The following is a 119,902-nucleotide window of genomic DNA, read 5'->3' on the forward strand; positions in this document are numbered from 1 at the left end:
TTCTACAAAGTTCATGACTATCCTGGATGACAATCCCTCATCCAGATGTGAAACTTCCATGTATTCAGGACAGCAGCTGACTTTGGTGACAATTCTTACTTTGTGACGTGCAGTTACCACAGCAAAGACTGAACTTTCATTTCCCTTCTCAAGTCAGCTCAGAAGAACTGTTTACAAATTCCAAACAACTGCACGGGTTTGCCTGCAAAACCACCAGAACTGGTGACTGCGTACGGATGAAGGCAGTGCACCTACAAGGTTGAGTTTCTACAGCTGAAATAGTGGTTTTACTTACTTTATTTAAGTAGGAGAGAAAAATAAAGAAAGAACCCTAAGATGCGTTTTTACACAGTAACACTTCAGAATAAAATTACTTTAAAAGTACTTTTTGCAGGGCACTGGAAGTCATCCTTGCCTACAAAAGTTAGATTTTCACTATTGCTAATGTAAGCTAACAATGCATTAAGAATGCTGATAGCATTCCATTTTTTTCCATTACAAATGTATTTTTGTATGTGTTTAGTGTATTTCAACTTATACTAGTTATCATTGGCCAGATTAAAAAATAAGTAATTTTAAATTGTGAATTTTAATAATGATTATTGATGATTGTATTTATCATTCTCAACTGTTAATTACCAAATATATTTGCTGGACGTAAACCTTTTGTATTTCAATAAAACATAATAAAATTATTTACTTGAAAATTTCAGAGGGAATTGAAGTGGCACCTAATTTTGCACTTAAGGTCATCAAGTTGCTTTAAAACTGATATAAAGTTACAGTTGCTGATAAAAGCCATCTGTAAACTGAAACAAAATTACATTTCCTAGATAACGTACGAATTACTTGAATCTTTTTAAATTAAAAAACGACCACTGTGATTTGGCCCTTAAGATGAGATATTTCGTTCCCTAAGTGTTGTGGTGTGTGTTCAGTTCCCAATTGAGTTATCTTCCCTGTTTTGTATTGTTTTGTGATGCTTTCCCCCAGTTACACCCCTATACCCAGTTCGATGGTTCAGTCCTGGTTCCCCCTTTCCCTCGAATGGTGTCCTCCCTGTCTGGGCTCGCTGCCAAGCCCTTGTCTCCACCCCCGTTCCCCTGGCAACTGCCCCTTTCCCCTCCTCCAGAGCCCCGTTCATCTCCTGAAACCCCCCCATCCTTCCAGAAACTTCTCCCTTCCACAGGGGGTGATTGGGCAGGTGTCCTGAGCCCCTCCTGTGTTCGTGTATCACTTGTTGCCACCCCTGTCAGTCATGTTGAATTCCCCTCCTCAGTTTCCCCCGATTGGTTATTGTACACCCCTTTATATACTGCTTCTCCCCCTTTTGTCTCGTCTTTTCCCGCCTGGTCGCAGCGATGTCTTTTCCCGCCTGGACACAGTGGTGTCTTTTCCCGCCTGGACGCGGTGGAGAAATGATACATTAAAACCACTGGGCTACACCGGGGTGTCAAGACCCTCTTTTCTCTCGGCTTCTCCGCCTTGCCGCTTCTTTTCGATACTGTTGCTGCTGTCCTGCCGAGGAAGGCGCAGCCCGGACGTCCCTGACGGATCTGGGTAGTGCCCCCTTAGCTGCTAGCTGCTGCTGTGCTCCGAGCTAGCCCCGGCCGCCTTCCCCCCCTGCTCGGACGGGAGGGAAGTGCTTTCGACACAGCACCGCGGCAGTTTGGCGCCCACCGTGGGGCGACAGAAGACCCCCCTCGCCCCGCGGCAGGAGTCAGCAGCCTCGGGAAGAGTTTTGCCTCCTCTTCGTCGTCTGCCGCTTGCTCCGTGGTCGTTAAACTCCCCTGCCTCGGGAGCAGACCCCGTTTTAGGGGTAGGGCTCCGGACAGGGATCCGATCGACACCTCCCCGCCCAGGAGCCGATCCGGGATTGAAGCCGCGGACTTCGGAGTTTTTTCCCCGCTTTCCCGCTAGTAAGGGGTGAGTAACTCCAGCTTCCCAACTTCGAGAGTTGCCCCCCGCCTTATCTCCCGGTTTCATCCGGTCGAGTCGAGGTTTCGCCCTGGGCTCGGTGAGGTTGGGGCTAGCGGTTGGGGTTTTTTGTTAGCGTTTTTTTTTCGTTTCACTCCGAAGGTTCGTTTTTGCGGGGCAGAGATGGGTTGCAAACTCTCTGTCCCCCAGAAAAGAGTTTATTACCAAGTTGTGGGTACCCTTGTAGAGAGAAATGTTAAAATTGTTAAGCGGGAGTTAAAAGATTTAATCATATGGTTGTTCATTCAATTTCCAGAGATCTCCCCAGATTTAGTTAATGAAATAAAATTCTGGAATTCAGTTGGAGACAAATTAGCACAATTGGAATCTAAAGGGAGATCAAAAAACAAAAATTTAGTTTATTGGACCTTCCAAATCATTACAGCTCTTAGAGAAAAACAGAAACTGAAGGAACAACCACCCCGCCATTCGTGTTCTCCCTACCCCCGTGTTCCAGACCCTTGTCCCACCCCTTCTCTCCCTGAGAATAGCAGAACCCTTAGGAGAGCAGCCCGCGAGAGCACCGCGCCGGCTTCCTACCACCCGCCGGGCTCTCCTCAGGGTTCCCTGACCCCCCGCCTCCAAAGTCCTGGCCAGACTTCGGAGAGCTCTCTCCAATCCCCCGATTCCTTTTCCCCCGAGTCCCCAGTTGTGCATCCCAAAGTTAGATTTGCAGTTTCAGAGGGCAGCACCCCCCAGACCTCTTCACAAAATGGCTCCCATGGAGCCCAAAATGGCGGCGACCGCATGGCTTTTCCCGCCATCAGTTTTTCTTCTCCCCATAATCCTTTCCTTTCTCCCGCCAACCCTTTCTCCGCCCCTTCCCATTCCTATAACCCCGCCCCTAATTATGTTAATTCTTCTCCCAATCCCCCGCCTTCCTACACACCCCTTTCCCCTCCTCCTTCCCAAGCCCAGCCTTTTGAACACGCCCCTCAGGCGGAGCCAACTCCATCAGCTCCACCTCCTAGCTCCGCCCTGGTTCCCACACCTGACCCCTCCCCTCGGCTTCCGGGTTCCCACGCCCCGCCTCCCAGTTCCCACGCCCCAACTTCCGAGAGTGGAGATCAAGATGATTCAGATTTTACTGTGCCATCTTCAATAACTGCCGCTCCTGTTTCTTACCACCAAGAAAGCGTAGGGCCATCCCGAGTGCAATGGACCCCATTCCCCCATTCCACCATTAGGGAGTTGTGCAAGGCCCAAAGAGAGTTTTCCCGGGAGAGTGAATACTTCCGGGGACTCCTTCGGGCCTCTTTATTAGAATCTGATGTTGTACCCACCGACTTGCGGACGCTTTTTTCATGCCTCCTCAACCCCACCGAATTCTTAGTGTGGGAGGAGGCATGGAAAAAGGGAATCAGGGACATTCTTCCACAATTGTGGGAGGATCCCCAAACTGCCACAACCCTCGGTGGTGAAACGGTTTACACCGACCTATTGGTCGGTCTTGGGAATTGGGCCGACGGAGCTTTTCAAGCTAGAGATATCCCCCGTCAAGCGCTTCGGGAGAGTGCAAAGATGGCCGAACAGGCATTCTTAGCACTCCGCCCTACTGCCCAGGAGCCCACTTTCACCAAAATTCATCAGGGGCCAGGGGAACCTTTCATTGTTTTTGCTGAGCATCTCCGCAGGGCAATCAACCATCAAGTCCAAGCGGAGAGCGCTCGACTCAGGATCCTAACAGAATTGGCTAATGCCAATGCTAACGCTGTCTGCAAAGCAGTCATCCTCAGCCTTCCCGTCGATCCTCCTCCAACCATCCAATCAATGATCGAAGCTTGCCAGAAAAAGGCACCATCCCTCGCCAAGGAGGATCCAAAAACTCCACCTCCAAGCCGTCGCGTGTCATTTGCAGAATCAACAAATTTCGACAGCGATGTGATGGCCGCCCAGCAGCAGCCGACGTCACCCAAAAGCAAGAGGCCCAGCCAAGGACACTGCCATCTGTGTGGCGACCCAGAACACTGGATGCCTGACTGCCCCTTGCGGAAACAGTTTTTCCAGTTCTGCAAGGAGCAGGCAGCATCCAAAGACAACCAACAAAAAAACTGAATTCCGAGCGCAGTTCCCTCCTGCGCAAGGATAAAAATGAGGCGGGAAGTTTTAACATCAGCCCCAAAAATCCAGGGAGGGGACCCCATTCCCACACCCTTACCCATTCCAACCCACCCAATAAGTTATCATCACCGGACACGACAACTTCACCAAATGAGACTTTGCCAATGATAACATCTGCTTTGTGTGCCTTCCCTTTCAAGTTGCACCTCACAGACACCCTCACCATCTCCGACCCTGAAACCTGGAAGGTTGAGGGGCCATTTGACCTGGTAACATGGGGTCGTGGATACGCACGCGTGTCCACCCCCGCCGGGCTCAAATGGGTCCCCTCAAAGTGGGTAAAACCCTTTCTCCCAGGGAAGGCACGCAAACCAAGGGTCACCCCTCAGGTGACCCAGTCCGCCCTGAGGAGAAAACGCAAAGTCCATGTCGTGTCCTGTGTCCCCCAGGCTGAACCATCCACCCCAGAGCCCTCGGTTTTAACTTATTTTCTTCGTTTGTTTCAGTTAGAACCCGATTCGCCAGTTTAAGTTTTGTTGCTCCGTTATTCTTATCATTTTTAACCTTTTGTGTGTCATCTTGAGTTTCTCAATGATTTATGAACTGCTCCTCCGTCTTCTGTCCACCGCCGCACCACAAGTGAACCACGTCTCCCTCCTTCCTGCTACGAGCTCTAACCAAGAGACTTTCTATTATGAGGAGATGCAACCTCTTTCAATCTCACCCATTCCTCAATGGTTTGCAGTCTCCAGACCTACCAACGATGCCGGCGAACAAGCATCGACGAGCTCCGAAATCAGCTTTTAAAGACTCAATTTTAATTTTGTTTTTTCTAAAACAAAAAGAGTGAGATGTTGTGGTGTGTGTTCAGTTCCCAATTGAGTTATCTTCCCTGTTTTGTATTGTTTTGTGATGCTTCCCCCAGTTACACCCCTATACCCAGTTCGATGGTTCAGTCCTGGTTCCCCCTTTCCCTCGAATGGTGTCCTCCCTGTCTGGGCTCGCTGCCAAGCCCTTGTCTCCACCCCCGTTCCCCTGGCAACTGCCCCTTTCCCCTCCTCCAGAGCCCCGTTCATCTCCTGAAACCCCCCCATCCTTCCAGAAACTTCTCCCTTCCACAGGGGGTGATTGGGCAGGTGTCCTGAGCCCCTCCTGTGTTCGTGTATCACTTGTTGCCACCCCTGTCAGTCATGTTGAATTCCCCTCCTCAGTTTCCCCCGATTGGTTATTGTACACCCCTTTATATACTGCCTCTCCCTCTTTTGTCTCGTCTTTTCCCGCCTGGACGCAGTGGCGTCTTTTCCCGCCTGGACACAGTGGTGTCTTTTCCCGCCTGGACGCGGTGGAGAAATGATACATTAAAACCACTGGGCTACACCGGGGTGTCAAGACCCTCTTTTCTCTCGGCTTCTCCGCCTTGCCGCTTCTTTTCGATACTGTTGCTGCTGTCCTGCCGCAGCCCAGACGTCCCTGACGGATCTGGGTAGTGCCCCCTTAGCTGCTAGCTGCTGCTGTGCTCCGAGCTAGCCCCGGCCGCCTTCCCCCCCTGCTCGGACGGGAGGGAAGTGCTTTCGACACAGCAGCCGCGGCACCTAAGACTCTAAGGGGAACACAAACAAACAAAACCCCCACAAATGCAATACCACATCTCCATCCCAAACATAAAGCTTCCCCCACAGCGCACACATTCCAAGCAGCAGAGTTGGTGTCACCAGTCACTGACTGACACAATCTAAAATTAAAAGGATGCAGAGTACATAGCATAGCAAATAATAGACATATTGGAAGTGATAGCAATAAATGTTTAAAAAAAGTACTGAAAGTAAAAAGATATTTGTTTAAATAAATACTGAGAAAAGAAGCTTGAGATTTAAGATAACAAAATCAGAATTTTCTAATATCAGAATGTTATTTTGGAGGAACACTTACCTTAGAAAGTAAAGACAAAATCTTTACTAGAATAAAGCTTTAAAAAGTAGGTTTAAGCATGAGAAATATCTCATGGAAAAACAGCAGCCATAACCAGCAAAGGAATATTTTTACTTTTCTCATAACTTAATTAACCCTTATGCTTCAACTCTTCAGAGACAAAACAGTAAGAAGATACAAGTAAGATTTCAGCATGGAATGTGTTTATTTTTTATTTTTAATTTTCAGTACAGTATTAAGAGGTCAATTAAATACATAAAATAAAGATATTTGAACAAAAACCCAGAGGATTCAACTAGGTAAAGAAAAACACAATTTATTAAGTGGATAAAAGACAAGAATTGAATGACCTTAGGATCTTCAGAGAAGCATTCTCAAGAAAATGCATATTCCTGGATCACCTAGTCAGGAACATAGCTTAGTGTGGTGATTCTCTTCCTATTCTTTGTTTGGTGGAACATTTTAGGCAGATTAATGAAACTCACAGAGAACCAAGCCAACGTGCTTTAAAAACCTCTATAATTTTCTCTATAACTATAGATCAGATAGGCATCAGGTCATACTACAGTCCTAAATATCAACCTTCTCCCCTCCTTTTATATTTCCTCTCCAAATCAACCAACGATAATTATCTGACACAGTACAAGGGACCATGGAAACAATTGGTAGGCAGTTAAATATTGCCAGACATGTAAAAAAAATAAAATAATCTGAAACTAAATGAAAATTAATTATGTTTCACAAAAAGATAAGTAAAACTAAGAGCAGAAGCTGCTTTTGATGTGGAGTGAAAAAAAAAGGGGGGAAAAAAAGCAGCCTGCTACTGTGCAAACTAGAATACCCTGATTTCTGGAATGTATGTTCTGCTTCCCTCAGGCATACTTCTGGAGCAATGCTGGGAGGCAAGAACATCTCATTTAAGATGTCCAGCCACCAGACCCTCTTCCACTATTTCAAAGTCCATTTTATTTTCATGATAGCTCATGTTTGTTAGTCATTTAGTAAAGAAAAATTTCCATACACCCCATTCTGATGAATAAATATTCTTTCCAATGCCAGTCAAGGAAACCCTGACATAACTAAAGGAAGAGAGTGGAAAAATACAATTAATTGTATTTAAAGTTCCCTGGAGGTATGTTTACACACATACATACTAAAATATTTAAGCATATATATGTGTATATACCTACACGCACGTAAGATTTGAGGTTCTTTGCTTAGAATATTCAGTCTCATAAGATCCATGGATTTTTAAAGATATATACACTGAGATGGAATGTGTTAAATGAAGCAGCTAAACCCAGACAGAAACAAACACAGGTCAAGTCAGTGATTTTTCTTCCTTGGATCGCATGAACGAGCACAGCTTCTTGCAGTGCTAAGTGTCTGGGGACTGGAAGCTGTCACATTTTGGTTCCAATGCACTAACACATTAAACCAGTAATCTAAATTTCATAAGCTGCACCTTTAAACTCACACAACACTGTACAGGTTTGTACACAACTTTCCAGCCAGCAGTCTGATGCACTTCTCCTTTCATCTTCCAGCCAAAAAATGACTGTTTCAGGGAAGAACTTGGGTAAAATGAAAACAATTTTCTCATTTGCAATCACATGAACAGGAAGTAGAGTGGGTCTGCAGCAGAAGCTGAGATTCCCTGACACTGTGGGTGTGTAGAGAGTTAAATACCACTTGAATATCTCCATATTATTCCCATGAGGAGTGTGTTTATAACAAGCAGACTGTGGCATACAACCAGAGTCTAAGGTCAGCAAGGAGCTTTCTCTGTGCTACAGAGAAAAATCTTGAAAATTAAGTATATTTACACATTTTAAAAGTTTCCAGGAGGTTTCATGCTCAGTAAGGGGTACGGAAATTATTTCATACTATAAGCAAACTGTCAATTAAAAAGGGCAAAAATTCATTTTACATCAGGCTATGTAATTGGACATCAAGCTACTTATATTTTGGATTTCTATTTGAGAGATAACAAATGGTCATGTTTGATTTGTTGAAATAATGGCCAGCAAGGCAAAGCAATATTCACATAAGTGAAAGAGATGCATCTTAAAACTATTTGAAATTAATTATTCCCACCCACAAAAACTCTCCAAACAAATGGCTTAATAAAGGAACTGTTACAAGCTATGAAACTTGATAGAGGAGATTAATATACAGCTCAGCATCCAAATCACTATGATATTCCACAACACTAAAATTTGTAGCTATTTCATCAGCACATAGTATTAAGATACATTATGTTATTGGACCAATGTTTTATACAGTCTAACGAAAGTTACAGACCTTGTATATCTTGTTACAGTTAAAATAAAGTGGATTTCTGAGGCTCAGGCCTCAATATTCAATTACGTTATACTGCCAGCAAAAAGCTGAACATATTTCCCTTAATGCTATCCTTAATCTTACATACTTTCAGATACAAAGCTTGGACAATTTTGTGTAATATGTTGAAATTACACTACCTGGCTAAACAAACTGTCCAAGAATTGCTAATAGAAATGTGGTCAGAAAAATAAAGTCTAAAGCAGATTTGTACTAAAGAGAGAGAAAAAAAATCTACAAACGAAGTGCTATAAGCCCTAAAGAGCAGTACATTCTTTGAGGACCTCCAATATTATACTATTTTGACATATGAATGCTTTTCTTGGAATGTACAGAAAACCTTTTCTCTTAAACCAAGACAGAGAATGAATTAAACAGGGGCTTATAGGTCTCAAGTTTAGGAGGATTTCCTATCAGGTTCTGGAAAAACAAAAATCATTAAATACAGACACTAACCAGTTTGCAAATCAGGACATAAAATGTCTCAGATTATATAAAAGTATACTCCAACTTCTCCATAACAGAAGTCAAAGCTAAGGCCTCGCAATTCCAGTCATTAGAAATAGCATATTCTCTTTACTAGGCCACCACTTGAAGCCAGCTACTCAGTGTTTTAAAGAAGCAATCTTATAAAAAGATGGTTGCAGTGCAGTTCTTTGCAATATGTACCCAAGTACAGATGGATTGCTTAAAAGTGTTAAGAGTTATAACAGAAACTGTTAAAGAAAATGCAACATAAAACCAAAATGCAGCAAACTACACTCCCTGAAGTTTCTTCAGGGTCCTCATACCTAGCAAAGTTCACTACACAAATTAAACATCATGAAGTACAAATTAACAAACCACATGATTAATAAAATCTGTTCACTTTATATTAAACATCTCTACTCTGATTACAGAATGTTTAGGCCCTCTGTAGCACAGAGGAACTCTTCCCTTTGTATCATGGGCAAGGTTCTTATCTCGAACGCTCCTGTGCCAACTGCCCAGTTATTTCAACAGGTTCTGCAGCATCGCCGTAGCGTAGGTAGGGCGAGCTTGTCTGCTTGCAATTGCATTTTGGAGATACTGGATGCCTCCACAGCGTTCCCAAATTTCCTCAAACTGTCTCGGTAAAATTTCAGCACCTCGCTTTCGGGTTAAGCCAGTCTCTTCAAGGTTCAGCTCACACATATCCATATCATCCTTACCTGAAATGGTAAAGGGAAAAAGAAAACATATTTTACATCATTCAAAGGTCTCATCAATAAAAATTAGATCATTGTTAATTACATTTCCTCTCTGTAGATCTGGTTTGCCAGTAGATTTCAAAGCTTATGAAGGATTCCTCAGATACAGGCATTTTTCAGTTTCCTGGTTTTTTGTTACACAGAAAACACTAAAACAGTATGAGAATAAACTAGTATCAGATACTGCAACTGACAAAGCTGTGCTTAAACAGCAAGCAAAAAGGAATAAAGGGACGAAGCTGAAAGATCATCATCTCGATATATTCTTCTGAAACCCATTACAGGATGACAACTGCATTTGGATTACATATACCTTCAGTTTCAGGCCACTTCACAGTGAACTGCTTTACTTAGAGATAATGAAGCAAAGCAACTAAGGATCCCAGACTTTGGATCAAGTGGCTAATCTGTCAGCCTACCACCCAAAACAAACAATGTTTACCAAATGGGACCAACATAGGCAATCCAATGAAATTATATGTGTAGCTCACAAACTAAATCTTAATCTTATTTTTAACAGGTACTCACGACAGGAGTGCTACTTTTAGCTATGGGCTTTGGCACTGAACAGCAACAGTTGGTATAAGGAATTCTACTTAAACTAATTTGCAGAAAACAAACTTTTGTTGCTAGTAAAGCATAATCCTGTAGTGAAACAAATTGGCTATGGCCTTTCCTCAGTCTCTAAGTTAAATACAAAATCTCAAAACACAAAAGTGTAAGCATCATTTCTCCAGTGTTTTCTCCCTGTTCTTTACCCTCCAGAAAAGGAGGATACATTTCACTACCAGATAAATCTCTACCTATCCATTGCAACATTTATTTTAAATTTTTAAGATTAAAAAGCTATTTTCCCATACTAAGTAGCATAAATAGGGTAAAAGCATCAGCTTTTTTTTATTAGCCCCATGCTTTGGAAAGACAATGTAACATATGCATAAATTGTTTGGATACAAACTCCTCATAATTTTTTACAGAATTACAAAAAACAGTATAACAATGAGTAGACCTTTCCCAATGAGTAGACAAATTGTGATGTTTTATTTTCACAGTCTCCAGTTCAAAGAGTAATCTGAGGATTTGTAATAATAAAGCCCTTTCAATTTGAATTCCCACTTGGCTTCCCAAATTGAAGTATGTGTAGAAGTAAAATATAGGACCACTTACATGTCCTAAAGATATTCTGAAACATTTGGCCACCATCAGGAGCAGTCCCGAATCCTCAAATTCTGCCCAGATAAGAACTACTGATGAAATTGTTATCAACCCTGAACCTTCTGAACTTTCAATACCAACCCGCTACAAGCAGAATGGGTGCCTTGTCAGGGTGAAGCTCCATTTGCCGAGCAATCCAGGGCCCATCGAAGTGTGCATACCACCAGCCCTTCTTCTTGTTCTGGGGGTCTTTGTACTGGTCCGCGGGGCGGATGAAGGGAATGCGGAAGTAGCGCTGCTGTCTGTTCATTTCAATCTCCTGTTGTCTGCCTGGTAGCTGGGCTGTGGGGTTCTGTTGTGCTATCATACAAAACATCCCCCCAAAAATAAGTGAACAAAACCATTAGAAAACAAGAAAGCCCTATTACTTGCTTTATTAGTCAGCACATGAAGAAACAAACAAACAAAACAACAAAACAAACAAGAAAACAAATAAACCCTCCCAAAACCCAAGAGATTCTCTCTCAAGGTCATCTGAAGTCTCAGCAAACCTTATAAGTACTCCCATCTCATATAATGTGCATTCTGTTTCTTGCAACTGCTAAAACACTGATCAGAAACGGCTCATGTTCGTTGCTGTACTACATGTTGCCCAATGGCATGTTTAAACAAAACAAAGTAAATAAAATAACATATTCTGCTTTAAATCAATATTTAAGGTAAAAATTCCCATGTAAAATTTCTTACCAACTGGAAACATATATCAGTAATTGCTTTAGTTCAGTCCATTTCTTTGTAAAAAAAGATCACAGCACACAGAAATATTTTCAGTTACAAACATACAGAGCATCACTAGACGTTTGACAGTCAACACAAAAGGATGTATAATACTGTTAAAAATTACCAATTTGTTAATAGAAATGTTGACAATAAATACTGCTTATTACAAAGCTGCCACCAAACAATTTTCTGCCTGGATTTCTATAAGTCACAATCTGGCATTAGAAGTAATTTCTGGCTGCTTTCTTTTTTCAAGGAATTCTTTATTTCAGACCATTAAAATCAGCTGACTAAATTTCTAAAGGAGAGAGTTACATGAATTTTTTTCAAGTTTTATATATATTTTTGGTAAATATTTTCCACATGCATTTTTGGACTTTTTGAGTTCCCCATAGTTCAGACTCTGGAGAGAAATGTGCTTTCAAATAAAAGCAGATACTCTCTATGGTAATTCATCAAATGATCAATCTTCTTAATCTTACATATAATAATTAGTTTTAAATAGTAAATGCTCTTAAAAGCAACATCCTTTCCTTAAACAACTGCCCCTGCAAAAGTTTGTTACTGATCTTGTTCTAGTGGTTTACAGCACTGTTACAGATACCCTGCTTAAGAACCTTTACCATCTCTACAAAAGAAAATCAGGATTAATTTTTATATGTTTCAGCATAAAAGGTATAATTAAAAGTGAATTCACTTTTTTCCTTGTCTATTGAGCAACAAAGGGAATTCTGAGCTAACATTTAATATGAAAAATGACAATTACTTTTAATAACTTATTTTTACAGTCATGAACTGGACTAATATAGACTAGCAACTGCACCTTGAAATTTCTTCTGTTTAGATTTAAGCAAAAATATTTTTTCTGAACCTGAAGAGCAGAACCTTAAAAAAAAATCCCTATGTGTTATACATATCAAATCTCTATTTTTAATGTGTGCATTAGCAATAAACATGGAAAAAAAAAAGTACCCAGATTTTTACATGTGAATGCTGCCTTTATACATCAGCTCTGATGAAACACACACCTTACAGGGAGACAGAGTATATAAAAAACTAATTTAATTTTCTGCAAATTAAATTAGTCTGTCTGAACATTTATCCCAGCAGATCAGTGCTTAAGTACTGTTGAATACTTTTTGCACCGCAATGGTAATTACTAATGCCTAAGGGTAGAAATGAGCCTATCTAAATCCAAGGGCAAATCTAGAGAAAAGGAATGCTAAGCAGCCAATGGAGCCTCTACTTGGTGCTATAGAACTGTGGCTCTCTATTCAGAAGAAACCATCACCTGAATGTTAGTTTGTGTGCTAGGAAAATAGTTGTTATATTATGTTGATTCCAGAGTTTTGCTACTACAAAAAGCTATGCACAGACAATAAAAAAATGCTAGAACAAGAATGTTTTTTGGGGGATGGGGGGGTGTGGAAAAAACCAGGAAATTAGACCTTCCAATAATTTACATAAGAAGGTTATTTCACTCTCCCTTCTCATGACTCCTCAAATGGGTAGGATTTCATGAAGACAAGTACATTTTTAAATTACTAGTAATTACTAGAGTAATGTATAATTACCATCAGATGACTAACATTGTCAAATTATAATTTTTTTTTAACAATTAACTTCTATGTACATGTGTAGCAAAACACTGGATCAATCAGTGTTAGTATAGAGCTCTCAAGTGTTCCTATTCTTCAAAGTTAGCTTAAACAACTATCTCCTCACTTACTTGAGTTGCTCAAAAATGGTGCAAAATCTGTGAATAAATATTACATGTTGAACAAAACATGAAAGTGCTGATCCTTTATAAGTTATGGTTTCATTACAACATCAACATTTTTCACCAATGCTGATAACAGACAAATGGGAATTCTAGTTAAAACATAATGCAGATTTTAAGTATTTCTACTCATTTTCTACTCCTATTTTCATTGGGAATTAACCACAAAATTAATCACCCTAATAATTTGCAATTCCTGTTACAAAGCTTCAGTGGTATATATGCTAAGCCCAAATTGCTCTGACAAATCTGCTAGTAATTAATGTAGTACTTTTCTTTTTTGACATTTGATGGAAAAAGACTTCCAGACCTCTGTCAATACCAGTAATAATATACAAACCAGTGCTTAGCTTCTATACTGAATGTATGAATTTAAATAAAGGATACTTATAAAATTACATTAAAGCATACTGTAAAACTACACTAAATCAATGACAAGATGTAAATAAAAACTACATCACTTGAATCCCACATCCACTGACACCAGAAAGACTTTTAGCTTAAACACCTTAGAAATCAGAATTTTTTCTTACTACTGTCTCAGATTACTATAATACATATATATGTGAAATGTCCATGTGGTATAATTAACTGCAATGCGAAGAATTATACTGGCACTAACATTAGGAGTCACTATCAATTTCTTCTGAACTGCAAGGTCCTCTTATTCAGAAATAATATGCCATGGTTCAATGAAGGTAGAAAAATACAATAAAAAATGCTGAAAATATTGCAGCAAATGTCTGAATAAAAGTGATAAGAACTTGAATATTCTTATCTCTGTGTGCAAAAATCTAAAGATCATCTGCTCTTCGATACTTCCCATCAGCAATACTATCTATGAATATTTTAGCCATTTAGCTCCAGAGAGACTGTTCAAAGCAATTTACCACTTTGCAGAAGTGCTTTAAATGCCTTTTTCTGCCATTTCAGTCACAAGCTTTCTTAAGCACCTAAAACCACATTTTAGATACAAGGACCCATTCTTTGATAATATCTTTTCCAGGGGTCCAGATTTTGCCTGCCACATATCTATACTAAAATTCCCTGAAAACCTCAAACTCAGGTAATGCTCAAGCAATGCATAACTCAAGTAAATGAATCAAAGGGAAGGAGGTACCTTTGTACATGGACTGAGATGACCTAAGGCACCTGGATTCCCTGGGATGTTTATTCTCCATGTCCCAGGACAATGCCTTAATTTAAGGCTCATGTGACTTTGGGGAGAGCACTTTCTCCCCATCCTCCCTTTCCTTTGTCTCTCCCATGAACTGTGTGGCAGGAACACAAATCACAAATATCAAATATAATGGAACCAAAAAACAAAAGGAATGATCTGACTAAATTATTCCGTGCATTTACTGTGATTCCAAAAATTTCTTAGATTCCTTTTATACAGATGATCACCAGACTTTTGTGGTGGGGTGTTGGGAAAAGAGTAACAGTCCACTCTGTAAATATCACTCCGGAAACCAGGTGCAGAATTTCCAGGTCTGGCAGTCTTAAACTCCCACACTTTATTGATGAATGCAAAAGAAACTTACTCTGATTAGTGTGTTGCTTTGTCAATAAACACCTGCCTGTGAAATCAGTAGAATGAAGGGTCTAAACAGAAAACAGGATCTATGCAAAATTTGTCACCTCATGAGCCAGAATTACAGTATCAACACTCAGATTTTTTAAAGGAGGATGTAACATGATGTATGTAAGCAGTGATGTAAAGGACAGAATTAGTAGCACCTTTTAAATGTATCTACATCTATGTCTACATGGCTATATATTATGTAATATTAAAGTTGCACAGCAATGAACATTTAACAAAAATGACAGCATCTGCATCAGCAGATCAAGAACTCTTTTTAACAGATGTCAGCTGGATGTGAGAAAAGGTCTTTAAGAGAGAGCTGTTCAGCATAAGTAGCTGGGTCTAGTGAAAGTGTTTTAATTTCTGTGAAGAATTTCCCAGTTTCAATCTTTCCAAAATATTTACCTTAAATCAACATAAAACACTCCTAAAAATTCCAAGTTTCTTCAACCTAGCAAACCTAGAATCCATTCCAGAAATGTTCTCTTTAGAATATTAGTACCAAAATTACTATAAGCACAAAATTATCTCTCCTCACCATAGTCTGTGACTGATTTGGGAGCACGCTGTTCTGTTTCTGCATTGCGTTTCTTATTCTTGGATTTCCAAGCATGATACACCTTTAGCCTTCGGTGGAACTCTTCTCTGCAAGCTGCCAAGAGTTCAATATCTATCCCAAAAAAAGGAGAAGGGGAAGGCATGAATGAGAAAAGTCAGAAAAAATATTCATTAAATGCTTTCCTATATTGATAAGGTATATGATTGGAGATCAAGTTGTGACACTAATATTATAAAATGTAATATAAAAACCCCTCACTCTCTGCAGCACAGGGCCTGCGTTTTAAGGCCCGAAAAGTCCGTCAGAGTTTGATGAATCCTTTTCTGCTTTAGAGTAAAGGCAGTCCGCAAAGTAGCTGTTGTACTGGGACATTTGGAGCACTAAAGTGCTACAAATATTTCTGTTGACAGTATTACTACACAAGTAGCAAAGAAACAAATAAAAAAAATATATATAAAATTGCACTGTTGAACATTATTTCTACAACTGAAAAAAAAGAAAAAAAAAATTTGGTTGCTTAGATTTGTATTCTTTTTTCATGTATGTATTTTAATTTTTCTGAATTTCATTATGCTAAGAACTGAATGCTGACAAGGCTTTTTCATTAGTTATCTCAGAGTATCCAAGTTGGCTTCACTAGGAAAGAACTTCACTGTACCACCTACATAGATGAAAACATTGCTCCAGTCTTGCATATGTAAAACTACTAAAAGAGAATGAGTTAGTTGCCAGCTTCTACATCTAGGAAGAAATGCTGAGTGATCTTAAATCACAAATTAACCCACTGCTTTCAATAAGAAGCAGGAAGAAACAGTAATATCTATAAGAGGAATCATTCTTATCTGTTTCTATCTTCACAGCATTGAGGCCAAAGTGATTAATGCCCCACTGTAAGCTTCCAGAAAGAAGTTACACATTTTGAAAATTAAAGAATAATAGGAATATCTAAGACAATATTTTTGCTTTCTTTATGATATGGTGACAGCAAGATATGATAGCAAAAAAATTCTTAGAACATGCAAATTCTAGGTAAAGCATAATAATTCCTATTCCCACTGTGGAAATACATCAAACAGAGTGAACTTAATTAAGAAGCTATAACTTGTATTTTGTGGCCCAAGATGTTTATTATCATAAATATATAATCCCTAAAATACATAACAATGGAAAGTCTGTTTCCTTAATATGGAAATAACTTTGTTTATTGTTTTTTGGGGGGTAAGAGAATTTTTAAATTAATTTGTTATTCTCTCAAACTCATGTAAACTTTTTGTTATAAGAAGAAAGTAACACTTTTCATATAACTACAGCTTGAACTCTTTCTCAGAATAAAAACACTTACCACAGGATGTGTTGATTGTATCACGAAGCTCTGCATATTTCCACTTACTGAGATCATGCTTCTTAGTACCAGCAGCAGCTTTTGTGGCTTGCACTGCAGGACCCCTGCAATTATTTTTAAAATATATATGTATTTTTTCAAGTATTACACAGGAATTGTTTTAAGAAGAGGAAGAGATCCCATGATCAACAATGTATCATACTTATTAGCATGCAGAATTCTAAGACAAAATACCATAGTATTTTCATGATGTTCAAGTTATTAAGAGAAAATGAAAATATATTTTATGCACCAAATCATATCATAATCTCATTGGCCTCCTAAAGATTAAAAGAAATTGTCATTAATACTTTTCATGTATGGAAAAACACATATTCTGGGTATCTCATTCCACACTGATGTACATTTTACTTAGTGAGAACCAAGATGCATAAACCAAGTCTGACAGTAGACATTTTTAGTTCCACTCAAAAAACAGACAAGGAAAAACATTCCTGAAGTAGAACAAGGAGAAGGAAGAAAAGGCATTTCCTCTGCTATTTAAAATTGGTCTAGGACAAAATCTTTGTTCCAAAGCTTGAGAAAACATTCTGTCATTGACAAAAACCTAACTTGAGAGAAGAAACTAAATTAATTTTATATTGGTTATCTAATAGCAGCAATATTTATTCTGGGGTTAGGGGTGATGATATCGATCATCAAGAAATATCAAGGTAAAAAAAACCACTTGGACTAAAGGCTGACCAGTAAAAAAAGGCTCATCAAAACCCAGTGCTTTCCAAAGGCAAAAGCTCTTCACCATGTAGGTAATACACAAGTCAACAGCAAATGCAAGGGGGAAATTATTACTAAAATCTCAATTATCCTTAGGAAAATGTACAAGTTTTCCATGTAGAAAACGAACATTAGATAAAAACATAAGCCTGAATTCTTTTTTTTTCTTCAAGAAATATGGTATGGATTGGTTGAAGAACCCTCCCTCAGGAACAGCAAACTTCCTGTGGATTATTTGCTTATTTTATAAGTTCAAAATAGTGCAATGTTCAGTGATGATCAGCACAACTTTTAGAAACTAAGGAATTTAAGAGCAGACATATGATTTTACCAGGCTCTGCTCATGACTAAGAAGAACAAAAATTGAATTCTTTCAGGATCTGAGGGAATTTCTTCAAAAGAAACTAGATCTTTAACAAGGTAGCAAAGTTCTTGATGCAATAAGAAAAAACAGGCTTTTTCATTGGAAGGTTTGTTTGTGCAGTAATATCTTGGTGGAACAGGCATACTACTAATAGGTATAATCTAGTGAATATTATTTTAACATTTATTTTTCCATAAAGGTCTCAAGTGGTACTGTGAAGTTTTATGTTAATTTTCCTTTTTTAATTAGAAGGTCATAAAAAACTATTATAACCTGATTTTTTTATTTATGCAGATACAGCAGTTTTGAAAGCAGAGATAACAAATGCAATTTAAATTTCATTGAATAAACCTAACATTCCTCTTAATAACAACTGAACATTTCTTCAGTGTAATTAAAACTACAGAATCTTGCTGTTGGAGTAGCAGTTTAATGCCTACTCATACTACTAATCCGAGTCCACACACAGCATCCAGTTGGAGTGAGAAGTTGGACTTAAAAAATTAACTCTGACTTAGAACTACTCATGACTGTAAAACAAATAACTGGACAAACTTCTTCAAAATATATACTTGAATATTTTGTTATTATTGGCATACTTGCAGGACATTAAGGATTCCTGGTAAATAATTTCCAATGCCTGGTGTCTAACCTTCTTGAACCTAATTTGACAAATCCTAAGGATTTTCCTTATTTAGCAACATTACCCACCACTCTAAGAGTTTGCTGCCTAATTTAGCACAGCAGAAGTAGGCTGTACCCTCTCTGTTAAACTAGTAATCTTTAAGAATGCTAATCCAATTGAATGGCTTAGTCTTTCTATTAGGGTACTACTCTGCACTCTGAAGATCACTTGCTTGTTTTCTACATGACTTCAAGCATAACAGTCTGGCAGTAAGAGGAGCATCACATTTGACATTCAATCTTCACTGCTCCATATGAGAATTATGTATCATAAACAGTATTTTCAGAGTAAAATTACAAAAGATCAGTCTCATGTCAAAAGTTTCCAGTGTATGAAAAGTGAAACAAAAGTGAAAAAGAAGATACTGAGAGGTATTGCATTTTGAATTCAACCAGAACACAGAGTTTGATTTTGCCCCGAAATTTTTTCATCTTTTTGTACATTAAAAATTGGCCACTGTCCTTGGAACTAGGTCAATATATGCAATACAATATGGCCATTTAAATTCACGTGCTACCTTAATTACATATGATGTGGTTTATTCCTATTCTTAAAATAACACTGCAGAAGAAAAATTTAGTTACCAACTGCATTCCAGTCATCCATGATACCACTAGAAAATACATCAAACATGTGAGTCTGATCATCTTCAGCCGATATATACATAGCTTAGTAACTTGTTAAACAATAGACTCACTTTCAAAACCTCTAAACATTTTTCTTCTTCTGTAAGTTTCATAAAATCAATGTCAAAGGTTATTTCTACCCTCAAGTTGCAGAAAACACTTTCTAATTAGTTGCTGATATAGAAGACAATCACAAAAATTTATTTGAACAGAGTATTAGTATTTTACCAACTAGCATATTCAGACCAAAGCCTGTATTTATCCTTCCTTCTGCATTGTGCATAAAATCTTGCATTACCACTCAAGAAATCTCAGAAGGGGATTTTGTTTGGATATCTTAAGAGGGTTTTTAATATGGTCTTACCATGGAAATTTTCAAAACTGCTTTTATTTTAAGCGAACTCTAATTAGAATATTTCCTTATTAAATGCACCAACAGTTACATTACTGTTAAATTACTTAATTAACTTTGTGCTGAATCTGTAGAAATATGTCTTTAAAAAATGTGGAGCCTTGTGTTCTGTCTTTCACAAAGGTGAGAGGAGAAGAAAGCTGGAGAAGCATTAATGAAATTACAGAAAATTACGGGGTATGTGAACTATTCTTATTCTTTTTCAATGTAATCAATTAAAATAGCAAAGAAATAATTGCTGAAAAAATGGTAAACATAATTTATCTGAAAGAAATAATTTACGTATCTGCTTATCACTTTAAAAAAAACCAGATTCCATTACTTTCAATTCCATAATAATTCAACCCATTTCATGTGTGATTTGTTTTTATAAAAGGATTGATTCACTGGTGTTATACCTTCTCACCTACCTAGACAATATTTCTGACATTTCTGTGGCCATTTGTTCCCTACAAGAAAATTGGTAAATGAGGATAAAACAAATATATGGATAAAAAATCCAGCCTTTTTAATTGTGAAAGTGTCATGACAATCAAACTGAATTTAAATGAAGTGCACAGGAAATGGCTACTTATTTTAAATTATTTCCATTCAGACACAGATACAAATATATATATATATATATATATATATATATATATACACAAATATATATATATATATATATATATATATATATATACACAAATATATAAACACACACACAGAGTCCTGATTCTGTTAAGAGCAATAAATCCCAAAGGGCAGTGAAAAATGAATGGTATGTGAAAAACTTTACAGCAACTACATAGTAATTTTTTAATAGATGTTATTCAGTACATTTGATTATTAAAGGGTTTATTATACATAAGCAAAATAGTGAATATAAGGTATTACAAACTGATTTAGACATTACAGATGAATACTAACAAAGATTACGATGGGTATTAGTATATAAGAGGACAATATCAATTTCTTTTGATTAGTGTGGCTTTTATCTATTAGAGCATTCAAATGGAAAAAAATGTCATACGCAGTCATTTGTGGTTTTGTTCCATTGGCTCTGCAAATAGAAGACATTTAATGTTAGATAGACTACTGCCTAGTTAATATTCTAATAATCTGAAGCAAGAAAAGGGGGGTCATAACATTTCCTGCTCTCTCACATCTTCTTTATTATTTAATGAATTTTTTTTAATTATTATTTTTATCTAATTACATAGACTTCTTTTTCCCCCCCAAACTTTCTCATTTAATTATGACTTAAATTATAAACTGGGGGGAAAAAAATGCTCAAGTGAAAGCTTCCCCCAGCCTTTCTCCCCTGTCCAATCTTTCAAAATCAGAGACTTTGAGACACGCTACTGATCTATTTCACGCTTGGATAAGCGTATCACATGAAATACCAGCAATCCTCCTGTAGCTGCTCTGGGAACAGGATGGGGGCTTCTTCATGCAAGCTGTGAACAGACCCAAGTCTAACTGCTGTACTGGAAATCCACAGGTTAGCCCAGGTAGCACTAACTACGCTGCTACATTAGGACTTTTTTGGATTGTTCCAATGCAAAACCCAGAACAGATACACTCACAACACTCTCTAAGACTAGCTTCTTTTGGTGTTATATGCCATACTGTACGTTTCAATAAGCCACATAAATTAAAAAATACTGCCCAGTTGAAAGCAGATACCTATTATTTTATTTTTTTTAATTTAAGTGCTAATCACTACTATAATTAACCCCTGGGTGCAGTAAATCACATATTACACATCCTTTCAAACTGTGGATGAGTAGTTAAATTGGATAAAGCTAGAAGAGGTCCACCAGATCCAGCACAGAATAAGCACAAATGAAAATGCTGGATCTGCTGCCAGAACAAACAACTTTTCTTCTTTGATAGAAGCTAACAAATATATTTTTCAAGGAAACTGCTAATACTTATGCACCTGGAAATATCTATGAAAGCTAAGAAACTGAATACAGCAAGGTATTGTGAAAAAAAGAAATAAACTACAGGCACTCATGTTCAAATATGACAACACAAGAGTGTCACATATTTCTTAAAACTGAGCACATAAAATCATCTTTTTCTTCCTCTTTTCACTCCAAAGTTACAGCCCTACAATGGAAAATACCCTTTTATTCATGCCAATATTTAAGGATGAAACCATTTTTTACAAACCTGCGTGTAAATGCAGTATACTGCATGAATTCAGTATGAAGTCACACATGCTTTCTATTATTACAGCAAAATTTAACAGGGAAGGTATACATACTTATAGAAAAGTCAGTGATTTTAGTGTATCACATGCTAATATATCAGTCTCAAACGTACAAGACCATAGACTGTAACTTCTTTAGACTCTAGCAAAATTTTGATTGGCATAATATAAAAGAAATCCTGAGAATGTATTATTTAATTTTTACATTACTTTATTTGTTCTAACCAATAGTTTTCATTTCACTGAATTTCTATAGTTACCTTTAAGGTGACTCCTGATATTATGTGAAAATTCTCTGATTTCAGTAGAAGATACTGGGGCCCCAGATAATGCTTTAGTTTGATTTTAAACAAACCAAAATAAAATCAAATATTAAATTAAAAGCATTCTATTCAGGTTTTGAATGTGCGATTAACTATTTGAAGTAGGCTTTAGAAACAAGGGGAAAAAATTTGCCAATGAGATTAAAAAGATCTCATATAAGCAGAAAAATCTATCACTTCTTTTCTAGATTTAGGTATTATTTTGCTCAAGAAATGATTTCCATCTCTATGCTAAGGTGTTCAGACCATTCAGCATTTTCCAATCACTGAGAAGGGTCTTCGGTCTCCTACCAGCTGCACAGGAGAACAGTGCTAGCTACACAGCAGAGAAACTGGCAGTCAAAGAGTTATGATGACAATTAGTTCATCATCCACTCTGAGATTATACAAGAAAGACCAATGCCAAAAACACCTATGAGCAGTAGGAAACACAGTGGAGATCAGAACTTCACTGACAGAAAAGTTACTGAATTTTCTGAGCTCTTGTCTATTGCCTCCTTTCTTTCATATTTAAGAGAACTCTGCCAGGTGGCAACACTAGAGTGACTTTGTGTTTATCTTCAAAGTATTGCACCAAAATCCAGACAGGGAACGTGGTGAGGCACTGGAACAGGCTTCCCAGGGAAGCTGTGGCTGCCCCATCTCTGAAGGTGTACAAGACCAGCTTGGATGGGGCTCTGAGCTACCTAGCCTAATGGAAGGTGTCCCTGACCATGGCAGGAGGTTGGAATGAGATGATCTTCAAGGTCCCCTTCCAAACCAACCCAAACCATTCTGATTCTGTGAATGGAGCATGTCAGTCTCAATCAGTGACAATATGACAGCTATTGGAGCACTGAGGGAAAAAACAACACTGTTTTCAGTAGAACTTAGACAGTTCTACTGTCAGTATTGAACGTGGCAAAAAATTACCCACCTATCTCAAGCAGGCATACAGTTATTAAAGAAAAGTATACATCTAGATGAAATTTGGGTAGTAAAAGAAACATCTGGGAGCTTGAAATTCCATGGCAACACCAGGGATTTTTTTGCGCTCATTTCAAAAACAACAAGCTGAGTAGAATCATATTAAGGAAGTCACCAATTATGTGATCACGTTCATAGGTCCCTTTATGCAACTTGACCAATAAGTACCATTTCTATTGGAACTCCTAAGTTGCTTCTAAGGCATCACCTTTTACACATGAAGAGTTCTTGCTCTGCAGACAGGCAATGTGGTTCTGTGGATCAAAAGTTAAGCTCTTCTTATCGCACATCAAAAATTTACACAAAACAAGACTAACACTTAATATTTGACCCTATCTATGTCATTCCACCTGAAAAAAGCTTATCAGTTAAGGCCCAGAAATTACTTTTATTTCTGCAGTCAAAGGGGGCCTCCTTGTTTAAAAAAAAATTTCCCACACGAATTTACTGTACAAATGGAACCATCAAGTCCTAGCAAAGATATATTTTATTATTACTTACCACTGAAAAAATTCTATTCCCTACTTTAAATGATGTCATAAAAATCAGAATTCTAAGTTTGCCATCCTTGTTAGAACTCAAAAAAAGAAAGAGAACTGCAGTCACATCCACAAGCACCTACAAAAATACTGATGTAGAAAGATGCAAAATTAAGAAAGTCTAAGAAAAAGCAACCTATTTTTAACAAATTTCAAAATTTAATTTGAAAAACATTCTAATACACTGACTTAAAAGCTCCATTTAATGAACACAAAGTTCCATTAACCAAACAAGAGCAAAGTCTTCCCAAAGTGATCAGCATAGGGGGAAAAAAAATCTACAGAGAGGAAAATGTAACTCCTTAACTCCATACCTGCGCAAACCTAAATCGAGCTGAGCTTCATCACTGATGAGTTCTGCCTCGCTCTGGGCAATTCTCATTGCAAGCTCATGGTCACGACGCTCCTGTTCAAGCACTGCCTGGTGCTGTGTTTCCTCCTCTCGCTCTCTAGCTAGCTGAGCCTCAATTTCAGCCTGTTTTAGAATAAGACACCTTTAACCTCACCCAATAAAAACCAAAATGCCACATAAGCAATATTAGAAAAAAATGCTATGTTGTATATTAGCTTTTGAAAAACATACAGTTTACAGAACTGAAAAATTAACAGCATTAGTATTTAGTTTGACCCAAGAAAAATGAAACAGCTACAAACTGAATCTTGGTTTTCATATAGTTTATCAAATATTTTCCACCATTTATATTACCTTTTTTTATAAAGTCCCAAGTAATTATTATTTATTTTTTAAATACATGAATTATTTTGTTCATTATTATAAAAATTAATGATCAGAAGTTTTCAGAATCATTAAAACTCAAATGAAACAGAGACTACGGCTACTCCTCCATAGCACTAATATTTCCTTGATATTCTGCTCTTGGCATTCCAGGACTTTATAATAGGCACTACTTTGAATATAGGTCTGTACTGCATTTTGAAAAAGGTTTAAGACAGACACTGGAATTCTCTGTGGAACTCATCTAAATTTGAATTAAGGCAGATGGCAAAACTCCCAATTTAGCGCAGTGCAGGAGCAATTCAAATATACTGCCTCTGCAGAGCCAAACAACAGCAGCAGTTTACCATCATTACTCCACAAAAAGCCTTACACACACAGGACCATATAAAACAGGACCATCCAATTCATACCTTCAAAAGGCACATACACCAAGTTTTAGCAGTGCCCAAAAATTAAGAAAGGAAACAAAGCTGCTTCCTACTCATCATTGAGAAGTTGCACCACTAAAACACTAAAAACTGCACCATTATACCAGTGATTTTACCTTATGAATCTCATTTTAGACTATCTGATAAAACCAACCACCAGGAGGAAAGATAATGAGAAAGTAACTGTACGTGGGAGAATGAAGTCTTACAGGATTATGTAACCACTTGGATCCAAACACAGCATTTTAAAGTAAAAGTGTAAATTACATTCTGTATTGCAGATATCCACAGCTCAGAAACCAAGAAACATTGATAAAGACAATCACTATAGATGCTCTTTTTCTCTTAAGACTGCTATCCCAGCTCACCCAAGCAATCTCCAACAAAGCAGGAAAAGAGGGATATAGGGGCCAAACACACCTCAGAATGAGAGCTCATTAAATCAGTAAGAATTGCCATAAATCAAGGGGAAAGGTTGAGTGGGGTTTGAGCTGCACGTATTTAGTGTACATGAATGCAGCCAAAGGAGCTACCAAGGATAGTCCTGCATCCTCTCATTATTATCAATATTCTGAAAGTGTTTGCAGTTAAGCAAGTAAACAACACAGTCCAAGTCAAGATGTGACTTTAGTAAAAGAACGCCTAACTTGCCTGACATGGGCCACCTACAAAACCTTCAAAGGCTAAACTAGTATTCTCCAACGTTGCATATTTTTACAGTAACTTTTAAAACCCTTTAAAAACAGATGTACCTCCCCTCAGAATACCTGAAGTTGCATGTGAACTAGAAAGAGGTGATCTGTCTTGGCATACCCTAAACATGACATTTGCCTTATATTTACTAATAAAGCAACACTGGTGAATGAATCTGAGAAATGCATTTACAGAAAGAAGCCATTAGACTCTGTGGAGAACATAAGATTCTACAGAAAAGATTTATACATAAGTAAATGAATACAAAAGAAAGCAAACACACAACCCCAAAACCACCACAATAACAAGAAATCCCCCAAAGCCACACACAGCTAAAGCATGCACCTGAATACGCTTTTCTTCTTCTCCCCTCTTTTTTCTCTCTTCCTCTTCCTGCTTTCTCTTTGCCTCAATCTCAGATTTCCTATTACATAAAAGTAGAAGAAAATGAAAACATGTTATTATGACACAAGTGAACAAGAAATAGTAAGAAATACAAAGTCTCTTTCATAAAACTGATTGGTAATCCGGAAATCAGTACTGTCCTGATGACAGGATACGAAAGGGTCATCAAAAGGTCATGAAATTTTTCAAGTTCATCTGTATTTCCAGATGCATCATGTAATTTCTTCCATTTGCTCTTCTGTCACTTGCCTTATAAATCACTGGAAATATTTCAACACTGCACAGAAATACAGTCCAAGTGACTCTCTAAGTGGAAGTGTATCAAAAACAACCTCACTAAAAAGCCTTTCCTGTTTTCTTCTCATTCTATAACCAGCAATTTATTCAAATTGAAGACTCACAGGCGTCTTTCCTCTTCTTCTTTCCTTCGTTTTTGGTCTTCCTCTTCACGTCTCTTTCTTTCTTTTTCCATTTCCTCCTGGATGCGTCGGAGCCTCTCTGCTTCATCCTCTTGCTGCTTCTTCTTTTGCAGTGCACTCAGAAGCTGCTCTGAGCTTTTAACTAGAGCATCATATTCTTTCTGTATCTGTTCTCTAGTCATTATAGTGGTCTGCAAAAATAATAAGGGGACAATCCTTTTTTATTTTTACTTCACTTTTGAAAGCATATACTTAAAAAATATTAAGGGAAGTGAGATCACCGAGCACTATACTTAAATCATATATACACCTCAGGGTCGGGAAGCTTGAGTCAGTTCTTCCCTTTCTTTCTAAAATCCTGAGGACCCATTCCTCTCCCCTCTCCTATAAAACCATACAAAGTCATCTTCATTTCATCACTGAAGTTAACTTCCTTTCAAAACATACCTTCATATTTTCAATCTTGCAGTTTTAAGCAACATAAATTAATTCTTAACATGCTAGGATGGAAATTGAGGCCTTCTCATGTGTATTTTGCATTGTGCTCTTATCTTCTTTAGTGGTTATTTACAGCTCTGCTTTTATGTCATGGCATAATATAGTTTTTCTTAATAGTTCTGCTAGCATTCAGAAAAAATACTGCACTCTGTTGTGACTAACTTTTTCTAAAAAGTTATTAGTAACAAATTACAGGTTGAAAATGCTTCAAAAATAGCCTTTGCTAGACACGTGTTCAAACTTTATTGACAGGCACAATTTAATTTCATTTTACAATTCACATCTTACTAATAAAACTGCAATATGGGGGGGTTTGCTGACCTTTTCTGATAGTGTGTCATGACGATAATCAAATGATATAATTTTTATTAGAAAAGAGAACCCTAAGTTGACAGGTTAACTCTACCATCTTTTCAACAGTGATTTTAAATAGAAAATTCTTAATATGGTCTTAACAGTAAGAAAGCTATAATATTGCATGAAACACGAATTCAAGAAACCAAATTTTTTCTAACATTAATAAATGCCAGTGTGCTTTCATTTTGTCTTTGTGCTTCTGTGGTAAGAAAGAGAGGACTAAGACCTGAAGCATAATCAGCAAGCTGAATTCTCTTTATTACCATGTCTGAAAAACCTCATAACTGGAAATGTCTTTATTCCGTAATAAATGTCTTTATTCTGTGATAAATGCCTTGTTTCAGCCCTTATTAAGTTAAAATATCGGTAATGGTAATTGGTATTCTGATAATGGTAATAATGGTAACTGATATTCCAATAATGAAAGCAACAAACAACTTATTGACAACACTTGTCTCAAAATATCAACATGCTTTTTTTTTTTTTTTAACCTTTAGTGCCAATTTTGACACACAGATACCAAAGTAATATGCACCTATTTTCAGGATTCACTTCAGTTATATTTACAAATAATTTTAAACAGGAATTACCAATGACTGAAAATTAAGACCACTATAATAAAGTATATTTTCTATTAAGAAAAATGCATTGGCCTTCTCCTTTAGATGAAGCTTTTAAAAGATTCCAGTACCAAGATACCATTTCTCTCATTATTATCACATACCTTAATTTTGGTCATTGAAGCATCAATAGAAGCCTCCAACTCCTTGACCTGCTTGCTTGTCTCTGCTTTCCCCTCCTTCAGAGCACTTACTACTTCATTAAATTTATCAAGTCTCTTCTTCAATGTACGTACTTTTATCAGGCCATCAATGCTGTGAAGGTAAGACAGCTTATTTGCTTATTTGAAATGATTTTGGAAGGTGATATTTTCAAAACTCCACAAGACACTCATGTAAAAAAGGTAGACAGGGAGAAAAGTTATGCCTTCTGACAAAACTCTCCCTCTTTTTTGAAATTCAAACATTACCACATCAAGTAACTAAGCAATGGAGCCTTTTCCAAGCAGTAACTAAAATTACTTAGCAGACAGTGACTCTAAATGGAAAAAATGCATTTTTTACATTTTGGTTTGAGAACTAATTTGGGTTGGTTTTGGGGTTTTTTTTTCACAATAATAAATCATCAGTATCCACTAGAGTATTTTAACTGGAAGGTATAAAGGCAGAGTAGTGCTACTTATTCAAAAAGCAGTAACAGAATGAATCAGATAAAACTCAACTACACAGCATTACAACCCAGAATGAACACCGTCATTACACCCCAAAGGCATGAGAAAAGAAGGCTGGGGAAGAGTTCAGGAAAACTCAAGAGTTTTTTTAAGAACCACTATTGAAGGCCCCACACAGAAGTTACAACTTTCTAGACAATCTTCCTAAACAGAAACCACTGTACTGAGATTTGCAAATCAACACACAAAAGTAGAAACTAAATCAAACCATTAAAGATGAGCACCAACTAGCTAAAAAAAAAAAAAACCTGTCAGAAATGCCAAGATTTAAATGAAACAGAATTCTCAAAGGATGTAAAAGAATTTATGAGAAGCCCCCAACTAGAACAGAGTCGTGTCTCTGTTGAAGAGCATTAAGGTGTTAGCAGATTGTAATTATTGAAGTAGTTTTTCCATCAGTATTCCCTGCAATCAGCTAATGGAATTAATTTCAAGAGGAGACAAGACACTTATTATTTCTAAGGTAAAAATGAAAGGGAGCCTATAAAGGAAGGTGTGAATGGGTAAAGGACAACAATTAACGAGCTTAAATTAAATTAGACTTAATAAAAAATTTCTAACAACAAGGTTGTCACTGAAGGATTTTATGAACAAAGAACTAAAGAAACATCTTTAGGAAAGGTTCAGATTTAGTCTATTCATCCTTGGGAAAGAGTGAAGGAACACAGAGCCTCTCTGTCTCCTTCAATTGTACTTAGCATCATTTTATGATTTCAGATAGATTTAGTTAAATAAAGTAAACCTCTTCTTACAGTCACAAGAAAATATTATTTAAAATATATTTTCTCCAACCAAGGAATATCTTCTTACCGTGGTTTGTGCTTTCTCTTGCAAAGCCACATACGAACAGTCTTTTGTATTTTAATGCAGGCACTGGCTCGATATTTTATCTTATTTTTCACTGTAAACACACAGAAGATAGAATCTTAATGTTTTATACAGTTTAAGGCAACTTCTATCTTCCTTACACATTTGATGTCTTAAAACTGTATGCAGACTATGTATGCTTGAGAGCTTTATCTATATCGGAACCACAACATTTAAGAAACAGAATAGCAGAATTCATAATCTTAGGCCAGGCACAAAGGCTCTCACCCAAACCCAACAGGAACAATGAAATGTGTGCTCAGTCACACACCCCTTCAGATTCACAGATATCAGTAACTTTTGTTAAAAGTCAGAGGCTCTAGCAAGCAGGAAACACTGAGCTTGAGGTCTGAGTCCTGTGTTGAAGAGTAATCAAGTAGCCAGTATCTACTAGGGATAATAAAGTGGCTGCAACTCACTGAGCATTTCTGTACAATACTGGAATAAAAAAAAAAAAAAACACAGAACAAAACCTCTAGCTTTTGTTTTAAATACAGTCTTCATCTAAAGACTCTAACTAAATGACTGAGACCAGGAGGCAAGTTAAACAGAGAATCAAGGCACTGGCATATGCATGTGTGCTGAGTATTTTAGAAGTGCCATAATAAATGAGTTTTTACAGATTTACTAGAGAAAATGCAGATGCCTGTGGATCCAGACTGCCTTTAGCACATAGTTTGTGAGCAGTGATGTTTAACCACTGGACTTAAGTGACCACAAAGATGCATGCTGTGTCTTGTTTATCTGTTTCAGCTTTGTATTGGGAGTAAAATTAGCTTCCAATTTCCCATAAAATATTACGAAGAAATAATAATCAATATTATTTCCCTTTTTTTGTTTCTACTTTTTGCACATGGTGACATACTTTCTGTCCTGTACTTCTGAAAAAAATAGACTAAATGGCATAAGTGTCTAGATCAAACCCAAGATTTTAGTGTTACAATCTCTGATGCTTGAAATCTCATAAGAATTCAGAAATTCTATTTGCTTCACTATAAACAGCAACAGCAGCAAATCAATCAGTGACAGACTGTGCTAGCCCAAGTGCACAGCCATGTGTGCACTGGCATAAGGCCTTTATGCTTTTCTTCCCCATTCTAATGCAGTTTTCATCCTCCATGTTATCAGAGATTGCTGACGTTCTGCATCAGACCCTTCCCCATCTCCCAGGCACCTTTTCTGAAGCACACCACAAGTGCCAATCTCTATTCCACACCACCTTATTCCTTATCTGCACAGTAAACTTCAAGAAAAATCCCACCAACTTTGAAATCAATTACTCAGAGTATGTAACCATTGGCTGGCTATATATGTCCTCAGCCACACTTCAAAGTGTTAATAATTGATTTGCTGTATTTTTAACCAACATTATGAGTTTATAAAACATAAAACACATACATTTAATCACCGAGAGAGAACACCATTGAACTTTTTTCCAACGACTGCAGATAAGCCAGCGATTCACTCGTTTAACCAGCTCTGCTAAGTGATCCGGATCAGACTTCATTATCTGATCAAACTCTGCAAACTAAATGACAATTAAAACAAGTTTTATTTATTAGGAGGACACAGAGTGTTAGACATTATTGTTCGAGATCATGCTGAATAAAAAATTTTAACATAAACTGTATATCATTATATCAGCTTTCAATTAAAGTCAGCAGATAAATTTTACTACACTTTATTGTTTAATGATAACAAAAATTACAACAGGAGATTTTTCATATGTTTATTTTATGGATGTCCAACACTTAGCATTTTGAATAATAGAACTATTTACTAATCACCAAAAATATTCATTGATAAAATTTTTAAAAATCAATTGTTTGTCTACATCCTGGAAATGAACTGTGGCCTTCCACAACTTCAAGACACATCTAATTATTTAGCTGTGGAAAAAATAAAAGCTGAAAGCACTTCTTAATTTTTAACCTTTGTATAAGTTTCCTATTGAAGGCAACATTTTCTGAAAATCCTGTACTTCTGCTTTTCAGTAATTATAAGACAGAAAGAACATTTTTCTGGGATTGCAATAATTTTCCTTTCTCATCACAATAGCTCTCAACTTCATCTCCTTACTCTGAATAGAAGTAGCAATGCTCAGAATCACAGAAAGAGATTTCAGTTATAAGCAGATTTTACTAGAAAATATTTCTTCTTGGCTCTGACTTCCTCTTTTTAATAGTCAACATAATTCTTGGAATATAAACATTGCATTAGAAATACTGTAGCATCAGCAATAGGAATATAAACCCAATTTTATCCGTAAAAATTTTGTGGTTTATTCAAAGAAAATGAACAAAATTATTTATACAAATCCTGGGCAACCTTATTTAGGTTGGCCACACTTTTATCGATGTGTTAAACAATGTCACTTTCAAATGTCCTTTCAAACTGAAATTATTCTAAGATTCATAATCATGAACTCCAAGAAAAAGATTACCTTGCCGGGTCTAAAAAACACCTTGGTTAGTCCGAATTTGTAATCATTTTCATTTAGTCCCAGGGCTTTAAATAGGGCCTGAAACACAGAAAACACAAAGGATTAAATCCTGCCTCCTTCAAAGAAACTCAAAAACCAACATCACAATATATTTTCTCTTCTGGACGATACCGAAGAATTATCTTCTTACTTTGCAAAAAAGCCTAGGGTCCAGTCGAGCCAATTTTTCAGGCAAGTATTTCTTGTACATATTGTATAGTTCATGAAATGAAGCTCGTGACGGGAAACCACCTTGCATCAAATCCAGAACTGACACCATCCCTACATTCACAGAGACACATACACAAAAGGTGGGATCAGTAACATGCAAATTAAGCAGTGAATTTTATGATAAACAGTAAGTAGGTTTATGACATAAGACTCAAAGACATTGTTCAGAGAATAAACCACAAAGTTCAGCTGGGATTTGATCAAGCCTGCAGCATTTTTTGATTATGTGATCAGTCACAAAAAGTTAATACTGAACACATACAAAAAGCCCATAAATTCTCCCTAGTTGAGAGGTAAGTAACACTCAATCATCCATAGGATTTTTCTTCTAATATTTCTTCCATACCTTTTTTCTTTTTCAGCAGATTTGACACTTTCATTTTTAAAGGGAAGACAAAAAGACCCAAATCTATACCCAAACCACCAAATAATGCCCAACCAGGCATTTATTTTAATCATGCGAATGGTATTTGTGAGATGTGGTGCAGATACAACCTCAAATGCATGTTCGTGCAGTACTAAAACATTTAGTGTAATTGAAGTACAAAGTGTCAGCTGCTAAGGTGTAACTTCAATGTCCTGAATAATGTTACTACATTTTGGCTGCAACTAGGATATCAGTAAATCCCAGACACAGTCAGTAAGATTCAAATTACTTCAGCAGCACAGGCTATACCAGTTTTTACCAACTATTTTACATGTCCCTATCCACAGAGGCTGCAGGTAAATTTTTTAATTAAACCTTAACTTGGGGTTGCTGTCGTAAAACTTAATCTTTTGCATACTTGCTTTCAACAGAAATTTAATTGTTTTATACTGTCTTTGTTTTTCAAAAAGTTCAGTGGGGCATGAGCAAATAAAGCTATAAATTTGGAAAGTATCTAGCATTTCAAGAGTGATGAAGATGCAGTGTTTCATCCATGTTAGATGTTCAGCTCCAAATCAAATTAATATTGATATAAAGAAACTTTTGAGAAAGTAAACCAGTATAATTAAACTTGATAATAGTATCTATAAAATCAAAGAATGCTGGTGTGTTTCAATTATTAGATATCTCAGCTAACATTGACTGCCTCTAAACGCACAGGAGTTTCTAACACTTCAGCTGCCACAGAAATTTAAAATTCTATTGTTCCAGACTGAACTGGTGTCCTATTTATACTGTGAGCAACTCTTCTTTGAAAGAAGAGTCCTAACGCCAACTCAGATGAATTATTTCTAAAATGAATGCTAAGTTACTTAAAATCTAAATAGCTGTTTATAAGGCATAAATAACCTACCTTCTAGAAAACAGTTCAAGCAAGGAAATACTGCTTTCATCCCACATAATTCAAACTTATGGTAATACATAATCACCAAAGTAAAAATCAGAGGGAAAAATACCAGAGGCATACATTACCTGAACACTGAAGCTGAGAGAGGATCTGTCCTCCTTCAAAATGGTGACTTGTCATCTTTAGATTAGGTTTGATACAGCGAATAAAGCTCGACCCCTATGACCAAAGCAAGAAGTTAGTAAAATACACAGATTTTTACAACTCCTAAAATAACATTTAATTATTTAAGACATAGTGGTGAGGGGAAAAAAAAGATATAAAATAATAGTATTCTAAAAGAGATATGCTGGCATTATCATAGAATCATGGAATGTTAAGGGGTGGGAATGGGCCTTAAAGATAATCAAGTCCCAACTCCATCCTTTTTCTCTCATATATCAGTTTTGCACTGTAACCTTGGTCTTGATGTAACTGATCTCAATGCTAAAGCTATTAATTGGATTGTAAATTCTGTTGAATTTTCATCCAACTATTCTCCTTAACATGTACACAAACTATGATTTATGACTCTAGATCCTACTACCCTCAATATCTTCCACATGCCCCAGAGTTCACGAGCAAACCACTCCTGACATCAGAATCATGCCAGATAAACCTGACCTTCCTTAACTTCTACTTTTTACAACTTTCTTTGGCTCACATCTTGTCTCCTTTTTCTGATGTTGTTCCAGTCTGCTCCTCTGTTATGATCATGTGTGCTACAGTTTTGACCACTGCTCTCTCTGATCATTTCACATTCATCAAGGACAACATTTTGCCAAGCACCATCCACTTATTCAGATTTTCCTGTAACAAATGACTGCTAATGATAACTTTGCATATACTAAAACAAAACTCGGCCTGAGAAAACATAGCCTTAATCCCGATTTGTAGCATATTCTCTCTTTTTCCATCTCTCAGCTGAGAATGAGACAGCACCTGCCAAGGGAACTCTACATTAACAATTTCTCCTCAATCACGGATTAGCTAAACTCAAGAGTACAGCAAGCCTGGCCACACACTTTTTTCCCAGGATTGTATTTCAGTTCCAGAATGTTCTGGGTGAAATAGATCACCCTTCAGACCGGCCTCATGACTACAGTAAAAAATCTTGTATGCTGACTATACTCCAAATCTTGTATGCTGACTATACTTTGCTTCCCTTGATTTTCCACCCTTTTTCTTTTTTTGACAGAGCATAGCCTAATATCGATAATTGGTTAGAACATGTGGTCAAGAGAAACACTGCATTCCTACAGCTCCAGGTTCTAAAATAAAATGGCATGTCATACATGGAGAATTTCACAAACTATCTAATTACATCAGCCAAATTAACAAATATTCATTAGAGGCATTTACAGCCTATCAAAAAATCAAAATGAAAAAATATATATTTAATGAATTTATGGAATATTAAAACAATAATAATAATAAGTTACCTCTTAAATAACTTACTTCTAAGAAACATTCCTAAATTTTCTGAAAATTAGTCATCAATGATAACCAATGCAGAAAGAAGTAAAAGTGACAAAAAAGGCAATTGCAGCAGAGACAGATTTCACATTGCTTATTCAGTTTTTTTAACTTTCATTCTACAACTTTTTGAAGGTGGTGGGTTTTCCTTTTGGTAAATAAATAGCCATTACATGCACTGGAAGATATTCCCAAAATGCCAGGTAGCTGCAAACTCTAAAGAAATTATTAATCACATTTACTGTAAGCCCTAATATTGACATGATCTATTTTGCCTTACATCAGAAAACTGTGAACTTTCATCTTTATATATACTTACAGTGCTGTGAAGCTTCTCAAGAAGCAAATTTAACTGAGTCTGTAAAAGAAAACAGGTATTTCAAGAGCCTTACATGGCATGTACAGAAATATACGCACCAAAGAGAGGTACAGCATTACTGCATGCATGTTCATTGTTAGTGAGACAGAACTGATAAACCAAACATTCACCAATTTTAATAGACAAAACCATGCAAGTGTGCATGAATGGCCCTGAGGAAATTGGTTTTATTTAATTGTACAGCAATACTGCATGGACTAGTCACTAATTACAACATAGTTATAAAAAAAAAAAATTCACATCCATTTGGGAAAATAAAAACCTATGACTGTGTAATAAAATCAAATTTAAAAAAATAGACCAATCAGCAATCATTTTTTAAAAACATGCTGAAAATTTGTGAAATGCCAAATTTAATCTATAACAAGCATTATTTGTGTGTTACATAATTAACACAAAGTATATTCTCAGGCTTTTCTTCTGGATTTTTTTGAAGTTATGTCAACATTTACCTGCAATGATCTATTTCTATTTCCAAATTTCCAACTTTTTGATTCTCTATTGATGACAAAAAACTACAATTTTAAAATCACATTTGTTGAGGTTACATTTAAATATACTGTTATGAGAAAAGCCTGTAATACTGCTATTATTTGGAGTCAAATTTTCAGGATAACCAAAGACTTAAAGCTATCAGAGAAAGCAGTTTAGAGTTGGTATTAAAAGTAATTGGTAGGGACTTAAAATATTCCAAAACCACATCAGAAAAATAGCAATATTTTTACTTTAGAGATGAGTCTGGTTTGTTTTGGGGATTTTTTTAACATAAATTACTGCTGGGCCAGCCTTTCTAGTTTATTAGCAAACTTTAAGTATATAGACTGCAGCAATACAAAATTCAGTATGTCCTAATGTATTCATTTTCAGCACTGGAAGCAAAATTCAAAGGATCTGACTTTTGACTTAATTTTTTTAGCCAGATCTTTCAATTACCTTGAATCCAAGAAACAAGATCTGTATGAGTAGTGTGCATCACCTACAGCAGCCCGTTGTCCCTCTGGTAGATAAAATGGTTTGGGATTTTTTTAACTTAACATGGATGTGGTTAGAAAGAGTGCCACAAGAAGCATGACAAACACTAATAACCTCCTGCTCAGTTCTCACTTACACATACTGTTTATATTTCAACTTGACCATAATAATTGTGTTTTCTTAAGTCAGAAACACTTAAGTTTGCAAGAGACAAACTAATTTCCCTCAACAGAATACATATCTGCTTGAGGAAAAATACCCCTTCCTTATACTCTGTGATTTAACAAGAAATAAACCAGAGACATTCTCAGGTGAATTTCTCCAACAAAATGTGTAAATTTTGCTAAATTTTGATTTACACATTTTACACATTTTAATGTGCAATATGGCTAAAACTACTGCTCTTTGAATTGTCACAATTTAATTCATCATTAGCATAAGGTAAAATCATCTCAAATAATCTTGAAGAGATCCAATGATAAATTAATCATTATTTTCTCAAAGGATTACAGAGAATTAATTTTAATTAGTTATAAGGAAGGGACGTGTGAAGGATTTCATAAAGAGAAGTCCCTGCAACATCATCTAGTAATTGATATAATTAGAAGAAGTTCTAATTTCAGTAGTTCAGAAGACTGACTTACAAATTAATGCACAAAGAATTCTTATTCTTAAAGAGATGAAATATGTAGTAAGATAAAAGACTTTATTTTGATGTCATCTGAAGTGAAATTTTCAAGGCTATTAGTGTTCATCAGCATCACATGCTGTGTCTGGGAAGGTAACACTAAATGAATTACTGGAAGTAACACATACATTCAAAATGCCATGAAACTTGAAAACACTGAAAGAATTATAGATTGATGGGCCAGATCCAAGGAGGACATTAGTTGTGTTCTAGGTGGAGAGGTGAATACCAAAGTTCCAAAAGAAAATCCAAAAAAGTTCCCCCCAAAATTTCTGCTTCACTTTAAAAATGCCTCCCTCACTTCTCTTTGGGCAGTGGTACAATGCACAAGACTGCATTACTGAAGGTGGGGTGCTAAATCCAAGAGAAATTGAAAATCCAGATGGAAGGAAGAGGAAACTACCTCAAAAGATCCCCCAGTTTATTTTATTTTTAAAACACAGCTCTAAAAAATTCTAGACCCTAGCTTCATTTAAAGCAGACTCAGGGCTGCAGGGTTTTCTCAGGACATGTATGCAACTTTTCAGACCACCTGATGATCATATATTTTATATTAAACCAATTACTACTCTTTAATTCAACAACCGCTATGGAATAGGAAGGAGTTAAAAAGAATCATCAGAGCAAAACTCAAGAGAGCAGTCTGCCCAATTCCCAGTTAAATGCCAAAACCACCACCTTACAAGTCAGGCTCTGTATTCTACTCTTCCTGGACCCATAAAAATTTTATTTCTGGCTACCTAACCAAACAACTCCAGAAAGGTGTAATGAGAACACCCTTTGTCAGACTGACCAATATCTGGGTGCTCACTACAGGAAATAGAATAGCCATAGAACGCTGAATACAGTATAGACTTGAAGCAGAATACTATTGCTATAAAAAGCAAGTGTGCTGCTACCATATCCTTCCTGTTCTTCAGCCCTTGCACCTTTAGAGAACAGTTCCAAATGCTAGCCACAAAATATGATTATGCAAGAAGGAACTTAACTTGCAGTCCTGATCCAGTACTTAACCTTGATATTGGGCAGAAATGCAAAAACACTCTTCTGCTACTGGCAGTGTCTCACTCTATGTGCAGGTTTTTTGGATTATCTAAAATACTTGCATACCCCAGTGACTGTGTAAGGAGTCTAGCTAGGAACACTAGGTGGGTTTTTGGTGGCCCTTGGTAAGATAGCATACCAAAACTGTTTCAGCACTTGACTTGAAGGCATACAAATCCTTCATTGGATCTGGCCCAGATGTGTTGAAAAGAGCTCTTGCTGAAATTGCTGCAGCTCTAGCAACTGTAAATCCACAAGACTGAAAAATTTACCTGCAGCCCACGATGTGCCTGCTTTTCATCTCTTAATTCCCCTATTGTTTTCTTTCTAGCCATCCTGAGCTGGAATAGTCCAGCTAAAATAAAACTGCTGAATGAGAAAGGGACGCAGAAAACATTTGGAGAAGACAAGGTTTGAAGGTCAGCTTTATAACATCAGAAGAAAGGAGAAAATGAGGAGAAGCATCAGATTCAGGTATTGGGAAAGGAAACATTCAGCACAATGAATATCTTCCTGTGAAAGCCATGACTAAGTATCTATTTCAGAAAAGGATAGATTAGGTACAGAATTTTGAGAGTTTGGCCAACTGTAGGGAATCAAAACTTCTTCTAGAAGGTATAATTACAATGGGATGGAAGAACACATTTTGTCGCATCTAGAACATTTTAAAGTCCACAGAATTCAAATTTAAATCTCAAAACCTTTTGAATAAAGACTTCTAGGTGACTTTGAAAGATTCTGACCTAAAAATCACTGTATAATCTCTGTAAGGACTATTGTGGAAGATACTTTTGACAGAAATGCACAGCATGTAGCTTAATATGCCAGTTTCTTATATAATTCAACAGAAGAAAACCATCTATTTAACCAAATTTTCTTCTGAACCTCAAGTTACTGCTAGTTCTCCCAACCCTAGGTTCTATTTAATTCAAGTAACATAAAACTCGCATATATTACAAGAAGATAGGACTCTTTACTATATGATTTTACCTTGAATTTGTTACCCACGCTGATGAAACTGAGTTTCCCAGCTTTTTGTTTGGGATCTTTGTTGTTATTAGTGTTGGCCTCAAACAACTGTCGAACAAACTTGTCCTTGGATTCACATATAAGAGATTGAAGAGACATGTGCAAAGCATCATTGTTTTTTTCCACAAATTGCATCTGAAAGGACAACCCAAGAGATAAAAGCACATTTGTTTTACTGTCCAAGTTACTTCAGTCTAATTAGAAAACCAAAGGAAATATAGTTACATACTTAATTCAAAAATCAGCAAGTATACATTGGGTAAATATTAATATATTATTTCAAACAACATTTCAGCTGGATACACAAAATTCTAATGCCAGAGAGAAAAGACATTCTTAAATCTGAAGGATATTATTGGAATTATGAAACCCAAAGAAAGGTTTGGTGCCTTTAAAGAGACGAGTTGTTTTTTTGCCAATGACCATCCTCCTTCCACTTCCAGCACTCAGCACATCATCATCACCTGGGAGTTCTGAGAAGCTTAATTCTTCACTGCTCATAATATCATTTAATATCTATTGTGAAATGGGAATTAACGTGCACACTTAAACCTACACGGTTTGGAAAACGAAATGAAAACAGGTTATTTTAGAAGTACTATGACTATTTATGAACATTTGATTTATTAAAACATATTGTCACTTCCTACAAACTTTATATCTTTGGTTTATTTGAATTGGATCACTAACTTTGAGAAGAGTACATTACAGTGAAAGTCAGAGGTCAATATATTGGTATCCAATTTCACATTTACAAAACTCTTAATAGCTTTTGCTGCAACTTAATAGAGACTTAGATATCAATAAAGAGAAGATGACAAGACTACTTTGAAGAAAATGCCAATTTGCCAGATATCCCATAAAAGGGTAATAAGAATCAAAGTGCTAAAGTTTCCTTGGGCCATGAAGACACAAGAGAGGAATACGTATGCAGCCAAGTAAGTAACACAAGTAGCGTCCTTCATACATGCTGAAGTTATACAGAACAACAAAACTTTATGGATCTTCATTTTATCTTAAACTTTCATTTTTGAAAACTGATGGTCTAGATACTGGCTTCAGGTCTTACAATGTTTTAGTACAATAAGTACACAAGAATCTGGAATGTATTTTGAGGGTAGCAGTTTCAGGTATTTTGTATTTTTACATGAATGAGTCCATTGCCAGTAGAAAAGGAAAACACAAAGTATGATGGGGACTGTGTACAAGGATAATCATGCTTTCAAAACAGTACTCTTCACTAACAATACTTTTATATCACATAATTTTTTCTTCTCCCCAGGATGTAAACATCTTTTGATGAAAAATTTGCAGTAGGCTGTAAATCAATATATTTAATACTGACACCTTTACCTATAGATTTGAAATAAACTTTTACACAAAACATATTTCATTAAAATGGGCTGTAACCTGAAAAGTTTAAAAAACCTGTAAATTCTGTCAAATATGCAAAAAGTTAGTTTCAAAGTTAAGACATATCAATGTTTGAACTTCTCTTCTGATCACAAGAAATTTTGTCATTTAAGCAATATGCACTGAAAAAACATAAATGTTCTAGAAAACACAATAAACATAGTGTTCCATCGATAAAATTACCGTCTCGTAGCATACTGCTCCTGCAAAGTGTCGGATAATGAAGCCTTCATCATCTCTGATATTTCTGTGAACAGCCAATTTAGACTTTCTAGGAATCTGGAATTAAGAAGTTAAATTACAAAGGAGTATTGGAATGGAGACTAAGAAATATTTTATTCTTAGAACCCCACCATGTTCTGCCAGGAGCACAAAGTGTTAAAAATCACATTTCCTACAAGTACAATTGTGCTGATCATTACCACTCCTGTCCAAACAATGATGTTCTAAAAACCTAATTTCAAACTCTTTGACACACTTAAATACATTCTTAATACAAGTCATCAGGATTGCTAATACCAGCCAGTTGATTTTGCTTGTGCCTTTAATAAACACTTTCTTTATCATAAATTTGACAGCTGATGAATAACCTTGTTATATGAACAGGATTTGACTGAAGCTAAAGATATGGCTTTAGATGGTATATCTTAACAGGCAAGCACCCAGCTGATCATACACATACCATCAGAATGTTTCATTGCACCCCAATTCAGGCAAGCAGGATTAAGTGGAAACTTAACACAAGTTAAATGGATGACAATTTTGTTAAATGGATTATAAATGACGGCTTCCTTTGCTCGCATTTTTTTTAATTTCAACACAATTCATGGATATAAATTGCAACTATTTGCCTTAATCTTCCAGACAGTGCTGTGTGTTAAAAAACAAGCAACAAAAAAATTTTCCTAGCATGATACCTATATTCACCTCTGAAGTGCTAGCTAGACACTAGACATGAGTCAAATGTCTAAGTAAGCAAGAAATTTTTTTAAAGAACAAAATAACTCATCTGATATGAAGCAATCTAAATTAAAATGTGTTTTTACTTCCTTTTCATGTTTTACATGTTAAAAAACTTCAAATGCAAGTCAAGAATATGGCTTTAGTTTCAGCAGAATATTAGAATTGCTTGAAGCCTTCAGTGAACTTTTCATCAAATCTAATAACCAAACTTGTCCTTAACAAAGAGGTACAGACTGTGCAGACTGGGTGGTATGAGATTTCTTACGAAAGATTTTCATTAAATTGAAATGTTACTATCAACTGTTCCAAGAACTGTTTCATTAAAACAAGACAGACAACAAAAATAAACCTACTGAGAGCCTGAAATGGTCCTTGTGTTTTTGATGCACAGCTGAAGTAAAATGCTGGTCACTTGGTTGGGGAAGACGATTTTCTTCATCCAAAATATCCAGTATACCTACTAATTTTGCTTCAATCAAATCTGTTAATAAAAAAACCATAAATTTACAGAAATTGAATATAATATTGATAATTGATAATAATTTAATATCAACTTGTATCACCACTGAATATTACACCCTCAAATGCTGCTAAACTGACTCTCTACAAAAGTACCTTTGGAAAGCCATTAAACAAAATAAAAGAAGTCATGGCAAATCAGTTCTAAATATCTCAATAGGTATGTATAGGAAATCCATCAAATCTAGAAGTTTTAACTCTTGTGAAACACGGGAGAAAAAGATCAGGAACCAATTGTTTGATTTTAATTCTTGGTCTCAAGCTGAAATTAGTCACCCAAAAAGTGCCTAAGTCTTCTTACTGTATGATCCTGGGTCTAGCTTCAATTGCTGGAAGAAATTTTTAAGCTTTTAATCCACATTTTACCACATGTCAAAACTAAAAGGTTATTATTTCCATTTGATAATATGATCCAGTGAGAAGTAGAAATTTGTTTTAGGAAAGGCAGACCAGAACTGAGCGTACAGTGGTGGTTTCGCAACTTTTAACAACTGCATTGCCTTGACCTCTCACATACATATTCCAAAGCCCTTGAAAGCTGACACAGAAATTCATGCTCTTGAAACTATTAGACACAAACTCACAGTTTTGCAACTTTTTTCAATTCTCCATGAAACTGTTAAGAGGAATTTTTACTACATACTTTTTCCTGTGGAAAGGTTGAAACTGCTAATGCTTGTACTGCAGAAATGCCTATGAACTCTTAAGATTGTGAATTGAATGAGGCTATATATAAAACCATATAATTACTAGTGCTATGCATATTTCACCTCTTCTGCTTGAAGGTTTTTTCCCTGAGACAGTAACAAAAAGCTTGACAATTCAAGAAGCACATACCTATACAGTCCTGATTATCTACATAACGAACTTCATTAACCCCCAGGCCTTCTTTCTGGTAAAGTTCTTGTTCCTAAAGTTACAAAAAAGTAATTGAAAAGAGAAAACACCACTCTTAATTTATTTCTTTTTACTGAAAAAAAATCAAGATAAAAATAATGTTTTCTTATAAACATGATGCAATTTTAAAAAATATAGCATAAATCAACACACATTTGAGAATTTTCTTACACAGCTTAATCTATTCCAACTTTAACACGTTAATGATAAGCCTGTTCAACTCAATATTTTCATGAGGTATTAGCGATTATCCAATCTCTGGATACCTCATTGCTGGTTTTCAAAAATCCACATCGTTTTCTGACACAACCAGATGTCACATATTATGGAAACAGTATGTCAACTGTTTTTTTTTATTCAAACATAATATGTAATCTTATGAAAAGCAGTAATTGAAGTATTTCTTCGGGGGAAAAAAAAATTCATCAAATATAACAGTAAAAAACCAACTCCTCAAATATAATATTAAATATATCATACCTCTTTCAGAATTCTTTCATTAAAAAATTGCTGCAGTTTTTCATTACAGTAGTTTATACAGAATTGTTCAAAACTGTTGTGTTCAAAGTACTCTGAAAGACAGAAGTTAAACTTTTATCATAAAACAGTGTTCCAAGAGTTTAAATTACATAGTAAATAGGAGAAGCTTCACAGTGCCAATATTTAAAGATGTGTTCAGATCCATATCCATTTCTTTCAGCAAAATGAAATCTTTTACAGATTTCTAAGTTGTACACAAGCCATCTAAAAATAGTGCAGCAGATAATATTTCTGAGATAAACGACTGACACTTGGCAGCCAACCAAAGCAAGATGCTACCAGACAGTGAAATTGTACCCATACACCCTCATGCATCTATGATACAACAGGCTGGCAGTAGATATCAAAGCTCTAAAGACCTGAAAACCAAAGGCTGCTCTCCTAGAAAACCTTGGCAGGACTGGAGCACATCACAAAACATGCCCTGTTTTGAATTTCAGTGAGTCAAAGAAGCAAAAAGCAAAAGCTTTACAAGAGCCATCAAGATGAAAAAGAAAACCCTTCCACTCTTCCTTACAGAATTTGTTATTGAACCTTTGGTGGGAAAAAGTGACAACTAGAAATTATTTTACGTATACTTACCAAAACCAGCTATATCTAGAACTCCAATGAAGAAAGAAGAAGTTTCAAATGGAAAACACTGGTTTACCCTTTTCACTACGTGATCAAACAGATGACTATACACGGTTTTAGCCAAGGCATCGCGAGCATTATTTGCTTGTTCCACTTTCAAGGGTACCCTAAAAAAACAAAATACAGATCTTATTTTTCAGAATTCCTTACTGTGAAATGCTGAGATTAGACTCTAAGCTTAAAAACAGCCTTTACAATACCATAAATTAGGACCTAACCTCCCGCCCTGATCTCTAGGCCAAGGCAGAAAACAACCTTGCCAAGTTAGACTATCTTACCTGTAAAAAACAATTGCTACCATCAGTAGAAATGAGATTCAGATGCTTTCATAATTGTGTATTAGATAATTAGAAACTCTATTGGCAGTTTCCAGAGAAAGATATTTCAAATATATACACCACCATCTACAAAAAATATTTCAACTATTTACGTATGATTTGTTATGTTATAATAAAGCCCAAAGTTCAGTTTTTGCTCTGGCATCTTTTCTGCTTCTCACCCTATCACTCCACTGAGGAGGCTGAGGGTGAACAAGAAGTCGAGAGGGGACACAGCTGGGACAACTAACCCCAACTGACCAAAGGGACATTCCTATCATATGGCATCATGCTCAGCAATAAAAGCTGAAGGAAGAAGAGGGAAAGGGGAATGATTTTATGAGTTTAAAATTTTGTTTTCTTAAGTAACCACAACACTTGATGAAGCCTGTTATCCTGGGGAGCTGGACACTGACCTTGCAACAGAAAGTGGAGAATTGGTTTTGCTTTGCTTGCATGTGTAGCTTTTGCTTTACCTTTTAAACTGTCTTTATCAACAACCTATGTGTTTTCTCATTCTTACCATTTCCCTTTTCCCTTCCCTTCCACTGGCAGGGAGTAAGTGAGTGGCTGCAAGGGACTGAGAGTTGCCAGCTGGAGTTAAACTACAACAACAGCTTACCCATATTGCATAATTTCCTTCACTTCCCAGAATTCATAAGCACTAAACTAACAAATAATTACTATTTTTTTATTTTTTCAAAGATAATACTTCTGATGCAGAATTATGGCAATGATGGAGATCACTTTCTACTGTGACTGGTAATGCTTGGAACCAGTCTTCATTCCCAAAGGACACTTGCAGCTACATTACATTTGATAGTAATTAGCTTTAACACACAATCTTGTCTTCCACTAAGTATCTATCTTATCTTAAGGTAATGAGTACTGACAGAAATCTCAGCTTATAAATAGAAGAAGGTACCTTTGCATTCTGTTCTGATACGTTTAAGAGATCAGAATACTAATTCCTGTCAGCTGCAGACCTATTACATAATACAATATATTAAAATCATTTATGTTTTTCACTTACTGTTTTAAACAACATGACAAATAGTTGTACTGCTAGAGCATTTATTTACAAAATGGTCCTAGTGTTCAAAATAGCAAATTCTGCCACTGTTAAGTGCAATTCTAAAGACTGCACAAACCCTTGTTGTTAAATTTCATGGTATGCAGCAAACATGCATGGAAAGAAAATGTAACCCTGCAATGAATTTTGCACAACTGAAAGTTCAGAACTATTAAACAATGCTGAAAATGCCCTGAGACAGTAGATACACAAAAGCCCCACCACAGAACTGATGTTCAGAACAAGTAGCTTTCTTCTCATGAACTTGCTTTCCCTCAGCTCTTCCTTTCTTTGGTCTACGCAAAGATAAATGAATCTCTTTCTCTTTTTTCTTGCCTGAACAGGAAAAGATAGAGTCTCCTTCCTCCATTTTACCTTCCTTCCCTCTCCTGAATTTAACAGCTACTTGAATGGAATAGAAAAAAAATTTGCCAAATTCTAAGCACTTTGGTAAGGCTGCAAGAAAAACCCTTGTTGGTCTTCATGGCAATTTCTTCAGCAATGTTTCCATTGATCTAGAGTTTGAGACTTAGGGGAAAGCATGGATGGGGTAGAATAATCTGTGGACAACTCCATGCAGATCCCAAATATATTCCAGAGCAAATTAACTTTAATTAAAAACATGTATAATTTGCCCATGATTGAGCAGGTGAAGCGATATCCATCAATTACTGTCATCCAATATGGTTACTGGTTCGTAAATAAGGTAGCCTGGATTAAGTAACCCTACCTAGTTAAATACTCCACATAATTAAAGAATATAAGCAGCACATTTGTAATTTGAAAAAAGCTAAAGTTCAAAATAATGTAGAAAAGTATTTTTTGAAAAAGTTTTTCCAATGGACACTTTAGTAGCATCACTAAAAAAAGAAAAATGCATTTTGGTAGGAAATGTATTGCAAAAGAAGCTGGAGGACCTGGTATGATGCAAGTTAATTTTTTTCACTTTGTAAAATAATTTAGTTTGTGATGATGGAGTCCTCTGTGAAAGTCATCTTGGAAAAGAAGAAACTGAGCAAGTGAAAAGCACAGTAGCACATTTACAGTCTAAGAGAAGCATCAGATTTTGAATGCTAACACATTATTTCTCTCTGTAAATACACTTCACATGGATGGCAAAAACATTATCCAGCAAGGTAATTATTATGGGGTTTTGGGAGACAAGGACAGATAGACGTAGTGCAGCTGTCAAGTCCCCCAGGCAATTCACTGCACATGATTATTTAATAAAATTCAGAGAGATTGCATTTAGCATCACCCTCCTACTGTTCCTTGTTGGCTCCACTGAGCCCAGCAGAACAAAGCCTTTGTTATACTCTGAGCACAGTGATTTCAGCTGAGCCATTTATTCACTGTGACCTATTAGGACTCACATGATCTACTTGTACACAAAAGGTCCCTAAGAAAGAGAGAGAAATGACCAGCTCTCTGGGTTGCTGGAACAAAAAAAAAAAAAAAAAAAACCAAAAAAAAAGTACTTGTCAAAACTCTAATACTGATATCAGTCAAGTAGGTTCTAAACCACACTACCATATAAAAAATTGTGTCTATGTAACAAATATCTAAAATAGTCCAATCCGCTTTTACATGCAGTAACTCATGTGAGAAGATGACATTGGTGTATTTCTTAGAGTATGTTTGCTCGTAGATGCACAAGTTTATAAAATGCTAGAAAAAGAGGCTTAATGCAGTAATCATTGAGATGTTGTAAGGAGTCTCCTGAACTCATTTTTGATACCCCCAAAATAAAACAGGAAAAATAAGATCTGCTGGCATAAAAACATCGCTCCTTGCATTTGCAGACTTTTGAAACTGTACAGGGCTAATAACACTACAGGCTTATCAGGATAAATTCACTGATCAGAAAATCTTTACTGTTTTAATCCAAAGTAAACTCAAAGCTGTAACAAAAATTAAGAAACCTTCTTGACAGCATCACTTGAGGAGTGATCACACAGTGTGCCTCATAATGGTGGTAACTTGATACGTCCCACCAAACATTCTCAACAGGAAAATATACAGACAAGCCGTAGGTATGTGTTAAATGTACAACAGGCAAAACGAATCTGTTCTCAGAGGCTGAATCAGCAGTTCCCTGAGAGCTGAGTTCCAGTGGGGTGCCATCTGAATCTGACGTGGATACAATTCATTCAAAGCTCTATCGCTTCTATTTAACACTTTCACTTAAAAGGAATGTGAAATTAAGGGTATTCTCAAAAATGGGCTCTAATAATACTGAATTAAGAAAGCAGAAAATCTTGGTAACAAGATTAGCATACAAAATTATTTTCAAAAAATTCATAATGTAAAAATCCACAAGATATATTTCAGTAAAGGAAAGTGGGTGGTAGTAAGCTGAGAAGAATTTAAAAATGCAAATGGAAGATGGAGAATAACCAGGTAAGCAGTAAGACAACAGAGAAAGATCAGCAATTATTGTGCATCCCAACTTTAAATAAGTAAAAAATGTTATTGACTTCCAAAACCTGAAATGTTCATAATGCCATGAATTACGAGTGCCATCTGTAATGTACAATAAATAATTTTCTACTCTAATGTTATCCACAGTACTGATAAAGCTTCTCCTGGAAAAATATATCAAAGATTTTGCTGTCAATTTAGACATGGTCTGGAAAAGAGCAAATAGTAAAAGCTCGGTCAATATTTTCCACTGGAGACACCTTTCCCTGCAAGACTGACATCCTCCTATACATTAAGCTTGTAATGAAGGGAAAAAAAATTACTTGTAACACTTCATTTCATCTGATAAGGCAGCAAGATGACAGCAACTCAAAGCCCTCAATTTCTAGTAACTGCTGGGGGAGAGAGAGGAGGAATTTACATTGGGCAGGGAGAGAAGAATTTACTCTCCAGAAATGGACTATTGAATACACAACTAAGTGGTTTAGATCTTGAGCTTTTAACTGAATGCAGAGTAACACATCACCCTCTCCCACTCCCCCCAACATTATTTACCATTTGTCACTGCATTAGAATTTTTTCCATAATAATAATTTCTGTAATAAATTTCCAAAGAAATTATAAAGACAAAATATGCAAGGAACTCAAATAAACCAAATTAATACAGATAATTATGAGTTTCATATATTAAACATTGGTGAATAAAGTATTTTCAATTCATTAAAAAAATCTGATTGTTTCCACAGGTTAATAAAAAGCACACCTGTATTCTTCCAAGGAGTAAATGTTCATTAGCTTCCTAATTAAAAGATTGATACATTCAGATGAACACTGAGAATTACTTTAATGTGCTCAAAACTGCTTAGTCCAAGTTCAGTTTTTGATGTGAACTCCAGAAAATACTCAACACAAAAACTAAATGTTAAAACACACAATTCAGTTGCAGGCATCTTAGCTAGCACCCCTGACAGCTTGCATGCTAGGATCAATCTCAGCAAGAGAAAATTTGTGGTAGAAGCTGGAGGTTTTTCATAAATAAAAAGTAACTGCATTGTCATTTTCATAAAACTCAGTTTTGCAAGAGTCATAAATTTCACGGTTTTGAAATGTTATCACCAGTACCATATTTATACATGCTCTTTGTCCTTAATTCTTCTCCACGTGCATACAGAAAGGAATCATTATCTTGCTTCTGTGCCTAGGAAGTTACTTGGATAATAGCTTCAAAAAAAAAAATTTAAAACCCAAAATAACACACTTTCTGTCCATGTTTTTGTGAAACATTATTTACAGTCAAGATTAAATATGTATTTATCAAAACCAGCAAAAAGCAGCAGTTTCTGGATTACCATGTGCAGGGGTGTTTTTAAAGTAAAAACTTGATTTCAGAAGAATTACGTATGACAAACACATGGACACTGATCACTCAGACATTAAGAAGGGTGGCCCTCCTGCCCTCTAATTTAAGCATCCCAGCCCGAATTATCACAGGGCAACACTCACGGGAGCACTGTGCAGCCCTCAGGAAAAAGATTCAAGCGTCTTTTGAAAGACTTTAGGCACCACATTAACATTCCTTGATAGAGTGTATCTGATAAATCTTTTAGCATACCAAATTTGCTGCGCAGGCGGTGGATTTCACTGGCTGACTGCTATACTTTCTTTGGCCACACAGCGTACTCACTGACACACGAGAGATTTTATACAACACAGGAGTTACTTATTCCAAGTGCTGAAAGCCAGCTAAGCCTTCAGCACTGTGATTTCTGTACGACCACGGGGGTGGCACCTGTGCTTGGTAAACCATTAAAAGAAGCGCTTTAGACAGTCACGGTCGGTGCGAGCGCACCTCAGCTGCCCACCGCAGCTGGTTAAGCGGAGCTGGGGCTTACTGCGCCGGTGGGTGAGCAGAGGCGGCGCGGAGCGGCCCGCAGTGGGCAGCAGCGCGGGCGGCCCCTCGCGGGCGGCCCCTCGCGGGCGGCCCCTCACGGGCGATCCCCGCCCCTCCCGCCGGCGCCGCCACTCACTTGATGACCGTGCCCTTGGCGCCCCCTGCCGTGGTGAGCATGACGCGCGAGGTGAGGCTCCCGCGCAGGTCGTCCTCGTCGAGGCCCAGCAGGGCCGCGCAGCGCTCCAGCGCCGCCTGGCTCCGCGCGCGCGGCGTGCAGCCCCCTGCGGACACACAGCGTCAGCAGCAGCCCTCAGGGAAGTCACCTGTGCCTCTGCAAGTCACCTCAGAGCAGTTCGGTGCCAAGAGGCAGTTCTCGGAACCCAGGGAACCCCCTCCAAACAAACACAAAAATAACATCTCGACCAAAACCTACGCAGGAAATTAGGTATTTCTAGAACACTGCCCGGGCTGCTTGTAGGGAAGAACTGTCCCAAAATGCAGAAGTGCTAACCCCTACAAACTAATTCTAGTGACTTAAAACTTTTGAACTTAGATGCTTCTGTAATCCTCCAGACTCCCTTGCTATGCAGCAGAAGTGGCTGCTAGGGCAGGCTCCTGGCACTTGGATTTTTCAGATAAGGCTCTGTACATGTCCCAGGTAAACAGCCAGGGAGGTGCACTCCCTGCTGCTCTGCACCTGCCTCGGCGCCAGCAGAGGTCTCCTACTGGGACACCACCCACTTTAATAAAATCTAGCCCTTATTTACATGTATTTCCTGTAGCTTACAATAGAGCAGCAACAGAACTTTGGAGGGTCTCTGGTAAAAGACTGCCTGCAGCAGTTCAAATGCACACCCTGTGTGTAGACACACAAGGTAAGGGAAGAACAAAACATGTATTTGGAATTTAGAAGTTCAATACATTCGTTTACATTTTAGAAGTTCCTTTACATTTTGGAACTGACACTGGGGAGGTTCTTATTTGATCCAGAGTAGAGAGAAGAAAAAAAACCCAAAAACAAAGCAACCCACCTCTGTGCCAACCCTAAGCTACCCAGTTTGAATTCAGCACTGGCCCTGATTTGACATGGCACTAGAGCCCACCCATGACCTCTTCTGAACAGAATGTTTTGTACAGTACTGTGCTAATTCTGTACTTGGGATCAGTGAACTGGTAAGGTTAGCACTCATTTAATTCATCATTCAGAACACTTCAAAACGTTCTTCCGAACAACTCTACCAACAGCTATACATACTTGAAGTAGGGCCAGGAGGAACCAATTTCACTCTGTCTTGCAACTCTAGTAGAAAACATAAGTATGTAGGTCTAGCTTTAGTTGTATTTGCAGTACCCAGAGGAATCAGTCCTTCAGGAATGCATGGACACAAGTTCTCAATTTAGGGAGGCTGATTTCAGTAGTAAGGTAATAAGGACAATTCCCAAATCATTAATTCTCCTTCATCAACCTTCATGCACATTCTGCAATTAAGTCCCAGCTATACTTGTACTGCTTCATCTTGTGAGCAACATCTTAAAATTAAGAGGTTATATTTACCTAAATTTTTGCTGTAACTTTTTTTTTTCATCTCTCAAAATACTAACATGATGTTATTTTTGGAAGCCAAAGGACATAATGCCTTTCCCTACAGATAGAGTTGCTAATTTCTAATGTCAAAATCTTTTTGTGATATTAGAGAGAAGTTGGACTTTCAAACTACCATTAAAATACAAAATGGCTCTTTTCTTTATATTAAACTTTTCACTGAATAGGTTTTTGAACAATTTCAGTGCAACCCTCTTTGCTTTCAGAGCATGTAAAGAAGTACAACTTCAAAACAAACAGGTAAACTTGACTTCAAAATGGGGTGAATTAAGATGGAATTACCCATGAACACAAAGAAGCTTTCAAAAGCAGTAATTCACATACAAAGTGAATGTCTCTAATCAAGAGGCATTTTCAATATCTTTACGAAAAACAATTTCTGTTTCATCTAACCTGAAGTACTCCCAGCTTCCTCAAAATCGATATTTCCAAGGTGAAGGACACCAGCCACTACTCTAAAAAGATCAAGTTTTTCTTCATCATCCAGTCCAATCTTTTTCATGGCTGTGCACATTCTGTTGAAATCTCCATGATCATCTAACAGTGGATCCTTCAAGGAACCTTCTTTAAGATACTATAAAACCAGAAAAACCAAAATTTCTGTGTAAGTACTTTAAAGTTAATGTAAGCAAATATTTCCAGTCAAGAATAAGTCATAACAAAAAGCATACAAAAGCATGCCAAACTAAGTAGATTCAAGTTCTTCATACAATATAGGCTTCGCAAGAACCTTAATTTATTTTAAATTGTTGATACTTGGAAGCATGATCTTCAAACTTAAATTTCACAGCAAACTTCAAACTATCTTCAGAAAGCAGAGGCTAGAGAGAATGTGACTGCTAAGGACAGGGGAATAAGAGATAGTACAGGACAATCAGAACCAGGAGAATTATCCCTATTATAAACAGGCTTATTTAGAGAAATATACCAATTAACTTTTGCTGGTAATCAAGAAACAGAAAAGTTTTTTGCAGTGGTCTATGGCTTAAAAGAATACTAGCTATATTCTGAAATACTAATTTAACATTTTGCTGATTTTTCTAATTTAAATACATTGAAAGCTATTTTAGCTATAAACCAGTTCAAATAGTAGAAAATAACACATCTGCATGCAATCAAGAAACTACATGAACATGCACAGGCTGAGCTATGTTTTTACACTTGTTTTAAAATGTTTTCAGTTAAAAAAAATAATTAACTAAATAAAAGCCTTGTTAGTGTCAAGTAGGCTAACATGATTTTTATCAAAACAGAACACCACATGCATCTGAAAAATTCACTTCACACAACATGTAGGCACATCAATAACATTAAACTACATGTTAGTTATGTAAAATGATCACCTCATCTTCCTGATAAGGAAAACACAAAAATAATTGAAGTATTAATTGACTATTCCAGCTACTTTCATTAAAAAAAAAAATCTTAATATTTTTTATAAAATGACAGCAAATACTAAACTTCCAATTTAAAAACCTGAACAAAGCAATATATTTCCTGTTTAAACAGCTGTAGTACGTTTAAATATAATTTAACTTTGATCCTTTATTGAGCCTTCAAATGGATATGGCAGTTACATATAAGTATTATGGTATCGTATGTTCTGCCACTTCATGTCTTATATATATTTTCAGAACTATTCTCTGAGTATGTTTTAATTTAGATAAACACTTATTTCAAATCAAGTCTTTTCTTATTTCAAGTCCATCAGAGGACAAAATTTATGACAACACCCACCTGTAGATCACATCAATAACAGAAAATTGCACAGGTTCATTTTCCAGAAGAAAAAATAAGTGAATGTTAATACTCTGTGCCTGCTCACTTCAATTCTTCATGAAAGGCAAATTGGGTAAACTGAGGCAAAATTCTCCAATGCTAGCCTATATGCTTGACAAGAATGAAGTATCTACCAGCCTTCTGCCTCAGAGGATGTCAAATAAGTATTTTTGTATCTGATTCTGCACCATCCCTGATTATAAAAAATTGCCTACATTTAACAACAGAAGTCAGGACTACATGTTCAGTGTAACAATAATACAACCACTAGAAATCCAGGGACAGACTTGACAATGTTCACTTGAGGAAAGGAACTATCTATGCAGTCTCTCGTAGTTGAGTATGAGCTTCAAGACCACGTTATGAAAGAGATGGCATGGCCACTTGGTGGAATGAGGCTCTTAAGTTATTTTTGTCTGTATGTAACTTACCCTGCTACTGAATCACAAATATGGATTTGATTAAGATTTTAAATACCTTCCAGCTACAAAAATGTGAATTTCATACTTTGGAGTAGATTAAAATTTTATTAGAGAACAGAGTAGAAGTTTAATTACATGTTTTAATAACTTCCAATTCATATATACTATTAATTCAGAACAAATTCTTTAGTATCCTCATGTGAGCAGCTCAAAGGTTCAAGTGCTACAAATTCTGGTAATTCCAGTTCTAAAAAATGTAAACAGAGATGGAGCAAGAAGGTATAAATGTTTTGAAGCTTCAGACTTTCATCCAGGAAATTCCATGCTCTGGCATAACTAGCAGTTAATAGTAAGGGGAAAACAAAAACCTTTAAAGTGCACTGAGGAGGAGAATATAGTCATGGCTAGAAGTGAGGTTGCACTACTGATTTATAGAACAGTTTGGAGCATCATTTCAAAACTCCAGGTAGTAAAAATGGCTCCAGAAAAAACATTACTTTTGACCCATTTCTATCAGTAGTTAAGATTTTAAAAAAGAAAATTACAAAAGTGTTAGATTTTTGTTTTCCACAGAAGACAAGCTGCATCATTAAATGTTATGGTATTATAAGAGTGAAGAGGAAACCATTTTATATACACTGTTCCATTTGGGATTTTATGATGCATGTTAAAACGTCTTTCTAGGACTGAACTCCGAAGCAGAGTTCTGAATACAGCATCTTTGAGAGTACCCTCTTAGACCTATAAAGATGTGTAAAATGAACATTTCATTCCACACTATAAAACTGTAATCACTTTCAACTCTATCTCCATTACTTAACAATATAAACTAACTAAAGATAAAAACATACCTCAGGACTCTTGCGATTTTGCAAAATCTGCTTGTCTGTTTCTTTGTTAGCAAAGAATCTGGTACAGCCTCGATTTAAGTACTGTAACAATAAAAAAGTGGAAATGCATAGTAAAGATAGAAGTAAGGAAAACATATGCTTTTGTTTAAGGCTTGCCCTACATGGCTTGATTTAACCATTTGATACAAACAACATGATAAGTGCTCATAATGCATTCCTTGAAAATGTATTTATTTACATCTACAAAATTTAAAAACTGCAAGAGTACCAAGCTTCTATTGAAAGTTTCTTGATTTTGACACCTAACACACTTTTTGACACAATGGGATATTCATTAAGCCACACAATATTTTCTTCCTTTTTGATTCTATTAAACCTATTTAAAGAGTCCAGGATTACAGAAAAGACAATCAAAATTAGGGATGAAAAGAATAAATTTTCTGGCATACATGTAATATGAAAGTACTAATTTTTCCTCACCAAATATTTCTATAGGTAGTAGGAAACATAGTGTATTAAAAAACCCGAACAATATTTAAAGCTTATAGCATGGTCTAAGTAGAAGCCTTATTTTGAACCTGCCTTCTGATATCCACCTTATATTGTATAGTAATCTCAGATTTACTGTTCAGTAAATAAGACTGAATTTAGATTTAAATAATTACTGTTGCTTTCAGCAAAATGGGATCACCAGCTTTTTCTTTCTGATTTGTTCATCTGAATGTAAGAACTCTGTCCAAAAGCTTGGACAGAGCCCTTTGTCTGAAGGAAGTGAACTGATTCTTTACTCTTTGAACAATGTTTTCTAAGAGGTGAACACAGATAATTCTACTCTGATTAAAATTTACATGCAAAATTCCAAAACCTCAAAATATTCTTCAAAGCATTCCTGACAGCAGAAGAAAACTTGGTGACAAATTTAATATTTAAACAAAGTGACAACTGTTCAAAGCTGGCTTAGTGTTTAACAAAGTACAGAAGTTTTCTTTATCAGCCAATAAGAATGCAACTCACAGTGTATTTTAAACACAATATATCCCTGTATTACAGCATTAGTAACACAATCCCAGAAACTGCGGATGGGAAGTGAAAAAGATCATACTTTTCTCAAAAAGAGAGCATGGAAACTTATCTGACAGGTTGAGAATGTGAACCAGCATGGTATTAAATGATAACCTACATAAAAGACATTTAATCACAAGATAATGGCTTTCATTTGAAAGCTAAAACCTTGAGTAAATTTATATATTAAAACAGGGAGAAATTATATTTTTAAAGGAACACAAATACACAGTTTCATGTTATCATACAGTACAACTAAATACCCTGGTACTTGGGGTTTAGTTTGTATGGTTTGCTTGACTTATTTTTTTCAGTGAAGTACAATGCACCATTGTAACTTCAATGACCCAAACATAAGGCAATTTCACTTCTCTTCCTGAAATTTAGATGAGAAAAAAGTTCAGCTTCTCATCCCCATCTACTGTTCTCCAGGTACAGAATTACTCCAGGTACAGATTTACTGTGCAGCTTTACATTCACAGCCATGTGATTCAGACCAAGGCACCAAGACCTACAAGGTTCAGCACAGGTTTCCTCATGACCTTGAATTTCTGAAAACTTCTGCAGGGCAATCTAAAGCATGAGCTCCAGGGACTGCACGCTTTCATGTGGGTTGTGCTGAAGAATGGGTGTGTAAGAAACCTGCAGAACTGCAGAGCTATTTGCATAATCCTTGGCCAAGTAAATTCTCACTTCCCCAGGGAACCTGCAGGGGAAGGATGAACTAAAGTAGAGGTAATGGACATAAGTGCTGCTGCAATCCAGAGGACAGGTCAGGCAGGTGCAGCCAATGCACTGTCTTGGTTTACATGCCCAGAGCAATGTAGCCCTATGCCATGATGGCCAAATGGATGGGGAGGAGATTCCAAGGGATCACTTAAGCCAAAGGGAAACAAGGAGTAATGAGAATTAAGTTATTCTTTATCTTTTAATAATGTTTTGCTTCTTTGAAAAAGAAAAAAACACACAAAACAAACAAACAAACAAAAACAAACAAACAAAAACCCCATAAATTTGAGATGATCCTATTTCCAACAAAGTGTACTTTTAAGAAACCAGGCTTGAGTCTTAGAACTCAGGCTGGCCCTAATTTGGACTTTGACTTGATAAGCCATAAGACTCAAGACAAGGCACAACAGAGCCAATGCAAAACTGTGACTTAAGGGATGAGCTTTTCTAAATAACCAATTTTAGAGTTTGATTTTTTTATTAATATCTTTCTTCTAAAAAAATAGTAGTGGCTGGAAAATACTGATCAATCATCAAACTTTGCCTTGTGTACTACCACAATCTAAAGCTTTAAAGATGGCATTTCTGTGAATTCTGAGCCAGATATGCAGTGAACAAAACATGTTTAAAAAAAAAAAGTGGCACAAGTGTGCGTATTCAGAACCATTTTGTGATGCAAACTGAAATAGCAAATGAGAACAAAGAACACAAAAATCATTTTGACAAAAGAAGTGCAAATTTAGGAGGAAAATTATCTTTTACAATTTTGTTTTCCTAAAAATCTCCCATAAAATGGTAATTGATGAAAATTTAGTGCAATATGGGTAATAAATTTTAAGACTATTTAAATTCATTTACAAGCTTGCAAAGATGAAAAATATCCCAAGGTTTTGTTTGTTTGGTTTTTAATTAAAGATAATCTACTTTAATAGAGAGAAAAAAGCTGCATTAAACTTTTATAATTTAACATGCAGAGTGGACTTTTCAAATGCAAGAAACTCAGAATTCAAATACTAACTTATGGTAAAGCAATAAAATCCTTAATGGAAATTAAGGTGCCTGCTATAGTTTTAGTAGAAGTCAAAAAAAAGGTCACAGTATGATAAGGCTGGTGTGACTACAAACTTTTTATAGATTAAATATGCAAGAAAATGTCCTCTGTAAAAGAACTCAGGCTGTTAAGTACTATCCTGCATCAGCCTGATTTTAAGAAGGTTTTAAGTCTGACCCTGTCATCTACAACTTTGGATTCTCTAATAAGCAGAATTCTCTATTTTTAAAAATTCCCAAGAGTGGGTAGGCAGAATATTCTAGAAATAAAATCTATTAACTTCAAGAAATAAATTTAATGGAAAAGTGGCTGCACCATAAAAACATGAACTTGAAAATCTGTTCAACATTTTAGCTTTAAATCTTACAAGAGAAAGCTACACAGAGTAACTGCAGAGTAAAGAAGAAAGTTTTGAAAACTAGCGCCACATTTTACAAATATAAATAGTGTTGGGTGTTCTTAAGTATTGTGTTTGTTGAATGTTTCAAAAGAAAAACTTTCCTTCTAGGGAATGGAAGCAATTCTTTCCTAATAAGCATCAGAACAGGTTTCCATCACACGGGTGAGTACGAATAGAAAAAATATAAAATGATACAAATTAAATATTTGAAGAAATAATGTAAGGTCTATGAATGCCTAGAGAATTCCTTGAGAAAGTAAGGAAACTTGTCTTGGAATACTGGCATGGCTTTTAGAGAGCATGATCACCTTGGTACCACAGCACAAATGTACAATGCACACAATATGGAAGTGCAGCTCTGTGCCCATTTCCTGGCTCATCCATAAGGAGAGACTGACTTGGCTGAGCCAAGGGGCAGCAGCTGCCTGTTAGGTGAGCAGGGTACTCCCACCTTCCCCACAGCGAGTACACTGATTCAGGTCTCGCCTGTGCAACCCCCACTTTGCACAAAACTGGCAGGACATTGGTATATTTAAAGCTCCTAGCCCTCTGCTGAATTTTGATGGAACTGAGTACAAAAGGGAAAGCAACAGATAAGCGCAGTCCAAGTTTTATTTAGAACAAATAGGAAGATCAGCCTACAAAGAAAACAGTCAGCACAATAACTTAATTCTTTGTTTGCAGTGCTTCTCATCTCATTTAAGATCAAGGAAGTCTATAGAGATGACAGTCATTTAGCTTATGTCCTTGTAATTCCACACTGTTGTATTACAAAACCCTTCAAAACCCAAGAGATTTGGTCTGTGTATTTTAGGAATACACAAAATTCCGCTTCTGTAATGTTCCATGCCAAATATAAGGGAAGAAATGGTGAGAGATGGAAACAAATGACAGAACACAAGGAAAGAACTGACTGGTATTTACCAGGAGATTTGATTTGCACTGAAGAAATTCGCACTTTACATTTCTAGAACAGCCCATAACAACATTACTAACAGCTGGGTATGCAACAATACATTTTCTGGAAAAGCACAGATTCCTCAATTTTAAGACAAAGTATAGGAATTCTTCCAGTAAAAAAAATGTCAGGTAGCTTTATTCCAAGATCAAATAGATTTAACAAAAACAAAATCTGTGTTTTTTTATAGTAATGAGTCTGTCAAAGATAATAAATAGAGATTTTAATGTGATCTGTATGAAAAATCTATATATGACGATATGACAAGCTTTACAAATGCTGACTCTGCTACTCACCCTAAAGTTGTCAGGAGAGCTTAAATATAGCTTTTCCCTAATGTCTTCTGGGGCACCAGCACAAAGCCTATAAAAGATATGGTAATTCCTCTCTTCTTTGCCTTGCACACAGATCCTAGATTTCTCCAGAAGGTAGTGTGACACAAATCCACCAACCACCGAGTTCTAGGAAGAAGAAATATTTTTCTGATTATCTGAATATTTGTTGCATTATTTAAGATTCAGGTTTTTAATTTACTTTTGCCTGATCATGACTCACTCAATACAAACTGCTCCATAAAAGACTAAAAGCTATCTATATCTAATACATATTAAGACTAGAAAAAACACCATTGCCTTTACCATTACTTCTCTCCCCAGCTTATGTATTGTATATACATACACTCTTCTTAAAAGAAAAGTCTTCTTCACCCCAAAAAGCAGAAATCCGTAACAGAACCTCAGGAGTTACTGCAAAGATCATTGCTACAGCCATCCTTACACTTTCTGTATGACAGTGCTATTACAACCTTCTTTAGCTGCTTTTCACTGAGATTCTTGTGAAATAAAAGGAAGGGTTAAAATTATAGAGTACATATTTGGACAACATCTTAGACAAATTAATTATGACACAACATTTTATTTCCAACACTTGCACTTCTTTATTGAGAAGGAATTCTGACAAAGATTTTTGAGAGCTATTTCTTATCTGGCCTATGATAAAATTCCCTGTGCCTAGAGAAATCTTAATAGCAAGGAAATTCCTGAACTTAATGGCCATTACAGGAGCTAAGAAGGATTAACTGACTGACAAATTTGATTGCAGTTATGCAGTCATTCCCTTATTCAGAAGCTCTCAGTCTGTACTCATGTCACTTTGAAAAACCAGACTTAAGAAGGTGCCCACAAAGTGAGATGTGATGCCTTGTAAGAAAGGGTCTCAAGTGACCAGGCTAATCTTGCAGTGGAAAGCTGAAACAAGCTTTGAAGCTGTTTCTGAAGATACTCAGAGGGCTATTTGCTTCACCTGAAGTAATTCAACTGAAACACCATATAAGTGTTGATGGGTACTCCCTCTCCCCACAAAGAAATTTGGTTATTTACTAGGTAAACTATTAACAAAACCTCTGAAGTTAAATTACAAACCAAATTATGAAAATTTAGGAAAAGACCGCAAGCTCAAGACCAGACAAATGCGATTTAAGTCTGCAGGAAGAGAACCAAATTCTTGCAGTTTGTCTGTCCTCAGTCAGAAATGTGGGGAAGAATGTATGTAATCTCCAGAAAACATCGACAGGAGTCTTCAGCTTGGACATACTGACCAACCATACAGTAATCCTTAATTGTGGAACATGTGTATACGTAATCCAACCCAAACAAAACTACACCTAAGCAAAGGAAATTTTTCTTAAGATACACAGTTGAATATCAAAAAACCAATTCCTTGACTTCTGTCACACACAGATTACTATGAAAGTTCCCAAAATGTCATGCAAATACATAAAAAAAGTTTCAAGTTGAAATACATTTATGTCTAATACACAACTTACACTTACTTGAGCATTAAAGGAATGGATGAATACCTAACAGCAAGTGAGTTAGTCTTCATATGAGAAGGCTCACATATGCAGTGAATGGACTAATTTTTAATCTTTTGTTGGTGGAAGCAATTTTCCTACTGAGTTGCCACTGCTTTCCAGTAATGAGACAGTACAGTGTGGCTCTGGTTTTTCTTTCAAGGTGACACAATACAAATCGAATCTGTAAAGTAGGACAGTGGCTATTTGCTGCAAGACTAGTAAGTCTGTTCAGTCTTCTGCCAGTCTAGTGTTTCCATTATATGGCAAAAAAATCATCACTGGTTATCTGAAACAAAATTCCAGTACCTTTTCATTGAAGTGAATTTCAACAAATTTCCCAAAACGACTGCTGTTGTTGTTGCGAACAGTCTTTGCATTTCCAAAAGCTTCTAATAGGGGATTTGCTGTTTAAAAAAATTAATTTTTGTAGTGTTAAAATTCAATCAGGAAACTACCAAAAAGAAAAAGAGAACAAATATAATTAATCGAGGAACTTATTTGGAATAAGGTTTTAAAATCAAAGGAAAAAAATTACCTATTAGGAATAATATATTCTGCAAATTATACTGGATATATTGTGGTGGAACATAAAATTAAGTACTTAAGTGTCTCATAACACTGCAATGTGCTTAAATCAATACTGCAAGAAATTAGAGACAAGTACCAAAGGTTTTTCAGTGATGTTGTTCTATAGGAAGTAGCTAAATAACTGATGCATAAATGACATGAGACAGCACAGAATTTGACGCTTCCCAATTATTTATTATTCATGAAATCAAAACTACCCACTTGTTCCACAGACGAAAATGCCACTTAAATGTCACACATGCAATATATTAGATTGACTTGGAAATTAATAAGTATAATATTAGAAAAGTGTGCTGATTTCAAAAACCACTTAACACTGTCCTTTCAAATTAGGTCAATTAAGTGACTGACTGATTTTATTTTTTACTGTTTGCTGCTTTTCAGCATGTTAAAGCCCATACAGAAAGAGTGGCAGCGAGCAACCTAATTCTCATATCCATATATATACACACTCATACAAATATCATGCACAGTTTAAACAGTTTGAAACTGCTTATTAATTATGAAATAGAAGGCCTCAGAAAGACTGCTTTTTAGTATCTTTGAAGATCAAAGAAAAATAGTTTACTAAATCATGTCAACAATAAACCACTAAAAATATCGGCAAGATATTTGAAGACTTCTAGTTAAAAATAAGCACTGGAAACTAAGTGAGCAGAAACTCAGATTTAAAACTACACTGACAACCATTTAAATATCTGCTCCTACAAAAATTAAAGAATGAAGGAATGACATCAATGCTTGGATAAAATACGGGTGATAATGCATCATATATAGGACATGAGACTTAACCCTTTTTTGCTTGGCTGTATTTTCTTTTTTTTTAACAATTAAAGTTCATAAAAATGCAAATCTGACTATTTACAAGATCTTTGATAACTATTCAGGCATTTTATGTAATATGAAGTTTTAAAGAAAAGATTATGAACAAAACCAAATTGCACAAAGTCTTTCAGCTAGGCTGAAGGTTCCTCTAGTAATACATATGCCACAAGCATATTCATTAAAATTATGCCTAAAAACCTTCAGAATTCATGCATCAGATGCTGTTCTAAATTAAAAAGCCCAAACTCTTTGAGGAATACCTACAAGTACCAATTAATTTGCATCAGGCATTATCCAACTCTTGCCCACTTTCTGAGTTCCTTTAGCACACAGTGGATTTTACTAAGGAACTGGTTCAAGCAGACCTACAGCAACAAGATTAAAGCCTGAAGTACTTCTCTTCAAGAAGTTGTTCAAATTTGAAAGCAGGAAAATTTAATGAAAATTAAATTATTTTTTAAAGAAAAAGACACAGAGTCAAGAAATTTCAAAATAAATTTATGCTATGCTATAGAGGACTAAAAATGTTGTATGAGGAATTATTAGGTTGGCTGAAGGTTTGCTCCTCAGGTATTTCTATTTTCTCAAAAAGCTATTTTCTGTTCAATTAGGAAGTACATGCAACATTCAAGAGGCTCAGTGAGAAGGATCAACACAGTCTCTTTTCACCTTGTTTGGGAGTCTACTGTAAAGATAAATACAGTCAAAGTACTGTTCTGAATTATGTGATTTCTGACAAAAAAATGTTATAACAGAAATTTGATCCAGAATCATAATTTAAAAGAACTTCCCTACTTTATTTGACTCTGAGAAATTGATAGTGAGGAGGAGGAATTATATTTTCCTGGTACTAACAGATAATGAAAAAACAATCTTATTCTAGCAGATTTTAAGCAGTCTAAAATTCTGTTTTGGGTACCACGTCAAGTACATTATATGTGTAAAGTTCAATTCAAACACACACATAAATGTTTTCTAGATAAATGACAGCATAATACTACAATAAATAAAAATAAAGTGAAATACAAATAAAAAATTTTTCAAAACGTAGGATCAAGATCAACTACCTGTAAATTATGCTCTAGATAGTCTGATAGTATTCCTATGCTACTTTTTTTCACTTGCTGTTGAGTCATATTTCTGAAAAAAAAATAATGTTGGAACCCTTAGTTAAATGAAAGAAACTTCAATACCTTCTACAATTCTATCATCAATATCTTGGCCACTCCCATAGGATTCTGTCAAATACCTGTAAAGTAAGATAAAAATATCAGTATCATTCATCTCATGTCAGGTTTTATTACTGAAGCAGGGTTTAACATGGCTGGGCACAAATACTAATTAATTACTATAGGGAAGGCATTCTGATTTTAAGTTTCAAATACCTATGCCCTTTGAAATAAACTTTACTTTAAACTTTTAACTTTTCTTTTTTGTTAAAACAAAAATATTCTTGCACACTTCAAATTTTTTTCAATTCTCCAAGGCCTGCTACAAATTTCTTTACAACATGCATATGGAAATTACAGTTTAATAGAAATACAATCAAAATATTACTGTATTATCTGTCTTTATTAATAATCTTATTAAATACATAAGGTTTCATGTCTATTTCCTGAATTTAAGACTGTTGCCATCCATAATGTTTCTATATTCATAACGATCAGTGTTAAGAAAAACCTGCATGGAGATGATAAGTAATTACAAGTGTACAATTAAGACAGGATTCAATTTAGCAATTGAAGAAAGAATTAGAAAATAAAGCCACAATCTACTTGCTCCAAAGTCCTAGTGTTTTTTAATTTTTTTTTTTCCCTGCTCACAGAGCATGCTTTCTGGAAATTCACAGGTGAATCTGGGACAAGTTAAAAACATCTCTTGAAAATAGGGCTTTCCAAAAAACTTTAGAAGCACTAAAACAGCTGCTCTGGCACCTTTTACTTTGTAATCAAACAAGGGTAAAATCTTTCAGCTTTTAAAATTTAGTTATGTTTTGTACAGGGACTCTATGGTGGAGAGCGGTGGGGAAAAGCAACAGCAGTGATATTTGCCTGTTGTATAATAAGCTCTTCCTTTGCTGAGAAGTGGAAGAATAATCTCCTTGTGATATTCTTCCAGAGCCTGCTGTCTTTTTCTGTTACTCTTATCAGGAATAGAGTCAGATGTCCCTTGTAAAAAATCTGTCCCTTGTAAAAGAATTACTGCAAGGTAATTCTTACAGCTATCTATGAAAGGTTACACAGGGGCAGCTCAGAGCAGCATTAAGGACAGACGGGCAATTGTGACAATTCTTTGCAGGATGTGGAAAATAATACCTCTACTGTGGAGAAATACTAGAAAATACATTTTTTTAGGGAAAAGGGAATTAAATATTTGTAGAGGGAAACATGTCCAAGGCAGGGCAAGGGAGCATATTTACACTGTCCACACTGAGGTGCCCTGCATCACCAGGCCACCTATGACACAGGTGTATTTAAAGGAGCAGTTCTTTCCAGTTACAGTGTTCAAAAGTGATAAAAAGCCATTAAAAGATAATGCAGATATGGAAGCAAGGCTGATATATATCAGCAATATGGCTTTCCATATAAATTAATACACTTGATTTAGTATTGGTTGTACATGAACATCAGTAAATAAATAAATAAATACCACTCTTCAGTCTTATTCAGTAAACTAGGGTAAAGTATGTTAAAATTAAAAGGACACTCAAGCAAACTAAAAAAAAAAAAAAAAAACTCAGGGAAAACACAGAAATACATATTTATGGCAAAACCAACCAAGTGTCTTGCAAGATACAGTTAATATGTCTAGTTACATTTTTTATCAACCACAATACCAGATATGCAACACCAAAATGACTTTATCATAAAACCATAATAACTACATGATGTCACTACCATTGAGTTAAAGTTTCTGTGAGCATGTAGCTATATCTGCACATTATCATGTCAGCATTTATTTAAATTTGTTGTAATAAAGTGCACATAGAAACTAATTCATATCTTACTGAATTGTGTCTTGAACCCATTGATGACCTTAATTTGCTCTGCCTCTATGTCAACCAAATGCATAAACAGAAGAGATTCACATACTAACTTTGGTGCAAACATACAAACCTCAAAACAAATTTAGTGTTTTCTGTCTTGCCAGCTCCTGATTCTCCAGAGACTATGATGGATTGACTCATTTTAAGCACTTTCATGTCACGGAATGCTTTATCAGCTTAAAAAGAAGAATATGGTTAACATGACAAAAATTAATACTCAGCAGAATTGCAAGGATAAAGTTAAGCTACAATGCAGAAAATGTAACATTTTCAGGAATAGAAACTAAATCTTTACAATTAAATTAATTACAGTTTATTAAATTCTGTTTCCCTTTAATTTATACTACAGTTGTAATTCTTCCAACACTGACATGTAAGAACTCAAAGTCTTGGAAACAAAGGTCTACTCAGTTATATCCATAGTAAAACAAGACAAAATCAACAATCTAGAGCTAAATTTTTTAATTTAATATATTTATAGAAAAGTAGTTAATTTTATATATTTTTTATATTTTTAAAAGGGAAACTTTCAGTTGTACTTTGCAACAAGTAACTTCTGAGGAAACTTGGGAAAAAAATCTCTCTATGCAACAGGTACTAAAACTCCAGCTAATTATATTTTTTATTTCAAAATAAAATACAAAACAGTGAGAAGGCCTTTAACATGTCAAACTTTGATTATAGTTTCCAATTGTTTTTTATTTTCAAAAGTGACTGAAATCAGCTTATGCCATAAATAACATTTTAATGTACTTTCTGTCTGTAACACAAGCAAATAAAAGGAAACAGTGAATGTGCTCTTGCAACATAATTTAAGGCAAAGAAAATTACTACACTGAAAGACAGTGCCAATCATTATTACGCCTTTTTCACTTACAAAATTTGAATTTCTTTATTTCTTTTTTAGGTTATTTTAATGGTTGCAAAATATATTTAAATTGCTTAGACTTAAAACACTGGAAGTGCAGAATAACCCTTAGAGAGTTGTCACAGTTGCCTATTTCCAAGTTCTTCAAAAAGATGAGAAGATTTGCAATTTTAGCCATTAGTGGTTTTATTTTATAATAGTTCAAAATAATTCAATTAGTGCTACAGGTGGCAATTTGCAGATAACCCTGAAGAATTCAATGTTTGTTTATAAAGAGACAAATACAGGCAAAATACATACCAATTGCAAAAACATGTGGTGGCAATGTTCCCAGTGATCTACCCTGGTACTTTTTAATAGTATCTGAAGAGTAAAACTTAGGTATATCAAAGTATGGATTCACTGCAATAAGAATGTTGGCTACATAGGTCTGTGAAGAAAACAACAAACAGCAAATTACTAGGCAGTATCCAAGCAAGAGGTTAACAGCAATTGTCTATTACTATTGCAGACTATAGCCTCCATATAACAATTGCATTTTTGATCCTTTCCAGCTAATGCAAACACAAGACAGGATATATTTTTGCAGTTCCTTTAATTATCTTCTCAGCATTTCTATGAAATTATCCTGGGAAAATTTCCTAACCACCGAGCTGTGGAGTATGTCCTGAATCTGACCTTTCTCCCAGTCTCCTTTTAAATTATTTCCTATTGTCTGCATTACTGGATCGAGGACAGGACGCCAAAACCTCCTGCTCAAAAGCGAATAAACTAAGCTCATGGATAGCATAACACACTGCCCTCAGTGAGAAGGATAGCTTTTCAATATCTAATGGGAGCAACTCAGCAGGAAGGACTGACAGGATCCTGCCTGGGAATGCATTCAAGCCAGGCAATAAAAGCATTCAGCCAAAAGAAAATTAGCTATAGCTGCTTCCATAGAGAAAAATACAGAATGCAAATATTCTTTTACAGAGAAGGAATTTGAGAAGAATCTCAGACAAAGGCTGCTTTTTACCTTTCCATAGGACAAGGAAGACTGAAGAGAGTGGGGGTTTTTATGTTTATGAAAGAAATGCTTATAGCTTAGTTATAATTGCCAGGTTACATACAGGAAAGAAGAGGGGTCAGAATGAAATTAAAAATCAGATTTGCAGGAAAAGACCTGAAGAAAATGAGGTAAACCTTCAACTTGAATAACTTATTTGCTTTGCTGTTACTGAGAATGTCCCTAGAAAACTGAAATTTGGAAACTATTGTATGATACATTAGTAGAAGACTGGATCACACAATATATGACATTTCTTAAATAGTTCTGTTTTCAGCACTTATTTCACCAAAGGAAAACTTTCCTTCAAGAGTTGCAAATACTAATATTAATTTTCCTTTTAATAACAAAATAAATATTGTTAACCAGGATTTTTAAAAAGGCATAAAACTGTTCACAAGGGAAATGTAACTTAATTATAAACTGAAAAAAAGGTTTTTTTTTTTTCCTTCAGAAAATACATGTGTACTTGTTTACACTGAAGAAAGGCTTTTTGAATTACTATCCTACTTTGTGAAAATACTATCCTATCCCATGATCAGTTCATATTCAGAATTTTACTTCCTTGGGGGGTTTTATTGTTTGGTTGGGTTTCTTTAAGGATTATTTATCCAGAGCAGCATTCAAATGGCCATTTTTATTTATTTATATTTTAAAGCTGGTGCTTGATCTTGAGCCATAAAAAATTTAAAGCTATGTAAATTAACTGCAACAGAAGGAAACGATTATACTTTCTTTTTACACTTATATAAAAGGGTTTACCTAAATTAATTCTATAATATATGCTAAAAGAAAAGTTGATTATTTCAACACAGACACTTTAAACTATGTAGAAATGTTTTGCATTATCCTTATCCAGCTTTCTACTAGGAAAAAAAATTAAGAAAGAAAGAAAACTCTTATCTTCTGTTTCACAGCTGTCAGTATCTGGGCAGATGGCAAGGACAAAATGTAATTTAGTCAGAATTCATTAAGTACAATTAGGCAATTTGATAGCAATATAAAAGATTAAGATGGACATCTGAGCTAGGAGGTGTCAAAGACGGCACCTGTTCGCTTCGTTCAAAAATAATGAAGAAAGAAAACCATCTTTGTTAACAGTGAAATAAGTTACCTGTAGGAACATTTGTGATACAAAGCTGTGCTATGGTTGCACATGAACAGTCATGTAGAGAAAAACCTATTGTTCTGTCTGGTAAAAATCAGATGGGATTCTGATCTAAAAGTATAATATAAGGATAAAAAGGTGAAAAAAAAAGGCAAAAAAAAAGGCCTACAACCTCGACCTTTCCACATTAGCAGTTCTGTTATAGAAAAAAAAAAAAACAGAAGTGGAAACACTTGGTGAATTTTTGAAAGGACATCTCTATTAGACTGGTTGTCATGACACAGAATACTTACGTAAATTCTGTCCTTACTGTACCGAACTTTGATATTGTGAAGGAGAGTGGCTTCATTTAAATACATCAGAGAACCTTCAAGTAAAAAACAATCATTAAGAACTCAGGACTATTTTAAGTACAGACAAAAAACTAAATCTTGAATTAAGGAGAATTTTCTTCCCCTCTCTTTGTTTACAGTTTAATCCTATCATTTCCTCACACTGTCTTGAGACAGGAGTACTGACTCTATATACATTTTAAAAACCACAAACCTGCTCTTAACTGTACAACTGGAGTTACAGAAAGCTGTGGAACAAAGAATTGGACTGCAGAAGCCTCAAATACAGGCTCTGCTCAGCATAAGATTCTTTAACCAGCCTGTCAAACGCAGTGTGTCTGCCTTCACACCAGCCTCTAAGCACAGAAACTGCTGCCTATCAGAATCCCTACCAATTACTATTTCCTTCCTTCCAGTTCCCATCTCCAATCTCAGCCACAGTGTCCCCACGGTAATGCCACCCAACTGACATTTGGAGTAACAGCTGGCTTCTGGTGATTTTTGAATTGATGAATATAAACATCTAATCTGGATCTGGAGGCAGCAACAGCAGCATCACAATACCAGGCACTAACCCTTCCCTGCCTCAGTTCTGAATTTTGTGAGAACTAGGCCTCCTCAGAGAAACTGTTAGGGGAAAAAAAATGCTAACACACTAAAACCTAGCTGTATTTTTCTCCTTTGTTCTGTAACATAAAACTCCTGACCCTGATATTAGCTCAGTTGGTTAGAGCATAGTGCTACTAAGACCAGTGTTGGGGTTTGATCCCTGTATGGGCTAATATTCATTTAAGAGCTGGATTCAATGATCATTGTGGGTCCTTTCCAGATGAGAACATTCTGATGTGATTCTGTAACTGCTGAAATGTTACAGGGTGGTCACACCCAGAGAATGCTTCAGACTGTACAGGTTCACATTCTGGCAAAGCTGGTCCTTGTTTTCTACTACAAAGCACTGAAAAGTGTCAGCAGCCTTAATTACGTAGGTAATTTTCAGTTCCCACTATAACACTGTTAAAAATACAATCCCTAAACCAACTGAGGGCACTACTCATTACACAGCCTCCATTTTCAAATATACTCAATCTGTTTTATCAATGCAACAGTCGAGTTGACACAGTGGTGTTAGGTCAGAGGTTGGCCTCAGTGGTCTCAGGGGTCTTTTCCAACCTAATTGGTTCTGTGATCCTGTAATAGTAACCACTAGCTTGCACCTCATGCAATGGTCACATACACACCTCTTACATATAATGACCAACAAAGTTGTTTTATGTTGAACTGACACCCTTTCGCAAGGGCTGCTGCAGCAAAAAAGTATTCTAAGTTATTTACACAAATGTGCAAAAAGGGCTACCAGTTTGTATGACCTAAAGTCAACCTGCCCAGCCACCTTGCCCTTCAAGGATAACTGAAGTTCAGTAAGCAGCTCTTAACATCTCTTTCAACAATCCTCTTGCTGAACCAACACTTTCAACACTCCTCCTGCTGAACTGGCAAAGGAAAATGGGAGCTTCTCAAAAACACCTGTGATTCTGTTTTGCATCTCCTACCCTTCCTCCTACAGTGGACTGAGGAGTGGAGGTGGTTCTGTCCCCTACTTATCTGCACTAGACTGGCCTGAAGTGAACTCAGGTTCACCAGCAAATTGCAGCCTCTCCTTGGCTTGCTCTGCTGAATAACAGCCCTTCCCTCCATTACATGACTAAATACAGCTTTGTTTCAAATATCTGGAATCATTCACACTTCTCAAAGGACCTTGTAGCTTCTGGTTTGTTCAGAAGAAACCACCTTCCTCCACAAAACCCCTTGCACTCATATTCCTGTGCTGGCAGAGGCACGCAAGGCACGCTTTAGCTTTACCCCAGGTAAACTCTCCCTTTGGATCATAAGAGCCTTGAAATCGTGGCTGTGCACAATTCCTTCATGAGCAGCAGGCTGGCCCCCATCCCCACAGTTCCTCCTCTGCCAGCATAGCAGACACGCATTCCCCCACAACCCCACAGTCATCAGGAGCTGCAGCAGCCAAGCACAGACACCCGACACTGCACAGCAGGACTCGACACTGCACAGCAGGACTCGTCCTCCCCTCCCCAGGCATTCTCAGTTCACACGGCTGAGAAAATGGCACTGGGACCACAAATTGCAGGTCTGCCTTCACCTCTTTTATTGGGGTCATCCCTAGAGAAATAGACATTAAAAGGAAATGGGCCAGAAACAGAAACTCGTCCTTGCTCTAATGAAAGTTGAAGTCTCCTTCTGCCCCTCTATGTGACTGGGAGGGGACAGCGTGGTAAAAAATAAGCAAACTTGAAGTCATTTGGATCCTCAGTATCAAGATGAGAAATTATTACATAGTCTATCAACACCCTTGACCATATCTTTGTAGGAACCTCTCTGAGTTTGCAGTATTTTAAAGGAAGCAGTTAATCATCAACTTTTTATTAGGTTGCTTATCTCAAAAGCAAAGGACCCCAGATTTCATTGTGTCCCCAGTGCCCTCGTTGCAATTAAAGCATCTAATCCTGCAGACTCAGTATGCAATAGGAGCTTGCTCCCAGCTTCCTCCCCAAGGGAATGCCACCACCTCAAGACATGCAAACTAAGACTTATGTCAGCGAATTTAAAGTGCATCTTTTTAGAATAAATCCTTTAGAAGAGGCATCCATATCCCAAGGCAAAGGAAGACACCGGAGAGGGAGAGAGAATTCTGAATATTCATATGGCTCATGTCTAAATATAGCGAGTGCATATATGTGCATTTAGTTCTCCATATACTTACTTACACACACACATAGTTCACATAAGTGAAGTGAGGCACTAAACACTAGGAAACATAAATGCCAAATTTACTCACAGTGGCTCTCCTGCCCATTCCACGAAGCAGGGTTTCTACTGAAAATTATTTTATTAAGTAATTGCAAGGCTCTGCATCTGTAGAACTGGGGGTTTTTTAACAGTCTTATCCAATATCCTGTCCTTATACCCACCTTTCGGGATTTTTTAGAACAGTTTAATAAGCACTCAGTATAGCTGTTTTTCTTAGAAAAAGAAATACCGAACACAAATACTCTCTGACAGAGAAGGAAATGGAATTTGGGATTCACACATTCTGCAAATGAACTGCAACTTGTGAGCAGCGAGTTAGAATATACTGAAAAGTTAAAAACATGTTTGATACATAAGGGTTAATTGAACAAAGGATTTTTAAGTTTTATCTTCTCATAAAGCCAAAGATATTTTCTTTTACTAACTTATTTGAATAGTATTCTCTTGGAATCCTAAATTATTTCCATAATCTCATTCCAGATTTCAATTCCCTGACCAGGACACAGAGGTGTCAGGACATCTCAGTAAAATCATTGGGACAGATGAACAGATTAAGTTCATCTCCCTTACAATCACCATGTACAGAGAATACAGATAACAGCTTTGAAAAGTTTGAACCCACATCCTTGTTGCAAAAATATAAGCAGCTTGAAGCAAGGCTACCAACTTGGTTCTAACCATACTACACCATCTAAGTCAGAGCATAAGACTCAGATCTCATCTTTATGGTTCTTTTGGAGAAGCTGTAACAGCTGCATTTCCTGTCATGGGATGTAAATACTAAACCCCACTACAGGACAGGAACTGAGGTTGCATCGCCTAGACCAGACCTTTAGCCTCTATTTTAAAATAAGAACAATAGAAGGTATTTTTGCCCACTATTTACAAAGTCTTCAGTATTTTCACCAAGCAGTAAACACTATAGGAAATGTTGAAAAGACTTGCCTTCATCAGTATTCAAGACAGGAGAGGCTCTGTGATTTGCTCATAGAGTGCAGCAACAGCAAAATATTTAAGAGTTGTCTAAAAACTGATCACAGCACTCACTCAGCTTTCTCAATATTCTCTCCCCTCTCCCCAGATTTGACAACTGTTTCCATTCACCTAACTATAAAATATTTAATAAAATAGAAGCCCTGCAGATCAACAGTGACATTTATTACAAAGGCTCACTTCAAAACTCTTCTCCACCAGCACTCCTATATCTAATTCAGGTCTATCATTTTCAGTGGTCCTGATAGGTCCAGATTCCCATCCCCAGTTTTGGGAAGGTATTCTTAAAACTTATATTCCATTACCTCTACTTCCACAGGAATGTTATCTGAGAAATTCCTCAAATGCAGGAAAATGCTATACAAATACAGGTGCTGATAAAGACACTGAGTCTTTTGTCACACTATAAAAAGTACAGTTACACCCATAATGCTGAATGGAGTATTTCTGAAGTCAAGCAACAGTTCTATATGGGAATTATGTAACTATCCATTCCTCTAAAGTGTTCAAATGAAAACTAAATCCCACAATAAATTATATTTTAAATGGGCTTCCTTTAAGAAGTTCAAAGGACTAGCAAAGGTCATACATAAATTCAAAGAAAGATGACAAGGAAGAAAGAGGAAGCTTCTAAGGAAACAATATTCATTTCATTGCATATATTTTTTTCAAATGCATAATTTATTTTTAAATTCATAACTTACAGTTATCTTCCACATCCTTTTTGCTATCCTCTTCTGCAGGAAACACTTGGTTGATAGCAGCCTGGAAAGTCTGTTAGATAAGAAACATTAGCATTGTCAGAATTCCATAAAATAGAAATATAGTTCAAAGACATCTCATGCAATCATACAAGTGAGTGCACTGTAATTATGCATGTTTTCAAATGAAGTCACCAGAATATATACTTCAGAATTGGAAATTTTACTGAGTTACTAGATGCAGACAAAAAGTGCTGCATTTATGTTACTACACTACATTATAAAAATGAATTCACTGTAATATATATTTTAATGCAATAATATTTGATTCTCAGGTGAAAAATTGCATGTCATACTGTGAAATACAAAAAATAAGACTAAAAAAGTAATGCAAAGGTAACAGCATTATAAATGACACACAATTTCCTCAGTTTTGCAAGGAAGAAAGAATAAAATGCAACTCATTAGTTCAGTCAAAGGATTGTGATGTTGTTATGATAGGCTGTTTTAAAATATTCCTACTCAAAATATTAATGTTCAATACATAACATCCTCTGTATCACCAAATACTGTAGATTTGGTTATTGTTTTGGGCTTTTTTTCTTCAATAAATCAATACTAAAGTAAAACAAGACCTTCCTTCAACCCTTGTATTCCAGTTATACAAAACAACCATTTATCAAGTGTTCACATCCAACTGGAAAAATTCATAACAAAAGCATCTTTGTTTCTTTTTTCATCTCCAGAAATCATAATTTATATTGCTGTAAAAAGGAAGGAAAAACATCCAAGCAAGCATGCACTACAGCATCTGCACAAAAATACCTATTGTACAAAGGAGATTTTTAATTTTTTTTTTTTGTTTACTCTAGTAACAGCTTGTTTGAGCTAGCAATGAATGAACAAAACCCCTGTTGTACCAATTAAACATGACAGCCACCATGCCATTGCAGGCACAGGCTCCTTTTCCCCATGGAAATGGAGACAAGAAGTCTGGTCTAATATTTGAAAAGGAAACCAACTGGATCTATAGAATGAACTTTATAAACAAACATGTTTGCCTGTTTACCATTGTACTCAGCAAGGTAGTCCCATGAGAAACATCTCACAGGGAAATTTAGGAGAAAGACAGCAACTTGTTTCATATTTGCTTGAGCACAAGTATGAGAGGTCCTGGGGCTTACACCATCATTAACCACCACAAATTGCAACTCTCTTTGAAGTGGGAAGAGTTAAAAGTGTCTCAGAGCAGAACTAATTGCTGCCAGACAAAAAGCATTACATCTTCAATATCCCTTCCCTACCAAGTTATCATAAAGTATGCAATTTGTAGCCATAATAAAATATATTTTGTCATCCCCTTATCAGGATCTAATGCAAAAAAAATATGTACAAGATGTTTTCCTAAGGGAAACAAAGCTGCTGGATGACTTTGGAACATCCGAACATCCATCACAACAACTTCCTCCAAAATATCCTTTATCAGAGTTTGTGAGGGCCATGGAAGCCTTCATTGTCTTTACCTACCTCAGAAAAATGCCTGCTGCTATTCAGAGTTTTAGCAGGGCAGAGATTCACCACACCCTTTCCTTCCTCTCCCAGTATTACCGTAACTACATATTGTCATCATAATTTTCTCTACAAGTTTGTCAACAGTGAAGGTAAATCTTGTTTGGTAAAGATGTATTGGAATACAATGCTTCTCTACATGATCAGTTCCCTTTGCATGAAACAGTGGGAAAGTTTAAAAATAATAAGACCAGCTTCACAAAAATGTAACTTCACTTCTTGTTCTTGTCTGCTGATGTGTAAACCTATTAGTCACTAATAAAGACGGGAGAGAATGAACATGATTCCCAGCTATTCTTTGAGACTCTTCATAAACTTCTGATACTTTAACATTTCTGGAGCTAAAGTCAGCCGTGCTAGAACTGTCCCAGAAGAGAAAAGCTTTTTCAATGTCCTCACCACTAAGCCTTCTGAGTCAAGATAAATTTAAAGGAAAAACGAGCAAACAAACAAACAAAAAGATAATTCAGAGAATTCATGCTGTCTCCTATCTGAAAGTTAATGTTTTTCTGTTGGGCATTTTTAGATAAGAACATAGGTATAGTTTCACCTATGTAAAAAAAAAAAATAATTCACTGCAGTACATCTTTTGGAATACTTTTTGTAAGGTAAGTACAGTACATCACTTGGAATACTTTATGTAAGTAAAGTAGATAAGTCACGTAGATAAGTATGATAGCTAGATGTGCACAGCTCCAAGTATTAAAATCTAGTATTTTAAACATTAAATAAGCTATTATTCTAATCTATCAATAAGAAAATATCCAAATAAATTTTTTACTATATTGTTCCATTTTTAAATTTTTTAAACAATTATTTTAAGGAAAAAACCCTTCAGACACTTGAGGGAAGACTTTTGCATTAATCATAACTTAGGACAAGATTGTTCTAAAGGAGTGGAAAGTGTATTAATCTTAAGAGAAAATAAAATGGTCTTAGGAAGCCAAACAAGGTTTAGGGCATTCTGAAGGGGGTTTTTGTTGTCTTTGTAATGAAGCAGCCCTTGAAATCCAATGGCAATCTTAACTATTCTCCCAGAAACTAGATGAGTGAAAAATGATATCTTTCCATTCAAGCAGGATCTTCTTTCTACCATGTAATCCAATACATGTAACCATGCCTTCCTTTTTACCTTCCAGATACAGACAGGAGACATCCCTACTCTCAGCTGTATTTCACAAACCAACCTACAGCAGTACAAACCATGTGTAAGACAGACAAGAGCATGTCTTACTTGTGCAAGCAAGTTGTGTTCACTGTTAAAAAAAAAAACCTAAACTAACAAAACCACCTTAGCTTGAAGCATTGAACTTTGAACATTCTGATCCTTACTTTCAAAGTACATTTATTCCTTTATACTTAGCTGGGAAAAATACCTTTCTGGTTATTCACAGCATACCAGAGCAGGTGGCCCATAAAGCCTTCCATGACCCTTCAGAAGTGGCACAGAGCCACAAGGTGTCTCTCAATCAATGGCAGGAGGGGTGACAGCGAGAGCCTGCAGCACCTTCACACCTTCCCAGTGACTGCCAGAAACTCATGACTGATGATGCTCTAAGAAGTGCCTGCCCCCTACTCCTCAGTGCCCCATGGTGCCCAGAATGGCATCTCAAGGTGCAAGCCCTTCCAGTGCATTTCTTCCTAATCACTTTATTTACATTTGCTACCTCCAAGAAAATAGTAAATTCCCCATTTAGCAATTTTACCTTCATCTGCCTTCTCCTTTGTTTAGCCTCAAAGAACAAAAAGATATATGCAACAGGATCCAAGATTACAAATCCCAGTACATTCAGAAAAGAATACTTTAACAAACAAAAGCACTATACTAGTTGAGTTTAACAGCTGATTCCCTCTCAACCTGCCTCCTTCCTTGTACCACCAGCATGTGACAGCTGGTGGGCCATGGGCCAGGACTGTCAGCTCTGGTACAATCAATCCAGTTTGGAGCCCATTCCCAGGGCAGGACTCCAGCTCTAGGTGCAACCATGACCATTAGCAAAGCACACTCCTGTTTCTCTGGCTTTTTTTTCCCTGCCATTTATTTTCCAGTCCTGGCATTTATAAACCTTGCAAGCCAATGATCTGCTTTTTGGGAAGAGGTTCCCATCACGTAACACATGCATCCTCTGCTCCAGTAAAACTCTCCTGCGGCTCGCTGTACTGTTCATGCAGGGCAGGCTGGGTGACTCAGATCCCCATCTCCCTTAGACACACAGTTCTGCACAGATCTGTAAACACCTGGGGATGGGCTGCGGTGCCTAAAACTGCTACTGCTGGGGTTTAAGTGAATTGGTGTGTTGGACCTTCACGGGGTCTGGACTGGGTAACTTGGTTTCATAATGAGAAGCAACCTGCCACCACAATAGCCTCAGCTCCTCTGCCCCCCTTCTGCCTCTTTCTGCCGTCCTGAAAACTTTCCACTTCTTCCAGTTGGATCTGTTCTCTGACCTCGTTTGGGGTGTCACACACAGCTCGGCAGGCGAAGCTGGGAGGTTGCCACTCTGCAGTGCCAGAGCTGGCCACGGATGGGGAGGGGAGGGAGAGGTTTAAGACATGGTGAAACTGCTGCCTTGCAGCATATACTGCAGTTATTGACAACAGTGTCATAAAAGGCAATAATCAAACACATGCAAACACATTTCCTTTTCAGACTGTGACCTCTGGTAAGCTACCAGTGCCTACAGAGAATACATATGACATGGTAATGACCCAGATTAAAAAATAATAATAAGTTACACTGCCAGGATGTGTTTACAGGATCAGGTTACTCCTCTCCTCCCTGTAATTATCATGGGCAACTCCATAGCTGCTGGATCACACATTCTTGCTGAAGAGCACTTCTTAACTACCATTTTAAGAAAACAAAGTGATAATGAGTATTAATGCTGACTACTTCAAATGAATGGTCTAAGTGCACAAGGACAGAGTCATCTTAAAAAGTCAAAAAGCAATGAGAAATGTTTCTCTAAAAAGAAAACAATGACACCTTGAAAAGACTGAGAAGGTAACCAAGAAAACTTTTTAGTCCACCTTTATTAATATATGGTTAATTAATTAAGTTTGATAGTTTAAAATATAGGACCATAATCTCTGTTTAGACTGTGAAGTGTTTGTTCCCTTAGATGAATGAACATTAGGCTCTTAATTGATCTGCTTAATCCAAAACAGCCTACAGCAGAATAACAAACTCCGCAGACAAAAGAGTTTTTTGTTGTTGAGAAAACCATGAAACAAACTATTTGTATTTTAGGATCATTTTTTGGTTTTTTCTTGTTTTTTTTTAAATTATTTATGGTCCCTGAAAGGAACACATGTTAGAAATAAATAGTGACTCAGAAATATCATTATTATTATTGTTTCTATTTCTGTGTAAAGGCTTTTGCTCCTCATGGCATCAGGACCATTGATGAATATAAACAGAGACAGCGGTGGGGGTTAAATTTATTTAAGTCATTTTAATATTAGCCATAGATTTGGAATATTTAATATCCTTGTCTGAATAATCTTGCTCCTCCTCAAACTGACAAATGAATACTACTGCTAATACTAAACCTATACACTTTATCTCTCTCACTCAAAAATCAGTTGTTACACTTACTTTATATTTCTAAGGAAGGCAAAATCAACTTCCTCTCCAAGATACACAAAAAAGAAAGCCTATAAACATTCCCCCAAAAGGAAGGACTGCTGCATAAACTTTTGACCTGTGACAAGGCATTCTCTCCTACTAGTGACATAAAAAGAAGACAACAAAACACATTGTTGTCTTTTTACATCCTTGAACATAAGAAAAACCAAAACTATCAGAAAGAGCACATAAAATATATTCAAAAAGACTGAAACCACAACTTTTAAGGCAGTGCTAATCTTATTCTAGCTAGTACAACCCAGAAATCTGACCATTTGAATTAGGATAATTGATAGCTACAAGGTGCTTCCTGTAAAAACTGACATTTAGTTACGACATACTGAATCTGAAAGATGTCATGATAAATCAAGCCATTGGAACACACTAATTAGGATGAATCAGCTCTTCATTTTAAAAGTTACATTTATTTTGACTTCAATTTGATGTAGCTATTCCAAGGAACTTTTTTTGACATCATTTACTTCTCAAGGTACTTGGGTTAAGAGGATTCATCTCTCAGTCTTCATCAGTCTAATGGTGTCTAATCTTAGCCAGGGCCCAGCACATCCCTGTAGGACCCCTCCCATGCATGTAAGGAAAAAGAGAGAAGCTAATCTTAACAGCAGGCTCTTCATCAGTGTCTAACTGAGAAAAATAAAGCATACAGTACTGAATCAAATGGCTACAGAGATTCAAACCTCCTCTCTTTCATGAGCACATACTCAATGCATGTACAGATAGTGTGACGAAGTACACGCTTCTTGTCAGTCTGAGGGGTCCATTGCAATACAAGCTAAAGCTGAACAAAGATCCTTAGCCAAACTTAGAACAGAAAGCTGATTTTCCACTCCTTCAGGCTGTGTGTAGTTGAAGATAGTGGCAAAGACCTGGCCTACAGGTAAGATGGTTTCTTTGTATGATTTTTCTCTGATCCTTTGTTTGTGACACACTTACCTTGCCTTTCTGATTCAAAGGTTCAATTGTTAAGTTGTCAGGGCCAATGTCCACAATCATCCCCATCTGAAACCCATCAGTTGGGTGTGGAGCCCAAACGGGCTTCCCGTCTTCCATTGTGGGATCTATCCAGTATTTCCTGTAAGAAAAAATAAAACTAAAATTAATCAAAACACTTTGCATACAAATTGAATAAACCAAGAGGATTTATGACATAGACTTTAGTTTATTATGTTTATTTCTATCATTCAGTATGAAAAGAGACAGCTGCTGCAGACTGGAGCCAGCCTTTCTCCAACTCACAATGGACTTCAGCATGAAGAAGATTGAAGACCAAAATAATTTTTCCTAGGATCCACACACTGCTCCGTGAAGCTCTTTATCCAGCTTCCTTAACTTGTGAATCAAGAAGCGAGTCTATCTCATAATCAAAGTAGAAATGCAAGATAGATTCAAAGCCAAGACTGTACTAGGAGGGTGTGTATATACACATACATGGATACACATGCAAGGACACACACACATTTATATATATATGTGCCATGAAGTGGGTCATGACTAATGGATACTTGTCTGTACTTGAGCTGGTGTACAAATATTTGTATTTTTGCAACAGCACAGATTGAGGCATGTGAGGAGAAATCCAGTCTCTTGGCATTTGATACAAATGATTGTGTTCATTCTTTTTGTGTGGCTGAGCATATGGCTTTCAAATAGCTCACAAAAAATATATTTGGTCTCAACTGATTTATCAAACTGTAAGTCTTTTAAAGGCTGACCCTTCTGATACTATAACATTACGGGTCTTCCTCTTAAGGAACTTTATTTTCTATAAAAAAATGACATGAAAATTGTTTTGAAATAATTTTGATCTGCAAGTGAAAAAGATGCAAAGGCCAAGATATTCAAACCTTATGCTCCTCAAGTTATACAGCTAAATAAGCTCCCAATAAAAGGGAGTACATGATTGCATGCAATACTCATTGAGCTAACCAGGAAAATTGCCAAGGTTGGCACACTCTGAATAGCTAATGGTGCCATTTAAGATATGTTGAATTGGTCCCTTTTTTAGTGTTTGGTTGGTTTTGGGTTTGGGTTTTTTGGGGGTTTTTTTGGTTTTTTTTTTTTTGTTTGTTGTTTGTTTTATTGGTTTGTTTTGTTGTTGTTGTTGTTGGCTTGGTTTTGGTTTCTTTTAAACCTACTTTACAGTCCTTACCCGAATAAGAATAAAGTCCACTCAGCTTAAAAGGTTCACTTCTCCTTGCTGTTCCTTACTCCCCTCCAAAACTCATTCACATACTAAATTGACATGTTTTAGTGATTCCAAAATTTGTAAAAAGTAATCTCATACCACCAAGGTGTAACTTGCCTCTCCCAGGATGAAAGAAATGAGCCTGCCAAGCAGCAAAGAAAACACTGGCAACAAACTCCAGAAGTCTAGGGAAAGCCCGGGAAAGTGTCCCACATTTTTCTTTTCCCATATCTGAAGGAAAAAGAAGATCCAAAATTTCTCATGAACAATGAAGGCTACCGATCCCTTTGCCACGAGCAGTGGCAAGGAAAAAGAGTGATTGTCTCACCAGAAAGCTGTACAGCTATGAGCAGAAAAGGACATCTTTGCCCCTCAGAGAATCTGTCAGCACATGGTTCACATAACCTGCTTTTTACTGCCTCCAACGACAGATTAGAAAAGTTTGAAGGGAAGGAAAAGGCTGGCTGTGATCTCTTTGAGAATGCTGCTGGTCTTAGTTAACAGCAAGCTGTCTTATTCCTTGGCAACTTTAATGTGAACTATTGATGAAAACTTGTGATTTACTATTCTCCCATGAAGAGAACATAGTAACTTCTTTTAACTACACACAGAAAGTTATGTTCTAAAACCTCCAGTATCACATTTTCTTCTGTTTACTTCCAACCTTTCGCCACAGCCCATGAACTCTACAAAACAGCATCTTCATCGTGTGTTGCCATCACTATATGATAAACCCTGTAAACAACATCTGTATTCACCCACAACTGGTTGTTGGCCATTTTTCTTTATTTTATTATACTGAAAAAGGAATTTTTTTTCCAGCCAGACCTGACCGCTAGATCCAACTGCCATCGTGGGCATAGTTGCTAAACAGCTGAGTTTATTTCTGGATATAACCAAGCCTTCATTTCTTCATAAACCTATCATTTGCTTTTAAAATGCTACTTCAAAATAGTAGTTAAACGATATGTCACACAACCACTAAAAACAAGGCTGTCTTTTACACCCGAAGAAGCATGGTCAGGGCTCCGGACATAACCATGTTGCATGAGAAACAAACCCTAAAATTACTGCCAAAACTTCAGCAGAAGTAGGAATCCAGCCTCCCCACTTCATGTCCGGATGCTGCTGCTTTGTTCACTGACAGGGCTTTTTAAATTCTTACATATTCTTAAGGCAACTTCATACTTCATTAATAAATTATGACAGAGGAGTGTCACAAGCTGAAAAAATCCTCATGAAGGACAGAGCAGTGATTGAATTCAGCCACCACCAGGAAATGCAAGTTTAAGAAAAGTACCTGAGGCTTTGCAAGCATTTAAGATGCCATTGGATGAAAGGAATCTAAATACAAGTGAGTCAGTTATTAATGGAACAATTAATTTTAATAAATATAGTTTTCTGGCTGAGTAGTGACATAAAACCAGTTGTAACATTTTGGGTTTAGCACCACTCCATCTCTGTCAGATGTGAATCTGGCAGGGAGCAGAAATGGGATATCAAAACCTACCAGGTATTACCTGCTCTATTATTTACACTCCCATCTGATGTATTGCACCATTGCCTTGAGACAGGTGCAGGAAGCCTGCTCCTGAACACGCTCTTGAATAGCCAGACCAGCATTTTACAGTGAACAGAAACTACCAGTGGGAACAAACTTTTTTCCCGATATGCATCCATCTAAATCCATTTTACACACAGTCCTTCACACTGCTAAAAGAGCACATCATTTTTGAAAACAATGAAAGAGACTCATGCCAAGGCTAAAAGCTCTAAGAAAACAAATTTGATAGCAACACCACGAAACACAAGGAGTAATCTGGAGGATGCTTCCAAAAAAGGAGACTAAATAAGTTATCATCCACATTTGTATTTGTATATATGCCCTCTAAATACATTAATTGATTTTAAATTGCTGGATCATTTTGGTCTCCACAATTAAGACTTCTCCAAAATGAAGAAGAAAATTTGCAAAGGTTATGCTCAGAAGTGGGAAGCCAGCTGCCCTTTTCTCTTTCTACATAGAAAGACCTCAGGAGTATTGGAGGTTTTCTCTCTTGTTGAGTACAAGAGGGATAGTAATAAAATAAGCTGCCTGAAGCTGGTAAACTTAATAGCTATTCCTTCAAATGTCAGATTTTATTTCTTCATAATTGTTAGGCGGTAATAGACCTTTCCTTAATTATCAATAAGAGTACTTAACATATTCAGCATTGGCTAGAACTAGTGTTCAAACAACTTGCAAGACAAATCACTGCCCAGATTCCAAGAAAAACACCCACTAATATTTCTGTAACTTTTTTTCTGCACTATTATTCCCCCTTTTGGAGAATGTTTAATGACATTTTTTTCCTCAAAAAAAAATCTACATAGCACATTGTGTATAAGAAACAGCTAAGAATTTCTCAGTTGAAAGTCAACATACTATCCTAATCCCACTTATGTTTACCTAAGTAGTATTGATTTTAAAATAAAGAAATACAACTACATTTGGGTGTTATAGAGTATTTAAAAGGAAATCAAATGCTACCATCTGATGAAAGAATTCTACAAAGGCAAAATATACTAATGCAATTTTAAACCTGTTGCCAGAGCCCAGAGGCAGGCATTTGCATGATCTGATCTTACTTGCAATCCTATGAACAGTCTGCTATACCACGGCACTGTACTGATTGCTCAATTAACTAATTAAAACAAATGAAAACTTAGACTTCATTAAACAACCAACAGTAACTCACTAAAATGGCTAAGTCCAAGGAAAATAAACTAATTAGAATAGGTATAGTAGTAAATTATCATTGTAAAACACTGATTTTTTTAATATTAAAACCACCTTGCACTTGTGTGTTTAAGAGCTGCCCAAAATTCTGCTGATTACAGCAGGCACATGAGACTGTGCTGGGAAAGGTCCTATAAACATACAGAAGAGACTAGACAGAGAAAAACATTCATACATAGTGATACCTTACTGTCAGACAAATTACTTTTGCAACCCTAGTTTACTGCTCAACTGAAACTTCTCCAAATCAAAGCTCAGGCAGCATGCAGCATTCTATTCAGGTGACACAGTATTTCAAATGAACTGCAGCTATAGTAGAGATTTATTTTTATTTGAGCTAATCACAATACAGTTATAGCTCCACTGAATATTAAATTGATACCGTTTTTATTCTTTACTTTTCCAATTTACTACAAAACTCTGCTCTAACACATTCTAGTTTATCCATGTCACACTGCAGCTTTTTCATACCTAAAATAACATCAGCAAAGTAACTCTGTGAGGCAGGGACTTCTGCCAAACTGGAAAAGAAGAAATAGATTGAAATATAGCACAGCACAGAAGTACCTTCAAAACCAACTTCCTTTGAAAATCTTAACCCCAACTTGTTAATTGTCACTACCTTTTGTAGATGCATGCATGTAAAACAAAGAGTAATCATTCCACATCTGAGAATTACTAGATAAAAATTTCTTTTAAAGCTCCCTGCTCTGACTGCTTGGGACACCATGAGCACAACAGCTGATAAAATTATTCTCATGGCATGCTCATTTTCTTCTTTGTGTATTTGCATATATCAGCATGCTGTCAATACTGAGCAACCAGAAACTGATTTCTGTAGTATTTCCAGATGAACCACTCTTTTGTATTTGTATTCACTTATTTAACATTCACATAGGAAATGCCTTCTCCACTGTTGTGTTTACTATTGAATATGAAAAGACAAGACAGTCCCTCATGCTTTAGGCAAAGGAGAAATCTTATTTTATCTACATTAAACATGGCAATTCCCAATCAGTGAAGCACAACTGCAATACTTCATATCATTTCTGAAAACACCTTTGCCTGGAACATCCATGCTCCTGGAAAAACAAATTTTAAAGAGCAGAAGAAGGGGTGTGGTAGGGTCAGGATTAGCCAAAGACCTGTACAGCTTCCTCTAAACCATCTCACCTTCCTGTGTGTTAATTGCTGCTTGAGCCATTTCACCCCAGCTGCCCTCCTGGCCTTGCTCCCTGCTCTGCCTCTTCCCCTCCTGACCACCTTGAGAAGTACTGATGCAGGAGACGGTCTGAGTAAGAACATGTATTTTGAAAAAAAAAAAAATACTACTTTATTTGCAAATATTTATATGGATATTGCATCAAAATAAGCTGTTAAAAAGAAGGAATTTATTATTGGTAGGAAATTTCCCCCACAGCAGCTGAATTTCATGCATTTTACTATCCTGAAAATGAGGTGATACAGGCATTGCCCAAGAACCCTCAGTTTTGAAATATATGTGTTTTATGCTTTTTCAAATGCATCATATTGAATCAATCAGCACTTAGGAATGTCTGTTCACCTTTAATATGAAAAAAAATGTAGCCCACTAAAAAAACACCTATTGTAGGAAGCCTATCCAAAATAATTTGTACATCAATTGAACAGATTTCTGCTAGGCCAAGTGTCTTTCAGGTGTGGTTTACTAAGCACAAAATTCTCAGTATTGCTGAAAAACTAAAAATAAACCTCACATGGACAAGGAAGCCTGCCATTGGAGGTTGCAGTGAAGCTTCAAAAAATCCAGAGGAAGGAGAATTTAGGCAATTTTAACAAACATACCCACTCTGCAGATGTGGCAGAGGAAATGAGTCTACAAGAAAAGCTGTTCACAGAAAAAGATCACTTGTGGCACACCAGCAGAGGACAAATAACAAACATTCTCATGAACTGTATGTACCACATGAGAAGAGGACAAGGAGTAGGGAAAGTGGAAGATCAAATGAGACTTAGCAAAGGAAGACAACAACATATATGGCAGGTTAACTGGCAAATATTTGTCCTATTCAACTGCTGTTATACAAGACTGAGATGAATTTTGTACAGCTTGTGAGTTTGTAAAATTCTAACCACAAAGGTTGTGGTCTCTTAACTATGACACTGAGAAATTAAAACTCAATTCATATTAGAATCAGCAAGATTTGATTATTTCCTCTGTGATTCCTGCTCTTCTGCCAGCTTTTTAAGCTACTGTTCTCTCAAAAACATTATTCCTATTTTAGTTCCTACTAAGAAAATAGAGAGGTCTTTGCCCCAATTCTTGTTCATTAAAATAACCTGAGTGAAACTTCCTGACAAACCAAGAAATAAGTATGTCAAGGGGATCTGCATAAGCATTTCCAGCCAACTGCAATGCCTGCTCCAGTAATAGCAACAAGCAGACAGAGGAAAAGTAGCAAAACACAAAACGCAGTATCAAATTTGAGCAGCAATGTTAAAATTAAAAAAAAAGCTCCTCAGTTATTGTCTGGACACCACTTCAGAAGCATTACAAAAGAGAAATGACAACGAGGACAAACAGAACTAACAAGGCTATAAAAACACTTTTGAAAGAGGTTGTTCCACTTAACACTTTCACTAGGCTTTACAAGTCAGCCCTAGTGAAACCAGCAGGCAGTGAGAGGGAAAGAAAAGACGTACCAAGGCAGAAGTCACCAAACAGACAAAGACATCAAAGCAAAATCAAAAGTATCTTAAGCCATCTCATAATATATAAAAAGCACTCCTGCAGATCTAGCTGGAGTAGTTTAAGCAGACAAGGTGAACTCTGGAATTAACTATCTCCATGGTAGCAGTCGTGCTGTGTGACCACTGGCAGCAGTGCTCAAGCATAATGGCTTAAATCATATTCCATAAGCAGCCTTAACAAGGTCAAGCAACTTCAAACTCCTTCAGCTACCACTTTAACAGTGTATTTGTTCATATCCTCCACTATTTCCAAGTGTTAACATGAGAAAGAGCAAATACTTCTTGAAGGTTGAGGATGACTCTCTCTAAGCTAATGAACTCTAAATTCTCCTCCGGTTATGTCATTTTTCAGTCTTCCCCACCCGGTCATCTTCTACATCTCCTACTGTCAAATTAGAGTGCCCTGTTTCCCCACCCAGCATGTGCTGCTGCCAAGCAATTGCTCATCTTCAGGTGACCTAATACAAGAACTGATATGTTTATTCTCTTTAAGCCTATGCACCCAACAGTCTCTCTTTGAGCTTCGTATACAAGGCAAAACAAAAGCAACCAACTGGCCTAAGTCTACCTAATACAAGGGACTTACCTCTAGCACAAAAAGTAAAAATCTAATTATGCAAATGAAAAAAAGCACAAAGTCCTTAATTTGATTCCCAAATACCTAAAAGGAAATGGATCACTTATGATAAATATTCGTTATTTATCATATAAATACTAATACCTGGTCACTGTCTTCCATAATCTGAACTGCAGAAGCTGACCATTATGATAAGCAATCAGGACACCAGAACTTTAATCTTCTGTAAACCACCATCAATGCCAGCTAAAGCACATCCTAGCGCAGCCAGCAGGGCCTTGTACCAGTTAAAGCAAGCATATATTGCATTTTATACCAGCTTTTGTGCAGCTGATTCAAAAAGAGGTTGAGATAGACTGAATCCCAGTAATTTATTCTTACTCATATGAACACAGATAAACCCAAAAAAAGTTCATACCCTCCATACAAAAAAATCAGAGCTATATTACTAACTACCAATTCAAGGGGGGGGAACCCAAGCCAAACAGAAAAAAATATACCACAAAACAAATTTCACTTCTGAGTGCTTTTGAATTTTTGTTAATTCACCAGCAATTCAAGAACTCTGTACAACTTAAATATTTTTTCAGAAAAATACTTTATGTAGAAAGCCTATACTACCTAGTGACAGTACCATCTATATTGTACTTTTGGATGAGTGATGCTAAGCCCTTGACATTCAAGCAGCCCTACAATTCCAGCAGAGAAAGTCAAGAGCTGAATCATAAGCCAGAGCCTATCAGCAACTTGGATCTCCATGGCTGCCTCCATGAATAATTCAGAAATACCCCAGGGGCTCCTGAGGGTGACCAACACATGCTCTGACCTCTTGTCTGAACCCATGTCTTGTCAAGTTTTGAACTTCAGCTATATAATCCTCTTGGTGCAGAATAATCAAATGAAACTAGGTAAATGCAGAAATAAGCAACCAACCAACCTGCACTGAGTTTTATCAGTTTGATAAGTACATATGCATGAATAACTGAACAGAGACACAATTGCCTGGTAAGTTTTTTTAAAGTACAACTATAGAAAACATTGCCAAACTCCTGGTACATATCAGTGTAAATGGGACTGATATTTTAGGAAACTAAGAATACATACTCAGCCAGGAACAAAGTCAAATAAACTAAGCACTTCAGATGGTATCATCAAAGGCTGCTAGAGGGTGTGCAGGAAACCTCAGATGCTTGACCTCAAACCAATACAAAGAGCCTGGGCAGGAAAAAATATATTTGTACTTTCTGACTTACTACCAGTATAACAAATAGCAAGTAAATCAGATGTTTTCAAATGGTACTAACTTTGTTTTGGCACTTTATTAGAGGAGAAAATACTAGAAACTAATGACAATCAGCATCTGCAAATTAACAGGTACAATCCAGGAACTGTTTATTGCCATCCCTCGCTGTACAGAATCCATAACTCTTTCAAAGACAGAATTAGCTCCTAAAAACACTTACATTACCTGTTTCAAACTTCTTTTTCCTCTCTCCATATCACCTTGTACTTATTACAAAATGTATCGGTGTAGTTTATAGGCAATGAGCTGAAACACAGACAATCTGCAACGGACCAGTGAACTCAGGAGAAACTCTCCCTTCAGAAACAGACAACTAATAAAGGAAGGTTTTTGTCAAAATCTACTCAAATATTGTATACAAATAAATAAATAAAGAATAGAACCTGTTTCAAATTCACAGATCTCATTGATTACAGTAATTCTGAGAGGGGTGACTGAAAGTTTTCCCTTAACATAAAAGACGATGAGAGTCACTTGAGACAATTTTAAGAGCAAAGAAAGCTACTCCAAGAAGTGACACAGAACATATTTTGTCAGCAACTCCATTTGTTTCCTTGGAAAGATGAGTATAGTGGGCCCATTACTATGAGACAAAAAAACAGTAATTACAAAAAAAGATAATTTACATAATCTCAAATAAAATTTCTGGAGTATATGATTTAGGAATAAAATGCACTTAAAACCCATAAAAAATTATCAAAAGGCTAGAACATCTCTCCTATGAAGAAAGGCAGAGGGAGTTGGAGGTGTTCAGAATAAGGAAGAAAGGGCTCCAGGAGAGACCTTCCTGTGGCCTTTCCATAAATGAAGGAAGCCTACAAGATGGACAGAGACTTTCTATCAATGCCCCTAGTATCAGGACAAGGGACAACAGTTTTAAACTGAAAAAGGATAGCTTTAGACTGGATGTAAAAAATAAATTCTTTGCAATGATGTTTGCCTGAAGAAGCTGTGAATGTCCTATCCCTAGAAACCTTCAAGGTCAGGTTGAATGGAGCTTTGAACAAGCTAGTGAGCATAGAGGGGTAAGACTTCATGTCTTTAAAGGCCCTTTTCAACTCAAACCATCCTGTGACTCTAAAATAACCTTTAATTCTTCTACTGCTCATGAATACTTTGTATTTTCATAGAAGGCCGAGTACTGTAAAGGCTTGGCATGTGACCAGCAACAAACCAGACAAAATCTGCTATTAGCACTGACAGGATCTTGGCAGCAGGGAAAGCTGCCGGCCATAACAACTTCCACATTAGCCACATCCTGACCACAGCTCAACTCTCCCATTTTTTGGCAAGACACTGCTCTCTGCAAGGTTTGAGAAAGTTCTAGGCTTCCCTAAACCTTGTTACAGGGTCATGCAGATTATAGACTCTAGACTAATCTTTGCACAAATTTTGCCAAACAGCTTGTCTTTCTTACTACTGATTCAGTATCTCGAATGGACTAATGCAGCTCCCATAGCTCCAATACTTTTATGAACAATGAGTTACAGGAAATCCAGCTCAAGAACATCACACTCACTTCTTGTTCAGAAGATTGAGATGAAAGTCCAACTGAATTTCACCGACTGATTTTAATCTTAAATAGATTACCTGAATGTTACTGCCCATCCCCATCAAATATAAACTGTTATTTATTAATTTAACATGCATGCTGCAAGAAAGTGCATCCCTGGTAACAATTCTGTTAAACTCAACAATGAGTAAAAATTACCAACCAGCAACACCACAAAAATGGTTATAAATTTTCTGCCCAAGTGTTACAAGAAACCAGGCTTAGCCAAATGCATATTTTAGAAGAAACCTGGGATAGCTTTAAGGTTTTCATGCAGGCAACAGAGCAAACACACTCTCTGCACAGTCAAGAGAACCACCCCTGGGGCTGGGAAGAGGCACACACAGTCTCAATTCATCTTATGTGAAAGTAAACCGAAAAACATTTATGCAGAATCACAGCTCCCAGGACCAGCCCTTAAGCATAATTACAAATTCTATACAGAAGCTTGTGCAGAGGACAAACCACCACAGTCACATGCTAAGATCAGTCTATTTATTTTGGCAAAGAAACAAAAGTGGAGTTAAGGAAAGCTTTTAGTCAGGTTGTAAATTCAGACACAAAGTGCAGCTCAGGTGTTTTTAAATTCAAAACTTCCTGAACAATTACAGCTGGGAGAATGAGCATGGTCATGCTGCCACTGCTATTTCCCAATTGGGGTCAGCAGCTCAAAGCATTTATTCATGGCACTTGAGCCTTCATTTCAGACCTTGCAAAATATTTTAAACAAAAAATTACTCTCCAGAGGCTAGGAAACTCATCTAAGAAATAAAACCAGGTCACCAAGTCCTGCCCATGCAGTCTTCATTTAATTCAGCTGCAGTGGTTTCAATCTAGATGTTCAAGAACTGTCAATCCAGAGATAATCTGATGGTTAGACATTTTCAAGGGAATAGTGGATCTAAGATCAGACAACAGAGTGAAACTGCTATATAAAAATATATTGCAATTATCATGTGCATTTTTTTCTTTTTCAATTACATGGATATTCAGTTTCAATTTCATTTTCCTCTCTTATCAAATATTCAATAATTTAACATTGTGGTGGGATTAGGAACATATAGCAATAATTTTCACTTCAGGAACAAAATGATAAATGAAAACACCTATATTATTTTCAACTCTAAGTAACACACTTCTTTCATTTTGTTGCTTTTTAGTCCTTCCTGCAATATTTTTAATTAAACTGAACACACTGTAAGGCAAACAAAATATTATGCATTCAAAATCAAATCTTATAGAAAACTTGAATGGTCAATTTAAGATATTTCTGGGGTTTTTTTTTCTATTTTACTAATTGTAAAAATTTTAACGATAACCATTATGTCAATAAAAGGAGAATTTCAGAAACAGAGGGCATATTTATTTGCACTTTTTTTTCAAGTCATTATTTTTCCTGACATAAATCTGAATGATAAGTTTTAAACTCAAGGGATACACCTCTCTTAGCAAATGACACAGAGTAACTGCATTACAGTGAAACAGCAGCACCGAGGGACCAGTGCCCATACTCTGCACAACTGGAGGGTTTTACTAGTTCTAGTGTGTACCATGTATTTTTGGTCTGGTCCCCGTGACTATGAATTCACAGCTGCAGACTACCAGATGTTTTTCTAAGGAGCATCTTCCAGGTTGGTTTCATCCAAATAGCATCCAGTTTGGTGCCTGGGCTTGCAGTGCTATAAATGCAGACCACCAGGTGATTCAGTACCATAGTAAACTCCTGAGATGAACTAACACACTAATGGAGACACACTTCTACTCATTCTTTATCCAGCTGCTGATGGTTACCAGCCTGAGAAAAGACTCTTGCTCTAACATAGTGACAAACCAGCTTACAGTACTTTTTCCCCCTTTTTTATCTGCACTTCAACTTTATTGCCTTTTTTATCTAGGCTTTATTCTTTAATACCAGGCATGAGTGATTATATTATATCTAGCTACCAATCACACATCATCACTTAACCAGGAAAAACAGCCTTTAGCAAAGATAGTTGTTTGAAGTAACATAAACAAAGTTTTTCTTCCTTCTTTCCTCCTCAAGGACAGACTATTGCTACTACAACACAAAAATTTTGTCTTAGACCTCCAATGTTCAATACTTTAAATTTATGCTTCTCAGAGTTCAAACACCAGCTAAGCACAACTGCCACACTTTAGAGCTTGTATAATTGTCATGATCTTGCCCTCTAAACACAAAGTATAATTAAAAGTATTTTTAGTTCCCCCTCAATTGACCCAAGATGTTTTGGCAGTCCCCATCCTGTGAGCCCCCAGCAGGCAGCTCTCCCCAGCCCACCCAGGGATACTGCACCCCAAGTGCCTGTCAAGCAGCTCTCACCCCAGCTGTGGAAGGACACAAGGAGATACTGTTCTCTGATCAAACAGGTTTCAAATTAAAACATTACTTGCATGCTCAACTGGTAACTCACCACTGGCTCCCCATCAAGATGATGCTGTGGACTGGAAATGTGGAAGCAACAGCAACAGGAATGCGAGTAAGTCCTGTTCCTGCATGTTTTGACAAAACCCTGTTCAGCAGTCCAAACAAAGGCTTGTACTTACTCAGCCTACAAATAACTTTAATCATTGTGTTTTGTCTAAAACTGGGGAATAGATCCCTCTCTCTGGTAACTAATCTTACTGCTGCTTGTCAGACAGGAGAGATTTGAATTTGGGCTTTAAGTCAATAGCACAACTAGCCTTTGCAATTGCACAGACCTAACCATGTATCAAAATTTCTGTTCCTGATCCAAAATCACTCTATAAAAAGTAAAATTTATTTCATTTATGGACAATATAGAAAACACAAATCCAAATTGTTTCAAAAGACACCAAAAGATACTATTAAAAATACTCTCAAGGGGAGTGCAAAAGGTTCACATGCAGAGTCTTATAGTTCCCAAATACAAGATTGGTGCAATATCAACTCTTCCCCACAAAACCACAGATACCGTCACCAAAAAAAAACCTAAGTAAAGCTCTCTCATCCCTCTGTCAGGACAAGAGGTACCCAGGACAAGAGTCACATTTCCTATTTCTTGGTGTCCTTTTTCCTAACATAGGCAATACAAGTCCCAGGAACAGCAGAAAAATATCTCTGCCAACATGTATGATCTGTACTTCTAAGCAATTCTTTACCAAGAGTGTGGGAAGTACTGAAACAGGTTGCCCAGAGATCTTGTGGATGCCCCATCCTGAAAGTGTGGCATAGTACAGCCTAGACTAGTGAAATGTGTCCCTGCCCATGCCAGGGGGTTGGAACTAGATGAGTTTAAGGTTCTTTCAACCCAAACCATTCTATGATTCTGTGTTATAAATAAACAAAGTAAGACTGCATGAACTTTGAATCACAGGCAGACTCAAGGAGCATACAATCCTTTTGTAGACATAAAAGTTTACCTTCATTAAAAGCAAAATATTTGATACAGCAATACAGTCATATCCAAAACATTAAGCATATTTTCACGATTCAGGTTTAAAACTCAGACCTTCCCAAACCCAAAGTTTTTTCCCACAGCTTAGAAAATTTTGTTCAGCAAGTGTTCTGCTCTTCCAAACTGATATTACCTACAACATTTTAAAAAAACAAAAAGAAAAAGAAAAAAAATTAAAATAAGTTTAAAATGCATACAAGCATGGCCTGAATTATTTGGACAAAACCTGACTTCAGATATTCAAGACCAATCTAGAAAATCATTACTTTGATCATCAGAAAATAAATAAAAATTTTTTAACATTTCAAAAAGAAGACTGCACATATAGTATTTACCAAACAACTGTATTCTTTGTTCTTGTGTCTGTGCAACATAAAGAGAAAAAAAAGGAAAATGTAACAGAACTTCCATCAGCAAACCTTCTGGAACTTACTACCAAAGTTTCCTTGAGCTATTTCATGTCAAGGAAATGTCATGGTTCACATTCATAGTGTTTCTCAACTGTTAAAGTAGGGCACTTTTTGTAGATCACAGAGATATGGCCCATATAAAATTCAGGATTTAAATAACACTCCTCTAGAACAGTTAAAAATAACTGCTGGTTTGGCAGCCCCTGAAGAGGAGATTAGGAAAAAGTAATATTTTAAAGACCCCACACATATGAAATTTATTACTGAAATTCAGCAGAACGGTGCTCAGCAGAAATTTCAGGGGGTCCAGAAATCAAAGAGATTAGATGATGTTTTAATGAGCAAAACTGACATGACAGGTTCAAACCATGTCTCAGCTACATGCCTACATTTACCACAGGCTGCCAATACACTCAGTATCAAAACCATCAAGAAAGGTAATCAAATGGATTTGCCTATATGAGTGAGGAGGACCAGAAAGCATGAAACAGACACTTCCATTCCGTACTTTTATCTAATTAACATTCTTGAAGAAATTTCTAATTTTCTCAACATTATTTCCAAGAAACAGGTACAAGCCAATTTAATGCAATCTGCTATAAATCATTAGGATTCACCCAGGTGACTCAAGAGGAAAACCCAAACTTAATTAGATCATTTCAGATCAGTTGCTATGAAATCCAGGGGTTTTGTTATTTGGTACGTTTAAACCTATTATCCAGTTAATCAATTAGAGAAGAGGATAACGTGAAATAGTTCTTAAGCATGCTTCGAAGATATTTAAATCTTCTTATATTTTTTCTTTTAATTTTAACACCTTCTGTGATCAAAACCAGCATGTTTAAAGTCTTCCTCCAATTCTAGAACAAACTAAATCAATTTCAAAATCCTTCCCACTGAAAATACATTATTACTAATTTCTAACCTCAAAGACACATCCCTTTGTTCTTCCAAGGTTAAGGCAAGATATCTCCTTGCACAACTTTCCTCTAAAAGCTTAGTACCAGCCACACAAAAATTCCATCTGGTTTTAAACAACTCTTTGCCAAATAAAAAAATGGTAAGGATCATGTAATGACAGGTTAAGTACATGTAATATTTACATGGAAAACAAACTACAGAATACTTCAGTCTAGCAGAAAAAGTTGTAATACACACCCAGTGGAAAAAGAGACCACATAATCTAGAAACAGAAACTATTTTAAACACAATTTTGAGAATCTTTTGAAGAATTACTTTTAACCACTAACACAGATTTTAAATTAAGACTAATTTTTTTTCCTTTCTAGTGTAATATTTCTCTATGTGATTTACAAGTTGTCACACCTAGTCTGCAAAGCAACTTCTTTAGGTCTTTTTATCAGTATACACACAGACACAGCCAAAGGTAAGCACTAATGCCTTCTGACAAAAACACTTGAGAACCAGCCAGATTCCTAGCTGGTTTCAGCGTTTACAGATATTCCATGGACTCAGAAATGCTAATGATGTCAATAAAAAAGCCTAGAAAACAGTTCAAAAAGTCACATGCATAGTCCTCAGGTTAAAAACGTTTAATTGACATCTTCCTGATTACAAGCAAGACCCTCACACTGCTGATTACAAAATAGCAAACCACAAAACAATCCCTGATTTTTTTTCATGGAAAACTAATATATAACTCGTTTTTAAGATGAGGAATACAATGCAGAAGAGACTATTGAAGGAAAGACTGTGAGGTCATGTGAAACTTATCATCAGTGGATCCACAACAGGACTACCTGTTGCTCCCCTTCTCAAGGATTTACAAAGCATCTTCTTCAGCTTCCTGGACCTGTGGTCTACAGTACAACAAGCCAAGTTCACTCAAGCATTCTATTTAGAACTCCAGTCTGGAAGTCTTCAGCACTTTCTATATTCCAGCAAATATATTTCTTTATTTCAGATAGATTTTTTTTTCCCATATATTTTCCTTCACCCAAAATTTGAGCTCCATGGGAGCTTTAGCTACAGTGATCAGGAATTCAACACAAAAGGTAGATATGATTAATTCAAATTCCTCCTTGCAAATAGAAATGTTTCAAATCTCCTTTCATGATGGATATTTCTTCACATGGTTGAATGACCTGAGCCATCTTGGATGGGCAGGGGGAAGCTAACTGTAAACTCCTAATAGATTTCCTGTATTTCCTTTCTAGAGTAAAAAGTCCTCCTTGGGGATGAGTTTCTGGGTTTGAATTATTCATGGGAACTAAAAAACTAAAAGCTTTTAAGTACAGATGTTTAACATTATCATATGATTAGAGATCTTCTAAGGCCATCTTAGAAAAAATTCATAACAGTGTAAAAGAAGCAATTGTGTAGAATGTAAGTACAATGAAGATCCTGGAGGATTATTAAAAATCAGGCGCTTCCTCAGGAACCCAGAAAACTCCAGTTCCTTTGGTGCTGAGACAGCAACAATCACATGGGGTTCAGCCTCCTCCCAGTGACCTACATGAAGTCTTGAGGCAAGAACTCCAGAACAACTGAATTTAAAAAGAGTAAAATGTAGTATAGAGCAGCCCAATGATACAACTTGCAACCCACTGAACTAAAGAAAAAGCCAAAACAGAACACAACCAACCAACAGACCTATTTTGCAAAATGCATCAACATATGAATCAGTACTCATCACACCACTTAATGGAGACTCCACCTCTCCTTACAAAGAGCCCTGTTCCACCCACAATAGCATACCTGTCTTCAATTACAGGGAGGTATGTCCTTCCTTTTATTGACTGAAGGACACAAAGTCTGAAGAATTCTCTTATTATTTCTATTAATAAATAAAAAACATAACAAAAACTATTTCTATTAATAAATAAAAAACAATGCAAACTATTGCATTTTGGTATCAAGGTTCTGTTCAGAGGAATTTCACAACTTCCAGAGTTTCTGCTTGGTTTGATGATTAATGAAAAGAACTTGCTGGCTATTACAGCTTATTCTAACTTAAAAAAAAAAAATGTATGCCTCTTGAATAACTTCAATAACTTGGGAACAATAAAGGAAACAAGATTAATCAAATGCCTTCTCAAATGCCTGCACGTCCAGATTCTATGCTGCCTTCAGACACAAGGGTGAAACATGCTGGCTAACTTCCCAGTGTTATGACCTGTGAAGAATACAAATCTAAATTTCCGAAAATAAAAATATCACTGCATGTCTGTTAAGAAAAAATAAACTTTTTTTTAGAAGTGACAAGTTAGCAAAAGTTGCTGACATTCAATTACAAGAGAGAAACACAATTATATTTCAAAGGTTATAAAAAAAGCATTTGCTTTTTCAGCTTCCACTCTATAAAACTCATTCAAGTTTTACTGGATGCTGTAGTTTACCTAATTTCTCCACGCATTCAGTAGCCTGTGCTATGGGATGATCCTCCTTTGATCCAGAGGCATTTGACAGAATTCTGGGAACGTGTCCAGCATAACAGAAATAACAGCATAGGAAACATTAATACACCAGGTGTGGCTTCAGAGATGAAGGCTGAGCCACCCAGGAAGTGCTCTAATAACTACAGCAACCTTCCTGTAAGCTTTTACCACTAAAGGTCTCTTGAACTAGATTTATACTGAAAAGCATCAGGGAGGTATAGGACAGAACTGATTTTTTTGCCTGACCTGCTCTTCTGTTGTAACAGTGGAATAAAAGATAGGCTTTGATTGTGTTGAATGATTTTCATCTTCTTTGATACTTGGCTTCTCCCCTTTCTCTAGGTATCCCTTAGTTATCTTTTCTCCCAGCCTCAAAATACCTTTAAAAAAAAAACTGTTTCTTTCTAGAAAGAAACTCTCATTTAGAGTTAAAACTGTAATCTAAAAAACTCCTTGTAATGCTCTAGACTGCCATTTGTTTTGGGGAACACCACAGCTGCCCATTTTGCCTGTGGAGCTGTGCTAATCCTGCCCTGGGAGCCTCTGAGCCCAGCCCAGAAGGTCAATCACATCTGCTCAGCCTCCCCTGTCCAGCATGCACCTGGCTCAGCAGCCACTGCTCCAGATCATGCTCTCCCATGTGGCTGCTTCTGCCTACACCACCCTGCTCAACAGCAGCATTCATAATTTTGGATGTCCCCTTGTCGAGCCCTCCTGCTCTAAACTGCCTCCTCCTTACACATTGAGCTGCACCTAAAATTAGCCTGAAAAGCAGATCTTCATCTCAAAGCAACAGTATTCTCCCCACTTCCGTTTTTTCAAAACAGGAAGACTGACTGCTACTTTGATCCAGGAACGTAGTGAATCCACATTAGGATTCATTTAGGAGGTAAAAGGCATGGGGCTTTCTTTGTGAGGGTGCTCTTGGCATGGTGACAAGGGGCTTTGCTGACCAGAACAAGCTCAGCAATTTATGATCTCATGCAAGAACCACTGTGAAAAGCCAAAGTCCCCAGCAGAGCAGCAACTCACAATGGCCTGCAACAACACAAAATATTCCTTCCTGCTGACTCACATGGAGAGCCAGCACGTTCTACTGCAGGGCTTCCCAGGCAGTGCTGGGCACACATGAGCAAAGCTTGCCATGACAGGAATGTTCCCTGCAGCAAATGCGTCCACCACATCACTCTCCAAACCTCAGCCTGATGAGCAGGGTTAACTGTAGGTTGACAGCTTTCAAGTAATTACAACCATTCCCAATCCAGTGCTGACTGGTATGACACTGGTCATTCTCCACTAGGGAAGGCAGAAAACAAAGAAGAAAACAGAGATTTTGATTAAACTCTCTTGCCAATCTTCAAATTCTGCTTCTGCCAGATGTTCTGCCCTGCATCTCTCCACTTCCCTTTTTACTAGACACCAAGCCTGGCTGATAAGTAAAGCAAAACCAGCATCTCTTTCATCCTCAGAAAACCACACTGATGCAGCCAGTTTTACTTGCTCAATTGTACAAACTCCATTTGCAATCAGATTTGGTATAGGCAGTTGACAAGAGCCTGCAAAGCTGCATGCTCATCTGTAGGATTGACGCCATGCAAATCCTTCCCATTGCCAGCAAGCTGTGAAACACAAAAAGCAGGATATCCTGGAAGTAGTGTAACATAAATGAAAAAAAAAAAAAGGCATGTGTCCTGGGAATAACTTACATAGAGATTTTTTAGGGGCAGAAGCTGATCTTGAAAAAGGAAGTCTGATCCAGAGGGAGACACATTGTGAAGCCATCAACAAATATCAGCACATGCAGCACCAGCAAGGATCCAGATTGCACCAGGGTGATCTAGGCAGATGAACGACAGGCAAGATACGATGCAACCCAGGAAGCTAATCCAGGTGACATGCTAACAACATCCACTGCAGCATTCATTATGTTCTACACTCCACTGAGCTCCAAATGAATGCTATCACATGCATCTGGGTCAAAATTTGACTGCCATTACATTCAACAGTGCAAAGAGGTGATATCAGCTATCACTGAACCAGGGTCTGCATCCCATTACTTGCTATAACCTGCAGCACCCAAGCTCCATACTGTGCAATTCCTGTCCCAGCTGGGTGGAAGCCCTTGGAAGACAGCCTGCTACCTGAAAAAAGGGAAGTTATCTTCAGCTAAGGGAAGACTTTTAAAAACCCTTCATCCTCCTCCCGCATTTTCTTCTGGTTAGTATGGAAACAGATGCAAAGATCTTGACAGGAGTATAATAATAGAGAAGGCACAATAGTTTTCCTTTACTTCCCTACGTATTAGTACAAGCTTTTAGCTCATGTTAGAAATACAGCATACTCCGAACATTTGCAGGAGATGCTTGAGGGAAGTGATTTGTCCGAAAAAAGGAAAAAAATCATCCTTGTTTTAAAAGGTGATAACTAGAAGTCTGCTAAAACACAAGCTTCAAAAATAAACAGCACCCTCACCAATCAGCAAACATTGTTCAACTGCTTGCTAATATTACTAGGCTAATTTTTCACAACATAAAATTGCTTTTCCTTAAAAGATGGCTATTACTTCACATTCAGCTTAGTTCTCCTCTGTGTTTACATGTGTGCAAGTTACACAGCTTTTCCTTACACAAAGGTCTGAAACAAAATAAAATTAAACATTTGGGAAGAAAGTCCTCACACAGATGTGCCTCCTTCATTGTCAGACTAGAGATTACTTGTTAGAGTTTTGTGGGTTTGCCTGCCTGTAAAATGTTCCACACAAAATTAGGCCCTGAATTTAAAATTAAGCAGCTGATCAAACTGAATAAAACAAAGCTACAGCAACCTCAAGCACAGCTACATCTTGCCCATAAGTGTGTACATCTTCTCCCTTAAGTGTATACAGTGGAAGAAGTAACAGCTCTTTTTGAGAAGGCTCCTGTCTTACCTGGATCCCCTAAAAACTACTTGCACATTTCCAACAAGATGACCAATGGAAACGAGAGGCTGCTAGAGAGAACATGCTGAGTCCTAGAAAAACATAAGCCAATTAGCTTTCATTAATTACCACTAACCACACCTTAGCACAACTTCAGATGTCACTCCAAAAACTTTACCTGTCTTGGGGTGAAATACTTAGCCCAAATTGCAAGGTCTCGTGGTCTTACACCCACAGCAGGCACACCCAAGGTCAGTGCCTGGACATGTACAGGGATCAGGCAGCACCTTTAATGGCTTCAAAGTCCTACCCAGACACGGTAGGAAGGGCAGCCCCCAGTGCTAACCTGTTTTGCACAAAAGCAGTTAAAACAGTATTTTTCTTCTACTGCAATCTTCAAGTATTTCCTCTTGCTGGGGTGCCTTTGGTCCTCTCAGCTCCTCAGACTTTCCCACCTTGGCATCAGCCTTCAGCCTTCACGTGTTTCTTAAGAAGGAGCTCACCTCAAAATATTCTTCCTCTTCCCAGTAGTTACCCGTTCCCCTGCTTCCACCTCCTCCCTTGGGCTAAAGCAGCAGAGTCACTCAGTAAACACGCCAGTGACATGAAGTGCCTTTTGTCTGCCCTCTTCTTTCCCAAAGGGATTTGTAAAGAGACCAGGATTAATACTAAAACAACTCATCTCAAACAGCTGTTTGGCTTTTTTTAAAACCATATAAATTTCCACTTCCATCCTATGTACTCAAGCAGTCAGTACTTATTACTCACTCAAAATCCCAAGCTTTTATTAAGCAAAAACAAACAAACAAAATATCAGGAAATAATATAACTGCATTTTTTTAAGGCATTAAAAAAAAAAACAAACCCCAAACTCTTTCTAAAGAGATCAGTAACTGATCCTAGACTGTCACAGAAGTGCAAAGGGCAATTTAAAAAATCAGAAAGTCTATGAACACACTTTATATATTATAACCCTTGCTAGGCTGACTACTACGTGAACAGACACAGAACTCTGTGGCAACAGAAACAAAGAAGCTAAACTCCAACAGCTGCTAAAATAAAATATATTTAGTTCTAAGTTAAAAGAAATCTGATGTAATATTTCACAAAAATGCATACATGTATGTAAAACTGGGAAAAGCTGCAAGGATTTTAACTGAAAGAATAGTCTGTAAGAGTGTATGGTCAACACATTATTTATGTTTGTCGAATATGTATGATTTAGCACATAACCCAGGAACAGCCATAGCATCAGATGTCATATCATCAAAAGACTGCGTGTTCATTGATAATAGGAAAGATTCCTACAGCCACAAGAAAAGCAGCTACTTAGACCACTGAACTGTAAAAAAACATGTTCTGTGGGTGTTGACCTTTTGAGCAAGACATGACTTGCACAGCATGATAAAAGGCTAAGAAACTTCATGGCTAACATTCCTCTCCCTGGGTTAGTAAGAAATAATCTTTTTTCTTTAAAAGGATATAGAACTTTACAGCAAAACATAAAACAAGATCTAAAATTTGTTTCAGATTGCCATCAGAATATGACATAAAAGGTATTTTAAAAAACATCCTTCCCCTAAAAAAAGCTTAAAATTTGTTCTTGCATAAATGATCTAAAAAAATACATGTAAGACTTTTTCAAAACTCCATAGTGCATGTCCAAACACCCAAAGAGAAAAAAATTTAAGAGAGGACATTCATGCAGTGAACCAAACACTATCTCAAGGTCCAAATAATCCAAGATTAAGTGTCTGACCATACTAATTTCAGGTGTTTGAGAAGATGCAAGAGTACTGTAATGGGATGACAACTGAAGACAGAGATCATCCCACCACCTGCAAAACTGCACATGTACAGAAGAAACAGGAGTGCTTTGTTCCCAACAACCCCAATTCAACACAATTATGACAGCCCACCTCTCCTGTTTCCCAAGAACTTTGAAATTTGAAGCAACGCTCTTAACCACAGCCAAAAGAAGAACTACTAAAATCTGTAAAAACCACTAGAGGCTCTATTTTGGAAAAAAATCAGAAGAAGAGGACTGACAGGCCCAGCAGTACACTCATTGAAAAGCAAGGCAACAAGTATGAGAGAAGGAGAAACAGCATCATTCCTGGCATGTCCACATAAGTAACACTTCTTGCTGTACAGCAGAGAGACAGAAGCCACTGCAGAATGTCACTTGTGTACACAAGCACCTGCCTGCATGAACACTGCCAAGGCTTTAAAGCAATTGGCAAACACTGAAAAAATAACACTGTAGGAAGCCTAGAAAATGAGACAAAGATATCACCAGTTTTCCTATCTTTGTAAAGGATCTCAGGTAACAAAAAGGAAAACAAAACAAAGTAAAAAAACCAAAAAAACCCCAAAAAAACCACAAAGCCACAAAACAAAATACCCCTAAAACCACAAAATACAAAATAAACTCATCCTCACCCCTAAAACATGCACTAAACCCAAGTGTTTTTATCTTTACACAGTAATAAAAGTTCATATTATCCTAGGGCCCTCTGAAGTCCATGATCTTTTACAATCCTCTCCCATCCTACTCGATGACTCTGTCCTTGTATATGACTCTGCCTGGGTTTCCCTGCCCACAGCAGGGTATTGGAACTAGATCATCTTTAGTGTCTTTACCAACCCAGGCCCTTCCATAATGCTATGATTCTATTAAATTTCCTTATGTATACCCTTTAGGTCTCTGTTTCTCTCTGCAAAGGGCTCTGGAGGCATTTGTTTAACTTTTGGTAGAGGCAATGCAGGTTACACAGGTCTAAGAGACTGCAAAGTAGGTTGTGGCTTCCTGAGAGACGGTGAGCTGAACGACAATGACTTACCACACCTTATCTGCCTCCCTTCCTCTCTGCTGCTCTACCTCTGCAGAGAGAAACGGAAATATGGATATGGATTTTCACAGATATGGAAAAGAGAAAGATGATGAGATCTGTTGCTTTCCACAGAGCCAGCCATTTGCACTGGGGTGTGAAGAAGCCCCATGACCATCCATACTGCTGGGAAGGGCAAGAAGATGCAGCCATTAAGATTTTGTCCTTTCAGGGTCCAGCAGTCAATTACCTCAGGCCAACTGCTTACAAAACTGCAACCCAACAGAATTGTTAAAATAGAAGTCATCAAAAATGTTTGTCAGATTCTTCATTCCTGAATGCTCTGCTGCCTGTCCTGGAAACTTTGCAGTATATAAGCAAGGCAAACATCACAAAAGCTGACTGCACATGGCTAAACCTTGAATTGGATAAGCAGCTATAGAGCATCCTCCCCCAAAACTCTCCAATGCCACCCCTCAGACAAGAAGAGTGCCACGGTAAGCAGGTTTGGTGTGCCTGCACACAGCACTCACCCCGACAAGGCAAAAGGAGACACAGCAAAACTATCTTTGGCTCGGAGGACTTGGTGGCAGAGTTTTATTGCTGTCAATTCCCTCACTACAGAGCAGCTGTGATGGACTGCACTTGAAGAAATCAGGAAAGAGCAAAGCACAGATGTGAACTTGGAAGGGGTGCCATCAGCACACCACAGGCATGACCCCCTGCACAGAGCACACCTAAGGACTGGAGAAGGACATGCTGTCCTCCCACAGACAGCTTCTTCCTAAACATGGCTGCTATAGTATCACCTTATATCTGAGCTCCTTTGGATCTGGAACACTGAGAATGCACCTGACATGATCAAAACCTTGCTCAGTGCATGGCAACAAAGACAATATAGCAGATGAGAGGGACAGAGCTCTGGACCATACAAATCTGGACTTGCTCAAAATGCAAAAAGCAACAGTATTTCGGTGTCTTCAGCTCAGGCCTGAAGGATCCATAGGAATTTTTAGATATAATTCAGAAGGTTGCTGATATTTTTGTGAAATACAGAGAGAGATCTAATATATGCTAATATTGAAGAGATTTTTGTGAACAACTGGCTTTGGTAAATTCTCTACTTCTCTCTTTTTTTTTCCGTCACAAATTTCAAATCTGTCCACTAAGTCTTGTTAATTACAAGGAAAACAAATTTGCTCGTGAAACAATTATCCACTATGTAAATAATACTCTTAATTTATCTGTTTAACTACCTTGGCAAAATGAATTCAGCAAGCTCTCTTAAGAGATGTTGCTTTAAAAAAAAGAAATAATTTCTTTTATGATAAATAAGGCCTTCTGTTGAACATTTACAAAATAAGGGTTCATTCAGATTTTCAGCTAAAGACTGAGAACTTCTCTTTAATTTTTCTGAGAGTAGATCAAGCCCTAAAAGATGCACATTCATATGTGGCTACCCCGGTTCTGGTAGTGATCATGGCACCTCCATTTGGCACTGCCAGGACCTGATCCCAGTTTGGAGACTGGCCACAATCTGCACAGCAGCAGTGCTGCAAGCTGTGCATACAAAAAGTGAAGTTTAATTCCAGATGCGTCATCCATCTTTCGTTCCCTGGAGCAAGCAGAAACTGCCCTTTATCCACACACATGCAGAGGAAGAAGAAGCATTCACGGTACAAGGAAGGTCCCTTGGCTTGACAGAAGTGCTTCATGAGTGACACAATGCCTGGGTATGACTTGCAGCCACAGGAGCCAGACACCAACCCACACTTAACCAAGCATTCATGCATGCTCTGATGCTGACAGTAGCTGCAGTTTAGCTGGCAGAGCTTACACATGCCTACAGGAGCATGCCTACAGGAGCAGTAGCCTGCCATGCTGCAGGTTAAACGTCATCTGGCTGCAACTCCCTTTGCGGCAGGAAGAAGTTAGGATGTGTAGGTGCACCAAGGAGTCCCAAACCACCTTTGCAAGGCCAGGCTATGCTGTCCACAGATGGCCACAGGCTTTGCCTTGGAGCTGCAGCACCATGGCACAGCGGCAGGACCAAACAGACCCAGCCCTCCTCAGCCTCATCACCCTCTGCTCTGTTTCTGCACACAGCTCAACAACAACAAAACAAGAACTTGCTTTAGATAAATCAGATTTTTTTTTAATAGGTAGTCTAAGATGGTCATTTATCAAAAGACAGCTTTGGCTTTCTTTCCCCGATAAAATACATATATTAAATTTATATGGTCATTACTTACAGTCTACCAGTGCCCATGGATTTATCTGTCCTTTTCTTGACATCAGAGCCTTAGTAAAAACCTTGAAGGCTGCTGATGCTTCTCATTCGGTTTTGCAAAACTGCTGTTTTTGTTAAGTTTTTCGGGGGGGGGAGATTCATCCACAGTCATCAGTTCAAAAACTACCATTTTCTGTGTTCTTTGTATTGATACAGTATCTAACAATACTTCAGAAACACAAGGCACTGTCACTAGTATTTACTACACACTTACAAAATTCATTCCAAGATAACAAAGTAGAAACTTAAAAAGATAGCAAGCTATGTTAAAATGTTACCATTTTAAAATGCCTTTTCATACTTTAAAAAGTGGATACAAAATGAGAGACATATGATAAATGGCAATTTTTTTCTAAGTTAGGTCTCTTGAAAGTCCTTTTTGAAAGTGTTTCAGACCCAAAGATGCTGTAACGCTAAGACACAAGTTATGAAGCCACATGCAGTATATTCTAGAGTAGATGATGAATACCTCAGGTTTTATCCCTCTGATTTTCCTGGTTTAAATCACAGTATGGTTGTACACCTACATTTCCTACAGTATTACAGGCTATACTCTTAAACCACAACATTTTGCTGTCAAATGCAGTAGTTTGCCTCAACACTAATTATTTTTAAACCAAATGCCTTAAGCTGTAACATGAGATGACCAGCAACTGAAAGAATATAGGACTTTATCAGAGAAACTGTTCATCTTTTGAGGACTGAAATTACTTTTTTCCACATAAACTCAAGCCCAAATGCAGATGGCACCTGAAGAAATCATCAAGCTCAAGCCCCTGCATGAGAACAAGTAAAAGAGTTTTGAGGAGTGTTTTTAATATATCCTTAACACAAATACTATTTGACTTTCAAAAACCTTTGCAGAAATGAGATTGCACAACCTTACTTTCTTTCAGTTTTCCCTAAGGCCTAACAGATTTTAAGAACTTCATCAAGTCTTTGGTGCAAACTAGTTTCATCTTTTTTGATACAGTCACTGACAGAAGAACACAAACAACTTCTCACTAATTTTAATACTCTAGCATCTTCCTGTTCCCTCATCTCATCTCTTTCTGCTGGAAATGAGCTTGTCTAGCTTTGTGGAACACACTTTCCAAACACACATATTCTCTGAAGATCTGTTTTCCAAAACCTTCCTAAGCCCTGGTGACCATTTCTGGTTGATGGACACATTTGAATTTATTTTCCTAAACAGGCTGTGGCCAAAACTGGACACATTATTCTGTTAACTTAAGCTGCACTAAGACAAAAAGCTAAATACTGAACTTCAGCAGTGCTGCATCCCTGTGCTTCTTGTGATCCCACACAGCCCCCAGATCTGCTTCCATGGCGCTGCTGCCAAGTCGACTTTACCCATCTGCATTATGGGATCTTCTTCCTGAAAATAGTATCTTGGACTCAAATACTGCCTTCAAACTTATCAGAAACCTCTTGTCCTCCAAAGCAGAGTATCAAAAACACAGTCTCAAAGCTCTAGTCAGTCTCCTTCATATTTTGTGCTAATTCTGTTGATCAAAGATATCCATGTCAACAAGTACAAAGGTGCCAGAACTGCCCCCAGCACCACTTAAACTGATGTCTGATGGTGACTCATAATCATTTCCTGAGAATTATCACTTAGAGTTATCTCTATACCCGGTCCCTCTGGTTCAGCTGTTCTCAAAAACTTCATTGAACAATTTTCCCAAGGGCAGCCCTACTGGGTCAGATGGCAGGTCTGCTGTCTGCACTATGTCAATGCCTGAAATTAATATAAAAATGTGATAAATAATTGACTGCACTTTCGCAGTCTATTGTCCCAGCTCTGAGCTCAGCTTGGTGATTCCCTGAGCGACTTCAGGTACTCTGCACAAGTCAGCCTTAGTGGTTTTTCTTCCATTAATTTGTCCAGCTGCTTTTTAAGTCCCTGCAAACTTTCAATATCCACATGCTTCAGAAAGGATTTCCAAAGCTTAACTAACCACACATTGGGTCAAAACCAAAAACACACCCCTTTTGTTCATTTTGAATCTGCCAGCTTAATAGTATGCTTTCCTGATAAAAAGTTAGTCCCTACTCAACTTTGCCACATCACTCATAAGACTATCAAAATTTCTAAAACCTGAACTCTTTCCTCAGACCAGTATTATCAAATACTACAAAAAAAAACCAAAGGTTAGATTGGGTCACAAAGCCTTCTTCACCCTGGCAGACCAGGGACAAGGAAGAAATATTTCACCTTCCTTATGAGAAGATTATTGTTAATGGGTCAAAATACTGACCCATTATCAAAACAAAGGCACATGGCAATGCCGGAGGCTGAAGGACACAGTACTTAGTGCAGATTATAGAGGAATGACCCCTCTGACTAGAAAAAATGGGGGTGGGGAAATTAATTCAACTTAGAATTTCTGCAAACTAATACTGACATGGTTTTAATTCAGAAAGCTATTCAGCCTCGCAGGAAAGTTTACTGCCTTTACATTTGCATTGCAGGCTTAATAGTTTTACAGTCAAAGGCATAACTGTGCCTTCACTAAATAGTTTATTAACTGAGACACATTAAAAACCTCACCGCTAAAAATACTGTCAAGCTAAATCTTGATTTCTATGCTACTAAAAGTAACATCACAAAGGTTTGGATCTTGTGCTCTGATAATTCTGATATTTACTCTCCCACTTCAACAACACTGAGATCTTTCTTTTGCAGTTATTTTATAAATCATACATTTAAGAGTTAACTTGTGTGTTAGCAGTTTTATTGTATTTAAATAAACACTGCAAGACATTTGCTTATACTTTAAAGTTTTCAAAATTAACATTTTAAAAATTAAAGTATTTCTATTTTTGTTAGGCTTTTTTTTTTCCACTAAAAAACAAAGTTTAAAAGCGCAGATGACACTTAACTCACGAGTTCATCTCCACCCTGTTAATTTGTCACACTTGCAACAGAAGGAAGGCTCAGTGCCGTGGCCAACCTTTGTACTCGGATGGCTGTGAGCGCAGTCCATAGGCCGCCCCGCAGCCCGGCGATGCCCACTGAACTGGAAGGAATTAGGTCGCCTCAAAGGTCTGTTCCCTCCGGGAGCACCACAGGGCACAAGTCACGACACATTACTTCTCTGCACCTTTGTAAAACAGGGCTGGCTGTCACCAGTGTTCGCTGAAACAACAGATAACAACCATCCTTTTACAGACCCAGCCAACTATTAGTTCAGCTACCTCCATCCTACAGGCCTTGGTGGCGTTTATTAGTTCAGAACCTGAGAGCCAAGAATTAGACAAGCACCAGCAGCGTATTTGCTGCACTGCAAGTCGTATTCTCGACCATTAAGGAGACGAACCCTTTTAAAATTTCCTGTTCAGTAATGGATGCAAGTTACAGGAATTAGGAATTGGTTTTCAGTTGTACATCACAGTGACACACGCTGCTCTCCAAACCACAGCCTGCAAAAGTATTTCAAGCAGAAATACTCCAGAAGATGTTTTTCCACTGAACTACCAGTAGTACTGTGTCCGGCCAGTAAAGGCTATACAAATTTTATTTTCTCTTGCAAGCATAATCCCACCGCCACAGAAATGTTTCCGAAGAAATGTTTCTGAAGGAGGGGAGCTCAGCTGTAACTCCGCAGGGATGGAATTTCACAGAGGATGATACTAAAAAAACCCAGACAAGCCCACAAAGGAAAGAATTTTCATGACAGTTAATTTAAGGAAGTAAAGCACAGTCCAGAGGGATTCTAAGCTCCGGCTCCGGTCTCGCGGTGCGCTGGCCGGAGCGCTCCCCCGCCGAGGGCCTGGCCCTTGCATCGCCCGCCCCGATCGCACCTGCCCGGGCAAGAGGGGCGGCGGGGGCAGCCGAGGGGCAGCGCCGCGGCCGGGCCGGAGGGTCGGCACCTCCCGCCGGGGGAAGGAAGGGGCGGCGGAGGCCGGGAGGCCGCGTTCTTACCTGCTGATGGAGGTGGTGCTGCTGCGCTCGGCGCCCCGCTCCCTGCCAGCCCGGCTGCTGCCGCTGCCGCCGCTGCTGCGCTGCTCTGCGCCGCCCCCGCCGCCCGGCACGGCCCGGCCCGGCCCGGGACGTCACCGCCGCAGGGCCGGCCGGGGGCGGGGGCAGCGCCGGCGGGGGGGTGGCGGCCGGGCAGGCCGGCCCGGCCTTCTCCCCGTGCGGGGGCTGCCTGGCCGGGAGTCCCGGGCCCGCACCCCTGCGGCTGAGGTGGTGCTGAGGGGCTGGCCCGTGGTTATTTTGTGTGAGCTGGGTCTCTTCCTTTATTTTTTACCGACGGGGTTACAAAAAGGGTGATTTTGGGAGCTTTGTCTTTACTGACCATGGCCCCACAAAGAAAGGCGCCGAGCAAGTGGCGGCTCTCCTGCTGCACAAACCTTGGAAGTCAGAAGTTGTTTCAGCACGTCCCCTCTCCCAGGCTCGCCCTGGCCCTGTGTTGTCCCTGCCGCGTCCCCAGGGTCCTGCCTTGGCCGATGTCACAGGGCTGGCAGCAGCGATGGTCGCAGCCGCTGCTGAATGTCAGAACAGCATGGCCTGCCCCAGCCTGCGCCCCTGCGAGGCAGCGCAGGGCCGGCCTGGGCTCTGCGGGATTGCCCTGGCATGTGCCTCGCCCAGCCCTTCATCCCTGTGGCCGCTGCGCTGCTGTGACTTGGGCACAGTGGCCCGACTGGGCGGCATTGCTTCATGCTCAGCCAGGGTGTCACACCGCTGGTGCTGCTCACAGCCGCCCCTCCCGTGCCGCAGCTCTGCGTCGCCTCCCTGTCCCTTGGCTTTACCACGATTCATTCCTGGCGTCGCCAGCTGGTTTGTCAGCTTTCCCATAGCACCGTGCTTCTCTCCCCACAATAGTTCATGAGCAGCACAATGACCCCGGCTGTACGTGCAAACCCTCCTTGCTCTCCACCTGATGGTTCGTTCATACGTCTTTTGCTGACAAAGGGAAACAAACCAGTTAATACTTCAAAATCTTATGTTTTCCTTGATTTTGCAGCCCTAGCTGAACTACCTTTCTTTAAGCAGGGTGTGTTTCATGGCAGGCTTTTTGAGTGCTTGGACAGCACCAGGGACGTTGTGGGTACAGCCACTAGCTTATAAATAATTTACATAAATTTCTTCAAGCCATAGCTGCCCATGTAGATATGATTGTCATAACAGTGCCTTGGCCTGTGATTTCTCTTTATTTAGAGAATAAAAAGAAATCCCAGGGGCTCCTTTAGGGGGAACCTAGAGAAACCCAGGGGGTTCTGTCAAGGATCAGAGTGGGTATACACATGGAAGGAAAATAGCCGTGCATTCATTAGGTGCATGAGTAATCCTGCATCCTGGGCAGAGCACGGGTGGAGTTCAATCCTGTGTACAGATTAACATCCTACAAATCCTGAAATGTGCTGTGGACTTGTTTTGGTCTTTAAACATCCCACTTGCCTGCAAAGTGGCAAGGTGAATTTAATGGTTGCATCTTCACTTGACGTAATTTAGAATGTTTGACAATTTGGACAATCAAAACATTGTCTAACTTCTAGAGCACGGAAGCTTGTCTTTGGCATTACCTTTCAGTACTTTGTACAGTCAGCCTTACTTTTATTTGTAATAGAGAGATAAGGATAACTGTTATCTGGGGAAAAAAGAAGTGAATGGACAAGTAAATGAAAATGTAAATTTGGTGACTGGCTAAAACCACCTCTCTTAACAAAACAGGATATAATGTCAGGAAACAATCAACAAAATACTTCCAGTGTAAACAATCCAAGCAGTGCTGAGCACTATCTTACCCTCTGACATGCCTCTCCCTCATCAGAAGAAGCATGTCTGCTTTCTCCCCTCTTTTCTCCCTGGGAAATTTAAAAATAACCCAAGACACAGCAACATCTGTTCTGTGAATCTTCAGGGAAAATACAGGAAGACTCACAAGTGAAATCAGAGTGCAAGGAGTGGGGGGGGAAGTGGAAAGAGAAAATAAGTCAAAACATGTTTTACTGTACCCATTGCCTGTATGTAAGGAGCATTTCCAGTTTAATTCCTAGGAAAATTGGATGAACCTCTGTAATTTCCGTCTAACAGGGACCTTTGAGAACACCAGGAGCAGCGTGGATGGGTTGGAGGTGCCAAGCAGTCTTTGTTTAATAGCTGTACAAGGAGCAGATGCAGTCTGAGGCTGGGAGGGAGAGCAGAGTGCCTTTAGCATCCCCCTGTTCCTCCCACACCTCGGTGCACCAGGCAGGGCAAACAGCAGTGGAGAAGCCTCCACTGGCAAGTGTAATGTAACACACAGAGGTGGCATGTCAGCACTGCTGAAACTCAGGGCAGGCTCACACAGTACACACCACAGCAAGAGGGTCTCTTGTGAGGAACCAGAGCTATAAAACCATCATCTTCAACGTGCAAACTCCAGGTTCTGGATGGCCTACCAGGAATTCCACAAGCATTCCAAAGGCAGAAAGATCAACAATACAAGGCAGCATGGCATTTTGACGTTTGACATGCACATGCATCTCTTGTAGCCCTGCCACAAAGAGCTGACCATATTTCAGATGTCCAAGGTGTCTTCATTCATCCAGATATTAAAATGGAACATTTTAATACTAATCCAGGTTGTAATGGATAGTAAACAGCATTTGCCATATATTTTTTAAAAAGATGTGTTATTGTAGGAACCACCATATTTTGTCAGAGCTGTTGAATGGCAGTCTGGAAGAATGAACAGGTAAAGAACCCTGGGTGATTTCTCAGAAAACCGTGAAAGGGTATAACGTTTGTGTTCATAGAGTCATGGAATGATTTGGGTTGGTAGGGACCTTACAGATCATCTAGTTCCAGCCCCACTGCCATGGGCAGAGGCACCTGCTTGACCAGGTTGCTCAAAGCCCCATCCAGCCTGGCCTCGATGAATGGTAGTGTGAAAGGATGGGCAGGTAAAGGACTGCAGGTGATTTCTCAGAAAACCCTGAGAGGACATTACATGTGTTTTCATTTCAAAGAATATTTAACTATGTCCTACCTAAATCTCAATGAAAGTGAGTTCTTGTGTATAACTCAGTGGATCAGACTTTAGACTATTCAATATAAATTGGAAAAGGCAAAGGCTCTCATGCCTGCATTAAAAGTTTCACTCCTGAGAGGGTTGTTCTTAAGTGTTTGGTATCATGACTGCTCAGTTTCTCTCCCCACATTTTATGATGAAATATGGAATGAAAAATCTGGTTTGACATTGATTTCAAGCCTTTACTGTATGCATCTCTCCAGGTGGAATGCTTGTGTTTGCATCATTTTGATATTAGCTAGCTTTCCCTGTGGATTCCACATAGCTACAACTGTTTTACACATCACATGTAGGTAAAGTTCTGCCTGTAAAAATGTCCATGGGCACTGACTTAAGTCACAGCTGATGACTTACTGTGAGGCCAGAAGTTCATTTGCTTTACACTGTTTTGTTGGCATACTCTAAGAGTACATGTGTGATGTAATACCACTATCTGTGTAATGTGGTCACAGTAAAACACCTCACAGCTTGCCAGCAGCAACTCTTGGCATTTCCTAACAGCTGAGTGTTCTGGTTTAGCACTTAGATACTCCCCAAAAATTATTTTATAGTTTTACAGTCAGTTTCTGATAAAAACTAAAATCACCGGTTATAGAACAGTTTTGAACTTACCCATGCAGGGTTTGCAAATGTGGCTACTGAAGCTGCCAGCACAATTTATCTATTATTTGTCTAGATAAAGAATAGCTTGTTCATACATTTGCAAAAGAACCTTTCTAACTTGGCTCAAGGTTGAGCAGCTTATGTTCAGAGAAAGAACAAGAAAATTTGCTGGGATTTTAGCAGTAGTAGATGACGTTCCTTCCAGGATCAATCTTTGGTTTCTTTCCAAGCAGGCTTACACTAGATAAGCACCATTCATTTCCTTATCATGTAAAATATTTAGTGGAAATAAATGGGTAAGTCTTATTTTATCTGCTCCCTTTTACTTGATGTTACGTGCACATACATAATTCTCCAATTTTGACAGTAGTGAAAAGATCCTTTTCTTTTTTTTTTTCCTCTTTCTGGCAGAGTTTACATAAACATCTATTTTGACTACAACTGAATATTTTTTAATATTTTAACTTTTCCACAGGTCTTCTGTATTTCAGCAGCTTCATGCAAGTTACAAAAAATTTTAGACATTATGTTTTAAGGTAAGAGTTCCTATTTAAAGTCTTCCTGCTTCATTTCAATTTGTGAGTAGTTTTTTCTTTGACAACATGTTAGTTTAGGAAGATCGATGGTTTTGCATTTTCACCCCTAGCAATGTGTGACTGCTTTCGGAAGCTGTATTTTGACTGACAGTAAGTCTCTTGGACTGGCCCCATTTTTCAATTTCCTTTCCTTAAAGGATAATTCAATTAAGCAAATAGATTATTTTGAATTGTGGGTAGGTCCAGAGAACAAGGCTTGCATAAATAATAGCATGAAAGGAGGTAAGGGGAATCCCTGACTTGCGAACTTGCAATCCTTCAGAAGTCCACTGTTTTTTGTTTTACTTTTGCGAGTGAATTCTTTCTATAAACACAAATGGTGAGGACAGGAAAATGAGATTACAGTACCCCAGAGTAGCTGGACAATATTCCTGGAGCCATCCCAGTGTTTGAAGACAGATGGATTCCATTCCTGGTAGAACACGCCTCTTGTCTCTGGGGAAAGAATTTTCTTTTGTTTCTGCCAAAGCTTCTCTTTGGCAAAGATATCATGGGCCCACTCTCATGCATATTTAAAAGGAGAATGGGCCCCACTGGTTTAGATACATCATTTGGAGGACAGGGAGGAGCTCTAGTGTAGGAAAGAGAACCCAGGAACAGCCACTCAGATAACACACAATAGCAATTACCACTGAGTTGGCTTCTTTTAATTTTAGCTTCCTGCCCCCACTCTCCCTCGATGCACTCTGTGATCACCTACATGGAATTCCTTTTTGGTGATGAACCGCAGCTGCCAATAAAATAACCACAAGTTCATCTGAAAAACAAAAGTAGCCTGCAGTAAATAGGTGACCTGTAGATGTCAGGAATAGGGCTGTCCTCCCTTCATGGAGCAGAGGCTACTCACCTGCAGTTAAATGAACTTCAGTATGGATTCAGTACTGAGGTCAGGGTACTCAGAGCTTCTCACACTTCTTAGCAAAGGGAATTCTGTAGGATTATTAACTAATTTGTAAATCTTTCTGTAAAAGCCACTGTTCATCTAGTGTGTTCCTGAACAATTATGGCCTGTTAAACATACCTTAAGGACTTTTATTCTGTCCCATTTCAGACTGTTTATTGTAAGCATTTTTAGCTTTAGTTTTTCAGCTCGTCTTGGAAAATAAGATAAGAGGAATAAGTAATCCCCTTGAAATTCTAGCACACCTTTGGGCAAGGACCAGAGGAGGTCTGGCAATAACCTAATTCACAAAATATGGGGGTCCAGCTGTAGCTCTCTAAGAAGCAGGAAAAGAAAAAAATATGCATGAGAAAAACACTGAAAAGGAAGCTTGCTAATGCTGCTAAGGTAGGAATGCAAAACTCTTGCAGGCACCACCCTCCTGTCTAGCCTTCACTTATCACTGTAAGGTTATTATACAGAACAGAGAGAGTTTAATTTACATTGCTTGTTGAATAAATCCACTCTCAAAGATGTGAACTCTGTTGATGCTATCCATCTGGGCAAACCACTTAACAAGCTTGCTGGGGGACTCCTGATTACTGTATGAAGGAATAATACTCTTTTTCCAGAAAAATAGGATGTCAGAGCAGCACATTTTTTCAGCTCTCTCTATTCCTTTGCAGCGCAGTTACACATGCACTTGAAAGGTACCAAAAGCACAGACAGACTCAAGTTGCTTCCCCATACCTATCCCACATGTAGGATAACTAGAATATCTTAACCCTCACCCTGAGTACTTCTCAGGTGGTGAGTAGCCCTTGAGCTGGGTTTTACACCCACACTTAAATTCCACCATCCGCTCTTCAACCCCTTGGGGTAGGACTTTAAGTGCAAGATAAGGCAAACTTCACTGTGAAGTTAAACACTCACTGTAGCATGACGTTCTCTCCTGGCATGCTTATTTGGCCCAGAGAGTGCCAAATTGTCCAGTTCTGACTCAGTTACTAAATGTGCTAATAATCTGAATCCCCTATCTGTTCACAAACAGTTCTAGGAATTGCACTGCTACTCAAATTATTCCAGAAAAAAAGCAGGTATCAAAACCTGCTGCATTTTGCTTTCACTTGCTTATAATACCTTCACTAACCTTTGGCTGCCCAGTTTAAACTTTTCCAAAATAGGTATTTGCTGCAAATTGAATGCTAGCTAAAATGCCTCCGCTCACACAGTTAAAGAACAGTAACATGGTTTATACTTTCTAATAAAGTTGCCCAGAGACTTCTAGCATAGTTTTAAATTTGGCAAGCAAGTTGTGTTTTATGCCAGAGCTCTGCCTTTTGCCAACAGCGTTGAAATGCAACCAGCTTTTGTGAAGATGTGAACTTCTGATGAGCATCAGATGTGGGCTGGCCTTGACCCCTGTAGCTTTATTCTCAGAACAGCACACCTGGAACTGCAGCACTCCCACAGCAGCACTGCCTGGTATTTCCTCTGCAGCATCAGCCAGGTTAGTCACACCAAGTACAGGAACTCAGAGCAAACACACAATCACAGAGTGGCAGGGGTTGGAAGGGACCTCTGGAGGTTACCTGGTGCAATCCCCTGCTCAAACAGGGACCCTGAGAGCCAGTTGCCCAGGACCATGTCCAGACAGCTTCCGAGTATCTCCAAGGATGGAGATTCCACAGCCTCTTGGGGCAACCCATGCCAGTGCTTGGTCACCTTCAGGGTAAAAAAGTGTTTTCTGATGCTCAGAGGAAACATTTTCTGTTTCGGTTTGGGTCCATCGCCTTTGGTCAGTTTGTTATCAGCCTCCAATGAGATACTGTACCATGGATCACAACTCCAGGTTCAGATATTCAGCCCTTAATACATCTCACTGTCTACTCATCCAGTCCATATTTCCTCAGCTTCTCTGCTGATGAAGTTGGCAACACAGGATCATAGAGGGAAAAAGATAGCAGTGGCCTTTTTTCTGGAGTGTAGGTAGAAGAACAGGGCTCAGAGGCATGATAAAAGATTAACAGATGTAAGAGCCAAGAGAGACTCGGAGAAGAACCAGTATACAAGGGATCTCATCAGGGGTTTGGAAGGAGGGAAAACAGCAAGGGACAAGTGATGCTTGGGTAAAATCTGTAAAAACCATCAGAACAAGTTCTCCCCTCACATGTTTTCATCTAGGTAAGCAGGAAAATGACAACACACTATGACTTCTTATGGAGAAAAAAAAAAAAGAGAACTGTGGCACTAGTTCTAGGAGTGACCATTATATACTGACAATGGAAATCAGAAAAGTGTGCATAGTACAAAACACACATTAAGCAAGACAAACTTAAGCACTAAGAAGGTAGAAAGCATCCAAAAATTTTTAGACTTAATAAGGAGTTGTAATTTAGTCCACTTCTGCGATCACACTTTCTTCAGATACTACTTCTTGCAACAGATATTAAGTCTGTTAGGGAACTTAACAGTGTTTAGGGAACTTAAAATTTCACAGTTAAGACAACTATGAGCTATATGATTAGAATTGTTCATGAGAATATAATGAAAAAAAGTATCACTTTTTAAATCATCTAAGTAATGGTTTTCAAACACGAGCACATGACCTATTGCTACAGGAAAATTGTCCATTTGGCAAGTTACAAATACTTTCAAGCTATCATCAGCTACATCCTTATTTTCAGGTACCCAATTTGAGATATTTAGGGTCAGATTTGCCAGAGTTTCCAAATGCAGAGCAATCAAACAACAGCTCCATACAAGTACAGTTGAAAGCCCTTCACTGTGTAAAGAACAGAGCAAGAAACTGGAAGACAGAATTAAACACTTTCTTCAATGCTGGCTTCAGATAAATCTCAAGTCAATAGAATTCCAGTCTAAGCAAGCAGTTCTAAGCACAAAACTGGTTTCTCTCAAGTAGCTAAGTAAACAGCAAGCATCTTTTTAAGCTTACTTTTCAATGCTCTCAAGTGAGAGCAGCTGAAGCATGAATTTTAGCAGTTTAGAGTAGCTTAACTTAGTTTAACTAAAGTGGTTTTAATGTCTTTCCCTAAACTCCAGCACTTAACTTGCAATATGGAGATAATGATATGGAGCAACTCCGACTGGACAAAATAAGAGCGAAGCCAAGTTCACCTCACCTAGCTTCTTACTGGCCTGGAAAAAATTTCAAGAAACTACGTGAATTCAACAATGTCCCTAGGAAATTGGGAACTTCCAGTGACTCCACAAACTTACTGGCTTTACACAGACAACCAAGACACAGGGATGCAAGTGAGAAAGCAAGCTAGAAATCAGGCTAACTATACAGCATTCAAGTTCATTAACCATGTATGAAAGATGGAGAATAAAAGAGCAGAATGAAAAACTCACAAAAAAACTGTACAGTAAGGTGTAGAGCCAAAAATGAGGTAATACATTCATCCACAGAACACTGTCCTTGGAAAACAAAGACCTGCTTTCCACAGAAGAAAAAAAATTTAAAAGCCATATGAGTTTTTAATTAAATATTGCATCATAAGCTCTCCATACAATCACATTCAACACATTGTTACAGACATTTGCTTAAAAATGTCTTCTTGATTCTGGAACCTAAATATTCATTTGCAGTACAAATTTTGTTTGAAGTCTAGAAATCTCAGTGGTTTTATAGGATGGGAGGAAGCTGTGCAACTTCTCATGGCCTTTTAATGCCCTTTTGTAACATGGAGATATTATTACAGTATTGTTTACAAAGCAGTTTAAGTTTCAGGACTGAGGATCATTTAAGTAAAAAGCATACTCCATTTGTTTGCATTCCAGTACAATTTATGACCTATTTAGTGCCATTTTCTGTGAGAAACGTGCCATCTTGTAATAGTGCTCTTTCGGGGTTTGCCTTTTTTGTTTTACAGAATTGACACACTATCTGCCATACAACTGATGTATAGTATGAAATAAATTTCCTGAACATGCAAATATGAAGCTCTCTAGAACTAAAATAATTATTATTTTCAGTCTGCTACATAAACATAAACAGTGCATTCATCATGGCCAGGTTGGATGGGTCTCTGAGCTAGTCTTGGTCTAGGGGGTCTTAGTCCCACTCGGTCTAGAGGGAGGTGTCCTTGTGCACAACAGCCAGGTTGGAACCAGATGATCGTTAAGGTGCCTTCCAACCCAACCATTCTATGATCCTTAATCTTTAGATCCTAGAAACTTGAAATTCCAAACAAAGGAATTTCTGTGACTTCCTATAATTAATGTCATAGATTTGGTCCAATGTATAATAATGTCCCTGTCCAGGCTACCACTGCATTTCTAACACACACATAAAGATAAGGAAAACAGGCTAGTTTTTCAAAATTTAAGTTAGGAAGGGGAAGCCTGATGTAAACAGGCACTGTCACAGAGCTTGTTTAAACAGTTCCATCTGGAAGACAATGGGGTAGAGGTTTGCTAACAGTTTGGAAACTACTGCTGTGAGACAACATTGGTATCTTCAGTTATAGTATATGTAGTTAACATCAGTATTCGTGCAAAAGTAAACTAAGTTCCCAAACTTAGAATACAGTTCTAAACAGATAGAGTTTTGTGTAAATAGTTGACAAATTTCCCTAAGGTACACCACTGAGGAAATCTAACATGCATTTTTAATCTCTGATGTTTAGGCCAGAGTCTACACAGACTCTGCAGGCAGGAAGCTCAGGCTGACTGGAGCACGATGCTTTTCCTCTAAGTGGATCCTCACAGCTTATGGGGAATAAATACTCAGCTGAGTCAGACTGGTCTGCTTCCCATTGCCCTTATCCAGTCAGCTCACAGTAAAAGAGAACCTGGTCCTGAAAATGGTGATAGATACTTAAAAGTATCATCTAAAACTATGACCCTGTGCAAATGGACAGATGTATGATGTAGATTTGACTATTCTATTAAAATAAACCATCTATTTATGTCATACTTTCAGCCCTATTGCTGCAGATATACAAGAATATTTTATTTTAAAAATTGCAATAGTTTTCTTTCCTGCCTCTGCTGAATTATTTACCTGATGCTTGTTTGGGTAAAGTCACATCCCAGAGAACTCTAAAGAGTTAAATAAGGACTAATAAGCATTAACAACTAAGAAAGAAGAAGGGAAGACAAAAAATAAAAAAGGCAGGTAAGTAAAGTCTGTCTCATTTACCAGAAACTGGATACTTTTAAATCCAGATAATCTTCTGTTCATATATATTCATGTATGAATGTAGCTTATCTATCTTTTTAAGCATCATGCATTGCAAATAGCACAGCTTACTCTCCCCCAGGTACATAAACTATGAATCTCACTGGGGAAAAAAAAAAACTAAGGGAAAAACAAACAAAAAAAGGGGGAAAATATACACTAGCAAAGAAACAGACTAGCTGTTTGAATCTAGGTTATGGCTAGCAATTACTCTCAAAACTGAATAGAGAATCCCTAAGGAATGGTGTACATTACCCAGTTTCCTTTTGTAACCACAGGGCTGCAAAACTCCAAATGTGAATTTGTTAAAAACAAGCAAAATTAAGGCTGTCAGATAACTATAAGAGACCACAGCTGAGAGACCAATCACCTTGCCGATTACATCCTCCCTTAACCAGACTGGAGCCTAGAAACAGACATCTTTCATCTCATTTTTCAGCAGGCATTATTGAGTAAATTAGAATGGATTTACTTCAAAACTATGGTGGTAAGTAAAATGGCTGTTGCCTCACTCTTACTGTTTCAAAGCTGTGGTTTGTAACATCAGCTTCCCTTTGATTTCCAGGAGTAGATGGGGTGAGTAAAAAAACTGGGAGAAGTACCTTTGTGAACTCAACTCATTGCACAGAGGTTCTTTAGGGTACTGAGTACGCAGCACTGAAGAAAGACTGTCATAAAAGTGTCGTGCCAAAATAAAAATATTTTATCAGACTCCAGTACCTCTCACTATTCCCAATAATCAAGACTGCATGCATCTTTATATCTACTTCTGTTCATGTGCTAAAATACAGATGTCATGTTATCAATGTAAAGCTTTAACCCGTGACCAAAAATAAATTCTATTTAAAAATCAGAGGGAAAAAAATTAATTTCTAAATTAAGGAAACTGCTGCTGTTTGTTTGTAAGAGAAGTGTAGTATTTCAGTTTCCAGAGGTACTATATTAACAGAAATTAAAAATCATACATCTTCTGCTTTACTCATTTGCTATGCAAGTCGTGAAAAAAAAATTAAAATCAACACCATAGTTTCTTCATCTGCGGTAAAGCTTTCTTGATTTTTCACTCTTTACTGAATGTTTTTGAAGTCAGATTCTTTCAAGACAAGAATGTAGTGCAATCTCAAAAATCAATTCTGTTCAAAGTCTGGTTTTTAAAGGGCGTGCTCAGTTTCTCAGCAAGAAAAATAGAAATGTCACAAGGGACTACTTAGATGTCTCTTCTTCGTTTGTGGCTATCCTGCAAATGTGCACCACAAGTACATGCATTTTTTATGCCAAGTAATCTAAAACCTTAATAGGAATTCTTAACTGTTATTC

At 37.5% G+C, this 119,902-nt stretch overlaps 1 protein-coding gene across 5 annotated transcripts; it reads right to left on the minus strand.

Moving 5' to 3' along the window:
• Positions 1 to 6,148: 6,148 nt before the first annotated feature.
• MYO6 (myosin VI) lies at positions 6,149 to 108,290 on the minus strand. Of its 5 annotated transcripts, XM_050972895.1 has the most exons (34): positions 108,207 to 108,290; positions 78,803 to 78,941; positions 72,655 to 72,724; positions 68,093 to 68,166; positions 65,944 to 66,073; positions 64,846 to 64,951; positions 62,923 to 62,978; positions 60,623 to 60,720; positions 58,758 to 58,922; positions 54,262 to 54,342; positions 51,603 to 51,783; positions 49,743 to 49,887; positions 43,855 to 44,012; positions 43,213 to 43,304; positions 42,673 to 42,745; positions 41,670 to 41,797; positions 40,537 to 40,632; positions 38,902 to 39,075; positions 35,148 to 35,186; positions 33,439 to 33,532; positions 31,960 to 32,090; positions 31,770 to 31,847; positions 30,725 to 30,854; positions 29,270 to 29,360; positions 27,893 to 28,043; positions 26,296 to 26,504; positions 25,835 to 25,913; positions 23,944 to 24,104; positions 20,614 to 20,643; positions 20,012 to 20,050; positions 16,741 to 16,844; positions 15,378 to 15,509; positions 10,836 to 11,054; positions 6,149 to 9,500 (listed from the first exon to the last, which is right to left on the minus strand). In XM_050972895.1, exons 2-34 carry the CDS (start codon positions 78,917 to 78,919, stop codon positions 9,301 to 9,303), a joined length of 3,831 nt encoding a protein of 1,276 aa, XP_050828852.1. In that variant the 5' UTR covers positions 78,920 to 78,941; positions 108,207 to 108,290; the 3' UTR covers positions 6,149 to 9,300. The 5 variants fall into 5 exon arrangements, with proteins under 5 accessions (XP_050828852.1, XP_050828848.1, XP_050828849.1 ...); XM_050972891.1 differs by lacking the exons at positions 20,012 to 20,050; positions 20,614 to 20,643; XM_050972892.1 differs by lacking the exons at positions 20,012 to 20,050; positions 20,614 to 20,643; positions 108,207 to 108,290 and adding an exon at positions 102,001 to 102,011.
• Between the last annotated feature and the right edge of the window lie 11,612 nt (positions 108,291 to 119,902).

Source organism: Serinus canaria, chromosome 3, assembly GCF_022539315.1.
Source record: "Serinus canaria isolate serCan28SL12 chromosome 3, serCan2020, whole genome shotgun sequence".
Classification (NCBI taxonomy): domain Eukaryota; kingdom Metazoa; phylum Chordata; class Aves; order Passeriformes; family Fringillidae; genus Serinus; species Serinus canaria.

What these genes read in the sequence shown, in the direction of transcription:
- MYO6 (XM_050972895.1), bottom strand. Translation starts at nt 78,919, where the DNA reads ATGGAAGACGGGAAGCCCGTTTGGGCTCCACACCCAACTGATGGGTTT. An exon ending in ACAGTAAGGACAGAATTTAC is followed by an intron (nt 66,074 to 68,092) that starts GTAAGTATTCTG and finishes TTTTCTTCACAG; the next exon opens with ACCTATGTAGCCAACATTCT. An exon ending in GCGTGGGTAACAAATTCAAG is followed by an intron (nt 35,187 to 38,901) that starts GTAAAATCATAT and finishes TTTCTTTTACAG; the next exon opens with ACTCAGTTAAATTTGCTTCT.